Source organism: Watersipora subatra, chromosome 1 (assembly GCF_963576615.1).
Source record: "Watersipora subatra chromosome 1, tzWatSuba1.1, whole genome shotgun sequence".
NCBI classification, from domain to species: domain Eukaryota; kingdom Metazoa; phylum Bryozoa; class Gymnolaemata; order Cheilostomatida; family Watersiporidae; genus Watersipora; species Watersipora subatra.
Window position 1 is genome coordinate 77037873 of NC_088708.1, and position 114324 is coordinate 77152196.

The 114324-nt window shown below is 36.9% G+C and overlaps 4 protein-coding genes and 1 long non-coding RNA gene across 6 annotated transcripts; 1 reads left to right on the forward strand and 4 right to left on the reverse strand.

Moving 5' to 3' along the window:
• Window positions 1–1464: 1464 nt before the first annotated feature.
• LOC137386095 (plexin-A1-like) lies at window positions 1465–57832 on the forward strand. Its single transcript, XM_068072777.1, has 28 exons — window positions 1465–1535; window positions 3150–3279; window positions 3485–4535; window positions 4933–5151; window positions 7736–7965; window positions 9609–9738; window positions 13829–14027; window positions 16620–16710; window positions 19135–19381; window positions 22273–22483; window positions 34186–34382; window positions 36252–36539; window positions 40557–40711; window positions 41165–41344; window positions 41882–42128; window positions 42212–42328; window positions 42583–43000; window positions 44446–44594; window positions 46722–46915; window positions 47117–47264; window positions 49412–49558; window positions 50277–50439; window positions 51819–51995; window positions 53266–53393; window positions 53939–54192; window positions 54338–54550; window positions 55751–55901; window positions 57318–57832. Exons 3-28 carry the CDS (start codon window positions 3486–3488, stop codon window positions 57420–57422), a joined length of 5808 nt encoding a protein of 1935 aa, XP_067928878.1. The 5' UTR covers window positions 1465–1535; window positions 3150–3279; window position 3485; the 3' UTR covers window positions 57423–57832.
• Window positions 57644–60459, reverse strand: LOC137386096 (ARL14 effector protein-like). Its single transcript, XM_068072778.1, has 2 exons — window positions 60163–60459; window positions 57644–58114 (listed from the first exon to the last, which is right to left on the reverse strand). Exons 1-2 carry the CDS (start codon window positions 60297–60299, stop codon window positions 57820–57822), a joined length of 432 nt encoding a protein of 143 aa, XP_067928879.1. The 5' UTR covers window positions 60300–60459; the 3' UTR covers window positions 57644–57819.
• Window positions 60460–60464: 5 nt separating this feature from the next.
• LOC137386097 (uncharacterized) lies at window positions 60465–64968 on the reverse strand. The gene is made up of 5 exons (XR_010977818.1): window positions 64886–64968; window positions 63400–63529; window positions 63136–63212; window positions 62281–62463; window positions 60465–62002 (listed from the first exon to the last, which is right to left on the reverse strand). It is a non-coding gene; the product is annotated as an uncharacterized lncRNA (long non-coding RNA).
• A 3175-nt stretch (window positions 64969–68143) lies between these two features.
• On the reverse strand, window positions 68144–97445 carry LOC137399948 (ubiquitin carboxyl-terminal hydrolase CYLD-like). Of its 2 annotated transcripts, none has more exons than XM_068086221.1 (14): window positions 97353–97445; window positions 87422–88104; window positions 86776–87171; window positions 85466–85625; window positions 81285–81644; window positions 80437–80828; window positions 77323–77449; window positions 76669–76942; window positions 76293–76451; window positions 75959–76079; window positions 75347–75455; window positions 73689–73801; window positions 71940–72159; window positions 68144–68663 (listed from the first exon to the last, which is right to left on the reverse strand). In XM_068086221.1, the coding sequence occupies exons 2-14, from the start codon at window positions 88007–88009 to the stop codon at window positions 68494–68496; spliced, it is 3189 nt and encodes a 1062-aa protein (XP_067942322.1). In that variant the 5' UTR covers window positions 88010–88104; window positions 97353–97445; the 3' UTR covers window positions 68144–68493. The 2 variants fall into 2 exon arrangements, with proteins under 2 accessions (XP_067942322.1, XP_067942331.1); XM_068086230.1 differs by lacking the exon at window positions 97353–97445 and adding an exon at window positions 97192–97293.
• LOC137391736 (uncharacterized) lies at window positions 89260–95085 on the reverse strand. Its single transcript, XM_068078275.1, has one exon. The coding sequence runs from the start codon at window positions 95083–95085 to the stop codon at window positions 89260–89262; it is 5826 nt and encodes a 1941-aa protein (XP_067934376.1).
• Window positions 97446–114324: the final 16879 nt, after the last annotated feature.

The window sequence follows — 114324 nt, forward strand, 5'->3', positions numbered from 1 at the left end:
TTAGATACATTCAGTTGCTAGTTTCTCATCCTTAACGCTTATCATTTCATCCTGATTTTTTGTGTGAGTGGAGCAATTATTGTAATGATCTGTTTTTGTTGGAGGTAGTTGACGTCTAATTATTAAGATACGTACGAACTAGAATGTTATTTTTACATGTAGTAATAAACAACAGTTTTTCTTTCTATCGTAAATCTTTAAACTGCTTCCTTGCAAATGTTATTACGGGTAACAAACACAACCACACTATTACAAATTAGTTTGTGTGGTTCTTAAACAACAATTTGCTTCTATTTCTGCTACAATTTTTTTTTAATTAAGTACAAATAGTGTGATAAAACCGTGTTTGCCAACACATGATTTTTTTTGTTCCTTATTCTTTTCTGCTTTTGCGTTTTATCAAAGCAAGTATTAGTGACATCTCTGACACTAGGAAACAACGATTATGTGCAGATAAGTATCAAGAGAATGTAAGTTTCTAGCTTGTTAGGTTTATGTCTATTCGAATTTTTGAGACACTCTAAAAATAGCTATAGTTATGTCTATCTATCTATCTATCTCTGTAAAATATTTCAAGTGGCCGCTAGGCCTGTAGAAATAAAATGGTGCATTAGGCATAAAAATAAGATCACAAATAAGCATAGACTTATTTATCTAAGACTGAAGGATAAAAGTATAAGATCGCTTGGTCTAGTTATAAGAGAATCAGATGTTAAAATTTCATCGCACGGTTAAAAAAAGAGTGTTTCATTGCACTTGTATTGATTGTGTGTCTGATATTGGAGCCTCGAGTAAAATAGGATGAGTTCTTAATTACAAATCTATTAAAATCGACCATTAGGTCTTGGCTTAAAATTTTTTGCAGTGTGCTTTCGTCCTTGATGCGTCTTCTCTCTGCAAGTGTTTGCCATCCCATTTTCACCATTTCTGATGATATACTATCAAATTTTCTTAAATTGTTGGCCCACCTAAAAGCTTTTCGGTTAATGGACTCTAAATCTTGTATACTATAATCAAAATGTGGACTCCAGATTTCCGAAGCGTACTCTAGCAGTGGACGACACACACCATAGTATGCTGTCCTTTTGACATTAGGAGATGTTTTCTTAAGGGTCCGCATAAGCATAAAAAGAGTGCCGTTAGCCTTACGTATGATGCGATTTATGTGTTCATTAAAATTGAGGGTGCTAGAAACAAGTATACCCAAGTATAAAAAGGATTGCGAGGATATAAGAGATGTACCGCAATAGTTGTATATATGTGAAAATCTAACTGGTTCCACAGATGTAGATGTGCATTTATTAGCATTAAATCTCAACTGCCACGACTCAGCCCATGCAGCCACTCTGCACAGTTGGTCCTGTAGCAGAAGGCTGTCGGACGCACATTCTATTGGTCTAAAAAGTATGGCATCATCCGCAAATAAACGTATGGATGTCTTTGGACAGTTCAGAGACTCTGGAAGGTCATTGATATATAAAAGAAAAAGCAAGGGTCCAAGCACCGACCCCTGGGGCACACCTGATGTTACCTGGGTAGGTGGAGATGTTTTACCGTTAACTATGACACAGAATGTGCGGTCCAGGAGCCAGTGCTGTATCCAAGTCACTACATTTGCATTTAGGCCATAACTTCTAAGTTTGTGGATCAATTTGTCATGCGAAACTGTATCAAACGCTTTACTAAAATCCAAAACAAGTACATCCACTTGAGTGTTAAGATTATTAAAATTTGCCAAGTCTGATATGGTGTGTATAAGTTGAGATTCACAGCTGTGCTTTTTTCTAAAACCATGCTGTGTTTCACTTAGGATGTTATTCTGATCGAGATAATCTCTTATGTTATGAGCAATAATATGTTCTATAACCTTAGATGATACGCTAGTGAGTGATATTGGCCTATAGTTAAGTGGGGCCTTCTTGTCACCTTTCTTGAATACAGGGACTACATTGGCATGTTTCCAATCAAGTGGCACACACCCTGTGTTGAGGGAGTGTTTAAAAATCAGCGTTAAAATGGGAGCAATGTCAACAGCCAAAAACTTGAGCAAGGCAGGACTAAGGTTGTCTGGGCCCATACCCTTACGATGGTTAAGATTATTAAGAAGGGCCAAAACTCCCTCTTCACTGACAGCAATGTCCATTTGGGGTACATGTTCTGCACTAGATTGAGTGAATGATACTTGTGGGACGTGTCCATCGTCTACAGTAAATACGGACTTAAAATTGTTAGCAAAACTTATGGCCATATCGTTGTCATTCACACAGTTATGTAATTGCATAATGTTTGAACAGTTTCCCCCTTTTGAGGAATTAGATATAAGCTGGAAAAGAGGTTTGGAATCGCCATTCTTAAGGCTTTCAGTAATATGGGACTCTAAAAATTTATTATAATCTCTTTTAATAAGGCGTTTAGATAGATTACCAATGGACTTTAGTTGTTCTAAATTGTGGCTAGTAGGGTAAGCTTTATAGGTATGAAAAAACCTTCTCTTTTTTCGGCAAACTGTTTTGGCTTCCCTTGACAACCAGAATTTTTTACCTTTGGGTTTACGTACTGGGATGCATGAGTTAGCTATGTAGTTATGAGTTAGCTATGAGTTAGCTATGATTTCAGCGACATAGCTATGAGTTAGCTATGTCGCTGAAATCATTAAGGATTTGATTTGAGGAAGGATTATTTGATTAAGGGTATTTAACCTTCATGCTAAACATTTATAGTGCACATAGGTTTATCTGATTTGTTTGTTATATTTCTCTTTGCTGTATCCTAATTCTGCTAGGAATAAACTACGTGTATTTGTATACAAGGGCTACAACAGAAGAATAGACAATAACGTTTTTAATGAGAAGCATACATCCTTTAAATCTGCTGATAAAAATAACTTCTGTGCTAACGTTGTAGTTATATGTAAAAATTTTTTTGTAATTTATGAACTACTTATACTGATTATAAGAAATAACAAAGGTTTAAACTAGTTAATCACCCAGCTATAGCAGGATAAAGTTAAAACGTATGAGTTATTTTAGCTTGCTGCTAAAAGGTCACTTGTGTATTCTACATTTTTCTATGAAAAATGGGCTGTTCCATAAACTCTCAATTTTAACATATTCCATCATACATTCACGCTGCCTGTTTTTATTTTACAGTGTCTTAACAATAAAAAGCTAACTCGGAGTAGAAGAGGAGTACGAAAGTTTTCTGCATTGGATGTATATGGGTATGGCTATTGAGGGAGCGCAGTGAAAGTTGCTCTAGAGCTTCGTCTATCGTAATAAGGTGGTTATTATTCTACCTTATTTTGACATTTCAATGTTTGTACTAGCCCATGCTGTCAATGGGGCAAGAACTGTAGTTTATGTTTAGAACATGAATGTAGTTTAGTTAGAACTGTAGTTCAGAACATGAGTTTATGTACATGTAGTAATGATCAAATAAGCTAACTACAGTTGTTACAGTTTTCAACAGTTCGCATTAATTTTAGAATGTCTGGAGGAGAACTTCTCGTGTGGCTGATATTTTTATGGTCGTTTGCTTCCAATGTTTGCTGCCAACAACAGACAGTGATCTCGACCGACCAGTTCAGACCTCTTCAAAAATTAATTTATAGTGATGATCAGCTATACGTTGCTGGTACAGACAGAATTTACCGACTGAACATTACATCTTTAGCGGTGAGCAAAAGTAGCTTGCTCAATGGCACAGAAAGATGTGGCAGTACTTGCTCTTCTAAAGTAACTGTCCTCGAAGCGTACAATTCAACTCATCTATTTTTGTGTTTCACTTACCTCGGTCGATGCGCCTTGTTAGGGAAAACCGAATTAAAAGCTACAGCATTATCAGAAAGAAACATAGTGACTGATAACAGTAACTTGGGCACTGTAGTATTTGTTGAAGCTATCGTTAGTTACAGCACCGAGTCTCAGGAAATTACAGAAAATTCTCTCTGGATTACCAACTCCTACTCGGCTAATAATGCCTTTGCAATGGCCATTTGGCGACCTGACACATTTCAACTGGTCTATCAAGGCCCAAGCACTCTCAAAGGCTCAGGGCCTCAGTCAGCCCTGGAGTACCGCAAAAATGCAACAAATCTTCAGTACGTCTATGCCTTCCACATGGATGGATTGAGGTTTTATGTTAAAAATCAGAATGGACTCTCATATTTAGGAGGAGTCTGCAGCAATGACCCACTGTTCACAACATTAGTAGAACTGCCCTTACAATGTACAAGCGAGGGAGGTTTGCCACTCAAGTTTGTGAAAGCGGCATATATGGCACGAGCCGCTAGTAACCTTTATCATATTTTGCAAAGATCAGAACCTGACGTGCCACCTTCCGATATTTACTTGTTTGGATTATTTGCTAAGAATGCTACATCAAGCTCCATATCAGTGTGCGCATTTTCTGTAAGAGCTTTGATAAAGCGATTAAATTCGGTATTCACAATGTGCCATGATGAAGGTAATAGTGAAGATGTGCATGTTGGGCCAGATGAGCTGTTGAATGGTGCAGGTGTTTGTAGACCATTTCAGGTGAGTGCACATTTTCATCAGCTAATCCCCCATAACTACTTGCATTGCTATTCAAGCAGAAGAAAAGCTATTCATGTACACAGTTAAAATTTAGTACAGTATTCTATTTGATTCAACCAAAATGCTATCGTAGCAGTATTTAATCCATCAATGTAAGGCCCCATTATAGGTATTTTGGTGTCAAAACTATATGGTAAATAGTGCAATGCACCCAGCTAAACAAATATTAAGGTTTGGTTGAAGATCAGCAGTTTTTGGAAATAATTTTTTCCAATTGAAATTTTTACATTTTCAAACATTTGAAAATTATTCAACTCAAGCTTGCTATGATTTCTCAGTCTTGTTAATCGTCAGAAGATTTGTTGAAAGTGCAGCATACTGTCATGTTTGTCCTCAGAGCGACAACGACTCTCTGAGAGGTGTTACGTCGGCCTGTGACATCATCAGGCTACCTGATTGGAATAGGCGTGTCGGCTTGTACCCGCTAGTCTACCAAAACGAGGAAGTGAGGGCCAGCATCATTGATCTGCAATTTGATTCCAGAGCCTTTTATGTTAAAGCTGTTGGCAACAAGACTGTGGCATTCATGGTTGACCCGTTGGGCTACATATGCAAGGTTGGTTGAGCTAGATCATATGGACTGAAATACAACATACATTCTCGCTTTACACAAGGTCTTGTTGTCATCTTTATTTTCGATACCGACGACTAGGTTTGTGGTTTTGTATGGGGTGTTGTAATATGCTGGCTCACATTACAGCAGTCGTCGATATATCAACTTCATAAGTTTTTAATTTGGTTCCTGAAAGCTTCTCATATACAGGTGATAAAAACAAAACATAAGTCCGAGCTATCGCGACTGTGGCTTTTCATTTTAGTCACTAGCGACTGTGATGTAGATGTCTAGTTCTGATGTCCTGATAGTTACTTTAACAGTTAACAGTTTTTGGCAGCAAGTGTTTTATAAATTTAGTTGATGGGAAAATCGAAAAAATTTCGGAGGTTAGCAATTCAAGGCGGTGTAATGATTTCAAAACTGAAAATCTCAACTGCGCAAAAGTAGCAATTATTCTGTTTGAAACAATTACCAAGGACTGCAAGACTCTAATGAACTAGACTATTTTTAATGCCTTCATTTTTTATATGAATTGTACCTTTTATCAAATACAAACGTTGCAGAAAAAACAACCAGATAAAAAATAACCCTGTTTTTAAGAATGGAGAGTACTTGTGTTCGAATTTTGTATTCACGTGGCAATGTTTACCTGGTCAGAGTAAATTTTTGAGTGCTGATTTAGTACCAGTTTTGCTAGTAGAATGCCTTAAAAAATTGTGATAAATATAGTAAGGAAGGCTTTAGGCTACATAGCTTATAAACAGATAAAAGTTGGGCTCGCTAATAAAAAGATTACTTTTGTGCCCTCCAACAGTTAGCATCGCTCGCTTCCTATTAAACCATAATTGGTAGAAAGGACAATTATAATGGTAGCACCATTTACTGGTAGTAATGGATGCTAAATGAACTAAGAGTAGTTGTTAGTCATGACTGAACTAATATTGATGGTTATTAAAAGGTGACTAGTGCTATTGCTGAGTCTTGCTTTTGTTGAAGCAATTTTTTTGCTTTTAGCAAACTCTCAAGTTTATCAAATGATGTATGGTCTTTTTTTAGCAGTAGTCAGTGGGTTTACAGAGGGGCAGTAGTCAGTGGGTTTACAGAGGGGCAGTAGCCAGTGGGTTTACAGAGGGGCAGTAGCCAGTGGGTTTACAGAAGGGCAGTAGCCAGTGAGTTTACAGAGGGGCAGTAGCCAGTGGGTTTACAGAGGGGCAGTAGCCAGTGGGTTTACAGAGGGGCAGTAGCCAGTGGGTTTACAGAGGGGCAGTAGCCAGTGGGTTTACAGAGGGGCAGTAGCCAGTGGGTTTACAGAGGGGCAGTAGCCAGTGGGTTTACAGAGGGGCAGTAGCCAGTGGGTTTACAGAGGGGCAGTAGCCAGTGGGTTTACAGAGAGGCAGTAGCCAGTGGGTTTACAGAGGGACTAATTGTATTTCCATGTAATTATTTCTCTTTAATAATGATGTTTGCATTGTATACAAATGGATAAAACTTGGCAATGATTACGTTTATATGGAAGGAAAATGTTCTTCATGTTTCATTAATGCAGTGGCTTTTACAATTTTAATATGAGCTATTGCTAAAGACTGTTATCGCGTATCGGTGATGAATTTATGATATAATAAATATCCCATGATGCAGTCATACAGTAGATCAGTAGTCGATAATCTAGCAAAGGCGACATGGCTGTTAGGCTCCCTAGGCCAACTCTCATTAGTCTCTCTATTTTTCAGAGTGGCGTATCGTTTAGTAGTGTCGATGTGTGTAGCCATAGCAAGTATTTAGACTACACATTGGCTATGCATTCTTCTGTGTGAGCGGTCAGGCCTCAACTCCAACAAGCAGTGTGTATGTCTCTCGAGTTTATGCTATTTGTATGCCTCAATTAGCTTCTATCTCTGACCTATACTCGACCTCTCTTCTAGGATGTACAGTTGCTATATCTGTCTTTTGGCCTGTAAAACTTCACAAGATCAACCTTTTTGGTCAAATCCAATTCATGACATCTCATTTTGTGTAGTGATGAATGTTTTAGTAATAACTGTAGCTATTTTGCAGATGTGTGAAGGTCAGTAGTGAAATAGATAATTCAGTCTTGTCTGTATTAGAATTGTCAGACATATTATTGCTTTGTAATGTTAGTGCTACTTTTTAACACAATTGGCTCGATCTTTCCGAGTCGATTTCTTTATAAGCTTTAGCTCAATCAGTCTTTCCAGTTTTATCGATCCAATTGCGCTGATCTAGTTTTAGGAAATATTTTCCGGCATAATGTCAGTTTTTTATATTTCTGTCAATCTAATGTATCGAACCTTTGCCGATCTAATCTGTGTCATAAACATTAGGCGTCATGATTGTCATCACATAGCCCCTGTCAAGCATAGCCGACAGTTGTATGCTTGCGGAATCGTAAAAAACTGCTTGCGCAGAGTTCTTTTTCTATAACTATTAGCAAAAATGCAAGGAATTATTAATCAAATGATTAATGAGATATATAACGGAAAATTCATTTTTTCCTTTGCGACGTATTCAGTTTCTTTGTGTCTTTTTAAGGAGATCGATGCACGATATCCTACTTTATTTACAGGTAGTGATTGGTGTACAGAATATGCACAGAGGGCTGTACAAACGGGAAGACCTTATGATCGGTGATGAACTTCTCTTGCCATCGATTGCTGTAGGAAACGACCGTATATATGCCTTAACAGACACTACCGTGTTTAGCGTGCCGGTGCAACGTTGTCATACTGCCACCACCTGTGAAATGTGTTCAGCCCTAGAGGACCCTCATTGCGGCTGGTGCGCACTCTCCAGCAGGTTGGTAAATGCGCTGATGGTTCTGCCCATCAACTTTCATCTTTGCGCTGAGTGTGATTATGAATGAGACTGGCTTCTATGCCGTCATATTCTCTTGTCATGATCTATTCTAAAGCATTCTCAGACTTATTAAATAAGCTGAATGGCTATTAAAGCAGACAATGCCGATGGAATGTTGTCAATAAACCCGCTGTTTATGCATCTCTAATTATTAGCAATCGCCTAAATTTTTGCCTTTACTTCTCTGATGAATTATAATAATGGCATTATGGAATATTAGGCTTGACCTATGCATTATTAGTTTTTAGTATATGATGGTTGCTTGTGGGGTAAAAAATTGTCTTTCCCTTTACCGGGTATGAGATTACATCATGCTATGGAAACATCCACATAGGCTTTCCTATCTTCACTGTACTAAGGGTGACTCACCAGTGCAGACTCCAGCAAGTTCATTGGTTGAATACAAAAGAGTAATATAGCTGGCATCTTGATTTGGCTGACTTGTAAAATCAACCTTACTGTACGCCCATTACTTATGCTCTCCTTTAACTACGCTCCCCTTTAACTACGCTCCTCTTTACCTACGCTCCCCTTTAACTACGCTCCTCTTTACCTACGCTCCCCTTTAACTACGCTCCCCTTTAACTATGCTCCTCTTTAACTACGCTCCCCTTTAACTACGCTCCCCTTTAACTACGCCCCCCTTTAACTATGCTCCTCTTTACCTACGCTCCCCTTTAACTACACTCCCCTTTAACTACGCTCCCCTTTAACTATGCTCCCCTTTAACTACGCCCCCCTTTAACTATGCTCCCCTTTACCTACGCTCCCCTTTAACTACGCACTCCTTTAACTACACCCCCCTTTAACTATGCTCCCCTTTCACTACGCCCCTTTAACTATGCTCCTCTTTACCTATGCTCCCCTTTAACTACACTCCCCTTTATCTACGCTCCCCTTTAACTGTGCTCCCTTTAGCTTAAGCTTCTTTCTAATACGCTCCTTTTTAACTTCGCTTATTTCAACTGTGTAGATCAGCCTGTAGTTGTGATTTTTAGTGATTTTCTATTCGTCAATATAAAACTATCTGTTGGACAACTTGCTGAAACTCTAATCAAAGTACGTATTACGACGTTTACAAAATAAATGTGGGAGAGGGGGAAGAGTTAACTTTACTTCACACATTAGAAATACTTGGTAATTAATCTCTTATATTTAGCTATATTTCCTTATGGTTTTCATTTCCAAGGACAAAACAGATTTTATTTTAGGAGTTACACAAAACATTAATATAGTATCTGACTCGAAGGAAGCTTAGTAATATTATTCTGTTTGGTTCCTTACTAACTGTCGCCGGGGTCATGTCATAAGCAGGAGGTAAACCAGTAGCTCCACAACCGACTCTGGCCGCTTCAGTCTCGATATACTAAACTTGTTTGTCAACACAGACATGAGACATTACGGATCTAGTGGTATACATGTATCAAGTGGTTATTACTTACCCGTACATACATGTATCAAGTGGTTATTACCTATCCGCACTTACTCCCATGCCTTTCTTATGCTATGTAGCTTATACTCGAGTTGTGATGTTATCTCACCCTAAGTGAGCTTTCTGACAAACGCTTGCCACTGTGTTGCAGTTGTACGACTATGAGTAACTGTACTGACCACGACTCTCAGGGTCATTGGCTCCAAAGAGGCATGGGCTGCATCAGCCCTGAGTTAGATACAGAGCTAGTACTGCTGGATGTCCCTGGTGACCTCGTCAAGGTGGGCTTACTTATTTTGCTATCCGATATCTTGATATTAAAATTCCACGACCTGATAGTTTTGAACTCGCGACTAGTACCACGAACACATCGACAAGTTTCTTATCCGGACGCTCTACTACTGAGCTAGAATGCCATAGTGATCAAATATCTTTTCATATAACGTATACGCCATGCGTGTGCTAATTATTTTAGCCTTGCGTTCACGAGTTACGATGCTCCTGTTTAGAAAAATTTTGGGACCTAAGTATATGCAACGCGATGCTTATTCATTTTTTTTTGTTAAAGCTAATAATTTATCTCGAACTTGAAATTTGGTGATTTTTGTGCTGATTATATACATTACCAAAATATATACGTTGAATCGACATTTCGTAGTTTACATACTTGCTATTTATTTTACATCTACATTCAGTTCGTTACTAATTTATTCCAGCTGCTCAGAAGACTTTTTCCCAGCTACATTATGTTTTTTGGATTCTGATTCGGTACTTTGCGTTTCACAATCATTAAATACGAACGAAATCTTTGTTCGTTTAGTTAGTTAGTTAATTCTTTATTTTAAACAATAAGCAAAAAGAAAAAAGAAAAATTGCCTCTATTTGCAGGCCTGATATTACATATGATTTATAAAATAAATTTATATTTACACTCACATATATGCATATATTATTTCATGAGTATATTTATGTAGCACAATATAATTGTATTGTCTTTACGTAAAGAAGTTTTAATAGTAGGCTATTAATAGGCGTTCTGTTTTGTCGATGAATTTAATAACAGTGTCCCATTTCATAGTGTTAGGATGTATCTGTTGTCGAGGAGTATTATAGTCTGAGCATTGGTAGAGGTAAGGCACACGTAAGGTGCTCGTGGTCACACGAGCACCGAACCGACGTAGGATCGGTTCGGAGGCTGGTTCGGTTCGTGGCACATGTCACACGGCATCCGAAGTCACTTCGCTTCCTAGATACCATACGTATAGAGACAGGACACGGTTTCATTAGTAGTTTTTATGTATTTGAGTTAAATATTTCTATTGTAAACACAAAACTTTGAGGAACAATTATAAATTATAATTACACAGCAGATTTATCAGAAGATCGTTCAGCTGCTCAAAATAAATCACTCGACACAAAGATTTTGCCAACCCTTCCCATCAACATAATTATATTTTTTTATTAACATATGAATGTTTTTATATGCTGAGTACATAACAAACAAAAACAGTCTTTATCATAGTACTGTGGTTTTACATAAATAAATCAGTCAACGATTCTTCATCAGAATGAATATGACACATTACTTATATTCTACAGGAAAGAAAATCACAACCATTCTCTTACATTTATGCAAAACTTAAGTGCAACATCTTACATTTATGCAACACAATCACAAGTCCGGGTGAACCTTGTCGTAAATTGCTTCATGTTGTTTATGTTTCATGTTGAAAGTATCGTCCCATTTCTTTTTTAACTTTACTCACACGCACGTAAGGAGAAATGTGACGCGTGCTCGCTAGAATTCTAGCAATTTTAACCAGCCAATAAGAGCAAGGGTTCGGCCACGAAATTTCGAGCAGGACCGAAATGGTTCGTTTCGGCCAGAAATGTCTTCGGCTGAACTTTTTACAGCTGAGAACGACGTCGTTTTGAGTCATTTAGTTCGGTTCGGCGCTCGTGTGACCACGCCTTTAGTGTATACTAGTCAATCATAAACCTATTATTTCCTAATGCATTGTACATTGTGAAAGTTATATTGTATGACTACTAAAACTAACGGAGGAATATATGGACACAGGCTTTATACATCTGAGCGAAGTACTTGATTCTTTTATTTGTCATTTTTACTGATAGTTTTCAAAATAAAGCATGAATTCAAGATTAATTATTAAAGCCCATATACAATTAATTCTATCTACCTTGTCTATGGCTGACTCACATCTAACATCCTTGTCTATGGCTGACTCACATCTAACTTCCTTGTCTATGGCTGACTCACATCTAACTTCCTTGTCTATGGCTGACTCACATCTAACTTCCTTGTCTATTGCTGAGTCACATCTAACTTCCTTGTCTATTGCTGAGTCACATCTAACTTCCTTGTCTATGGCTGACTCACATCTAACTTCCTTGTCTATGGCTGACTCACATCTAACTTCCTTGTCTATTGCTGAGTCACATCTAACTTCCTTGTCTATGGCTGACTCACATCTAACTTCCTTGTCTATGGCTGAGTCACATCTAACTTCCTTGTCTATTGCTGAGTCACATCTAACTTCCTTGTCTATGGCTGACTCACATCTAACTTCCTTGTCTATGGCTGACTCACATCTAACTTCCTTGTCTATGGCTGACTCACATCTAACTTCCTTGTCTTTGGCTGACTCAAGCATCAACTTCTCAACTCCTTTGCTACCTAATTAATGTTTTACTGGAACCTAAATATTCCGTAAAGCCTAATGTTCTACAATGGCCCATATAAGTTGTTATAACTTTCAACCGCAGGGTCTATAAAAAGATTTTGATACCGAAACAACTATATTATCATTGGTGTTATTATATTGTTATGACCCGGTCATTTAGACCCACAAAACATTGCGTAGCTTCTGATAAACATGAACTGTAAACAATAGCAAAGATAGTTCTTAAGGAGACTTGTGAAAAGATTCGATAAAACCAACTATGCAAATATATATAACTTGACTGTTCTTCGATAGAATTAACTCTATGTAAATATATATAACTTGACTGTTCCTCGATAGAATTAACTCTATGTAAATATATATAACTCGACTGTTCCTCGATAGAATTAACTCTATGTAAATATATATAACTTGACTGTTCCTCGATAGAATTAACTCTATGTAAATATATATATAACTTGACTGTTCCTCGATAGAATTAACTCTATGTAAATATTTATAACTTGACTGTTCCTTGATGGAATTAACTTTATGTAAATATATCTAACTTAACTGTTCCTGAATAGAATTAACTTTATGTAAATATATCTAACTTAACTGTTCCTGAATAGAATTAACTTTATGTAAATATTTGTTACTTGACTGTTCCTTCCCTCCGCGAAATAATTTTAGCTAAAACAACAATTGACATGAAAATCCATGTTTTCCTTTTTACTAAGAACTGGTAAGAAGACTAACATGAAGCTTGCTTGGTTACGTTTCTGAGCTGTTTCAAGGTAATTGCTAGCAACATACATTGAGCTTTTGCGTTTAGCAAAACATTTGACCGAACATTTGGACATTTTATTCAACTGAATGCTGTTGAAGTAGCGCTCTGTTGGCTTTTAACTGTCTCAAAATTGATTTATTACGCATTATTCGCAATTACAACCGTTTTCCCGTCAATCTGTTACACATAATTTAGTCATTTAGGAGGCAGGTAATCAGTCGGCCCTTTGGCAGACCGAGTTTATACCTCTTGCATGCCATGGCAAAAGAATTGGCCTGTAAATCTAAAAAAAAAGTAATTGTAAAGGTAACTTTTCAGATTTGATGACAAGTGATAAAATATTTCTGATGCTCTAATCTAAGATTTTCATGTGAGATATAGACTTACAACCTACTAATCTAAGATTCCCCCTTCACTAACCCTTGTATAACCTTTCTATGTAAAATATAGACCTACTCTTGCTCGTGGTCATAAGCAATCTCTCCTTGTTGGCAATTCAATTCAGATCATGCTCACCAGTGGTTTCACAAGCTCAGCGTGTTCACAAGCCTTCATAAGATTTGTTCTAAGACTGGTTCACAATGACAATAAACAAATATGTGCATAGGTGAAGTTAACAGCCCCTTCACTAACCCTTATATAACTTTTCTGAAGAAATTCTAACTGTCAAGTCTCAGCACATGAAACGATAATTATTAATGACATCCATTGTGTGAGGAAAGCTCCATGGAGACCGCTACAGGTTTTCCATTCTCAGTTGGGTTTTTAGCATATTCATTGTCTGGAGAAGGATTTGTTGTTCCTAGCAAACACCCCTTGCCAAAAGTTCTCTCTATGTCGTATCGCTCTGCCCAAGGTGATGGAATAAACCTCTTTGACATGTCTGCCTCCTTTCAGCTTAAAGTCACACTGAACGCTGTGCCTCTGAATGGGCAGAATGAGAGGTACTTGTGCTGCTACTTTGGAGAAATGACAGAGGTCGTCTGTGAGGTGGCTGTAAAGAAGGTAATTGTTGATCTTCAGTCACCCGGTGATTATCTGGAATGTCCCACACCATCCAAGGAGGACATACTGAGTCGGATGGCCCCAAACAAAGGTGACTTTTATTATATCATTTATTTTCGCGTTCACTCAAGTGTTGTGGTGTTTTGGTAGCATGATCATTCTGACATAGGCTTAGTTGTCTGCAGCTATCATGGCGCCGTTTAGTTATATTTTACTGGCTTTAAATGGCATTGTTTGCCATATATATCTTGCTTTCATATATTCTCAAAGATAAGTCTCGCTACAGACGTGAATACGAGTTCATGTACACTGCCCAATAATCTGATAGTATATAAATACTGTGCCAGCCAACAAATTAGGAATGTCACCGTTCACTTCAGCTGGTAATACAAGCTATTATTGGTTATAACATCATCATAATTTTTGTCGAATTTGGTAATCAAGGACATGCAGTTTTATTTAAATTTAAATGTTTATATTTTGTTGTCAGTCGTGTTACTTACAAAACATTACAAACTGGTTCGGCCATATCAGAGTAAACTAATAAATTTGGTAGATACATATTTTATATCTACTAGTAAGTACCCTGGCAGTCCAGTGTGTTTGAGAAATTGTCATGTGTAATAGCTATTTGCATAAATATTCTATGATACAGCAAGGTGGTCGAGTAGTGCAGTTAGTGGTGAGCCTGGCTGTTACACTGAATATCTGAGTTTGATTCCCGAATGATGCTTTATTTTTCCAACCTGGGGTGTGGCTTTGAACAGACCTGGCTCTTATTATTATTGGCTCTTATTACAGTAAGGATTGTTTGTTTACTTACACACAAAGGTCGCCTAACGATAACGCAACAGAGAGAAATAATAGCTATTACTTTTTACATTGTTTGAGCGACTTCAAGTCATTTGGTATATCGACACCGCTCCGCTTCATAGAGAACAGCTTCTTTTTTTAGTCGAAGGTTACATGTAAAGGAAGTGTTTAGCGGTATTCAAAAGTTTAAATTGCAATAGTTGTTCTTAAAAAGATTGATCTTGTCAATTCTGTGGCACCTCGCGTCCACATTTCAATGATTAAAACGTTTCTATTGAAAATCTTTCACTGTGAAACCAATCGTTGCTGTTGGATGTTGATTATGTACTAATTAATTGGTTATTATATTAGAATAGTCATCCAAAAAGTATAGATTTGAGCGATTTAAATTTCTACAGATTGTTTAGCCAGTTTCTGATCAGCCAATACTTGTTATGAATGATCAACCAATTATCAGCTGATGTAATTAAGCTCAAAGTATAACTGTGAATTTGCTCTGTCTGCTGGGGGATTGATTATCTATTGATAAGAGTCACTATATATATTGAGAAGAGAGTATCGGGTTGTAGCCTTGCTCCATTATTTCAACACTAGACATGTCACAGATATAAGGAGTTAGCATTCACCCTCACCTTCATTAAGTACTAGTCAAGTCTTATCATAATGCTGTGTTATCTAGAGACACTTTCCTATGCGTGTCTACACTAGAAGTAATTCCAGAAAGTCTTTGTGTCGCAAACTCCATATAAAAGTTAGGTTATCACATACAGGTATCACAGAAACCATGATCCGGAATAACCTAACTTTTATTTCTGTGATACCTGTATATAGCATGGAGATTGCTAGTCTGAGCAGATATGGCAGGATATATTACTGTGTCTTTAAGAATTATCATGGAACTAAATGAAATAAAATAAAATTTGTATGCGAATCGTGAAACTAAACACATAAATTGTCTGTGTGGCGCAGTCCCGTGGTGCTCAGCTCGGTGGTCAGAATTGTATCTCATGGAATTGCTTCACATCTCCATATGAAAAAAGTAGTAGTTTTATCTCTTGGAATTGCTTCAAGTCTCCATATGATAGGAATAGGAGTTGTATCTCTTGGAATTGCTTCAAGTCTCCATATGATAATAGTAGTTGTAGTAAGGATAATCAATCACAGGCTTCAATTCTATATACTGCTCTTAAGCAAACATAAAATTCTTTGTCATCATGTTTAGCTGTGAGGTACAGTACTAGAGAAATATTATAATGCTGGTTTCGTACAGAAGCCTGTGCAAGTCATCCCTCCCAATCATGAATGAAATTACTACTTATCTTGGGAACGATAGTTGAAACAGGTGTAATAATTTCTGCTCATACTGAATTGTTCAAGTTGTAATCGGAATCAAGCACACCTGTGGTGTTACTTTGTGGCTTTGTGAGGATGTGTTTTATAATCTGCGCAGGGCAAGGGCTAAAGGGCAGGTCGGTGTTGTTGTTTACAAAGGAAGCGATGCTCTGACCGTGTCAGTGTTATCTATTGCATACTCTTGTTGCGTTCTACATCGTGCTATGTAATTACGCTTTATCTTTGTTCCATTGGAGCAGATTAGCTGCTGTTATTGCTGTTATGAATTGTGCCTGCCTTCTCAAACCTATCTTGTTTACTGGAAGCATGAATCACCTGCCATGACTGGGTAGTTGCTGTCATTATGGTGGATGGATTGATAAGCTAGTGCTATACCAGAATCTATTACCCAGTCTCTACTGTGGTAGAGCAAAATATGTACCTTCTGCTCTAGAGACCAAATTCTGAGCTTGTGTTCCTGTTATACTGAAAGATTTTGCTAATTATATAAAATGTGTTCTGAACTACTTTCTTTTAGACCACATAGTCTCTAAACTGGCCCTCAAAGTGGAAGATAAGCAGTTTGCAGAGGTGACAGTCACTTTTTACAGTTGCTCCAGGCACACCAGGTAAAAATGCAATATCAAATTATAAATTGCTATATATATAATACAAAAAATATTAAGAGTGAAGTAAATTTTTTGTAAAAGCACTACAAATCTGTTTCGTGCAATGCACTCCTCTGGCACAGTTTGACTAAAATGAAAAGCTGTACCAAAATGCTATAAATACACTCCATGTTTTAATCATGTGATTTAGTGTTAAGTGTAACCGAGAAGATAACTCCTAGCATGTCTGCAATTAGAATATGATTAAATATATATATATATATATATATATATATTTAAATACTTATATACTCATGTACTGTCTGTAGCATGAGTATATATATAATAGAAAAAATATTGAGAAGAAAGTAAATTTTCAGTAAAAGCCCCACAAATTTGTTTTGTGCGATGCACTCCACAGGCGCGGCTTCACTAGACATGCTTCATTTACTTCTATAGAGAGATGAGCAGTCCTATTTTTGTTTAATGTCCTTGAGCAGCCAGTCGGCCACAGAGACGGTATGCATAAAGGCACACGCACATGTATATATATATATATATACTAGTTGTGCTATCCGGCGTTGTCCGGGTAATAAAAAAGTCTTTGTACAGAAAATTGATTTGCATTTAACATATAACAATATTTGCCATTCCAACTTTCAAACTACATATCATGAGAAAAGTGTTTTGTGTAATTGAAATAAATTAGGAGAGAAAATGAAAACAACTGTAAAGTTTTTCAAACTTTGTCAAACAACTTTTAAACTTCATATCACGAGGAAAATGTTTCGTGTAGGTCAAATAAATTACCAAAAATACAATGCCTATAAAAAGGTTTAGATGTAAATGTGAAATAATTAGTAAGTAATAGGTAAATTAAGTCGGTTTTGGCTACGATTACAATAAAAGATGATTCAGTAATGATACAATTAATACGAACTGAGGAAACAAAATAAACGTCCTGAATATGTAGAATTAATAATAACAATTCTTGCATAGAAGTGTGTGTGTATAAAAAGATTACTGTCTCACCAGAAGCTATCCATCAGAACTTTTGAATACGACAATACAGAGACAATATAATTGTTTGCGCGAGAAGAATTGGCCTTGACCCCAGATATAGTAATCGAACCTTACGAAAAATATTTCTTAACAGGGGCATCGTAATGCCTGGCCGCATCGGTAAAATAATCAGCGTGCGCTATAGCTGGAATGACAGATCCACAGACATACTTTGAAAAAAAAGAAGATATACATAGCTTATATAGCGTGCGTGTAGGTATGTATAATACATGCATGTATGTATATATATACATGTATGTACAGTATGTATATATACATGTATGTATATATAGATATGTGTGCGTGTGCCTTTATGCATACTGTTTCTATGGCCGACTGGCTGCTCGTGGACAGTAAACAAAGATAGGACTGTCTCTCTATAGAAGTGAATGAAGCATGTTTAGACACTGGTACCGGTATCTCATGTTTACCATATGTTTGCATAAGCTTATTAACACAAGCCTACATGTCAGCTATTCGCCTAGTTGGTGTCACACTAATATATAGCTACTTGACTTGTCCTATCTGTCAAAAACCTTAAACCAATCAGATTAAGTGTAAGATGGTTGAAACAAACTAGACTTCAGTCACAACATCCTGATTGGTTGGTGATGTGTTGTATTTGCAAATGATGAATTTCATCTGAGTCTGTAACCTAATAGTTATGTATCACATTGCTACTTACAGGGATGCATACGCGTATTACAAATTTTTCTTAGTTTTCTATGTAGTCTAACCACTACTTACAATCAAATTCCTATATAAATATTTGAGCAAATATTTGTTTCCAGAGCCCGAGTAAAATATGTAAAAATCACTTAGCTGAAACGCTACCTAGGTTAAGCTATGCTGTGTATTCGTACCACTTTCCCTTTCAAATCGACACTCTTGTTTATCTGTGCCTAAAGTTAAATAAACGAAGTATACCTTTATTAATTATTGTTTTATTTAGTTTTCTACATTTATAAAATGTGCGTGTTTTATGTTCTGTAAGATAAGAGGTTACTGTAAGTTTTTGGGTTGTAGTTCAAATTACTCAAATAAAAGTGTATGCTTACGGAAATACTTGTTCAGGAATATGATGCTTTTAACATAGATCCTTTAAGATCTTGAAATGAAATGACTTCATATGTAGAGGTTAGAGTGTACTTACGCTTAGCCTACGCAGTTCTACTCTGGCCATTCAAGAGCAATCTCACTGTGGTTTTGTCATGTAGACGAATCATGTCGCTCTATTGATATAGGGGAAAATTGTTTCTCAGGATTTCAGACTACTGAAAACATTTCTTGTTTCTCCATGAAGCAAGTCTAATATATAGTGGCTTGATATAAAAGTGTTTGTTGATTTTGGAAAATAGAGACCATTAATTTTCATATTTGCAGATGCACCAGTTGCGTTGAGACGAGATCCGATTTTAAATGTAGCTGGTGTCTTGAGACATACAGGTGCTATAACTCTGATCCACCCCAATGCCCTGGCCCGAGCATTGCAAACACCATGGATCAGACAAGCGCGCTGGCGGGCTCAGACAAGTGCCCTCGCATATCCGTTGATGGTGGTTCAAATGTGCTTTTGGTACCTTCCGGTATCCTTCCAAACAACATTGCCATGAGTCTTCATAATCGCCAGGTATAAAGATGTTAGGGTCTAATCATTCTAATGCATTAGCTTATAAGAAAGGCAGTTGAAATGCTTTTAAGCTGTTTTTGTGTGTATCATTATGTAATCGTGTACCATTGTGTAGTCGTGTATCATTGTGTAGTCGTGTATCATTGTGTAGTCGTGTATCATTATGTAGTCGTGTATCATTATGTAGTCGTGTATCATTGTGTAGTTGTGTATCATTATGTAGTCGTGTATCATTATGTAGTCGTGTATCATTATGTAGTTGTGTATCATTATGTAGTCGTGTATCATTATGTAGTCGTGTATCATTATGTAGTCGTGTATCATTGTGTAGTCGTGTATCATTGTGTAGTTGTGTATCATTATGTAGTCGTGTATCATTGTGTAGTCGTGTATCATTATGTAGTCGTGTATCATTGTGTAGTCGTGTATCATTGTGTAATCTGTGTCATTGTGTAGTTGTGTATCATTATGTAGTTGTGTATCATTATGTAGTTGTGTATCATTATGTAGTCTGTATCATTCTGTAGTCGTGTATCATTGTGTAGCCGTGTATCATTGTGTAGCCGTGTATCATTGTGTAGTCTGTATCATTCTGTAGTCCTGTGGCATTTGTATTGTTGCTCTGCAGAGAGCTCACTTGTCAATTGCTTCAAGTTTGTTATCATATGACAGCCTCTTTGATACGGAATATCAGGCATGCAGTACTAAGCATTGCTATTTTTGAAAGGATGCTTTTTTTGGTTTTCAGGAATATTTTTATTGCGAGTTGTCATGTGCCCCTTGAATATGCAAAATTGTGGTTGAAGAAAGAATGTTCTCGTATCGACATACGGCATACGGTACTTAGCGATGGCTGCTCGGTTGAGCCGGCTTGGCGTGCTCAATGAGCGAGCTGTTATCTGGATTGACTTTCAGTGAGTGCACCACTAGTCGATCTCGTTACATGCCCTTCCGCTCTTTAGGTTATAATACAGTAGTTTGTTATCAGCGTGCGTACAAATGAACATCTCTTTACATTGATCTGTGTTATTCAGCTACAAATGCAACACGTCTCAAGTTATTGACAATGGTGCTCATCTAACTTCGATGAAAACTCAGTTGAAACAGATTTGCTGATGAAAAGTTGGAACAAAAAATTTAGTAACTTAGCGCAAACCTACTCGTGTGACGGATAAAATTACATACCTTTAATGGGATACTCAAGCAGCGCTCGACATCTTTATTTTCTTTTTTATTACTGTAAAATAATGTGCAAACACTGAAAGTTTCGTCAGTTTGAGAGCTGTTACATATTTGCCCATTTTTCACATAACTTTGTCTAAGATAAACGGTGTAATATCTTAGAGACAACATTCTATAACATAACCTGGCCCACTATCAGTTATATTACATAACTAATGTCTTATTGAGAGCCAGCAACTTTATAATTCTAAATTATAAGCTATTGTAAAAAGAATGTGTAAAATCTCTCATTATGATTAATTATGAATGGGAAAACAGCTACATTTTCAACTTTTTTAGCTGTATGCACTTAGACGAGCAGTTGTGTAAAAGCCAGGCGACTACAAGCTTAGTGTAGCCATAGATCAAAATGTAAAAATAATTACTGTGTTTTTAGGTTTCTAAGCTTCTCGTTTCACTTTCAGTTTAAAGGTGGCTCACATTCAATGGTTTATACTGGTTTATACTGGTTTAGTGTCTTCAGTCACACAAAGATCAGTAGATGTGACGAATGTATAGGGTGTATAGGGTATATCTGTACCGAGTGTGTAGGGTATATGTGTACCGAGTGTGTAGGGTATATGTGTACCGAATGTATAAGGTATATCTGTACCGAGTGTATGGAGTATATCTATACCGAGTGTATAAGGTATATATGTTCCGAGTGTATAGGGTATATCTGTACAGAGTGTATGGGGTATATCTGTACAGAGTGTATGGGGTATATCTGTACCGAGTGTATGGGGTATATCTGTACCAAGTGTATGGGGTATGTCACAACGAGGCTGATTTTTCAGTTTAATGGTCATTTAAAAGTTGAAGAATTTAATGTTAAACCACCATGGGAGTTTTTGTGAACCCAGTTTAACCTTCACCTTTCTACTGCTGAAGGAGCCAAGTACACAATACCACAATGTATCACATGAACCATCCTTGAACATGTCTGATAACAGGTTTTGTTTAGGAATGTCTGCTCGTTCAGGCCTACCTTCGTTCAGGGCTAAACTGGCATGTCTGATCCACTCAGGGCTTCACTGCCCTGTCTGATGTATAGCTAATTGTCTTTTCAGCCATCTCATGAACAACCTGAAACTGATTCTCCAATACCTTCAATTCATTTGCATAATTTAGTGCTTGCTGGAGCGAGAGTACCATGCGGAGATAAAAATCTCTCTCAATAGAGCTTTCAGCTGCTGGGTACTCGCTCATGCGTTTTTATTGATGCTTCTCACGGTGTCCTCTCTTGTCTGTGTTGCTACTTTTTGGTCTGCTGACATAGCGAAGCAACTTTCCAGCAAATGTTAGACACAGTATTAGAAACATCATACTCAATGATGTGAAATCTTCTGATATTTTGCAACGATTATCTTACAAATTGTTGTTAATTAATGGTAGAAACATCTGCTGATGGTAGTATTAGTGTGTCAGTGGGGGGTTATTCACTCCCATTCAGGGTTGATATTCTTGCTTTGATTCCGTACACACGCATGAGTTCCTATGTCTGACCTCAACAAAGTCTCACTAACCATGAGACTTCCATCTAGCATATGTAGGCCTAAGGTATTGGCTGCCAAACTAGCTCTTCTGACTAGCCACTTGATTTTAGTGTGTTTGTCATTGGCATTACTAAATTTGCCATTGCATTAGTAAAAACATAACTGCATTTTCAGGAATATATGACGAGGTTCTCTTGCAAACTGACTTGGGATGAAGAGGTAAAGCTGTATCAGGCACGGGTGTCTGGACAAGCACCCAAACAGTCATTGCAGTGTCTCATTAATAATAGTCTCTCCTATCTCGACGATGAGCCGACCAAGCAGGTTCACTTGAGTATTATCGTTAACGACGGCAAATACATCGACAATCCTGATCAGGTGCAAGGTGAGCCCTTCCACCTTTCCTATCCTGGCAATAGGCCTCTTAGAGGCACTGTGTGTTAATCACTGTTTCCATGATGCGCAGTACTTCGGAGTTGCGCTCTCTCTGAATCATGGAAACGGCGTCTTCGCACTGAAATCACTGCGCACTGATCAGTGCGAAGCCAATGCAAATTCGCAGCAAGGAAACGGCAATTGCGCAGTCGCTGCGCATGGCTCTCATGCCGTGGAGACAGATTCCTTGAACGCCATAAACTAGTACAAAAGTCATCCTGCTTATCTTGCTTTTCCTACTCTTCCGATATTTTTTTCACTTAAATTTAATTATGGTCTACTCCTACGAGGATGATGAAGTGATTACTTTCCTTAACTTTGTTATCAATACCAACACTTTTTGAAAAATAGGTGGCAAGTCCTAAAGTAACATTTAAATAATCTATTACTTAAATAAATATTTATTAAAAATATATTATTTGTAAAAATTGTGTTAAGGTTTGTAAAACATTGTGAATATGTATTGTAGATATAAGTATATAAGTATAAGTCTAGAATATAAGTATAATGATGACAAAAGCATAAAAAGACCGTTTCTGACGTTCGGTACGCATGATCGATTCTATGTATCCATCACGCGATTCGATTTATACAATTTCTCTTCTCTGGCTAATTTGCTGAAAACCACTGCGCAGCATGTAAACGTACAATCCCCTCGACTTCGGAGGGGGCTGCATCGAAGCACTGCGCATCACGGAAACAGTGTATATTTAAGTGACTTTCAGTGCTTTGTGTGTAGGGTGGTCGATGTATATTCTGCATGATGATGTATGATTACCAAATTTCAGGCTATGTGAAACGTCTTGTTAGTTTAACTAAACCAAATTTATGTGCATGTTTTCTAACATTTGTGCACACTTACATTTATAGGTTGCTTTGTCAGCTCAACTCTTTCTTGCCTTTTTATGATGAAGTTTTATGGAAAGGAATTAGAGTGTTGTTCATGATATCTTGAAGACGTGTTCATCAAACTGCTACCTAAATCTTCTAAAACGCTTTCTGTAAACGAAATCTGTCTTATTGAGTTATGAACTTCTTTGGTCTAAATACAATGTTAACTATACTGTCTATAGTAAGACTATATAGAATGATAACTATACTGTCTATAGTAAGACTATATAGAATGATAACTATACTGTCTATAGTAAGACTATATAGAATGATAACTATACTGTCTATAGTAAGACTATATAGAATGATAACTATACTGTCTATAGTAAGACTATATAGAATGATAACTATACTGTCTCTAGTAAAACTATATAGAATGATAACTATACTGTCTATAGTAAAACTATATAGAATGATAACTATACTGTCTATAGTAAAACTATATAGAATGATAGCTATACTGTCTATAGTAAGACTATATAGAATGATAACTAAACTGTCTATAGTAAAACTATATAGAATGATAACTATACTGTCTATAGTAAGACTATATAGAATGATAACTATACTGTCCATAGTAAGACTATATAGAATGATAACTAGATTGTCTATAGTAAAACTATATAGAATGATAACTATACTGTCCATAGTAAGACTATATAGAATGATAACTATACTGTCTATAGTAAAACTATATAGAATGATAACTATACTGTCTATAGTATGACTATATAGAATGATAACTAAACTGTCTATAGTAAAACTATATAGAATGATAACTATACTGTCTATAATAAGACTATATAGAATGATAACTAGACTGTCTATAGTAAAACTATATAGAATGATAACTATACTGTCTATAGTATGACTACATAGAATGATAACTATACTGTCTATAGTAAAACTATATAGAATGATAACTATACTGTCCATAGTAAGACTATATAGAATGATAACTAGACTGTCTATAGTAAAACTATATAGAATGATAACTATACTGTCTATAGTAAGACTACATAGAATGATAACTATACTGTCTATAGTAAAACTATATAGAATGATAACTATACTGTCTATAGTAAGACTATATAGAATGATAACTATACTGTCTATAGTAAGACTACATAGAATGATAACTATACTGTCTATAGTAAAACTATATAGAATGATAACTATACTGTCCATAGTAAGACTATATAGAATGATAACTATACTGTCTATAGTAAAACTATATAGAATGATAACTATACTGTCTATAGTATGACTATATAGAATGATAACTAAACTGTCTATAGTAAAACTATATAGAATGATAACTATACTGTCTATAATAAGACTATATAGAATGATAACTAGACTGTCTATAGTAAAACTATATAGAATGATAACTATACTGTCTATAGTATGACTACATAGAATGATAACTATACTGTCTATAGTAAAACTATATAGAATGATAACTATACTGTCCATAGTAAGACTATATAGAATGATAACTATACTGTCTATAGTAAGACTACATAGAATGATAACTATACTGTCTATAGTAAAACTATATAGAATGATAACTATACTGTCTATAGTAAGACTATATAGAATGATAACTATACTGTCTATAGTAAGACTACATAGAATGATAACTATACTGTCTATAGTAAGACTATATAGAATGATAACTATACTGTCCATAGTAAGACTATATAGAATGATAACTATACTGTCTATAGTAAGACTATATAGAATGATAACTATACTGTCTATAGTAAGACTATATAGAATGATAACTATACTGTCTATAGTAAGACTACATAGAATGATAACTATACTGTCTATAGTAAAACTATATAGAATGATAACTATACTGTCTATACTAAGACTATATAGAATCATAACTATACTGTCTATAGTAAAACTATATAGAATGATAACTATACTGTCTATAGTAAGACTATATAGAATGTTAACTATACTGTCTTTAGTAAGACTATATAGAATGATAACTATACTGTCTATAGTAAAACTATATAGAATGATAACTATACTGTCTTTAGTAAGACTATATAGAATGATAACTAGACTGTCTATAGTAAAACTATATAGAATGTTAACTATACTGTCTCTAGTAAGACTATATAGAATGTTGACCACTGTTTCCAAAATAAGCTTATGTATCGTGCAAACTGGCGCAGCTATAGGGGCAGCTATAGGGGCAGCTATAGGGGCAGCTGTAATAGTAGATTGGTATGTAAAGCTAGCTTTTCCAAGATAAATGACTCGATAGGAGCTCTGATTATTTGAAAGGAAGAAAAATGGCCTGTTTGTTATCACAAGTTTGTTCATGCGCTACCTGCGCTGGCCTGTTCATTGATACTGTTCATTGCACTCTGCTACTCTAGTACAGTATGGGCCGAGGGGCTGAGGTGTTGATTGAAGCAACAGACACAGTAATATGATAGGCTAGCTGTGTTTTCGTGTTTCATCTGACAATGACATGTAAAGTTATGCACAGAGCACTGATTGGTTAAATGAACTAGAATTATTCATTGCAATTCTTTAGTATGACAGTAAGGAAGGTCATTAGACTGACAAACAGAGACTGCCTCCTCTCTTTAGTATGACAGTAAGGAAGGTCATTAGACTGACAAACAGAGACTGCCTCCTCTCTTTAGTATGACAGTAAGGAAGGTCATTAGACTGACAAACAGAGACTGCCTCCTCTAATTTATTATTCTACTACACTACTTCACCTCCCTCACAATCTCATTTTTACCTTTCACCCCCTCCTTATCATGACTCACATCCTTCCCATACATTCTTTCACTTCTTTCTATCCTTTTCCTATTCGTCAGAGACTTTTGGTTGACCTTTGACTTTTTGATCAATATTATTGTTAACAAGTTTGTAAAACAATGTATGTGTGCTAAACATCTTAAGTACTTATATGAGATGCTGCCCAGTGTTTGCAACTGGAACTTAGCGTTTACATTTTATACTTTTAATGGGATTTTGTGCTTCTTTAGTATAATTGAATGAAAGTCATATTAACCAACATCGCATGAGAATTTCGTTCGTGAAGCCAAAGTTGATATATATATATATATATCCCTAACTCTGGCTCAACTTTTTCTCAATTTAATGGATTATCACTAGTCTCGCATTGAACAACTTTGCGTAGGAGTTTACTGCTGGCCCTCTGTTCTTCAAGTGTCATAGTTGGACGCAGTTGTACATTTCACGAGTGGCTAATCAACGTGTTGTGATAATCATTGTATAAACAGCTCCTTCCTGCTCAGTTTTCAATAATAGGCTTGTCCTTTTATGCTCATAATAAAGATCATGTTAGTATGAGATGGTAGATCATTGATATTTTGCTTTTTATCAATTTTGATGATTATGCAAGTTTTGTACCACTGTAACATGCCTTATCTCAAACTGGGTTGCCCGTAATGTTCTTTACATGTTGCAAATTTCATGCGAATTAATAGAAGCGCAAGCCTCTTGAATTTAGTTTTTACTCTGGTTTTCTGATCAACAAAAGCAATATTATTACCATTACCGGTAAAAGGGTGTGCCGAATTGGTGCAAACATTCATGCGCGACACCAGCTTGCATAGCCAAGTCTTGATTTTTTGCCTGGAGAGACAATGCAAAGCACAGGCTATTTCCACTGGGTACTTTTTCTCCATAACTCCATGAATGGGCATCACTTTGAGTTGATGACAAAGTCATAAGGCTTAAAATCCTGTGACAGCATTTCAACTTATTTGTTTACAGGAAATTTACTTGACATATTTACATATATATATGCCAAATATAGTAGTAGACAAATGATCTAGTTTGGCAACATATTATGTTATCACATGCATTTCTTAACTCTTTCCGCTACTATAGCTACTATATCGGCTTTCGTGGTAATTAAAGTACAGACCGTAAGCCGATATATTGGCTTTTCAATATGGTTTCACTTTTATTTTAATTACGAAGCCTATACAATTGCTAGACCAATAAAATTTTGTCTCCAGTGAAACAACCTTGTTGCCAATCACTTGCTGTCAATAAAAAAATGTTTTGGCTAAACATTTCCAACAATTCGCGGTGATAAAAGTACCAACCGTAAAATGATATATCGGCTTATTAATAGGGTTCACTTTTCTCTTCATTACGAAGCCCACGCATTATCTAGACCAAGCAAATATTGTCTCCAGGGAAACAACCTTGTTTCCAATCACGTGCACCTAAAAGAAAATTTTTTGGTTCAAGGATTTCATTTCTAATTATTTTTCGAAACGGCAAAACCAGATCGCTATCGTCATGGCAAGGAATAATCCTTGATTATTCAATAATCCAAGGAATAATCCACCAGGAATAATCGTTCAACGCAAATAAAGCGTTGGAGATTGTACGAGAGTGGAATTCACTTTATACTTATCTTGTAGAGACTTGCTTTGAATAATAGGCATTTTACAGTAAAACGATATCTGCTTTTATTCTCAAAATATTGCTTAAATACTAGCGCTATATCGGTTTTTCGAAAAATTTGTTTTATTAATTCGGGCAGAATATTCATTCGCAAAGATTTTAATGCGGTAGTGAAAGAGTTGAGCAAACATTCTCGCAAGCAAACTTTTGTCAAACAAAAGTTACTAACTTTTGTTTGCCCCGATGACAGCGCAACTATTGTCTAAGATCTTATAAATGCTACTAAATCAGTTCAACTCAGTTACATCGCCATTCGAGGCTTTTTAACCAAGTCATGGGTTAAAAAAAGTACAGAAATAGGATGTTAACTAACACTTGACATGGAAAGTGGGTAGTTTATAATAGAAGGAAGCCAGCAGCATGTTTAGTAGGAATCAGCAGGAGATGGACACTCTATGCAAAGATATAATTGAATAAGTTAGAAGCAATATAAAACTAGTGAGTGCAAAAATCAGCTGAATGACCTTTGACCTATGTAAACTAAGAAAATTAGCTATCTTCCTAAAAACTAATGGACAGTTTTTTTACAATCCAAAGGCCAATGATCTATTGAAATTTTAAGATATTCACAATTTTCTGAAACTTATTTTGAAGGTTGTTCAGGTTATTTTAATACGGCCATTAGTTTATTGTGATTAATTTTGGCTACCTATAGGTAGCCAAAATTAATATGATGAGTTATTGATAAAAACTCAGTCTATTCTGTCACCAAATATTGCTGAAACAATTCTTGAAACACCCGTAGCTGACACCCCTAACTGACACCCGTAGCTGACACCCCTAGCTGACACCCCTAGCTGACACCCCTAGCTGACACCCCTAGCTGACACCCCTAGCGACACCCCTAGCTGACACCCCTAGCTGACACCCCTAGCTGTTATAAGAAAGTCTTTATGCAAGCTTTTGAGGTTGAAAGCAGTTTTGATATAGTCTCTCTACAGGTAGTTTGTAGAGAAGGTAGCTGCTACATGGTGTACAGTTAAACCTCAACATAACAAGCTAATCATTGTCAATGTTTGCATTGCATGTTAAAACTGTCAGCACTTGTTTTAAGTTCTTGTCTTCCTTCTTAAGTTATATGGTATTTGGTTTGATTCGTTCCAAATTCCAACACTTCGATAAATATTTGTATATTTGCATAAATGTATATTTTAGAAATAGCTGAAGTAAATATAAATAAAAAGACTATAATGTTACTTTATGATAAAGACGTATGAGTTGGAGGGTTTACTAAACAATACATAGGTCAGCTGTTAGAAGGAGTGAAAGAGACATGCGGTATGCCTTGCTCTATCATCCGCTAGCTCCAGTTTAAATTGATGTAGCCTATACATCGTTTGATTATCTGTGTGTTTATTATGGAGTTTAACTAGTTTCTTGCTTTTGCCTGCACAATTTTTTAAGATATTTTGGACACAGTAGGTTGTGAACTGCTGTGTTTCTTGATGCAAATATTCTCTCAAATTTTCATTGAGTCGCAAATATTTGTATTTAGGAATGATCGTAATTCAATCTTTCACCGTATTCTCTATAAACAGAAAAAATTCCAAACAGTTCAAAAACAGAAATGCCAGAAATTCGTGTTGAACTATAGTGTAGAAAACATATATGGCTTAAACAAACTATTCACACATTTATAATGAGTTAAAATTGCCTGTCTGTTTCTCTCTATACTCAAATGAATGTATGAAAATCATATTCATTCTTCTTGTATTGCATTAAGAAGATAGCAATTAAAAACAAAATGGGTTTTGTGACTGTAATAAAAACATTGTTTTCGAGATTAAAATGACTACTCCATAGAGTAGTATCAATAATTAGAGGTGGAACTATTGATACTACTCCATGGAGTAATATCAATAGTTCCACCTCTAATTATTGATACTACTCTATGGAGTAGTATCAATAATTAGAGGTGGAACTATTGATATTACTCCATAGAGTAGTATCAATAATTAGAGGTGGAACTATTGATACTACTCCATAGAGTAGTATCAATAATTAGAGGTGGAACTATTGATACTACTCCATAGAGTAGTATCATTAGTTAGAGGTGGAACTATTGATACTACTCCATGGAGTAGTATCAATAGTTAGAGGTGGAACTATTGATACTACTCCATGGAGTAGTATCAATAGTTAGAGGTGGAACTATTGATACTACTCCATGGAGTAGTATCAATAGTTAGAGGTGGAACTATTGATACTACTCCATAGAGTAGTATCGTATCAATAATGAATATGCACAAGTGTGGGACTCGTTAATCCTGGCTAGTTTGCTTTCTCTATTATTAATTTTAGTTCTCTATTATTAATTAATTATTAGTTCATAATATAAATTTGAGTTGTTTTGGGTTGACACATACGTCATAGCTAGTTTTCTATCGTAGTAACGTAGCATAATTTGTACTACCACTTTTGCTCTCTGTCTGTTGATCATGATCACGAGTGAAAGTGATACACTGTCATTTGTAAAACTGTCTTACCAGCTGAAGAGCAGTGGTCACCAAATTTCACATCAAGTGATCTACTAGCTTTGCACTGGCTGTGAGCAAGCCAGGCAGTGGTATTTATACTTAATAAAATTCGTGAAAGGTTAATAGGAGTATGGCTTAGTGCCTCAATGCACTGGGTGTCATTTGACATATCATTTGACATCATTTGACAATTGGCAGTTACGGGCAGGTGGTTCTTATATTGAAAATGTAATGAAATGGTTTAATCTGTAATTGCAGTGTTGAGCATTCTTCTCTTTATGAAGTTTTTCATTTCCGATTGTTTCAGTGGTATATATCTAGTCAAGATTTACTGATAGTGGCTCACTTCTATATATAAGCCCATTAATGTTTTCCGATTGGCTCATGTTAAAATTTCTTTTGAGTGATCAACTGATCAAGTTGCTTCTTGACTATTAGCTAGTCTACTTTTGCCTGTAATTTCCGTTCTTTAATGGTGTTACGAAGCGAGTTACATATAGATGTAATGAAAATAGTCACACGGCTTTGTCGATGCCAATGCGCACATGCCATTTTGCAAACATACCTTTCAGTAGGAAATGCGAGATTACAATTTTGCTTAAATCAATTTGATGCTGAATGGTAAAGCGAAAGCGTTCTTTTACCGCTGCACCCATTTAGAGCCCAGCTGGATCTGTGGAACATTATTTTGTTCAACAAGTGACTATATGCATGTATATACGTGTTGACTTTACATTGTAAAGCTTTACATTTCATGTATGAAGGGTAAACCAGCCTAATTTGCCAAATTCACTAAAAAGGGCAAATAGTACGATAACTAGATATTTAAAAATAGGGTTTAACTAGTGACTTACATGTTCAAAACTTACCTGTTCTATACTTACCTGTTCAAAACTTACCTGTTCAAAACTTACCTGTTCAAAATTTACCTGTTCAAAACTTACCTGTTCTAAACAATATTGATTGAAGACAGTTTGATCTGAGAAAAGCATCAATTCTAGCGCTAGTTTAATATTTAGTATTAATATATTAATTTATTTAATTTTTATTTATGCAGTTAATGTATTAGTTTAATATTAGGCTAGACACAGTTGAGCAACAAATAACACTATTTTGCCGGCACTTGCCGAGTATGTTAGATCATCAAGTATGTAACAGAAAGTGTAATCAATCAACTGTTGATTAATTCCATAGCATACACCTTGATCAAAGATATAAAATTCATTACAAGAAATAGTCAAAACCCAGAACAAGTTTGGTATGACTGTTAACCCTTTGACCAGGTATAAGCCCCCCCAAAAACAACCGAGACTCGTGTAATTTATTTTCGAAAATTCAATAAAATCGATATTTTATGAACATGCTTAGCTCAAATGTTAAAGTTAGTTCAATGAACAAAAATTTTTGTACATATACATTCATTCACATATCTACTACTCAGAAAAAATTACAACCATGTGCAATTGTCCCTGTATGAAATGCTTGGAAGGATCTTCTTCGGTAGAGTCAAACGCTATAACGTAGCCGTGCGAGCCACCATAACGATCGTTTTCTCTGCATATTCCAAGTATATTAAAAGTCCAAAAAAGTTTACATCACTTCTATCATTTGAATTAATTTTATTCTGATCAGACAAAAAATCACTAACGATCGCAGGATAAAATAATCTTTTATTTTACCGTTTTGAAAGTCGAGCCGATGTTGACTGGTTTTTCCAACTTTTAATCTTTTCCAAGGAATCGCGATTTGTTTAGCTTTTAGCACAAAGCAACGCCTCTCAGATAATCGTTTCATATTGTAAATCATCGACTGATATCTTGTTGATGATATTTAAAACTTACTAGTGTTCATATCCTTTGTTTAACGTTACTAGACGACAGTTTTATAAACGTCTACCGAAATAGACATAAATGTCGTTTCCCCACGCAACCGGTAAACGACATTCTGGTCGTTTCCCCTGTCAAAGGGTTAAGTACTTTCCCTTATGGCGCAGGTTTCTACTTATACCAAGTGTAAGAAATACTTTTATGCATGGTGCTGCCCTCTGAGCAGGTTCTGACATAGGCTTGAACTATGATAGCTAAATTAACTGACAGCGTGAGGTAGCTGTTCATCCTTTCACTACCTTTCACTGATCAGCTATTCCTGCAATGGGGGTTTCAAATTGTTCGAAAGTTTTCTCATTTACTAGTCAACAATCATAGCAGGTTTGTAAGCAGTTTATTTGTGTTTGTTATTTGCTAGCCAAGCTACACTCAGATGCATAAGCAGGACATGTTGATGTGTTGTAACTAGTAGCATTTAATATAACATGTTGGTCTACCTCAGCATAGTAGAAACTGATGTCTGTGATAGCCTGAAAAAGCTTGAAACAGATTCCCAATAGCTTTACCTTTTTGGTTGTTTTCGGATTCCCTACACGCAGAGGCACGCAATTTCGGATATCCCTACATGCAGGGGCACGCCATTTCGGTATCCCTACATGCAGGGGCACGCACTTTCGATATCCCTACGCACATGGGCACGCAATTTTGTATATCCCTACACGCAGGGGCACGCAATTTTGTATATCCCTACACTCAGGGGCAAGCAATTTCGGATATCCCTACACGTAGGGGCACGCAATTTTGTATATCCCTACACACAGGGGCACGCAATTTTGTATATCCCTACACACAGGGGCAAGCAATTTCGGATATCCCTACACGCAGGGGCACGCAATTTTGTATATCCCTACACGCAGGGGCAGACAATTTCGGATATCCTTACACGCAGGGGCATGCAATCAGGGTATTACAATTCTCAAAGAAACAAATTAATTTTTATTTTGATGCCTGATCATATATGATAATCGAGTTGGTCCATTTACAGCAGATAAGTCCATGCTTGGTGATGCTTCAGCAAAAGTTGTGCCTCGCGATCTATAAAAATATTTCAATATTTTGATCTACAATAACCAAATGCTTGCCTTAAATCTAATGCGCTCAGCATAGGCTAAAATACTTCATCAGATTTGTTTGTGGGTCATCGACGCTGTAACTACCATTTTGATCACTGAAGGGGACAAATAGAAGATAATTCCTAGCTATCTGGGAATTTATCTAGTCTATGGATACAAATAGAACTAACCAGCGCTTGGTACCCAATTACACAACAGATATTTTCCATATATATTGTCATGATTACTCCTTTAGGGGGCTCATAGGGAATCCACAAGTACCCCTAATTAGCACCCTTACACTATTTGGTTAGCAGCTAAAGCTACAGCGCTGCCGCACCAAAAGTTACTCTTGCTTCTGGCAGCACTTCTGTTCAATAAGACTGATAAGCCTTCATCCACAGTTCTTTTTCCTTCCCCTTCCTCCTCTTTGACCTAATCCCCATGCGCATATGTTAGACCATCCAATAGAGAAGCAGTTTTATAAGGTTAATAACTTTCGAAGAACTAGCTGACTGCACTTCTTATAGGAACTTTTGTAGCATCAGATAGGCCTTTTTAATGTTCTGTTTTGGTAGAATGATACATTTTTTAAATGTTATAAAGTAATTAGCAAATCTAAGATTTATAAATTTAAGAGGAAGGAATGAAGTAAAACCTGACATAAAAAGGATATTGAAAATGATGCAAAGTTTTCTGATGTCTCAGTACAATTATAGGCAGCAATGGTTTAAATACATTTCAATATTGGCTGGTTTAGGTTGTCTGCTATGTTCTACTTATAGTGTTCATTGTACGAAGCATTTATGGACTGCGTAGCCATCTTATTCTTCCTCTCAATGAGATATCATTATGTACTTTCAGTCGAGGTCTACAAGTGTGACAAGATGAAGAAAACCTGCTCCGAGTGTTTGAGCGGAATCGAACGTAAATATCAATGTGGCTGGTGTGAATCAACCTCTAAGAATCTCTGCCAAGTCTCTCAGCTTTGTGAAAGAGCTAGCTCCGGAACCTTCCTCGAAGACAATAACAGCAGTTGTCCCTATCTTGAGATCTCTCAGGTAGGCTAGCGATTACCTCAAACTGTCCAGCCCTTTACCATAAATGTGTCTGGCTGATATTCTCTCAGCATTCTGGGTTGTATCAAACTGGATCATACTGAATTACCCATTTGCATTAATCTCAACGCTGCACTAGAAGCTTCTCCAGTTGAAAGGACGCATCGAGGCTGCATGGAAACATTTGCTTGTACTAGTGCTCCACGCATTGTCACAGGCTGTTGCATTACACAGACTGTTAATCCCTTCCTCTCATCTCTTGCTTGAGTTGTACAACTTGATGACTTTACCTTTTATCTGTCTGTGCTAATGTTCCTCAATCCATCATTAGGGAGCTGGTGGTTTTTACTTAATTTTTCATTTAAATGAACTGGCAAAATTGACTGATCCAATTACTGAGCCATTAGTTTCCAAGGCTGCCTCAATTATCATCGCTAAAAGAGGGTGCATTTTATATTCTTCTTGAGTTAGTCTTGTAAGTCTTGTCTGTTTACTTGATTCCAACTTATTATTCCGTATTTAAATGCTATTTGTCAGTAAAACAGTTTCTAGCTGTTCTCCATGCATTTAAATAGTATCGATCTTGATTAATTCACAGAAGTTACCCTGATAATTCTTGGATAATTTATTATTGGTTGGCATATTTGCCATTTCAATTTTTCACTGCCCATTTAGACACTGAAAATAGAAAAGAGCTGCGATATTGCTCGTTTTCTGAGTTGACGAATTTAGTTGAATGATTTGTTATAAAATAAAATTTTATTATAATCTTTCTGGTTTATTCATTTGAAAATATCCTTCAGTTCAGATTTGTATCAGAATTCTTGACAAACTAGAGTTGTCATGATAGAAATCAGTGCTCATCAGCTGAAGTTGCCAAGTTCTCGTATATTCAAGTTTGTATAATTGATGTGGCAAGTTTTTCTAGCTTGACTTTAAAGTTTGACACAATTAAATACCTTTATGTTCTGCTGCTGTATTAGGCATCCTGGGGAGGATTCGCTGCCATTTCATCTAGCTATAACTCTTGTGGACAACTCTCACTCATGTTATTGGTTGAACTGATGCCCGGAAGTAATATTATTTGTTTTAATAATGAAGCTCTGATTGAAGCAAGTATTGTATCCTATGCATGAGTAATTACCAAAGGTTATATTTCCATTGTAATGTATATGTGTACATGTATTTGAACACTATAGTCTATGCAGCCGCATGTATTTGAAGACTTCATAGTGTATATATCTACATGTACTTGCAGACCATCATGTACATATGGACATGTATCTCAAATTCGCATAGCCAACGTTCAGCGTATTGCTTTGGTTTTCATATGCGAAGTCGAATTTGCTGTGGCTATGATAACCTTTATATAGTGAGTCTAGATTAGTTCATATTATTTATTTACAAGAGGCTTGTTTTCTCGATTGACTGATGCTATCAAATTTGCTGTCACTCAACATGAGCACCTCTCTCTCACAGCATAATAGCTAAAATGTTTACAAATTATTCACTCCCAGCTATAAGTGATATGCCATCTGACAGATTGCTGACATAGCTGTTGGTATCGTTCCAGCTTTCTATGGTCATAGCCTGCTTATATCGTTTGGGTTAACCTTTACTCCTATAGAGCTTGTCTGTTTAAAATGATGCCCTGATGCATCCTTTAGGGGTCAGTCGACTTCAGTCAGTATTTACTCTGAAATCACACTTTACGCTTTTGTAGTTAGCGAGTTCGTTTTTACCTTTTTTATTCTATTACATATCGAGGTTTGAATTTCTCAGGTATCAAAAGGTAAATGGAAACTTTAACTGTGTAGTTACAGTCACCAGGTGATGAGCAACTCAATCATACCATACATCGCTTTTTTCTAGATTAATCCATTGAGAGGTCCGATTCAAGGAGGCACTTCTCTAACCATCAAAGGAGTCAACCTTGGTAAATCCTACGATGAGATAAGGGGAGGCGTGAAGGTAGAGCTAAGCGAGTCTCAATCGGTGAACTGTGTAGTGGATGAACGTGAACCCCACAGCCCGTTCAGGGTGATATGTAACACATCCGAGTCGATAGTCGGATCAGGAAAGGTTACCGTGACCCCAAATGCAGTGAATGAACAGTCCGAAGTGTACTCCGCCGTGTCAGCTGATCTTTTTTCATTTGAAGTAAGTCGAGGATACTTTCAAAATGATGAGACTTATATACTGATTGGGTTGTCAGGTATTTACTGTAGTAAATGATGAGACTTATATACTGATTGGGTTGTCAGGTATTTACTGTAGTAAATGATGAGACTTATATACTGATTGGGTTGCCAGGTATTTACTGTAGTAAATGATGAGACTTATATACTGATTGGGTTGTCAGGTATTTACTGTAGAAAATGATGAGACTTATATACTGATTGGGTTGTCAGGTATTTACTGTAGTAAATGATGAGACTTGTATACTGATTGGGTTGTCAGGTATTTACTGTAGTAAATGATGAGACTTATATATTGATTGGGTTGTCAGGTATTTACTGTAGTAAATGATGAGACTTATATACTGATTGGGTTGTCAGGTATTTACTGTAGTAAATGATGAGACTTATATACTGATTGGGTTGTCAGGTATTTACTGTAGTAAATGATGAGACTTATATACTGATTGGGTTGTCAGGTATTTACTGTAGTAAATAATGAGACTTATATACTGATTGGGTTGTCAGGTATTTACTGTAGTAAATGATGAGACTTATATACTGATTGGGTTGTCAGGTATTTACTGTAGTAAATGATGAGACTTATATACTGATTGGGTTGTCAGGTATTTACTGTAGTAAATGATGAGACTTATATACTGATTGGGTTGTCAGGTATTTACTGTAGTAAATGATGAGACTTATATACTGATTGGGTTGTCAGGTATTTACTGTAGTAAATGATGAGACTTATATACTGATTGGGTTGTCAGGTATTTACTGTAGTAAATGATGAGACTTTAATACTGATTGGGTTGTCAGGTATTTACTGTAGTAAATGATGAGACTTATATACTGATTGGGTTGTCAGGTATTTACTGTAGTAAATGATGAGACTTATATACTGATTGGGTTGTCAGGTATTTACTGTAGTAAATGATGAGACTTATATACTGATTGGGTTGTCAGGTATTTACTGTAGTAAATGATGAGACTTATATACTGATTGGGTTGTCAGGTATTTACTGTAGTAAATGATGAGACTTATATACTGATTGGGTTGTCAGGTATTTACTGTAGTAAATGATGAGACTTATATACTGATTGGGTTGTCAGGTATTTACTGTAGTAAATGTGGGCCAAGTCTAAATTTTAGTTCATTTGCGCGAGTCTGCCGTTCGCCCAAAGTATCACATTTCATGTGTGTCTGATCAGTCGTTCATAGCCTGTATAACAAAAAACTACAAGGTGGAACAACTCTTAGGGTGGAACAACCCTTAGGGTGGAACAACTCTTAGGATGAAACAACTAAGAATTTATTTTTTACACTGTAATTTTGTGCTCGATTTGTCTATTAGCAAAGCGCGAATGGCTTAAATGTGTAAATGGAAACTGTAGATTTACCTAGACTTCTCTCGTAGCATGAAATCACAAAGGTTTCTCTATCATTTGTTTGTTTTTCAAGTACATGTCGTAAGGTGATATGCAACAAGTGTTTGAACAACAAGCGTATATGCAACAAGTGTATATGATAGGTGGCATGTGATAGGTGGCATGTGATAGGTGGCGTGTGATAGGTGACATATGATAGGTGACATGTGATGGGTGACATGTGATGGGTGACATGTGATGGGTGACATGTGATGGGTGGCGTGTGATGGGTGGCGTGTGATGGGTGGCGTGTGATGGGTGGCGTGTGATGGGTGGCGTGTGATAGGTGGCGTGTGATAGGTGACATGTGATAGGTGGCATGTGATAAGTGACATGTGATAGGTGACAAGTGATAGGTGACATATGATAGGTGGCATGTGATGGGTGACATGTGATGGGGGACGTGTGATGGGGGACGTGTGTTGGGTGACGTGTGATGGGTGACGTGTGATGGGGGACGTGTGATGGGTGACATGTGATGGGTGACGTGTGATGGGTGACATGTGATGGGTGACATGTGGTGGGTGACATGTGATAGATGACATGTGATGAGTCACATGTGATGGGTGACATGTGATGGGTGACGTGTGGTGGGTGACATGTGATGGGTGACATATCACGAGGATATGTGGTAAGGTGACAAATAACAAGTAGGCTACATGTGGTCGAATGATATGTTGCAATATGTTACAACATATAAATCGAAATTCAGTTTTCTTTTTCAGAGGTATTTCACTGAACACTTCATATTGATGTAGCAGCTCGCTAGAAAGATTATGAATATATCATAAACCGTTTTTATTGTGCCCCAGAAAATCCCGAACAAGAATCGCCCTCTCTTTCATTTTAATCAAATTCATGGGAAAACAGTTAGACAACTTTTTAATTTATCTTAGTTGGCTAAAATTCTGTTTCAATCGTATTGCTCAATACAATAGGAAGTAATGTAGAGCTACCTGTGACAAAAAGGTGGGCTACCTGCACTAAGAATAAGGGAGGAGTTCTATCTACAGAAATTGTTTGTGGAAGCGCGCCAAGCCTTAAAGATAGTTATTCACTTGTAGCTGTGGCTCATTCTGTGTGGAAGAGCTTATCGATGAATATTGGTTTCTAACAACTTTATAAAACAGCGTTAATTTCTGGTTTGCTTTAAATGGTTCAATTCAGATCCTTGGATTTACGGCTGTCATGAGTTTTACACTCTACACCTTTATTATCAAAATGCTCGTGTTACGTGTCAAATATGTTCATTGTATGGAATCCTGCCAAAACTGCTCTCATTTATATGGGAACACAGCTATTGTATTGACACTCCTCTATTTCATATTTCTCGGTTATCAGCCAGATCACTTGATTGATTTCCCCATCCACCTGTCTTGTATTAGACATTACACTCTCTTTATAACTGCAATTATTATGATGAGTTTACACTCCAGTGTTGGCTAGAGCAAGATGGGAATGATGAGATGGCTTTAGACTCGCGTGTTATCACTTACACAACCACTCTACTATAACTCTACTATAACGACTTATGGAAATACAAGAGACATGTTTAAATTGAATCGCCACTCTATGAGTCGTGCATTGCTCCTATATGTCAGATGTAATTTATAAGTACAGCGGAACCTCTACTTATGAAAGACTCTACATACAAAATTTTCAAGTTACAAAATTTTGCTTCGATTGATGTAAGACATTTCTAGATATAAAACCTGAAAAGCCTTTCATATTTTGGCCTATGTGTTTGTTTCCTTTCTGGGTTCGTTTGGTTCCCATAGTACAATACAGTTATTTAGTCTCTGTCAGATTTGTCAGTCAGTCATTTAGTTCAATCAGATAGTTCCCGTACAAAGTACAATACGTCTTTCGCAATTTTATTAGCTAGCAAAAGTCAGCAAATGCGGTGTTTTATTTTCGTTCATTGCATAATTTGGAGTTATCATTTACCGCAAGCAGTGTAGGACAACTTTCGTTTTCATCAATTTATTTGCTGGGTTTTCTGCATGGTGACATGGTTTTCGGTTCGATGTAAATAAATCGTTCTACTTACATTCTTAAAAACAACTATTCTGACCAAAAAACTAAGACAACAATAAAATTTCCCAAGACAAGACCATTTCCCATGATCTTCGCTTAGCATCGTTTATACGGCCAACACCAAAAGTAAGCAATTACTTTAAGCATTATTGAAGCAAGTAAGCATTATTTATTATTTTTCTGTTTCTTTTATTCACATGTACTTTATTTATTTATCATATAGTAATATAGTTTCAAAAATGTATTTGTTACAAGTTTGTACCGTGTATTCATGATTTATACACATGTTATTTCCGAGTTTTGTGGCGGTTCGGAATGGATTAGAGCATTTATATTGTAAATATAGTAAAATTCTACTTGAAAATTTTTTGTACTTAAAAATGGCTTTCAGAATTAACAAATTCCGTAAGAAGAGGTTCACTGCGACTTCACACACCATCTACTCAACTTTCAACTATCATTCCTAATATTTTCCTTCCATTTCTGTGTCATGCCCTGTGGTCTGTTTTCATGATGTTCTCTATTCACACAGGATGTAGAGGTGGAGGGGCTCTCTACCAGGAAAGGACCAATCTCAGGGGGCTCCAAAGTTGTCATTAAGGGCAAATTTGTAAACATTGGTTCACACCGTGAAGTTGTAATGATTCTGCGCAACAGTGAAAGAAAGGAGTGTGACATTCTTTCTACGTATGTAATTCTTCACTCTGTATATTCTATGCCTTTGCATTCTGTGTAATTAGCTGTGAAAGAGTTCATTACTAGAGATCGCTGTCAGAATAAAGGGTTCAATCTTGATTCACCAGATCGCTGTAAAAATGCTAGAGAACATGGACCAAGGATCCTGATGTGTTTTCTGTCAGCAAACACGAGTACTCTCACTCGTTGCCTGTCTTATCAAATTGTACTTTATTCAGCGGTTCTCTAGGATATAGTATATGCAATGTGAATTGTTTTCTTCATAATGGTAAAGCCGGCACCTACAGACTGGCTGTGCAATATTTTCCAGAAATTATTTATCAATGATATAACATGATTGGTTAAAGGATTAAAAAGTCTGCGTGTGATTGGTTAATTGCCTAAAAGTCTGCACATGATTGGTTAAATGTTTAAAAATTCTGTATGATTCATTAATTGTTGCAGCGTTAATACCAGTGAGATAATATTTGTCACTCCAAAGTTGGAGCAACCAAGCTTTGCCACAATTGAAGTCCGTATTGATAAATTCTCCAAGGCGTGCATCTACGATTGTTCTATCCCGGATTTTACCTTCTCAGAAGACTCAACTGTTACAAGCATTATTCCTAACAAAGGCATCCTCTCGTAAGTCCACTCCTATGTAGGCTCACTCCTATGTAGGCCCACTCATATGTAGGCCCACTTTATACACTAGCCAGGTTGTAGAATGCACTCAAATTACATGCAAGTTTGTTTAGTAAATGACTAGAAGCTTTCATAGTATGTCAGGTTGTTTCCAAGTATTTGACGATTGGAAAAGGACTTCTATTTGCTCAGTATGATACTGCATAAAGTAATGTCAAAGGGATGCTGACGACTTTCAACCAAGTCAGGCATTTTAAAACAGCTCACCGGTAAATTCCAAGGGTAAACATCGCAAAAGATGTAACGCTATGTAATTGCAACAATGCAGTGCACAACAGCTAAGGTGCCAGGCTGAAATTAACATAATAATAGAAGGCCTATTGGGTCAGCTCAGCCATCTCTCCCTTTTTAAGGTTACCATTAATGAAGAATAATGGTATGGATTGTCAAGTTGTGAATCATTATTGCAGTTAATTCATACTTACGACCCACATTATGGTCAAAGATGGCTTCATCTTTAATCCATTTCATTTATAGGGGAGGTACATATGTCAGCGTCAAGGGTACAAATCTAGACCTGATACAGGCGCCGACCATGTACCTTGAGATGCAAACCAATTCAGCTGATGGTCGGGTGCCTCGATCAGCGGAAACACCGTGGAGGTATGAGTTCCCGTGTAGCAACATCACTGAGAAAAGAATGACTTGCATCCTTCCCACGTTGCCCTTGGAGTGGACCTCAGCTCAAGATATCGAGTATGGCTTCATCATGGACAACATCGAGGTAACTCCTGTGTTTCTAGCAGCCAATGATTCTCACATAATGTTGCTCAATACTTCTGATACTAACTGGCAGCTCTTTTGTAGAGTTTACTCAAGCTGAATGAAAAAGAAGACTTTCCCGTGTTTGCCATTCTTCCGAATCCTGAATTTGTTAATTTTGGTGAAAAGTTTGTGCAGCCTAATGTGACACTTGAAATCACGGTGAGTGCCTGTTATAAATCACATCTCTCTTGTTGTTTCACAAAAGTTGGTAGATGATATCTCAAATCACGGTGAGTGCCTGTTATAAATCACATCCCTCTTGTTGTTTCACAAAAGTTGGTAGATGATATCTCAAATAGTTGTAATTTATATAATGAGTACATTATATAAATGACTCATAAGTCTGTGTAGAATGTCATGTACATACTATTAGTTATCTTCTCGCTGAAGTAATAACTGATTAATACTTGCAGGGTAAGAATTTCTTGGATATCGCTGATGGCGAGGTCGTGTTGCCTATGGTGAAGGTGAAACTCTATAAGTTGGACGATTCTGTTGCCTCTCCTCTCATGTGTAACGTTACTGCCATACGCGACGAGTATCTTTACTGTTCCCTTCCTCAGCTCGAAACCTCGGCCGTTTATACGGTCATCATAGAGTATGGGATGGTGTTGAAGGAAACTCTTGGCACCATCAGTCAGCGACCGGAAACAGGCCTGACAACCATTCATTATATCGGTATAGGTGTCGGCATTTCGATCGTCTTCATCATTGTCATCGTGACCATCATTGTTCTGAAGCTCCGGCTCAGCAAAACTGACGAAGGTCTTAAAAAGATGCAAGATAAAATGTATAGCAGAGAGATGACAATGGCCAGAGAGTGTAAAGAAGGTGAGGGGGCTTTATTTCTCTTTCGCCTCTCCCCCATTCTCCCTCAAAAGATATTCTTTCATAGAGAATAGCTAAGTTATGAACCTATGCTGCCTCTTTGCTATGGCACTCTTATCTATTCCCTTCCTTAGCCTAAATTAAGTCTCTATTTCTGCATACATCTATTCATGCATCACATACATGCCTCACATACATACATGCCTCACCTCACATACATGCCTCACCTCACATACATGCATCACATACATACATGCCTCACATACATGCCTCACCTCACATACATGCATCACATACATGCCTCACCTCACATACATGCCTCACCTCACATACATGCCTCACCTCACATACATGCATCACATACATGCCTCACCTCACATACATGCCTCACCTCACATACATGCATCACATACATGCCTCACCTCACATACATGCCTCACCTCACATACATGCATCACATACATGCCTCACCTCACATACATGCATCACATACATGCCTCACATACATACATGCCTCACCTCACATACATGCCTCACCTCACATACATGCATCACATACATGCCTCACCTCACATACATGCCTCACCTCACATACATGCATCACATACATGCCTCACCTCACATACATGCCTCACCTCACATACATGCCTCACCTCACATACATGCATCACATACATGCCTCACCTCACATACATGCCTCACCTCACATACATGCATCACATACATGCCTCGCCTCACATACATGCATCACATACATGCCTCACCTCACATACATGCCTCACCTCACATACATGCCTCACCTCACATACATGCCTCACCTCACATACATGCATCACATACATGCCTCACCTCACATACATGCCTCACCTCACATACATGCATCACATACATGCCTCACCTCACATACATGCCTCACCTCACATACATGCATCACATACATGCCTCACCTCACATACATGCATCACATACATGCCTCACATACATACATGCCTCACCTCACATACATGCCTCACCTCACATACATGCATCACATACATGCCTCACCTCACATACATGCCTCACCTCACATACATGCCTCACCTCACATACATGCATCACATACATGCCTCACCTCACATACATGCCTCACCTCACATACATGCATCACATACATGCCTCGCCTCACATACATGCATCACATACATGCCTCACCTCACATACATGCCTCACCTCACATACATGCCTCACCTCACATACATGCCTCACCTCACATACATGCATCACATACATGCCTCACCTCACATACATGCCTCACCTCACATACATGCCTCACATCACATACATGCCTCACCTCACATACATGCCTCGCCTCACATAATGCATCACATACATGCCTCACCTCACATACATGCACATCACTTGATAGACCATGTTACACACTATCTTACTCAATAGCATTATTATTGTAGCCTTCACTGAGCTGCAGACAGACATGACAGAAATGACAGCAGACATAGCTGCCTTAAAAGGCCTCCCTTTCTATCAGTATAAACAGTATTGCATGAAAGTACTCTTTCCTACCTATGAGGGTGACCATCCAGTCATGAGATCTATGGAGGTGGGTGCGACTTGAGTCTATGCTATGCCAGACATTTATTGCTTCCACAATTATACAAGACAAACCAGCAGTATTATTTGAAGATAGCTGCTCACTCTACCAGTGATGTGATTCATAATTCTCCTTGGCATTTTAACTGTAAACAGTTTTGATACGAATTTGTTATAGCGCTTCATAAGCGATTAATAAGTAGTATTTGATCAAATGGACACTATCAACAGTATTTGATCAAATGGACACTATCAACAGTATTTGATCAAATGGACACTTTCAACAGTATTTGATCAAGTAAAAAGCATATGGCTATTTTTAATGATGACTTTTATTTAATGCAGTCATCATTTTATGGCTGTATGTGTGGTCGGGTTTTTGTTAAAGCAGTTGAAGGAACTCATTTGGACTATGTTTTGGATCATTGTGAAGGTCGATATTACGTACAAGTTGAACCTTCTAATGTAACAGATTAGCGCAATGGCTGGTCACGGTTGTCACAGTGATCAGAAATTGTCAATTTTTTATTTTTGTTTAGAATAACTGTCATCAATTCTTGTTGAAGCACACTGGAACTTGTGCCTTCTGATCGTGGTCACATATAGCAATGATGTAACGATGGTCCTAGAATGTTATTGTAGCAAACACTTTTGTTTGACATCAGTGTTAAAACGATCCTTGCTAAAGTCAAATAAGACTTTTGTGACTATTGCATTATTTTGCGCTCCATGAAGTGAATAAAAAATGTTTTTGTAAGCTTTTGCACTTGTAATGTACATGTACTATGTGAATGTCTGGCGTTGCCCTGGTAATAAAAAGTTTTTGCATTAAACATTTATATTTATTTAACCTTTTTACAACATTTACCATCATAACTTTTAAACTTCATATCATGTGAAAAGGGTTTTGTGCTGGTCAATTAAATTAAGAAAAAAACTGAAACAACTGTAAAGGTGTTTAAATGTGAAATAGTAAGTTATGGCTAGATATAGTCTGTTTTGTAACAATTATTACAATAAAAATTGATTTAATATTGATACAATAACTCCGAACTAATAAAACAAAATAAACATCACAAATCTGTTGAATTAATAATAACAATGAGTACATAGAAGTATTTGTATAAAAAAAATTTTACTGTTGCAGCAGAAGCTGTCCATAAAAATTTTGAATACGATGATACTGGTACCTCTCAATACTGGTGCAAATGAAAAATGAGATATCATTTTACATCAGTGAAATGATATCTCATTTAAAATTAAATACATCGGTGAAGCGCATGAGGATACTTTGTGTGACCGAACCGAGAGAGAATTTAGAGGCAATTCCTACTCGAGAATGTCCGTGTGAACATTTTTTAGTTTTATACATAATTTTTAGCGATTGCCCTTTGCAATAATCGAAGATTGAATTTGTGCCATAACAGTTGTACTGTAACAGAACATTTGAAATGAAAACAGCACATTTGAAAATTATAAAAAATAAATAATGGATTTTGACATGGCTCTTTAAAATTCAAAGGGGAACAAATGCAAAACGTAATACTAATTCATAATAAAACCTTCATATTTAGCTTTAATCGTCATAAGGTTAATATAGATAAGCTTAATAAGATAAAAACTGCTTAGCTTTGTGGTTCAGTGCGTGTGTTAGCATCAGCTTAGCGTTGTGGTTAGGTCCGTGTGTTAGCATGTTTGTGGTTAGGTGCGTGTGTTAGCATGTTTGTGGTTAGGTGCGTGTGTTAGCATATTTGCTATTGTTATTGCCACGCGTTCAATTTCAGTAAGGTGGGGATTTTTTATTGTTCGATTTTATTCGCAATAGCTGGATACAGCAATGACAGAAAACAAAAGACCAACAAAATACAAACATTGAGTTTTAAATATATAGATCAATTTGTAAGTCAATCAATTCATTTGTAAGCGTCAGTTTATCAACTGCCATTCATTTGTAAGTGGCAGTTGATAAACTGCCATATTTGGGTAGTGATTTCACGCTGATCTCTCAATAATTAAGTCATTCGCCCATCAAATATCTACACTAGTCTATAGCTGGCACACACAACAGTGCTTCTCGTGCGCAGGCATGTCCAGGAAGCGAGTTATAGATATACTCCACTAAGGTTTTTTTTTACAGATACAAGATGGCAGAGATCGGGAGACTGTCCAGCAAGGGCTAGTCCGCTTCAAGGCTCTCATCTACAACAAGACCTTTCTATTAACACTCATAAGAACCCTCGAGCATCAGAAGAATTTCACCATGCGGGAGCGGGTCGAGCTAGCCTCTTACGTTTCAGTTGCTCTTCAGTCCAACATGGAGTACCACACTGAGTCAGTAGTAAGACTAGAGTCTTCATGACTTTGATGAAACCTTTGTTATATTTCTTAGCGCTAGCAGTTTTGCTGACTTGTCATTCGATGTGAGCTAATGATGTGAGACTAATAAAGGCACTATGTGTAGTTGTCTCCTACTTGCCTTCCTATTGGTCATGAATTCTAGTAGGTACTCATGCATTGTGGTAATTCTTACAGCATTCTGAAAACACTGCTCGCGGAACTGATAGACACAACAATGACTTCAGCAAAGAAAGACCCTAAAATATTGCTTCGAAGAAATGAATCCGTAGCTGAAAAGATGCTCTCCAACTGGTTTGCCTTCTTGTTGCAAAAATTTCTCAAGGTAACTCCTCCTTAAATATTATTGGGTTGCTGGGTTCATTGAAGATAAAATATGGTTCAGTCAGTAAATTAAATACAGACATTGCATCCGTTATTGGTTATACTGAATGTACGGTCAGTAGAGTAGGTACGGTCAGTAGAGTCGGTACGGTCAGTAGAGTCAGTACGGTCAGTAGAGTAGGTACGGTCGGTAGAGTAGGTACGGCCGGTAGAGTCGGTACGATCAGTAGAGTTGGGACGGTCAGTAGAGCCGGTATGGTCAGTAGAGTCGGTTCCGGCATTAGAGTCGGTACGGTCAGTGGAGTCGGTACAGTCAGTGGAGTCGATACGGTTAGTAGAGTCGATACGGTCGGTAGAGTCGGTACAGTCGGTAGAGTAGGTGCGGTCGGTAGAGTTGGTGCGGTCGGTAGAGTCGGTACGGGCAGTAGAGTCGGTACGGGCAGTAGAGTAGGTACGGTCGGTAGAGTCGGTACGGTTAGTAGAGTCGGTACAGTTAGTAGAGTCGGTACGGTTAGTAGAGTCGGTACGGTCGGAAGAGTCAGTACGGTCGGTAGAGTCAGTACGGTCGGTAGAGTCGGTACGGTTAGTAGAGTGGGTACGGTCAGTAGTGTAGGTACGGTCAGTAGGGTCGGTACGGTCAGTAGGGTCGGTACGGTCAGTAGAGTCGGTACGGTCAGTAGAGTCGGTACAGTCAGTAGAGTTAGTACATTTATAACAGGCAGGAGCAGTCAGCAAGCATGCCATGTTATACTTGGGAATTTTAGTCATCTTAGCACTTTTGGAAGCAAGTCGTATGTTAGGAATATGAGCTATGATGACCTGGCTCTAGATCAGGATCTCACAGTTGTTATAGGTTGTTTGTGATTATTATACGAATCAATACTTCAATATTTAGCTTTCTCACTACAGGTTGTAACTTAACGTTCACACTGTTCAGTTCATTTTATTAAAGGTTGACTTGCAACAAAATTCACATTACCGTTATTTGGTATCATAAGATTCACCATGTCTTACTCTGTTGTGTTGTAGGTGCAAAATATATGGGAATGTGATTAAAAGCTAAAAAACGAACAGTTAATCGCAGCCACACGAGTCCGCCGTTGTTTGGATTTGCTTTCCAAAACGGCTCAAATGGGACGTAGTTGTTACAGGATGGTTTCTGTTTACACTTTCATGCAACTTCATTCGTCGAAATATTTTCACAAATATACTTCACGCATTCAATAAAACCATGTCTATTGTTCTTACGCGTCTGTTTTATCGTCATTATAATGCTGTCATTTTTAGCAGTGATATCTTATAACTTACCGTAAAAATTCGTTAAACTTTTTAACCTTAGCTCAAAGGAGTACATATCATTGTCTGATAATCATGACGAGCCTGTTGGTTACCTGTGATAATTGAAAAGTGCTGCAAAAATTATTTGCGAAGTATCGGGTCACGTGATCAGATTACGACTTGTCGATTGAATAATGCCGAAACAAAACTGTAAAGTAGCGAGCGTCTATATTTGATACGAGGTCTTCGGTAAAACCTGAAGTGTTTGTCATAAACTAGTGTTACGATAAGTTTTATATTGAGCTTTTTATTGGCCTTTCAATTCATGTGAGAACATCACGTGACAAGACGATAACCAAACTGTAATGAATACGTCAGATAAATAAACAGATTCCAATCTACGGTGGCTTTTCGTTTTTGAGCTTTTAAGAGCTTGTAATCACATTTCCACATATTTTGTACCTACAACACAACAGGGTAAGACATGGTGAATCTTTTGATACCAAATAACTGTAATGTGAATTTTGTTGCAAGTCAGCCTTTAACATTTTCTAGTAAATTGTTTGCCAAGGGGTTGTTTGTAATGATATAAGCCTTGGATGATAATAACCTAACAATAGGAAGCTATTGGGCTTGGGCAAAATTTCAAGACAACCTTGTTTTTGTTGCTGATATTGTATGAAGTTTAAAACTCAGACGTTGCCCATTGGTAGTCTGTAAAAGTAGCAGTGCTATACGCGAGTACACAGCTTCTAGGAGTTGTATTCTCATAGTATGAAGGAGGAAAGACAACACATGATTAGAAATATGCAACACGATTTGTCAGCTCATTAGAAAAGGTTGATTAATGCGTTTGTCATATGAATGCAGGAATGTGCCGGGGAGCCACTTTATCTACTCTATAGAGCTGTCAAACAGCAAATAGACAAGGGACCAGTGGATGCTGTCACAGCTGATGCTAAGTATTCTCTCAGTGAAGATAAACTCTTGCGTCAAAGTATAGACTCCAATTCAATAGTGAGTTGACTAGCTTGTTTACACCCCCTTCTACGCTCAAGTTTTAGCTGTCTCTACTTAGCCTGAGAATTCACAAACTTTATATAGTAATAACTTGTTCATATTTTACTTAGGAGTAAAAACCAAATATATATTTGCCTCAGTCTGTCCATTGTGTCATGCTGTTTTTATATCCTGTCCCTATGCAATGTGTTTTACAAGTGCAGATTTTGGAAATTTTGAATAATTGCTCTATTTCCATATTTTTTGTGCTGCTAAAAATAGAAAATTCTATATATTGTACAAAATAAAGTTGGCTAACTATGCACCCATAATTGTGTTAAACTAAGCCTTGTTTTGCGGCTAATGTTGGGATGTCTCAGACAAAATTCCAAGATAAGAAAACTAAGTAATAATGTAATAATGTGTTGCCCATAGCATAGTCTTGAGATAGCGGAGTATAAAAAAATAAATAGTAGGTTATATAGCCTCAGGACAATAATTCTTGCTTGTTATTGGCCTGTAAACCGAATGGGTACAAACTATTTCAAGAGGACTTTACTCCTGATTAAATTGTCTGTCTCGCAGCAATGTTTGCTAAAAGATTTGACTTGAAGGTTGTAACCTCTTCTAAAACAAATAATTCCATTCATGATGAAGAATAAGATCATTAAAAGTTCTGTGGTTGCAATCGTAAATTCTGTGTATCATCTGTAGTGTGGTATGATATTGTTTTTAGCATCTCAAGTTCTGCAGTCCAGATCCACACGCTGCTGAGGACCCGCAGACTGTCAAAGTACTTGACTGCGACACTATATCTCAGGCTATAGATAAGATCTTAGACAGCCTGCACAGAAATGTACCGAGCTCGACAAAGCCTGCCAGAGACAACCTAGTACTAGGTACTCACTCAGGACAGACTCACATTAGATATGTGCATGTACTGCAGCTGACTGCGTTGTGAACCACTATGATGGCTGGTCTACTAACTGGGACTAGTCCTTATATAATGGAAATAAGTTTGTTATTTCGCTTATTTGGTTCATCGCTAGTTCATCTCTGTCTGGGAGGAAACATGCAACACTAGGGTTAGCAGTAGACCGAGGTTTGGGAGGAAACATGCAACACTAGGGTTAGCAGTAGCCCGAGTAGTAGATACTCTGTCTGGGAGGAAACATGCAACACTAGGGTTAGCAGTAGCCCGAGGTCTGGAAGGAAACATGCAACATTAGGGTTAGCAGTAGCCTGAGGTCTGGGAGGAAACATGCAACACTAGGGTTAGCAGTAGCCCGAGGTCTGGGAGGAAACATGCAACATTAGGGTTAGCAGTAGACCGAGTAGTAGATACTCTGCAGGAGGAAATTATTTGTTGGATTTAATAATTCGCGTACAGTCAATTCCGCAAATTATTAAAATCCACGAATAATTAGTTTTATTTTTAACACAAGGAGAATAACTACTACTACCTCAAATTAAAAACTAGCCGCTAAGCGGAGTTAGTAACCGTAGCTGAGTTCCAAACTCTTTAAAATCATCGCTGGAGCTTTGAGTTAAGCCCATTGCCAATGCATCACACTTCTTTACAAAATTATTCAAGGTTGTCACAAGTTATTTGGAATTTGGCATGGCATCGTCATCCCAAAAATCTCTCCTGCCGTTCTTTACGTTAAAAAAACTCGTAACTTGCAACAAGTTGTCGGTTCACCAAATGCCTCCAAATTGATGAAGATTCATGAAAACCTCTGGATGCAGCCAGAGATTTATGGCTTAGCATGATCCACATAGATTTCCCAGCTAAATAGAAGCCTAAACGCGTGGTATAGGCATGTGAAAGTTTTACTCTATTACTAGCTGCATTCACAGGTTAATTTATTCGTGAATGTGTTCATCCGCGAATAAATTTGTCCGCCAATATTCATGAAAAGACAATTTTCGCGAAGAGTAAGCGTTTTTTTATTTCCTCTATTTGGTTTACACAGGCTACTATTATTGATGTTTAATGACAGACTCTCCTATACCTCTCTTCTAGTTGTCAAACTCTTCTAGTCAGTATTAGTGTAGTGCTACTCTGATTCAGAGTGGATCAAACTCTTCTAGTCAGTATTAGTGTAGTGCTACTCTGATTCAGAGTGGATCAAACTCTTCTAGTCAGTATTAGTGTAGTGCTACTCTGATTCAGAGTGGATCAAACTCTTCTAGTCAGTATTAGTGTAGTGCTACTCTGATTCAGAGTGGATCAAACTCTTCTAGTCAGTATTAGTGTAGTGCTACTCTGATTCAGAGTGGATCAAACCTGATGGTCAACGGGTGGCCATGAGTGATGAAGACCCACAGTACAGCAAAGTTGAGTCAGACGGCACCAAAAAGCTTGTCACTCTTAAGTGTTACAAAATCACGGACAATGCTCACGTGGCACTCACCCCTCGACAGCAGCTCGCCAGCGCTTTACCCATGGGTGGTACGTATTGCGCAATCCTTCCACCTTCCTTCATTTCATGGTTTGAGCTACTTTAATGATGTTTGCTGTCAATGACTTATTGGCTATATGTTTAGTCGGTTACAAGAAGTGTCTGTCGTATAAGCTATACGAGTACATGCTCTCGAGCCTACCTCGTCTCTCACCGACGTCTGATGATGATCAGAGCACTTGTAAGTCTGTTCGTCAACCACACCCACCGCTCTCCGTTCAGTTGCCAGCTTCACTCTTGTCACAGCCCATGCATCAGCCTTATTTCTTAGTATGGTAGCCAGATTCTTTGGTTGTGCTCATCATCGCTTAGATTTTCTGTGACGTCATTGTGACAGTTATCGTTTTGCAGCCAGCATGTACAGCCATCTTTTCCCCGCTGCGATTGTACTTTTTATTTGAACTTACGAACTGATATAGCATTATGTTATCCTATAGTAACCATATTGTCTCCTATAGTAGCCATATTGCCTCCTATACTAGCCATATTGAGCTGTCGCCATTGCTGTGGCAGCCATATCGTGCTACCACTAATGACACAATGGGGACCGTGTTATCCTGCTTTCAACCTATTTTATTGTGGTAGCCATATTGTTCTACTCTCAACTTACATGTATATCATTGCGGTAGCCATATTGTTCTGCTCTCAACCTACATGTATATCATTGTGGTAGCCATATTATTCTGCTCTCAACCTACATGTATATCATTGTGGTAGCCATATTGTTCTGCTCTCAACCTACATGTATATCATTGCGGTAGCCATATTATTCTGCTCTCAACCTACATGTATATCATTGTGGTAGCCATATTATTCTGCTCTCAACCTACATGTATATCATTGTGGTAGCCATATTATTACCCTACTACTGATCACACTGTCACTTCAAGCCAGTATTTTTATTAACCAAGTGATTAAACATGTTGGATGTACACTGCATATTGCTTTTGTGCCAAGCTGAATGGACAGCATCTAACCTGACTCTGTCTTTTTTTAATTTACTGTCTCATTTTGTAGGCCTTAAATTTCTGGTACAGGTTATTCTATATGCATGTATCCATTTGATAATGTTGTGGTCAAGCTTGGATGTTCCACTCTCATTTGGCTCCATTCACAGCTTTTTTGTTCCTGCTACTGTTGGTGCTCCGCGAGTTCAAACCACAGCCTTTTAGTCCTTTTGTTGTCTGCTTTGCCAGTTCGAGTGTTCGTACCCGCTATCGCTTTTCTTAGTTTCTCAGAGTTGTAACATATGTTCTTTAGACACTGGCAGTTCGACTGGCAACTACTACAGCTCTACCGGGGACAGTCTGTCCAGGGCCAACAGTCTCAACAATATACTTGACACCCCTAACACTAGGGAGAGGCAGAGGGTCACCAAATACCACTTGGTAGGTCTCTACTCTATCTAGGCATGTTTAGCGCTGCTAGAGATAGCTGAGCTGGTCAAATTTTGTTATTCCGTGCTTGCTAAATGTTTGATGTTGTTGTCAGGGAGCAAAGTGCTTCATTCTTAGGTATACGCTAAAGTTGTGCTGTTTCATTCATTCCTAGGTATATGCTAAGGTTGCACTGTTTCATTCATTCCTAGGTATATGCTAAAGTTGTGCTGTTTCATTCATTCCTAGGTATACGCTAAAGTTGTGCTGTTTCATTCATTCCTAGGTATATGCTAAGGTTGCACTGTTTCATTCATTCCTAGGTATATGCTAAGGTTGCACTGTTTCATTCATTCCTAGGTATACGCTAAGGTTGCACTGTTTCATTCATTCCTAGGTATACGCTAAGGTTGCACTGTTTCACTCATTCCTAGGTATATGCTAAGGTTGCACTGTTTCATTCATTCCTAGGTATATGCTAAGGTTGCACTGTTTCATTCATTCCTAGATATAATCTTGTATTGTTTCATGTTCTGCAAGTGTACAAAATTTTAAAGGTGAAATCCTCAGATGCCGATGCTCACCAAGAAGGAGACAAGATGGTATCCGAGATCTACCTCAACCGATTGTTATTCACAAAGGGTGCCTTGCAGCGGTTTGTTGATGACCTTTTTGAGACCATATTTAGCGTTACTCACAGAGGATCAGCTCTTCCTTTGGCCATTAAATATATGTTTGACTTTCTCGATGACCAAGCCCTCTTGCACAACATTAACAACCCCGAAGTTATTCACCACTGGAAATCAAACAGGTAGGTCATCGATGTCTTCACTCGCAAACATTTGTGATTTGTTCTTCGTTAACTCTTGGTTCCAGTCTGTCTGATTCCTTTACTCTTCAGTCAGTTCTAGATAATCATTGTTATGTTATCAACTGTTTCGATTTTATTTTTTCAGCCTTCCGTTGCGATTTTGGGTGAATGTTATAAAGAATCCAGATTTTGTTTTCGACATTCACAAGTCTAGCACAGTTGACGCCTGTCTCACAGTAGTTGCTCAAAACTTTATGGACAGCTGCTCACTCACCGAGCATAGGCTTGGCAAAGACTCTCCATCTAGTAAACTCTTGTACGCCAAAGATATTCCAAACTATAGGAAGCTTGTCAGCAAGTGAGTTTCTCGTGTGTTGACTGACATTTTAGGCTCATTACTAGACAACCCGGTATGTAGCGCCAGTATCAATAGTTTAATAGAGGCGCAAATGTTTAAAAAATCTGTTATTTGAATCCATGACTAGGTGGATTTATGAAAATTCAATATGGAGATTTTTATTGTAATCCTGATATATTCAGGTTTGTTCTTGCTCCAAAAGTGGTGTAAATTTGATTAAATGTAATTAATTTATTTTTATAATTTTGCTATAACTTAGTTCAATATGAAAGTATCTGTAATAGGTATGTGTTTTGTAGCCTTGTGTGAACATTAAAGGTAGGATGAGCAGCATCAGTCGCCCGAAGACAGACAAGCTGGCTGCATATGAAAATGGTTCATGATTTTATGACAAACGCCAGGGCTATCTAATTTACTATGTAGCTTATTTTTTTGTATGTCCTCAGAAACCTGCTGAAATAGAAGATATCTCCTGTCTCATTTTGTAAGCTTTGGGACGGGGAAAAAATATTATCTGCGTAGCCATGGTCTAAATTAAATGTCAAAAGTGTTGTATTATGTTTCATGATGCCGACCTAATAAGGTAAATAGAAGTTTCTGCAGAATCGTCATTTCCACATAACGAGCCACATTTTTTAAACCATGATCAGTTACGTGATCTTTTATAAGCGATTGTAAACAAAGGTTTCAACGTTTAGCCTTTTATCAGCGGACATGTTAGCTCCGAGTACGTTGCATCATAATAAATTTTTAGCTGACCAGAAAGATCGATTTCTGCTGTTCGTATCGAGACCAATGTTTCCACAGTAAGTTTAAATAGTGAAAGGACAACAATGGAAAATGTAGGTGTAGGCAATTAATTACTACAATTTCTTTAATCTCCAACTTCAATTGCGTTTTTTAAAACTCAGATTACTCAGTATGCAAGCGGAAGTCCGGTTTGTGAAGCATAATTTTGGGCACAGTTGAGTTATTGTTCTTATATAAAGCACAATGATAAGAAGAAATTCGCTTTCAGGAAATGCTAAAAATCTTGTTTTTTTGGTGATATCTGATTTAAAAAAAATTCATTTCTACATAAAATGTATGCTTCTCTGTTTTCTAGCAGTGGCAACTCTTGAAAATACATTTTATTCAATAACCGTGTTCAGCATGGCTTGACTACATCCCTTCTCATCTTTCCTTGTTATCCCTTGTCAGGTACTATTCGGAGATCAAATCCATGCCTGCCATCAGCGATCATGACATGAATTTACTATTGGGCGAGGAATCTCGGCAGCATCGCAATGAGTTTAATGCCAATGCTGCCCTATACGAACTTCACCAATATGTAGCTTCCTACCAGGGCGAGGTAAGCTTACTGCGTTAGGAGACTGCGCCCGAGCACTGATATAGAACCTTTATGTGGCTACTTGTTACTTTGCAGCGATGCATATTCCCTAACCCTTTAAAAACATGTCATGATGGACCTTGTCACTCCGGCGCAAGTCGTTTGGAAGGGTATGAGTTTGTCTGGCAGTTAATTAAACTCTAGTTGACTTATCACACTGTGTGAAGCTGATAGTTGGTGATCAACTTTGCTCACTATATATGATTCATTATATTCTATGAGGCCTTTCAAAATGTTTATGAACGGAGATAGTCCTGCGCCAAGAATTATCTTGAGTTTGAAATGTTTATGCAATTGAATTTTTCATCCTCGTATTGGCCGGACACTTTGATGGTGCTATGCTAGAATTGATCATATACTTAGATGATGCTATGCTAGCAATGATCATATGCTTAGATTATGCTGTGCCAGGAATGGTCATACACTTAGGGCGCTTTCAGATTCTCTACATGCACCTTAGGAATGTAGACATCTATTCTGGACTGGGTTGCTTATCTATTCGGTACGCATTCATTTACCTTATGCGTATCAATAAACTTGGAGTTATCTTCTTCTGACCTGTGAATGAATACAGTAAAATATTTTTTTCATATGCCAAACACATTTATTACAAGCAACTATTCAGTTATCATAGCCTAAAAACATTAAAATATTTTAAAAGATTTTACCAATACATCATCACTCATGCGTTTTGTTTGCTGTCAACTCACCCTAATATGTAGACTCAGTTATCATGTACCATCATGTACCCCGATCAAAGCAAAATCGACTGTATTTTTATTAAAATTGTTATGGGTACACGATTAAAGTCTGAATGCCTTTTGTGTACCTCAATCATGTCGTCTGCGCGCCAGGTATTCGACAATACCTGTAAATTGTTCCACCCTAGGATACTATGAGGAAGTGGCCACAGTACAGCCTTAGCTTCCATTGAATAAGCAAGCCAAGTCACTAAACCGCACAAGCTTACAAATGATCAACTTTGCTCACAGTTAATTTGGTTCGGCTAGACGCAAAAAATTGGATAACACATTATTAGCGAGTCCAATTCTCACTTTTGTTTTCTCACCATCATGATAAGAATATCATCATCCATACTTGGCAGTGCTTACAAGCCGCGTGAAAAATTAAAATAGTGTAAATGAAATTGTCTGACAATAGAATACAAGATAACTAGAACTATTTTCAATTTGAAAACCAATTTTAATCGTTTAGCCGCTTGTTATAAACTCAAGTTTTCGTCATCAGAGATTCGTCAAACGTCTACAGCTTAATGCTGCTCTTGAGAAGTGAGATTATTATACCTGCATGATTTCGTATGCCCTTTATATCGCTGTAATATGACAGATAGTGTAGGCTGATTTATAAATTTTGCAGCTGATGGCAGCTTTACGTGAGGACGAGTTCGCCAGGAAAGATCGGCTCGCTGATCAGTTGGACCGAGTCAACAATTTGCTCAATGTTACCTCAAGATTAAATTGACAATAAGCTATGTTTGTGTAAGGCCTATGTCTACGATGCAATGACTAGTAAACGATGTTAAATGTGTATATGCAGCTGACTCTGTATGTGCATTCGATATTATTTCATGCATCTCTACTTAATGCATAAGGTATAATCTTGACAATCAGTATTGTTTGACCAGCTACCAAAACTGACCACATTGTATTCATTCCTGATTGAGATTAGAATAAGCTTTTGAGTAGAAGTTTTATATACACTTGTTTATATTTTATTGTACATTATTTCATAAGCTAGCAATTGTACATTTACCAATATGCAAATTAAGCAATTTTGGTGCATTTCGATGCAACATTTTTTTCCATTATGCAACGAATAATATAAGTATTCTATATACACATAAATACAATAGAGCATGTTATGAAAGCACAGGTGAGTGTCGACTTGGTTTCGAAGCTAGTTGGGCTGCCAGTTTGGCTTCGTGCTGCTTTAACGCTGATTCAAGAGTGTAATTTGTATCAGCTCCCTCCAATACTATATAATCGCATGTCCACTTCCTATTGCGGCGACAATCGACACTGCACTTTGGTGAGGAGCACTTGACACAGGGAAAGTGACAGCCAGGACAGTTGGGATTCAGACAATCACAAAAGTCCGTACCATCTTCAATAAGTTTGCCATCTCTGTCATGCAGCGAATTAGTGTAGTTGGCTCTATAAAATAGTTACGATGATATTTGTATAAAAGCCTTCTGGTTTATATCGCTGTTAAAACTTGTTGAAGATTTTAACAAAACGCCCAAGGCAGTTATCAATAAAATGTTGGTAATGATGAAATCCTTTAGTCAGGAAATCACATAGCACTACAGCAGAGAGCTATCGATAGCAGATGTAACATCAAAGTTGTATGAACTCGCATAAGTGAAATGTGCTCGAGCAACTTTCACACATAATGTAGATTAAGGTGTCGTTAGCTGTTTGTTTTTAGTTGTTAACTTCTTACTCTACTTCGTATGTGATTAGTTCATAAAACCAAATGCAGTACTGTGAAGGCTTTTTAAACATTGGCATATGTACAAGTATTAAAGATTATAATGCTAACTTCCATTTTACTAAAAGTACAAGATCTAGAATGTGATAGAGACTACCTAATTGGGTTGGAAGCTGGCACTACAGGTGATGACAGCCTTTTTTATTCCACTTGTAATACAAAAAACTAAGCATTGTAAGCCTGGTGGGTGGAGATTGTGAAAGATTTCAGATCGGCATCGGCACCAATTTCTACAATTACAGCTCTTTTACACCAAAAACTTAACACAACTCTATACTCGACTAGTACTCGAGTATAGAGGTGCACCAATACAGTTATCTGTATCACCACTGATCTGGAGTTTCAAGCGCCTGGCCAATCTTTTCTTAAACAAATTTCTTAACTACAGATACTTTCTACAAATCCACTATTGATCATGGTAATAGTATCTCACAAACCCGTATTCCCTGGGGTGGCTTAGCCGCCTCAACTTTTTAGTGATTTTCGTCGGCTAATTACTGAGAATTGCAGTCTAAGCTCATTCACTTGGAATTTCCAACACCTAATTTACTAGCAACTAGCGTTCTATATTGTCTCCGTTGTGCTCTCGCCAAATGAGTGATTTTGTGAGACTTTGTTAAGACTTGGAAATTGGACTTTATTGCTTATAGTGGAGGTGGGAAGAAGACCCCCAAACTTGCATTTTCCTTATAATATAAAACTTAATCAACGTAGAATCAAAACGTCGATGAGGAGCACCATGGCGCAGGCTCGTCTAAATAATCTTCTAATATTACACATATATAAAGATGTTGAAATAGATGCAGAATCAGTTGTGAAAGATTTCTGCCATGAACACATTGATAGAGCAAGCTATATCAATAAAAAAGTAATAGGTCTTGTTCTGTCAATGACCCTCTCAGAAATCTGTAGTGTCATGAGTTTTATATCGTTCGTTGAATAAAGAAAAAGTTTTGCCTACCATGAACCATAAACAATATATTTATGTAGATTTTGATGCTTACAATTGATTGAATTTATGCATACTTTGAGGGTTGTTGATGCTTAAAAGGTCCAGAGCGGCCCCGAACCCAGTTGGGGTTTCACCACCACCCAAACCCCCAGGTGTTCACAACTAGTTGCCTAACATTTGCCCTTTGCCGCCCCAACTTGCAACTAGGGAATACAGGCCTGGTATCTCAGCTTACAACACTAATCAATCAAACAACTAACAAACACTAACACTAATCAATCAAATAAAAATATCTAATGAATTCTGATGCTAGTCAATAATATGTTTTTGTATCTGAGCAAAATATGGTAACCTGATAGATTCGGTGTAGGCTACGATTTTCTTGTTTTAATCAGGGTAAATAATGCGGGCTACATTTCCTATTTGCAGTGATGAAAATGATTATAGCTAATGAGCAAGGATTGAAGTCGTACTTATCTTTATGAGCATTACTAAATCCAATTTATATATTCTCCTTTCTGAAATATTCGCAAATAAATATATGCGTATTTTAACATATTTTTTGTAATAAAAAAACAATCAACCGTGTAACACAAATGATCTTGATTGAATTGGCTTTCAGTGAAAGTTGGTGGACTAGTATTTATATCTGCTTTGTATAATTTAGGGAATGATTGTGAATCGAGAAATTGAGGTGCAGAAGTAAAAACGAATTTGAGTTAAAAACAAAGAACAGATTTCTTCATGAATGACACATACTTGTAGATGCTAGATCTCGTAAGCTTTCTCCTTTCCCTTGTACTAGTCTGAGGATTAAAGTCTCCAAGGAACTCTTGTGACACCCTCAAAACATCATCATCCTTGCGTGCTTGTATAGCATCACGATTTCGTGACATTTTTATCTAAAAATAAAAAACGTGTGCTAGCAGAATATGTAATAACAGAACATAGATATCAAATATAATTTAATATCAACTGGTATAGATTAGTACAATGGCAAACAGCTAGGCCTAAAGCAGGTTAAAAATGGCAAGAGAAACATTTAAATGGTATCATATCAAACCAAAAATTTGCCATAGCAATACACTGTGATTTACAACATGAATGAAAAACACAATAAAAATTTTTTGCAAATATCCAGTTGAAGAAATTTTGCTAAACATCAAATTGATCTATAATGAAAAAATCACTGTAAAACGAACATTTGGAAGCACGCTTTGCGAAGAAAGTGAGTATGAAAACAGCACCAATGATTTCTTCTGCTTACAAATTTATCAGTGTACATTTATCTAAATAAAACCAAGTTTTTGTTCACTATGACTTCTGCAAAAAATGTTAATTTCCTGTTAACGTTCCTTTGAATGGAAGATGGCACAAATAAGGATTTAATTGAAACGTTAACCGACAGCACAAATTTTTATTACATTAATAGCAGTAGATAATATTATAGATAGGGCTAGCAATAATATTTTTGTGGAATGTCGACCAAATACCAGGTTTTATCAACATTTTCAAGTCGGGAGAACGAAAAGCTTGACGATCTTTGCAAAATATCGAAAAACTGTTGCAGCATTGTACACTTATATTAAAACCACTCATTTTTTGAAGTGGATTATCTTAAAACAGTTCGTTTAAAATTCTTTTTCATGAAAGTAGAGCACGCGCTAATAGATTTTTAACGAACATCTTATGAGAATAGCAAAGTTTTATGGACAATCTTTTAAATTTCAAAATTTTGTGAAAAAACCCTTTGTTAGTGCAATCCACGAGATGTCTGCACAAGCTGATTAGTAAATTTGTTATTTTATAACCACCAATCACAACGCAGACTTTTTTGGCATTTGTGGAACCGGCTTAGACCATGCACTATAATTATCTGCCATGCTGGATAACCATGATGTCATAAGGCGGACTTGAAAGGAGGAAAATATATGAGGATGGCAGTCAAAGAAGTGTTTTTGGCTAGCATTCACATATTGGCAGGGATGTTTTTAAGGCTGTAAAAATGACTCAATTCAATCCAATTCTCATCAAAAAACTAGCAAATCAACTCCAAATTATTTTGCACCATAGATCAGGTAAAAACCGGTTCGCTTAATTTAATAAACAAAACACTACAACTCAATTCTCAATTATTTAGCTATCCTAACTTCCAATGATTCAATTCAAATCAGTCCTTTAGACAAAATCAATTCTTTATCAATTTACCACCTGTTCACTATCTAGCCTACTCAGCCTTTGCTTTGATTAGAAGTTGCTCATCCACACAAATGTTTTTGTATGGGTGAGCAACAACGTTTGTAAAATGCTATGCAAAACAAGCTTAGAAATAAAATAAACATTGATTGTTGGAGTTTATTTTATTACATATCATAGGACAGTTTCCCAATGTGCTTGGTGGTTACATTTACAAAATATAAGTTTTATTTAAAGTTGTTGGGGTCATCCTCGATCTATGGGGGGTGCATGATGATGCCCCCATGAGTAAATACGCACTCCACCGAAACACTGGTTGCAGGCGGAGTGCATAGAATCTCCTTAATTTCAGCCAACTTGGACATCTGCTTCTTTTGTTTACTCCAACACTTTATACAGGGACCTGTGTAAAAGTTCTCAGCATTGGCAATCATATTGCTTTCTACTGTTTGTCCAGAAAGCATGACATTTCTGGACAAAAACTGGACATTTCTCATTTACAAAAACTAGCTACCAGATATACATCATCCCCAACACACCGGTGACATCACATCAGAGTAGTCAACACATCACTGCACATAGCTTACAGCTACAGCAGCAAAAGCAACAACCACTAAAACAATAATTCCTGCCAGCTGACATATACAACCAACCAAAATAGAATAATACAGATGAAATTACCTTTAAGTGTAGCAGCCAACTCGTGATAATTAAGTAGTTCACCCTCTAAGCCAATATCACAAACTGAAGGAGCAATGGTTCTTTTCCGTTTGTTGATGAGGCTTACTCTGTGCCCCTCTGGCCCCTACACGACAACAGCAGGTGCAACCGGCTGAGCAGAATGTGGCAATCATTTCTTGAGTTCTAAAAGCAAATATAAGTTAGCGAAAGCTATTAATGGGTGAAAGAAAATTGAAATCATCATACAGGTAAACTGCATGCAGCAAATTGAAATAGTGTGTCGAATTATTACCAATGCATACATTGTCACATTAGGACTGCAATTATTATTACATATCACCATGTTGATCATCTGATATACACTGTCAAAGGATTGTCAATATGAACTAAGTTGAATGTGTCTATACGTACATATATACATGCATATGTATACCTCAATTAATCAATTTTTTATTATTGTACTGTTGTTCATAAAAAAATTATTTATCAATCAATTTATTCAATTATTTGTTCGCCACAGAAAACTTTAACAATTACCTATTATACTATAATAATAATTGTTTATTTATTAACCACCATATTAACCACATAACTATTAGTAGCAAATGTCGAATGAATGTTGTGAATAACAAATAGATAATAATTACAACAATCAAATTGTTTAAATAATAGATAGGTGCAGAAAGTTTGAGATACACCAACAATGAAAAGCTTCGGATAAAGCAATAATAATTAAAGATAATGTTCACTCTCCATTCATTTACTACATTTAGGCTCCTTCATTCATCTCATATATAATACAGCACAATAATTAATAATAATAATAATTACCTAAATAAATAATAAACTACTTACCACTACAGGCACTGCTACGTCTGAAGTAAACGTAAGATCATCGCTAGCGCTAGTTCGATCAGCAGTGTCCATCATATCTATAATATGATTACAATAATACTGTAACAAATAGATGTTGTTGTTAGTAAGTTGATAAAATATATTAAATATGAATAAATTAGTGAAATCACCAGACTAGCGAAACTACTTATCCAGCGAAATAAAATTTTGCTAACAAACCACAAAACTGAGAACAACTAGACCAGTGAACTAGGTTAAACTTACCACTGAGTTCTGAGTGATAAATTTGACTACTACGTAGGACGAGGCCTGATGCTTGAATGAGATGTAGTTACATTCGTTCCCGTGACAATCACACCAGCATAGCTAAACTGGTTACCAGTGCACAAGCACACTACAGAAATATACTGTATCATTGCGTGGTACATAAATAATATCATTGCGTGGTACATAAATAATAATGATACATATTCTCGACAAATCAAACATACGCCGTGATATCGAGGTTTATGAAAATGTTAAATCTGTACTGCAGATTGCACTTACAATTAACTGATTGGTTTAATAAAATATCGCTGTTCACGGTGGAAATTCCGTCAACGCAATACTTAATAAATTACCAATCAAAGAGATACTGAGATAGCAAAAGTAAAGTGAAGCATTTTCTCGAGTCTTTTTGCTTATTGAAAAATGGCGAATCGAGTCAATTCGCTTACGATGACAGTAAAGAGTTGATTCAATTCAATCCTTACTGATGGAAGCGCCGAGTCATTTCAATTCTACAGCAAGTAAAGGATACCAAGGAATCAATTTGATTCGTTTGTAAATTGACCTTTAAGGCTTGCTCGAGCAAGCAAGTTTACTCAATTGCCCACCTCTGCATATTGGCTAATTGTCAGCATTGACATCGCACATCTATGTTTCACTGAGAAAATGACAGCCTTATGACAGCTTGGAACTTGCATCTCAAGTATTTTCGTCGCCAAAACTGGTTTTCTGTTTTTTAACATCAAAATCATTGCTAGGAAATACCATGATTATATTGTTATAAATCAATGCAGCTTTAAGAGGTTATTTGCTAACCTATAATAATTCTATGCATTGATTCTTTACTTATCACTTTTTAGAAGTTCTAACTCGGTGTCTCCTCATTAATTAACGCACACTTTAAAAAGCAGACCTATTCAGAGCTACATTTCTCAATTTGTAAAACTGTATTCAAAACTTGTCAGCAAATATTTGGTGTTTTAGTGCATAGCACAAAGTTGGTAAATTGCCAAAACCCTGTCAAAAACATGCCTTAGGAAATGGATCAATTATTTTTTTATATTGCTTCCAGGACTCAATGCTGAGCCTTTAGAAAACCCATAGCAATACTGAAATAATTGATATGCACATTCAGTAGCACTACCAGCTTTTTTTCAACCTATGAGTCTAACATTAAATCTGTTAGCGAAAACCAAAATTTACCCAGCTGTTGATAGAATAATAAAAGTGCTAATATCCCACAATACACTCATGATAAACAACTACAAAAAAGTTTCAGCAATTTTTTATTATTATGAATTACGGCAATATGTACTTTCTTAACTAAATATTAACAAAAAAATTGAAATCCGTCGGGCAAACAGACACAGGACTCCATTCTAGCTAGAGCATAATTTGATTCGTGAATTTGAACGTGACTGCCGAAATATTAGTATCAAGATGAAAATTTTAGGTGGTAAAGAGTTATCTTTACAATACGTACTGTGTCACTCGATGTTAATGTAATATAAACATTGAAAAACCACAATTTTCTAGTTTGTACGAAATGCGAGTACACGTATATACTATGGGCGTGAGTGAAATATTAATGTATACTGGACTCGCTCACTTTAGCCTCAACCATAGACTTACTGTCAATGTTTTAATGGTTTTATTCTCAGATACCTCGAATCTCTAGCCTCAAACCGCGTAATGTGGGTGGGAGAAAAAGACAGTACATACATGTAAGTACGTATACGCGTGCTGCTGTGGATATAACTGACTCGCCGTTCCAATTGTCATGAGGAAGCAACTCTCTATGAACCAGGACTTTGAACGTACGTTGTTCAAATTGAGCTAGAGGGCTTTTGAAGGATCAAACTGATCTGATACTCAAACTGAACTGATAATCTTTAAATAATACATGAACAATAATTATTCTAATAGTTTTGCAAAATAAAGCATTCAAATAGTGAAAGTCTATTTTAATTCACACTGAAAGCTGCATCGATTTCAATTAGCAAAATACTGTTACAATCTGAGTCTGCCAATCAATACAGAGAGCAAGTGTAATTAGGGTAATTTTATTTATCAACATGCTAAACACTTTCTACTAAAAAGCCAGCTACACTACATGCGCAGGAACTTCAATTAACTTCTATTTAAAGCCTGAGTTAAAGAACAGTTATTTGTGATCAGATTTAAAAGCTAATTTCAGCGCAGCTAAAGCAAGTAGCTTAACCTTTGTTGTAATTGCAAAAATAATGACAATATTGATAATAACATACATGTGAATGCATATATTTTTCTAAATGCCAATATCTCTCATACCTGACTAACTAAACTTCTATGAGAATACAAAAATAATACCTAGTGCTAAGTAAATAGACGAGATGCTGTTTAGAATTTCATAGAGCTGACAGTAAAATGAGAGTTTTTGGCTCAAGCTACTAATATGCATTACCAGTGTGAAAGTTCAGCAGCGTTTTCATATGACAATATCTGACTAGAATGAGTTCTAAGAAATCTAACACATTCCGATGCTAAAACTGGTGGTGGTTTAAGATGCTAAGATACACAGTATAAATTTAAAGGCAGTTTAAGTGATTTGGCCAGAGACAGCAAAAATCTGAATTGACACAAAACTTGATTATTGTTTGTTTAAACAACTCTACAAACACAATGGTTGCTTGTTGCTGCTGTTTCTTTATACGTCCTGCATTCAATAGAGCATCTGAGCTACCTTATCCAAACAGGAGCTTATCCATGGTTGGGCTTACATGTGGGTTGTGGCTATCTCTTATTGTTCATAATTGTATGACCGAATTTCCGTTGAAGTTATTATCTGTAAACAGCATAAATGACACATTGCCATTTCTAGCCTTCCATTCTCATTACTTCTATCAAAAGATTGGTAAAGCTATTTTTACTCATAATATGTGTCTTGCCATGACTGTGAAACACACTTTGAAAATATTTTTGTAGTTAATGGACATTAAGTACTCAAAATATTTCTAAACTACTAGAAAAGGAAAACTTCTAATAATAAAATACAGGCAGTGGATATCTTGGTTTATGAGCAACAGCGGATTTAAGTTCCACAGGTTGATGTGTGCCTTTGCTACACATGCCCATGCCAGTGTTAGAAAAGGCATTTATTCTTAGACAGTGTTTTCTATTTTAGGTATTTGCTATTTTGCCAGCTGAACCTGTCATCACTTTATAGTAACAAATAATTCTCCGCTCTCTCTTCTGGCATCAATTAAAGACATAACAGCTGAGCATCTGCAAATAAAGGAGTGAAGAGTCCACAATGATATAAGTCTACATTCTTTTTATTTCATTGTCCAGGTCTTTGGCTAGTTTTTTTAATGAAAACTGAGTAATCAACCGGAAAGATTTTATTTACCCTCAAATATTTAACAAAATTTATCTTGCAAAATCACAAAATTTATGTGGTTTTGTTTAGTGTTGTATTTGACATGAAATACAAAGATTCTGTGTAAAACGATTAAATTAGCTAACAAGTTTTAAGATCTGTTATACAGTAGTGGAATTATTGTTGAACTTATTGATATAAATAAACCAATAGCTGCTATAAATAGAGCGTTTGCTTCTTTCAAAGAGTTGAATGCCAAGCATAATGCTGCTACTAGAATAGTTTGAAGCAGCATTTGTATACCAATAACCAGAAAATAACTGACAGCTGTAATTTATCACTAGACAATCAATAAATGTAGCTTGGTAGCTCATTAAATTTTATCACTTCACTCATGAATATGTACTTGATTTAAGATTGATTGTAGACTAATGAATGGCCGGGGTGTTGCACAGGTAATAAAAAAGCTTTTTTATGGGAAATTTATTTTAATTGGCTAAGTTTACTAGAGTAAGAGTCATGCCCGTCCCTCTGAAGCTTGCATTAGAAAAAAAGATTGCGTCATGATCTTTCACACAATCATGATCTTTAAGCGTACTAGCTGGTGCATACTAGAGTAACCATTCGGCATTAAATATTGGAAGGTACATGAGTATGTGCACAATTATTCCATAGCAGTGCCAGTTGATCGTGTAGTGGTTAGCTCGCTTGTCAGCAGGACTAAGGTTCTGAGTTCAATTCCAGTGCAAAACATACCTATATTTCGTTCCTAGATTTTAACCACTATAACTGGGCATTACATGTATAACAGATAGGCAAACAGTAAAATTTGTATATGTAGAGAAGATATATCTTTTCTTATATATAAAAGTCTGTCACGTTTCAACTATTATGTTACTTGATAAATATCTCAATGACATGAGGCTGTGAAAACCACAGTTGAGTCAACATTGTTACGACTTTATGAATAAGAAAACAACTGTTCTATAGAAATCTTACAGCAGTTTTAATCTGATTGCAGTTTATGACAACTTATAGTAATCTAACATAAAATTAATTAGGGCAAATTTACGCAGCAATTATTACAGAGCTGAATTATACATGACAGTCTAGCATGAAATATCAAACCAACGATTTTGCATGCCAAATGAATTAGTAGTGTAGGATTGGTATCAAATGGAAATAGCAGCTGAAGTTGAATAATACATCGGATAGACAGGCTTCTCCAAGCTAATAATAATTACAAGGTGAAAAAGGCATTTTCATAGACACTTTCATTGTGTTACAACATATCACATGATATTTGACGAGTATTCTTCGAGAGATTAGTAAACAGCGAACAAACTTACATGGAATTTATTTTGTATCCACAAAATCAGCAAGTATCTTTGGCTTTGTGGTGTAATAGATTTGAGGTAAACTTTGAAAACTGTCACGTAATGGACAATATTTGGTTTGGCAGCTACCATTGATGATAGGAAAATGCATCAATAAATATACATTATATATTGTATTAAAAAATTCAGCAAATTATAAAACCTATCTCCTGAAAATAGAGCTTATCAATTCTAAGTAAAGTGATATTCAAGGGCTCTGGATTGTTATCTTTCACTCACATTTTAACATACGGTATTTGAATGCGAAAATAGGAGATTGGCACCAGGAGATAATTTCAAAGGAAATGTTGAAATATGTACATATAAAGTGAAATATAGAAGAGACTGTAGCATTCACTACGAGACTAGCTCTTTCTGACAGTAAAAACATATATAGCCATCTTGTATCAGTCTTTTTATCTTTGCAGGGACAGCATCAAAATCCTTGGCGATGCGATCAGCTCCCCCTTTTGAGAGCCAGAAGGGCACATCTTCCACTTGTGTTACTTTTGGTCTGCATTCTTCAGCTGGAAGGCACAAACTGCTATGTTAGATTTCAGGAGACATCTGATATACTTATGCATGACCGGCTTTGAAAACTTGTGTTGAAATAATATATATAATATAATAATATATAAAGATATATATATACAGTGAAACATGGATAACTCGCCCTCGGATATATCGAACACATGGTTAACTCGAATGGATTTGCTTGGTCCGTTCCCTGAGCAATGATAAATGGCTCTATATAACTCGAACTCAACACTGTTAATTTGAACTGTTTTTTGCCCAACGGCTACCGAAACGGTTGCTATCGCTTTAGAAAATCACTTTATTCCATGCCATAGAGGTAAACCTCAACTTTTCGTTATTCATAAGCGTCGTTATTACCACCATCGGCAAAATATTTTTGTCAACGACTGTTCTAAAGGTTTGGTGAAATTTGATTTATACCAAACATCCGCGTAGCGATCGCCCTTCGAAAGCGAGGTAAAGTGAGGTAATCTTTGCATAAACTTCAAGAAAATTCGGCAAAATTGATCGTGGATAAAACGCTCAAAAGAAAAAGATGTCTTTTCTTTTGAGCATTTCAACAACGATCAAGTTTTGCCAATGTCAATCTAAAAAACGTCCTGGCAATAACATCACCTCAAACAACAAACCAATCTCAAGTGATAAAAAAATCTCTATACTTTTTGATAAAAACGTTTTAAACTTTACATTAGAAGCATTTAATTTGAAACAAGCCATTTGTGCTTTTGATTTATATTATAGATTGTATATGTACATGTATCTACTAATAAATAAGTAAATACATGGACTGGTGACAGTGCTCTGATAACTTGAACGCTCTGATAATTCAAACACTTTTGCTCGGTCCCTTGAAGTTTGAGTTATCCGAGTTTCACTGTATATTATAACTAGTGTGTTGAAACTAGTCTGGGTTAACTTATCTTCTCTTGTTGCTATTTTGTCTGCTGGTGCCACAAAAGGCCAGTTTTTTGCTGGTACACATGTCAAGTGACAGTCACATGACAAGTGACAGTCACACGTCAAGTGACAGTCACATGTCAAGTGACAGTCACATGTCAAGTGACAGTCACGTGACAAGTGCACCAGCAAAAAACCCTTACCATGATACCTGCAGAAAAATAAGAATACTACATGATAAACAGAAATTAACCTATTTCAACACTCTAGTTATATTAATACTTATTCTCTAACAAGTAGTGATATATTATCTGTATAGTATATAGAGTATATACATAGTATATTATGTATAGTGATATATTATCTGTATAGTATATAGAGTATATATATAGTATATTATGTATAGTGATATATTATCTGTATAGTATATAGAGTATATATATAGTATATTATGTATAGTGATATATTATCTGTATAGTATATAGAGTATATATATAGTATATTATGTATAGTGATATATTGTCTGTATAGTATATAGAGTATATATATAGTATATTATGTATAGTGATATATTATCTGTATAGTATATAGAGTATATATATAGTATATTATGTATAGTGATATATTATCTGTATAGTATATAGAGTATATATATAGTATATTATGTATAGTGATATATTATCTGTATAGTATATAGAGTATATATATAGTATATTATGTATAGTGATATATTATCTGTATAGTATATAGAGTATATACATAGTATATTATGTATAGTGATATATTATCTGTATAGTATATAGAGTATATATATATAGTATATTATGTATAGTGATATATTATCTGTATAGTATATAGAGTATATATATAGTATATTATGTATAGTGATATATTATCTGTATAGTATATAGAGTATATATATAGTATATTATGTATAGTGATATATTATCTGTATAGTATATAGAGTATATATATATAGTATATTATGTATAGTGATATATTATCTGTATAGTATATAGAGTATACATGTATATATAGTATATTATGTATAGTGATATATTATCTGTATAGTATATAGAGTATATATATATAGTATATTATGTATAGTGATATATTATCTGTATAGTATATAGAGTATATATATAGTATATTATGTATAGTGATATATTATCTGTATAGTATATAGAGTATATATATAGTATATTATGTATAGTGATAGATTATCTGTATAGTATATAGAGTATATATATAGTATATTATGTATAGTGATATAATATCTGTATAGTATATAGAGTATATATATAGTATATTATGTATAGTGATATATTATCTGTATAGTATATAGAGTATATATATAGTATATTATGTATAGTGATATATTATCTATATACAGTGTAGGTATATTAAGGCCGCGTAGGTTTTGACTGAAGAGCAATAAAATATCTAGAGGTGATTTGATAAGTTTAATGTTTGAAAATCATGTTAAATGTAGGGCCTGCTTGATACAATCTATACAAACAAGTATGTGCCGATATACATAAACACAATTGTGGTTCAATGGTTAGGAGGCCTGGCTTATTATCACTAGGTAAGGGGTTAGAAAGGGGTGCCATCTCTAGGGCAATCTAATCAGTTGCATTGTATTTACTATATTAAACTGCGTTGGCATTTTTTTTGTGTGTCGTTATATGGGTCTCGGACTATACCGATCGCAAAAGCTGCTAAAATCGTGCTCGCTAATAATTTGTTCAGCCAATTGAAAGCGTCTCATCGACGATTCCAGTTTGCATGCAAAGCTTTGACAATTCTGTGAGTTTCGGCCGAATATTTTCGTGTTTCCAAATATTTTCATATATTTCGTGATTTCGACCAAAACATTCGGCACGTGTGGCCGTATCTTTATAGTCGCACAAATACCATCAGTGATGGTAGGAAGGACATCTAACCACAATTGCTCCCATGCCAAATCTCATACGCTAGTAGTCACAATCAATCTTATACTAGGGGAAACATCCTTGCGGTGATGACCCTTAACCTTTAAACCTTTGACTCTAAACAGAAAAAGCCGGAAGAAAAAGATATACAAAATTAACAAAAGACAACATCAATCGGTTGCGAGTGATGTATTACAACTGGCGAGTTTGACCCAACAAATTAAACTACTCGTGACGTGACGCAATGGATTCATTTGGTAATGAGTTGTTATTGTGGTTAAAATTCGCATAGCACCATGTGTTACACAACGTCATTGAAGCTTGCTCTCACGGCTCTTAGTAGTAGATTTAGCAATACGGATAGTAGCATACTGAAATCGGTTGCAGGTGATGTATTACAACTGGCGAGTTTGAATCTGTTTTGCTGCTACTCACCTTCTCTGTCACTCATACTGTCAAAAAATAGCCACGGAGCCTTGCTGTCTTGAGCATTCGTACTTGTGAAAGCAACATAGTGCGATGTGTCAATGCAGAGCACAGCGAACAACCTCAGTAGGGCTGGTGGTCGAGTCTTGTCTACACTCTCTGTTCCTGTCTCTTCGAATAGCTTGAGATTAATAGGCATATGTCCTGACCGTTTGTCATGCTTGTGAACCTGCAAAGGTTTGTATAACAGTCAGCTAAAAGTATACAGTCTAATATGATACAAACCTTTATATGAGATGACTTGGTTGATATTAAGTTAATTGATGTAAAAGGAACCTCTGGAGTGTACAACAATGCACCGCAAGAGAGTGTTTGAGAACCTATCCTTTAAAATCCAAATCGAAATTGAAAGTGGAAATGGCAAGGACTTTAAACCTCTTCTATTCATCAAAAATATTCCTACTAGGTGAATGCCGGGCGCTGCTCGGTAATAAAATAATTACCCAATGAATTTGAGTAACTTAAGCTAGTAACTTAAGCTAGTCTAAATCTTTACTATGATAAGAGCCGTGAAGCCAGCTTGACGTTACGACACGTATGACGTTGCGCGTCAGTTATGCTAGTATTTTTGCAAGCGCTGCATAAGTGATGATCATTAATTAGTATCGGCACTGTAGTGGGTAGTACGCCTGTCTGAAGAACTGGAGGTTCCGAGCTCAAATCCAGCGCCAAGCGGATTTTTCATTCCTAAAACTTTATCGCGATAACTAGACATATGGATGACAAACACTGAGGTTTATATATATATATATATATATATATATATATTAAGAATCAAAATCTATATATATATATATATATGTAGATTTTGATTCTTAATTATGCTCATTGTCTTGCTGAATAATAAAAAAAGTAATTATGTAAAGCTGAACGAACGCAATATTTTATTACCGAAGCTTGTATTTTGAAAGTAATATCACACATAGGTATATCCAAATAACGTTTTGCACTTAAGTTTGTAATGTATACCCTGAAATGACACTGGAGGCATTTCTGCTCAATATGGTGTTAGATACATCAGTAACCAATCAACACTGCAAGTAGTCACTTAATAAACTAACTTTGCTTATAAGTAGGTGTTTTGGTAGGACATGTTGCACTATTTTACATATTTTAGTACATTTTATACCATTATATGTATTCAAACTCCTAGCACGTGCTGTACTATTATATGTATTCATACTCATGGCACATGTTATACTATTATATGTATTCATACTCGTAACACATGTTATACTATTATATGTATTCATACTCATAGCACATGTTATACTATTATATGCATTTATACTCATAGCACATGTTATACTATTATATGTATTCATACTCATAGCACATGTTATACTATTATATGCATTTATACTCATAGCACATGTTATGCTAATACATGTATTCAAACTCACAGCACATGTTATACTATTATATGCATTTCTACTCCTAGTAAGTGTTATACTATTATACACTGTATGTATGCGTACTCCCAAAATCTGTCACTACGCTTAGAACAATGCTTTACTCGAATATTTTGTCAATGACTGAGCTATACAACATCTGAAATGCTAAAAGTACGAAGAGCATTCAGGATTTATTTGAAAAATATGAGCCTTGGAACATACTGTGTTTGAACACTGATAGTATAGCCTTACACTATACCTACTGTTTTGACCCTTCCTAATACAACGTAAGCTTAAGATGTACCGTGTTTGAGCATTCATGGCAAAATGTAGACTTCTTCCATTCATTCTCAGCCCCGTAACACTCAGGACATTCCCACATTGCTTGTTCGCCACACACATAACAGTACCTTGTAGCTGCAAAAACAGTTACCAAATTATACTTTTGCGTAAAAAACAGGCAAAGAAAAAACATCATTGCTAAAATCATGTTAACATTTAGTCAGGCAGCATTAACCGACCAGTTACCTCATAAATATGAAGTTATGTTTATCCACTGAGCCACATTAATTGTCAAATAGCTAAAAAATTATGTTTAACCACGGAGCCATCTTTAACAGCATAAAATTATTAAAATAACTGCTATGAGCTAACAGTGGCTAGTGCAGCGGGGTGATAACTGGGGAAAATTAGAAAGATAATTAAAAGGGTAGTCAGAACGACAGTCAGAAAGATAGTTAGAAGGATAGTCAGAAGGATAGTTGGAAGGATAGTTAGAAGGACAGCTAGAAAGATAGTTAGAAGGATAATCAGAAGGATAGTTAGAAGGATAGTCAGAAGGATAGTTAGAAGGACAGTCAGAAGGATAGTTAGAAGGATAGTTAGAAGGATAGTTAGAAGGACAGTTAGAAGGATAGTTAGAAAGATAGTTAGAAGGATAGTTAGAAGGATAGTTAGAAGGACAGTTAGAAGGATAGTTAGAAAGACAGTTAGAAGGATAGTCAGAAGGATAGTTAGAAGGATAGTTAGAAGGATAGTCAGAAGGATAGTTAAAAGGACAGTTAGAAGAACAGTTAAAAGGATAGTCAGAAAGATAGTTAGAAGGATAGCTAGAAGGATAGCTAGATGGACAGTCAGAAGGACAGTTAGAAGGATAGTCAGAAGGATAGTTAGAAGGATAGTTAGAGGAACAGTTAGAAGGATAGTCAGAAGGACAGTTAGAAGGATAGATAGAAGGATAGTTAGAAGGATAATCAGAAAGATAGTTAGAAGGATAGTTAAAAGGATAGTCAGAAGGATAGTTAGAAGGATAGTTAAAAGGATAGTCAGAAGGATAATCAGAAGGATAGTTAGCAGGATAGTTAGGAGGACAGTAAGGTGATAGGAGGACATTGATACAAATGGATAAAGGAAAAGTAAATAATTAGTGCACCTGTGAGTGATAAGTGAGAGATGAGTAAGAGGTGAGCAATAGGTGAGTGAGAGGTGAGTGAGAGATGAGCGAGAGGTGAGTGAGTGATAAGTGAGAGGTGAGTGAGAGGTGAGTGAGAGATGAGTGAGAGGTGAGGGGTGTGTAAAATTGATGACAGGGTGTTAAACATGAGAAAGAGTGAGAGGTAAGTGAGAGGTAAGTGAGAGGTGAGTGAAAGGTGAGTGAGAGGTGAGACAACAAAAAGAAAGGGTATCAAGTATTAGAGAAAGAGAGGATGAAACATGATCGAGGGGTGTGTAAAATTGATGACCAGGTTTTAAACATGAGAAAGAAGATGCATGAGATAAAGAGAATGAAAGAAAAGAACCAGATGTAAAGTACAAGAAAAACTCGCGTAAAAAGACAAAACTTTAACCGCAAAATAAAGTTGGGTAATTGGAGACAAGGACTGGGTGTGAAACATGAGAGAGGGAATGAGAGAAGGTGGAGTAAGCTGACATGTAGAAAGTGTTAAAATATGTCTACTTTACCTCCCTGAAGAACATCGGTGATATCCAAGTCTATAGATGGCAGAATCTTATCATACATACGATAGTCCCGCCCAAACCTTGGCATGTGCAGGATCAAGAAAGGTGGTATCTATAAAAGTTTAAATCATACTAATGGGCAGAGGTCACCCCTATATGTCTCCATCTCATCATAAAACGTAAATAAAACTTTTAATTCAAAAAATGTGACAAAAATTGCTGCGCAAAAATAAAGTAGCGAGCAGTCATTTTTTTATCCTAAATGTATTAATTTCAGGGTTTTTTGGCGTCAAGGAATAGTAAAACCACTAGGCAGATGTTAGCATGGATGGGCAGCTGTTAGCTACCCACCAATGCTAAAACTAGAAGTTCAAAAATATACATAAGGCATTATGATAGCCTGTAATCACACAACACCTTTAGTATGACAAAATACTATCAGACTCTAAGACTAAACAAAAATGTAGTATAGGTCAAAGACTTGAATCTTTACGATTAGCTTGATGGCTTGAGAGGGGGTTGAGAGGGAGTTGAGAGGGAAGTGGAATAAGACCGTTGCTGACACGCAATCACTGCAACAGAGGAGCTTATAAAACAACTCAAAGTCCGACAAACCTTTTTAAACTTGAGCTGTTCTTGGGCGCATGAGTGCTCCAGCAACTCTTGCACAGTTGGGAAGGCAATACGAGCATCCTTTTCGGACAAGAGGTGAAAAGAGTGGCACGACTGGCCATTACTGAAATATATAGTCAGCCAGATATTATTTCACTCAGCAAATATCTCTGACTAAAATAGAATCAATCAGCAAGTGTATCATTCAATCAGTTCAATGTATCATTGAACTTCTAGAAGACCAATGCTGACGTGAATCACTCTATATCTTACTGTCTGGGCTAAATTATAGAAGAAGCGATGACAAGAGTTAAGAATTTAATTAGTGAAGACCGACCTCAGCTGCAAGGGAGGTGAGGATCTGAAGACGTCTATGAGCAAAAGGTTTATGAATTCCTCGGGGTCCTTCTGGTCAGCAAGCAACCCTTTGACAATACCAAGCTGGTCTAGCAGCTTCCTTAGCCTGTGAATTGCATCCTTCTTGACAAGCCCGTGACTGCCAAAAGAGGGCGGTTAGTTATTATGGATGGTTGCACAACTCTAACTATCCAGTAGTACTGCTGAACAAGGGGACAGCATAGCTAAAGTCTACATGCATACTTGCATCTGTTAAAGATTGTCACAAACAAGAAAAACCAGAAGTCTGCAGATAATGTATAGTTGTTCAACTTTTTAGGCATAACTAGAGCATTCGGAGTTTGCAAGAGACATACCATCGCAAGGGATTGGCAATATGGCACCGAAGAACTCGCTGGATATCTGTGTAGCTAGGAATATCATTTGATTTCTTTGGTAGGAGAAGGAGGCTGTCGAATACACCAGTGAAAGCGAACATGACATAAAGGCAAGAGTCCATGTAGCATGAGTTCTGATCACCTTGAATTCCTCGCCATTGTCCGATTAGATTCTTCTTGAGCGAGTGGGGTGGGGGTTGATGCCCTTCAATAATTGGCTCTAGAGTTCGGCACTGACTCGACTCGCGGTTCCCTAGGAAAAAAGTAATAGTCATACTATAGTAGTTAGCTAACTAGACACAGAGGCCCAATAAGGACATGTGCTCTAACAACTGCACGGACATAGAAACAGCTAATTGGCGTGTAGCTACGGGATACTATGATGTCAGGTGTGTAGGAGGCTTTAAAATCAATTTACTCTGCCTAACTAGTAGTTGAGAATCAGTGCCTTGCATCATGCAAAAAGCCCAGCATAGGAAAGCGTATCATTACTGTTTGAGATGCAAATTGATCGTTGATGAATGGCGACGATATGCTTCTCAATAGAATACCGTTGAAAATATTTAGTATGGTGTGACAGCAAGTAGTGTTGTATGAAAGAATATAAGTGCGGGTAGGGAGTGTAGTACATACCGCTAGATGCAGTGTTGGGCAGAACTTCGCACTTGCGTAGGTTCACGAACATAATATCGTTAGTGGAGCTGAAAACAAGTCTTTCCTGGCCATACCATCCATTCGTGCATGAACCGTTGGACTCCATCTGAAGTTGACATAAAAAACATCAAATATAGCTTACAGCAACCCGTTTCATGCACTCGCTTTAGCATGAAAAACAATTGCTAGGAAAGTAAGTTGGGAAGTTAGATTAGCCCCACCCGCCAATCTTCTTAGAGTAAACACACACAAACTTGCTCGCAGGAAACGTGTATCAATATAGCAAATTGATCTGTGAAAGAAATCTCTGCTTTCACAGAAAATATTGAGATGCCTAACATTTGAAAAGAGAGACAGGCTTGAAAATATATACAATCATATTCTACGTCACACAAAAAGGTATTGAAGATAGCGGTAACCTCAAATGTGTAAATTATGACTAACGCTGTTAAGCGAGGCTCATATTACTTGTCATATTAATCCTACTGCCTAGCTAACTCTAGTCTAATAACAAATTTATAGAGATTCCATTATTCTATAAATTATCAGAGATTTCAAGAAACTATAGTTTTCAACCAATCTATAGATACTGATGGCCAACAAATAAATCGGACAGGTCAGGAAAGACAGAAGGATTCTATTGACACACCCACATGCTACAATGTGACATATTGATATAAAGTCCTTGCGCTAACAAATCATACGCTAAAATTGTCTTTAATTATGCATGCTAAGCTTTCGAGTGCTGTTGAATCTGTCAGCCTCTGCGTAATGCTCTGCAGAAAATGGACAAACACTTACTTGCCGAGCATTGATGCCGATAATGACGAGAATCAGTTGCAAGTAAAATTTCAGGCATTAAGCGCTCATCTACCAGTTTTATAAACTGCGAAATGAGTAGACAGGAAGGGCGCAACTCTATACCTGGTCATGAAATAAACTACTAAAGTTTGTCATTTACTTACCTCTGAAATAGCTAATGGTGCAGACCGTGTAGATTATTAGTCGTTTATCTAAATCAAATGATTTTCTTCTAATCATAAAAATGTATAACTTTTAGACAGATTGATAGATGGCAGTACACATCTGGTATTTGATAACTTAAATGTTGAGCAGACCTCGTCAGACCCAACCTAGATACACTGATGGGATAAATCTGTTGTAACAGGTTAGGCTACTACTCATGAAACCAGGTATGCTTGAGAAACTGCCCAGAATCTTAGCCATAAACATAATGAAGGCATGGCTATAGATTCGATTAGCAGACTACAGCACAGCAGGAGATGTTATCACATATCACAGCGTGCAGAGTGTGAGCTTTGTCAGCAGCAAACTCATTAGTCATTACTGACTATCCTTCAGCTAAGACAACACTGAGAACGGCTGTAACTATTCAATAATTTACTCAATCTTATATTAACTCAAACAAAATGGCTACATCTGGTGGGTTACTAAACAAGATGGCTACATCTGGTGGGTTACTAAACAAGATGGCTGCATCTGGTGGGTTACTAAACAAGATGGCTACATCTGGTGGGTTACTAAACAAGATGGCTACATCTGGTGGGTTACTAAACAAGATGGCTACATCTGGTGGGTTACTAAACAAGATGGCTACATCTGGTGGGTTATTAAACAAGATGGCTATACCTGGTGGGTTACTAAACAAGATGGCAACACCTGGTGGGTTACTAAACAAGATGGCTACATCTGGTGGGTTACTAAACAAGATGACTACATCTGGTGGGTTACTAAACAAGATGGCTACATCTGGTGGGTTACTAAACAAGATGGCTACATCTGGTGGGTTACTAAACAAGATGGCTACACCTGGTGGGTTACTAAACAAGATGGCTATACCTGGTGGGTTACTAAACAAGATGGCTACATCTGGTGGGTTACTAAACAAGATGGTCAATTGCGGGGCTCACTTAGATCAGTGAAGGTTTAGGATAGACTAGTGGGTTGATAGGACTGAATGCAACCTCTGTTATGACTAGGTTTGAAAGCCCTATAAGGCATCTATGTCCATCAATAAACCTGTGTAAGTGCATGTTGATAGACACACGGATATGTATAACTATTTATCATCTCATTGAGGCTAACACCATCCTTAAACTACCGGTACTAACAGTGCAGTCATTAAGCAACTAACATGGATTCTAATCATTCTTCTATAGCACAGAACAGAATAAACTGAGAGACTTAAACCATAACTGCCACGAACAACTTTTATCGTATTTACTAGGTGAATCAGACATGCTGATTCCGATTTTGTAATCAAAATAAAGATTAGGCCACTAACTTTCAGAGTAATAAAGGATTTTTTATAGCGTTTTAATATCGGTCTCGAAAACAACACGATCGGCATAACAAGCTCCGCCCATAAATACTTGACGTAACCTAGCTTTTTAGGAACAGAAATTACGTAGAGATGTTTAGACCGATTTAGAATAATAGAGATGGGTGTTTTAAAATCTATTAATATCTAAATCCAACTTTAAAAATAATATCAGTCTTTTCTAAAAGGTAGATGAGCTATTTAGCATTGCATATTTAAAAAGCGCGATAACAACGCTAGCTCGTGATAAAACCGCGCTTTTTGAGCTCGTTTTTCTCGGCGTCCAGCCCATTTAAACGTCATGTAACAAGCTGCGAGCAATTTTAAATAGTTTATATCCCTTTCATAAAAAACTGAAATTATTTTACAGGCTGGATTTAGATAATAATGGGTTTTAAGACACCCATCTCTATTATTCTAAATCGGACTAAACTTTCCTAACTTCCGTTTCTAAAAAAGCTAGGTTTCGTCACATATTTATGGGCGGAGCTTGTAATGCCGATTGTGTTGTTTTCGAAACGGATATTGAAACGCTTTAAAAAAGCCTAAATGACTTTGAAGGTTAGTGGACTAATCTTTATTTTGAGTACAAAACCGGAATCAGCGTGTCTGATTTACCTAGTTAATACAATAAAAGTTGTTCATGACAGTTATGGTTTAATGAAGTCGGTATCAATCACATACGCTGTTCATATCCTAACAAGACAGCATACTCGTTGTGCTTTCTAAACTCGATATATATAAACACTTACCATCTGTACTCCTGCAAAATAGCGACCAGGTTTGGATAACTCATAGCCGATCCATTTCACGACTCCTGGCTGCCCATCGATGGAAACAGATGAACCCTCAGTGACTTGACTAGTAGAAGGGGTCGCTCTGCAAACCTTGGACACGCACACCTGGCCAACCGCTTTTACTTCCGGCGATGTATCTGTTTTTCGTCGAGCAGGCGAAGTCTTTACTATGCTAGTTTTTGCTGCTTGTATAGGGCTTGGACCAACAACGCCAGCTGCAGTGTCAATAATTCCATGGCAAAGTGGACTGATGTTAGTTCGGGAAGGTGATGAATCAGATCCCTGACTCCAGCCATCACAACTCTTTGGAGATATGCTGCCGATAGAGCTCCCTCGCTGCTTGTTCGCTGTCAATCAAACATAAGAGTACAATGCAATTTATGACAGGTGGTACGCAGTGCTTCTAGCCCTACCAGCGCTATGCGACCAACATCTACGTCGAGGCAGCAATATCACAGGCATGGTAATGTGGACCGCTGAAGCCACCATGAACTAAGAGATAAAAATATGCTATAATAATTCATCATGATCGCTATGAGGCTGGGATGCCATGCGACTGCTAGCGAGTTTGTACTAACTGTATGCGACTACTACCAAAGTGCTAGGCTATTATATCAGCGGACAACAAGAGGGCTTGTTGCTCCCTACCCTATCATTTCATGGCAGCATTAATTATAAGCTTTCTGTTGAGACAGCCTTGCAAGCATAAAATCTAAACAATAAAAATAGTCAATATAATAGACTCAATACCATAGACTCAATACCATAGACTCAATACCATAGACTCAATACCATAGACTCACTTGGAACTATCAGTCCTGCAGGAGATTTGGCAATGTTTTTCCGCTGAGGACTAAGCTGCTCGGTGGTTCGATGAGGAGACAACCCTCTACGCTCCTGCTCTAAACTGTCATTGCTACTGGAAACGCTTCTCTCGCACTTTACGTTGCTGCCATTGTGTTTGCCCTTATGTGGCCTGCTACCATTCAAGAGTCTCTTCGGTGAGGACAGTAAGCCACCAATCTTTTGAGAAATCTTGCTATTTTTCGATTCTTTTCTATTTATAGCACCAGATGTGAGTTTAAAATCTGTATCGACTATGTCCAAAGCCAGGTCTCTCAACACACCCTCAGCGGTCGGGACAATATCGGGAATGGCATCACCTAATATACATGGAATCACAGTATTTTCATTACCAACGAAACAAATAGAGTAGTCCATTACGTAAGGTGAAACAAATAGAGTAGTCCATTACGTGAGGTGAAACAAATAGAGTAGTCCATTACGTAAGGTGAAACAAATAGAGTAGTCCATTACGTGAGGTGAAAAAAATAGAGTAGTCCATTACGTCAGGTGAAACAAATAGAGTAGTCCATTACGTGAGGTGAAACAAATACAGTAGTCCATTACGTGAGGTGAAACAAATAGAGTAGTCCATTACGTGAGGTGAAACAAATAGAGTAGTCCATTACGTCAGGTGAAACAAATAGAGTAGTCCATTACGTGAGGTGAAACAAATAGAGTAGTCCATTACGTGAGGTGAAACAAATAGAGTAGTCCATTACGTCAGGTGAAACAAATAGAGTAGTCCATTACGTCAGGTGAAACAAATAGAGTAGTCCATTACGTCAGGTGAAACAAATAGAGTAGTCCATTACGTAAGGTGAAACAAATAGAGTAGTCTATTACGTGAGGTGAAACAAATAGAGTAGTCCATTACGTGAGGTGTAACAAATAGAGTAGTCCCTTACGTCAGGTGAAACAAATAGAGTAGTCCATTACGTCAAGTGAAACAAATAGAGTAGTCCATTACGTGAGGTGAAACAAATAGAGTAGTCCATTACGTGAGGTGAAACAAATAGAGTAGTCCATTACGTGAGGTGAAACAAATAGAGTAGTCCCTTACGTCAGGTGAAACAAATAGAGTAGTCCATTACGTCAAGTGAAACAAATAGAGTAGTCCATTACGTGAGGTGAAACAAATAGAGTAGTCCATTACGTGAGGTGAAACAAATAGAGTAGTCCATTACGTGAGGTGAAACAAATAGAGTAGTCCATTACGTGAGGTGAAACAAATAGAGTAGTCCATTACGTGAGGTGAAACAAATAGAGTAGTCCATTACGTCAGGTGAAACAAATAGAGTAGTCCATTACGTGAGGTGAAACAAATAGAGTAGTCCATTACGTGAGGTGAAACAAATAGAGTAGTCCATTACGTCAGGTGAAACAAATAGAGTAGTCCATTACGTCAGGTGAAACAAATAGAGTAGTCCATTACGTCAGGTGAAACAAATAGAGTAGTCCATTACGTCAGGTGAAACAAATAGAGTAGTCCATTACGTCAGGTGAAACAAATAGAGTAGTCCATTACGTAAGGTGAAACAGCTGAAATGTATTTCCCACCATTTGCGATTGCGTTTGATGTTTAAGGTAATCTGACAGCCCTCATGCATCAAGATTAAAACCAACTAAACTTGATCGCGGTTAAAAGGCTCAGATTAAAGCAAAAGTATAATTATAACGTCTATAGCTGCACTTTGGAAAAGAGACCAACAGCGTAGAGACGCGTAACACTGCAACTTGAAATATCCGATATCAACTACAGCGACGATAGCAACTATAGCAACTATAGCAACTATAGCAACTAGTGACATCATTTCGCACATATTTTTCTTCTGAGCATTTTAATCACGATCAAGTTTTGTCGATTTTAACCTTGAAACATCCTCGCAGTCAGATCATCTCAAACATCATCAACAATCGCAAATGATAGAAAAATGCCGATATTTTTAATAGAATCTACAAAAATTCTGTAGGTTTATCTTTAAGCAGCAAAGAAGCAGGGTGTACAGTAGTACAGTAGTACAGTAGTACAGTAGTATTGATAAGAAGCAGGGTGTACAGTAGTACAGTAGTATTGATAAGAAGGCATAGAATATGAGTGTATGAGATGCATAGGTAATTGATTTGCCGTAATTGCAGACAATCATTCCTTTAGATGGCATGCTGCCAATGATGCTTGATCTGTGTTGTTGACAAACGATTGGACAATGGATGGGCAATGCTTTTATGACCGTTTCAGGGTGAATAGCCCTGTCAACATCGGCAAGCGAATTGAAAAGTAACAATATTGTAGAACAGGCAGGCGTATCTATTGAATATTATTGATTTCCACTCAGGCACCTACAATTCCTTCCTATCTCTGTAAGTCTATGGATTAAACCTTGTGTATCCTCATAGTGAGTGAGCAAGGCAGCATCAGCGGATATAACTAGATAGAGACTACTAGCAGATTAGAGGTGATGATGATGGCCAATGCTGCCTCATTTATGCCCTCTGCACTGATTTTATTGTGGTCAGCCATTCATTTATAATGGAGGAGGAGCTTCACAGTATCAACAAATACCATGAGGGCAAAGTAAAGGCACCTTCGAATTCCCTGCAGGTGTAGGCCTACCCACTAGGGTACGTGTACCTTAAGGGGTACACATACCCTAAGGATTACTGTATCCTAGGGTACACGTACCCTAAGGAGTACACGTACCCCTTAGGGTACGCGTTAATCATAACTACCCCATGGGAGTAGTTATTAAATATGTAAAAACCTCTGCCATAGAATGCTTAACTGATAAAAACTCATTTAGTCCAAGGTGTACCCATAAACTTGGAGTTATCTCTACATGTCACTTTCTGTGATATGCTATTAACACTATTGATGACGCATGTAAAAACTTTGATGACAGTTTTAGGCATGCGTTTGTTAATAGTAGTTTAACAGTAGTAAAACATTTCGAAAGATCTCAAGGTACGACTTTTGTTGATGCATCAGCAATCATGCGCTTATGCACTATCAACATACCCTACTGTACTCTGTTATCGTGTCCCCTTATGCACTATCAACATACCCTACTGTACTCTGTTATCGTGTCCCCTTATGCACTATCAACATACCCTACTGTACTCAGTTATCGTGTCCCCTTATGCACTATCAACATACCCTACTGTACTCTGTTATCGTGTCTCCTTATGCACTATCAACATACCCTACTGTACTCAGTTATCGTGTCCCCTTATGCACTATCAACATACCCTACTGTACTCTGTTATTATGTCCCCTTATGCACTATCAACATACCCTACTGTACTCTATTATCGTGTCCCCTTATGCACTCCAATTGAAGTGAAACTATATTATTGCTCCTGAAATTTTGAGAGATATGTAAATATAATAGGAACACATAATGAGTACTTGACTCTTAACGCCTACATACAGGTCCAAATTCACCCTAAAGTTAATGCGAGCAGACGTCTATTAGGATTAATAAGAGCTGGTTATGAGGTGATTGATAAACAGTAACGATGAGAAATGCATTAGGAAGTGCATTAGAAAATACAGGCTCCTGTTACTAGCTCTGAATTATAGAGTAGTGGCCACCATTGTCTGTAAAGACAACAACCAACAATTGGCTCATCCAAATAAATCACGATTTTAAATGTTCCAGATCTGATCAATACCTTATTAATACCTAATCGTACTTTCATGAAAAATTTATTAACGGAGAAACATCAGAAGTAGAGATGTCTGTGCTGCTCGTGGTATCAGAGAGCAGGCCATGTGATGATGACTTCATGATTTTTGTAAATTATTTGTTGAAAGTCAATCAAAGCCTGAGTTCTGCCAGCATCTCAACTACAATCAGCTTCATATTTAGAACTCAACGATTAGATATCACAGCAGCCATATTAGATTTTTACAAAAATAATTCATTATTATTATGGCTGTCAGCCCTGACTAGTGATTGTCAGCACTGACTGACAACTGTCAGCGCTGCATGGCTCAGTTGAGGGAGTGCAGTTACTTGACAAGGTTGGTGGGTGTATGATAAAATGCCTCTCAGTAACCTTGAGCAAACTTCTGGCAATTTTATTAGCGTGTACGCTGAGCAGAAGAGTATGCCGATTGTTTTAAAGACAGACCACTTACTAAATTCTGGAGGAGGGGATGGAGTTGAATAGGCGGGTACAGCCGGCTCCTGCAGGTCCTGGTAAAGACCTACCAGAGGCACCAAGGAGGCGTGACCCTTTTTGCTATGGAATAATCTTTGTTTTCGATAGAATCCTGTGCCTTTACCCACAGGGTTGTCCTACAAAATCAAATTAATTTTAGGGCTACAGTAAAATGCGCATTGCAGTTTATCACATTTTTAAGCTTTCATACTACACAGGCCCCTCTAAATAGTTAAAATATTTACTCCTTACTTTCAACAATTTTTAAAACATACACAAGAAGAAGTGGCTCTTGCGCAGAAGTCTGGAGAGTTTAGCACTTCTAGCATTTTTTACTCATATACAACAAATTGATATTTAAAAGCTTGTCTTAGTAAGGTATATAATAGACTGTCTAACTGCAAGCAGCGAAGAAGACAAACTAAAATCTAAGCACAGACACCTGTTAGGAAATGGTAAGTGACAAGCCATGTCACTGCCAGCATTTAACATTACATCTCCAAGGCGAACCATGGTGACTCTCAAATATGTATAGAAGATGTTAGACCCAGAATGCTTTTTGTGCCATATAATTTATTCAGTTCACAAAAAGTGACAAAAAGTAACACCTGTTCTTCATGTAGGACTGTTAGATGATATCGCACAGCCATGCTTACGGAACAAATAGACGCCTTTCCCATGCTTAAGTTCAAAATAGCTTTCACAAGGATGTGTGAAGATAGCTGTCGAGCAGTGTAACCGCTGCAAGAGTGCTCAGGGAAATAATGGCATAACTAGCTGTGTGTATCGCAAACAGAGCTAATTTAGAGATGATGAAAGACAAGAAGTTATAGAGGCGGTTGAAAGGGTGTTAATTACAGTCAACAAAGCAACAAGACAATTTCTGAAAAGTTGTTCAATCCTTTGGGACATAAGAAATGAAGGCCGGGTTGATAGAGAAGATAATGGTAGTCATCTGTACTAGGCTGTATCACAGCCCGATTGTCGGAGTGTTCCGTCAGACTGCATTGTCAATTATTAGCCATAGCCCTAGGGCCAAGAAAACATACAAAGTTCACGCAGCTTCCCGACTATTTTGAGAGCTGATACTTTTTAGGTTGAACAGAGGGAGTAATATAATAAACCGATGGATTAATTGAATCAGCCTATTTCATTTGCATGCCCCACGCTTCTGCTGCCGCTTCTGCTGCCGAAGATGATTTAGTCAAGTTGCACAATATGCACTTGCTTCATGTAGTCGTAGACTAGGAATGCAATAAGACATTGTCGACACAGAGTATTACTTACGAATTCAACTCCTATAAGTGTCTCTCCCTCTTGAACCTTGTCATCATCGGGCAGTGTGCCTATCCATTTAATAATCGCTCGTTCATACCCATCCTCTCCCACCCAGATCACTCTATCGTTAATCTGAGGATTGACGACTGGCACTATGTTAAGGTCATCTTCCATAGATATAGATAAGTCTTCTAATTTGCCATCTTGGCCATTTATTGTTTCAGGTAAGGGTTTGGTATGATTCCTTTCAGCTTTTTGATGCTTCATCTTTCTCTTGGGTGGTTGGGGTGGGATTAGTTTGATATGAGAGATGTTCACAAAGACACCATTGCCGGGAGCGCAAGTAAAAAGTCTGACGCTGTTAAATGTACCATCAGAATCTCCTGAACCGAACTTAGTTGGATCCTACAATAGCAAACAAAAACATAAGGAAAGTGCTAGCTCACATCTGGGAGATTTTTAAAATTTTTAGAAAATGGAAGCGTTGTGGAAAACTGAGGTCGGCGGATGGGAGATATACAGTGTGTATTAATATAACAGCACTGAAAAAGCAGAGCTGATGCCAGATGCACTGATTACTGGGTTTGTATGTAAGAGCAGGCAATATGGCATGCGGGTTGTAGAGTGCAGGAGGCACAATTACTGCTCAACATACCTGAATTTCAACTCCAAATGAGATTCCTTGTTTATTAGCGATTCGACCTTTCCAGCGGACTAACCCTTTACATGGCTCAAGTCTGCGCGTAGACACTATTACCCGACTGTTTACATTGATGAGCTCGGCGGTTGAGATATGATCCTGGTCCATAAGCACCTTATATCTCTCCTCGCAGTCGGGTATAGCTAATAGCAGACGACAGAGCTTCTCCGTCAGACCGCTTACGTTGCTCTCTGATGTGAGCAGCCTCACCTCATCATACTCGATAGAATCCAACTCGAGCTTTCTGATATTGTTGGCATGAGGTAGAGCGAGTGAAGCTGATTTTCCAGACAACACCGTAGACTTGCTACCAGCGCTGCCGAAAGAACTAAGTGAATGATTAGGACTGACGGAGTCTCTTTGTTCCCATAAAGAACCTTTTAGCACCCGTTGCTCTTCGTGTTTAGATATGAGCTGTATCTTGCCTGTCGAGTTGACACCTCGTTTGCTTCGGGCTTGCTGGTCTTTCAAAAGCAAGTACTTTTTAGTTTCTGGTTGGAGAGGTTCATCCACGCTAGATTGGTGACTAGATGTTGTAGACATAGCTCAGCTGTGCAATAACTCCATCGCTCTAGTAACGGTTACAGTTGTAGGCAAGGCAAATTTGCTGACTTCTCTCATTTCATAATTATCAACTTCTGCAAGTACATGAAACGGAATGGAATACTAGCATCACAAAAACATTATTTAAGAGAATAAGAATGGTATGGTTGCAAGCAGACTGAGGACCATATTTGTTACAGCTATCTGCAATGCGTCATTTGTCAGTTTTAACATTTTCATAGTCAACAATTGAGACCAGAAGACAAAACATTCGCCTGCATAGTATAACAAATAACTTAGAGACTTAGCGACTCGGCCAAGTTGTCAAACGAGTAAGCTCTTAGATTACATTCATACTATTGACTAATAATATAGAGTTTTTGGTAAAACTCTAGGCTTTATTCAAGATTGTGACAGACATATAACGTGTTGAGGTTTGATTTCACTGGTCCTTTATAGTTTATTAAGCATCATGACCGTGAAGCCTAGCATAAAAGAAACATACAAATATAAAATAGAGAATGTAGTAATCAAATTATGCCAAGTTAAAATTATATGAGTGACACATTTACAAGCTCTGATACACAATAAAAGGTTCTAGCAATGGCAGCGTATTAAAAGTTATATAATTCACAATAATTCACAATTAAAACAGTGTTATAATTAATTACCTTTGCCTCCGTAGGCTGTCAAAATCTTGCTTTAGTGTTTGCTGTACAATATAGTAGGTGTGTGCTTATGGCTGGGTTACTACTGAGAAACTAAATCATAAGGCTGCTGAAATGACCTGGTTGCAAAAAATACCTTTTTTAATTGTTCTGTCGGCGCTGCGATTGGTGACCACATATCGGGCCATACTGCTATGAGTGGCAATTACCCTCATTCACGGCTGACAGTAGGGGGTCATACATTCTTGGTCAGTGCAAAAATCAATAATGCATATTTGGCAGCAAACAAGACTGTGTATTCCTTTACACTCCCACCTAACATTTAAGTGGTAACTTAAATTTATTTTATCCAAATTAAATTTTCTTTAAAAAAAAAGGACAATATCTGGCATAAAGTGAATACTGCATTACAACTACTCCATTTATGTTACGGTAAATATACTGATTAACACATACGCACAGCTACCACTACAGTCTACAAAAACTATGAAATTGAGTAAACTACGTTTCTACATTATTGACAACAAAGAGTAATAAGTCTGATTATATAGGCATGAATCACGAGTAGTAAGATTTGCTGTGTTAAGCTCTAAGTAATAAAACTAATTTCTGTACTGGTCGCTGGACGATTGTGGTTGGTGAAACTGGCTTGCCCTTGTGGTTCAGGTTCTTATTTGCCAAGCGAAGAGTTACTTTTCGTACTTTGCCATCATCACCAATTTGGGTGGCGTCCACTATGCCTGTACTCCAAAGGTTCCGATGTAGGTTGTCATCTTTAAGTAGCACTACGTCTCCTTTCTTGATGTTATCTTTAGCGCTTGTCCATTTCTGTCTTTGACTGATGTGAGAGATGTATTCTGATCTCCAGATCTTCCAGAATTCATCCGCTATCTGTTGTGCTTTCTTCCAGCGAATATTTCCATATATCTCACCATTTGAGAATTCTCCAGGGGGTGGAGCAGGAGTATGTCCTGTCTTTCCAGTTAGCAGGTGGTTTGGAGTAATTAAAGGATCCTCGGGGTTTCCTATTTCTGTGGCTGTAAGAGGCTGACTGTTAAGAATACTGGCAACTTCACAAAAGGCTGTTCTCAATGTTTGCGAGTCTAGCCTTCCTTTATATTTCAGTGCCATTCCATTTAAGACAGCTCTGGTAGAACGTATGAGCCTTTCCCATACTCCTCCTTGGTGACTGGAGCTGGGTGTGTTCATCTTAAACTCTATGCGATTGTTCAGGAGATATGCTTTCAGTTCCTTGTCCTTTACACTTTCTAGCTCTTTCTGTAACAAATTCTTTGCTCCAATGAAATTTGTACCTTGATCACTGTAAAGTGTTGTTACCTGTCCTCTGAGATATATGAGACAGCGGAGAGCATTTATGAAGCTGTCAGAAGAGAGATCCTCTATCATTTCTATATGAACTCCTCTGCTATAGAGACAAGTAAACAAGACGCCCCATCTCTTCAGGACAGTTCTTCGGTCTTTTACCTCAAATGGACCGAATACATCCATGCCTACATGGCTAAAAGGCGCTGTTCTTTCAAGTCTTTCAGCTGGTAGTTCACCCATTCTTTGTGTTTCCAATGGTTTGCGCAATCTTGCACATGTGACACACTTACCAATCTCTGTTTTTACCATAGATGTGCCGTTAGTTATCCAGAACCCAGCCTCTCTAATCGCTGCCAGTGTGCTTCTTTGGCCTAAGTGATGTATTTTGTCATGTAAATTACGAATGATCAGTTTTGCTATATGCGTGCGTTTTGCTATGATGATTGGGAACTTCTCATCTTGACTTAATTCGCTCGCCCTTCTTATCCTCCCACCAACTCGGAGTAAGCCGTCCTTATCCATATATGGGTTCAACTTGGCAATAACGCTAGATTTGTTTACTTCTTCAGAACATTCTAGTGCCTTTACTTCTTCAGAGTATGTCTCCGCTTGTAGCGTTTTGATGACGAACACTTCAGCTTCATGAATTTCTTTAGTCGTGAGAGCCTTTGTTTTCCAGATATTTGATGTTTGTTTACTTCTTGCCGTTCTTGCTATTTGCTTAAGAATCGCAACACTGTGTAGCAGAGATCTGTATGAGCTGAATCTATCAAATCTTTCGGCAATTGTGGGGGCTACACTTGTTGAGAAGACTTTGATGCTTCTTACTTCTGGGTCATTTTCTTGTAAGGTTCTGTCAACTGAATTTGATTTCAGATATGTGTCTAAGCTTGGTTTCTTTAGGAACTCGGGTCCATCCAGCCATGATGACCCTTTCAACTCACTAATACTTGCTCCTCGAGAAGCAGTATCTGCTGGGTTATCTTTTGAGCATACGTAAGCCCACTGCTCAGATGTCGTTGTTTCTTTGATTTCTTGAACTCGATTTGCCACATACATGTGAAACCTTTTAGTGTCATTCGATAGATATCCTAGCACTATTCTGGAGTCTGTCCAAAAACATTCTCGGTCGATGGGCATTTTTAATTCTTTTCTGAGGAGAATGCTCTGACGAGTGGCAATCACAGCTGCTTGGAGTTCCATTCTTGGGACAGTAACACTTTTCATTGGGCTAACCCTAGCTTTTCCAAATATAAGTGCGCAATGTACTTTACTGTCTGTATCTATATATCTTAGATAGGAACAAGCTCCATAGCCTGATAGGCTAGCATCACTGAAATGATGAATTTCTGTTCTCTGAATCGTAGTGTGTGGCTTTACACATCTTGGAATACGCACCATCACCAATCCTTGCAATTCTTGTAGCCATGCGTCCCACTTTACTTTTAGTTCTGGGCTGATAGGTTCATCCCATGGTTGTTTGTCAGATGTACAGATCTGCAGAAGTTGCTTGCCTTTTAATATGAAGGGTGCCAATAAGCCAAGTGGATCGTAGATTTGAGCGACACTGGATAGGAGTCCACGCTTTGTGGCATCTTTAGCTTGCACGTTGTTGGTGAAATGAAACTCATCTGTGTTTACATCCCATTCTAAGCCAAGTGTTCTTTCGTTTGGCAGTTTATCTGTGAACAAATCTATACTTTTTACACCTTCACTTCTTTCGCTGGTTGGAACTGAAGCAAGCACTTCTCTTTCATTGCACACAAATTTGTGTAGTCGAATGTTTCCTTTTGAACAAATGTCTCTTGAGTCTTTTATAAGTTCTATAGCCTCTGTTCGGTTTGCAACACTGGTGATTCCATCATCTACATAAAAGTCTTCTAGTAGAAACTGTGCAGCACTCTTAGATATATCACTGTAGTCCGTGGCCAGTTTCCTTAGTCCAAAGGTTGCTACACCAGGCGATGACGTGGCGCCAAAAGTATGAACCTTCATTCTTAATTCTTTAGTTTGAGTGAAGTCTTCGTTTGTCCAGAGGAACTTGAGGAAATTACGGTGTTTGACTGGCACATGAAAGTTGTAAAACATTTGCTGTATGTCACAGCATATAGCAATGCTCTCCTTTCTAAAACGACATAGTATCCCCACTAAACTATTTATGTGGTCAGGTCCTTGCAGCAAGGTGTCGTTTAAAGATATCCCCCTATATTTAGCACTTGCATCAAAAACTACCCTGAGCTTTTTCTTCTTTGGGTGTCTTACTCCGAAATGGGGTATGTACCAGCCTTTAGTGGTTTCATCTTGAGTGGTTGCTGGGCATTCTTCTGCATGACCAGCTTGCAGAAGGTCCTCCATGAATTTGACGTATTCTTCTTTGTACGCTTTATCCTCCTTCAGTTTCTTTATGAGCTGTGCCAGGCGCTTCTCTGCTTGAGGTCGATTGTCTGGGAGCGTGGGTGCTCCGTTTTTGAATGGAAGTGGGAGAACATAGGTGCCCTTTTCATTTTGAGCAGTTTCTTCTGTAAGCATTTTTGTAAATAGAATGTCCTCTTGGGATGCGATACCATGTTCTGCATCTTTAAAGTCCCTTTCTAGCATGTTCAGTATTTCGCTATCTTTCTTTGTATCTGTTTTATATGATGAGACGTTCTTCAACGGGATTTTCTTGTTTGTTCCTCCACAGAGCGTCCAACCAAATATGGTTTCCATCGCAAAGGTCTCTCCAGGGCCTCCTGCCACTGAGCTGAGAGGTGTAAGTGCTTGTGGGCAGTCAGACCCTATCAATAACCCGACGGGTATGTCGAGGTAAGATGGTATCTCTTTTCCTAAGTGTGAGAGATGATCCAGTCGGCTAGCTTTTTCTTTAGTTGGGATTTGCTCTTTCTTGCATGTTATATAGTCTTGTTCGTATGCGCTTACAGTTACATGTGCATCTGTCATATAACCTCGTATGGTTATATTGTCGTACTTCTTTATTCTTTTAGTCGTTTCGCCGTTTAATGTGCATACAACAACATCTTCACTTTCGCCTTTAGACTCGATGATGTTTGCAACGGTCTTAGTGACAAAACAGGAATCTGACTGAGTATCTAATAGAGCGTAAACAAGCAGTTCCTTGTTTCCAGAAGATACATAGACTGGTACAGCCATGCTGAGAATCTCTGATTTGAGTTGAGTTTTTCTTACATTTACTTCGGTGTTTGGGCCAGTATTTGACTTTGCTTTACTTTCTCCTTTCTCTTTTGTTTCCCTATTTGGTGGTGAAGATTTTGAGTTGTCTTTATGTTCATCTGATCTTTTGCCTCTTGGCTTCCAATTGTCGTCGTGAAGAACTGTAGGGTGCGCTCTGTTACATCTTTTACAGGTGTCCTTTTTTCTACAGGTTTTTGAACGATGTCCTGTGGTTAAGCAGGTAAAACACAGGTTGTGTTCTTTTACGAACGTCACTCTTTCCTCATAGGGTTTAGCTTGTAATGTATAGCAGACATTTACTTTGTGTCTTCTCTTGCAGAAGAGACAAGTGTTTTCTTCTTCAGCTGATGTTTGGTAGTTCCGGACTCTTTGCCTTGTGCTTCTGTCTTTATCATCTTTGTTCTCTTTAGTTGAAATTAGTGATATTGGTAATGTCATTACATGTGCTTCTTCTTGTATGAAATCTGTGAACTCGCAAAAGTCTGGATATCTCTTTTCTGACACTTGTATCCTTGCGATCTTTCTAGCCCAACGGTTTCGTAGCCAGTCTGGGAGTCTCTGTATCATCTTTTCATTCTCATTGCAATCATTTAAGATTTCGAGTGAGGGTATGGTGCTCATCGCACTACGTATGTGACACAAGAAGTCGCCTAACTCTCTTAAGCCTTGGCCGTCTTTTGCACTTATCCGGGGCCATTCTGCAAGTCTCTGTCTAAATGATCTAGAAATGCTTTGCTGATTTCCATACCGTTCTCTAAGCTTTTCCCTTGCCAATTCATATGCGTCTGCAGTAGCCACTAGGAAGTATCCATCTATGCATTTCCTAGCTTCTGCTTTTACGTATTTCTTCAAGTGTCTCAAACGATCGGATCCTTCAATGTTCTCTGCCTTAAGATAGGCGTCTAAATCAACTTGCCAATCCATAAAGTCTAACATATTACCGGCGAAAACTTCGGGTTCAACTGACTTCTTTGTGGAACTTCTGCTCAAACTTGCAGCTATGGTTTCACCCAACTGTTTCATGCTTTCTTGCTGGCTACTGATAAGACCTTGCTGCGCATTACTGTTAATTTTATGACTGGCTAATAGGCTATCTTGTTGCGTGTGTTGTTGCTGCATAAATTCGTCTCTCCTGTTTCTCTGGTGTGTTTGATGCATGGTGCTGCTTGATGGTTGACTTGTAGGTACACTTCCGTGTGGATGTTGATAATGCATGGCATTGACTTCGCTAGCATCTTCTCCCACTTGTTGTGTATAGTCTGTTGATTGGTCAAGGAGGTCAACCTGCCGGAGTTGCTGCTGTATCGACGCAGCCTCAACAAGGGCCTTCTTCGCTCTTCGTCTTTTCATCAGGTCTTCAAAGATTCTCTGCTGTTCTGCCATTTCCTGTTTTGTTCTTTCTATTGCAGCTTGAGCTTCTATGAGTTCTTCTTCTTCTTGCCTTTCTGTGTCCAGATTATAGAGTTTTTTGTGACAATGCTCTTTGGTGGAGTCAACTTCGCTTTTATACATAGCAAACATAGTCTCAGTTTGTTCATCAACTTTATTTTGAGTAAGATCAACAAGTTCATTGTATAAATCTGACACACTACAAAATTGAGTATCTACTGATTTCAACATTTCAACAACATTCTCAGCGGACTCAGCATCAATTGTATCTGACAAGAAATCAATTGCCTTAACCTGCACATTTATCTCTTTCAACACCTTTATGTTCAGTTGATATACCTTACTTTCTTGACCTATTAAAGAAAGAGCTGCCTTTCTTTGAGGCCTTTTATCTGTATTTTCGGTAGAACTAACACTGGGTTTATCCAAGTGTCCGGAATTTTGCTCACTTTGCACACAGCCTGGCTCACTATTGACAGATTCCGAATCGGTGTCGCCCATCGCAGCGCGCAAAGCCCAACTGTGGCAACGCGAAAGGCAGCACAGACAGACAACCAAAAATTGTACGGTTAAAAATGTGGGATTTACTACTCAGCAGCTTTATGGCTTAGTTTTTACAATCTATTGATAAAATGTCTTAAAATTATAACAAACAAATTATATAACTCAAAGGTACACTCTTAGTAACTGATACGCTGAGAAAGGTAACTGATCAGTGATTATCGCCCAAGGGCAGTTGCAGAATTAATATTTATTAAAATTATCTATATAAAACAGGCTTCTGATAATAGCAATAATACTACTATGTTATTGCTAGTCTATGATAATTGCTGACCTATATACTGATAGCAGCTCTAACTGAGGGCTGTGTACTAATGTTAATAGCGCTAATTGTCTGTAGTAACAAATGTAATACCTGTCAATGCTGTATGTGTATACTTGTGGCAGTTTACACTTACTATAGTTCTTTGATCCGCTTGGGCTAATGTTTATATATGTATTTGAACTTAGCTTGGCTGGCTGATAATTTCTTTACGACAATATAGTCACTCTGTATCTGTAGGCACTGTATTTTGGGCTTGTATAGGTTCTGTGTAGCTGTAGCTCTGTGTGTAGCTGTAGCTCTGTGGGTAGCTATAGCTCTGTGGGTAGCTGTAGCTCTGTGGGTAGCTATAGCTCTGTGGGTAGCCGTAGCTCTGTGGGTAGCTATGGCTCTGTGGGTAGCTATAGCTCTGTGGGTAGCTGTAGCTCTATGGGTAGCTATAGCTCTGTGGGTAGCTATAGCTCTGTGGGTAGCTGTAGCTCTGTGGGTAGCTGTAGCTCTGTGGGTAGCTATGGCTCTGTGGGTAGCTATAGCTCTGTGGGTAGCTGTAGCTCTATGGGTAGCTATAGCTCTGTGGGTAGCTATAGCTCTGTGGGTAGCTTTTCTAACCACTTTGGGTAGTTCTGACTTTTTCAACACTCAGGATGTGGAGGCTTCACTATAGAGTTTTTGGTAAAACTCTAGGCTTTATTCAAGATTGTGACAGACATATAACGTGTTGAGGTTTGATTTCACTGGTCCTTTATAGTTTATTAAGCATCATGACCGTGAAGCCTAGCATAAAAGAAACATACAAATATAAAATAGAGAATGTAGTAATCAAATTATGCCAAGTTAAAATTATATGAGTGACACATTTACAAGCTCTGATACACAATAAAAGGTTCTAGCAATGGCAGCGTATTAAAAGTTATATAATTCACAATAATTCACAATTAAAACAGTGTTATAATTAATTACCTTTGCCTCCGTAGGCTGTCAAAATCTTGCTTTAGTGTTTGCTGTACAATATAGTAGGTGTGTGCTTATGGCTGGGTTACTACTGAGAAACTAAATCATAAGGCTGCTGAAATGACCTGGTTGCAAAAAATACCTTTTTTAATTGTTCTGTCGGCGCTGCGATTGGTGACCACATATCGGGCCATACTGCTATGAGTGGCAATTACCCTCATTCACGGCTGACAGTAGGGGGTCATACATTCTTGGTCAGTGCAAAAATCAATAATGCATATTTGGCAGCAAACAAGACTGTGTATTCCTTTACAAATAATAGAACAGCGAATAACCTGCATGAAAATATAATAGTGAAATATGTATGATAGCTCGATGTTACTGTATATAATCACAAGTCAATATTAGAGAATTCTTAGAGTTTCTTATAGAAATATACACCACATTTAGTGAATTACTGAGCTCCCTACCTCCCTACATCTATTCAATCAAACAAGTGCTATGAAACCAGATTATTTATGTAAACTTATTACCTCGCGCAATAATAATAACACAATTGGATATTTATCTATAAAAAACTAGAGACCAGCATGACACGCGTTTCACTAGTCGCATTATCTCTAAATACTATGTAAAACGATTCAGGTTAACTGCATTGACCTATTGAATCCTATAATAATCAATAAAAGACAGTTGCAATTACAATAGTAAGCAGGCATCAACAGACGGGCATCAATATCCAGTGACACCTCTACTCAGGTGTTCTCAGTTATGATTGACTGAAAATCAAAGATAGTAGTTAGCAAGAATTGTTGTCAGTATCCCGCTCTTACCTCTTCTCCGACAGCGTGTGAGTGTATGCTGATCTGTCAATGCTCACGAGCACACACTGCCTCTACTAATGCAGTATTTAGAATAAGCAAATACTCTATCTAGGATAGTGTTGCAACCAGTTTCTATACGCACCCGGCCCTTACCATTGATTTTCTCTTACCTATAAATTACCGCAAGTGTATTCAAATACTAGTCAAGGCTTGCGTTTATCCGCGCACGCATCAACAGCTTCAGCAGGCAGTGCGGATCAGCGTATTAATGATAGAGCTGTCTATTCATGCCAATTGTTCAGCAGTTCCCAGCCTTTACACCGGCTATAAAGTGCATACAATAACCATGCCGTGCAATTCAGACATACGTGTCATTGTACCACTGTTTCTACAGTACGCTCCCTACTCTGAATGAAGGCACTCAACTTGAAATGACTAGTCTCGGAAGAGTTCTAATCTATTACATTATGCATCACACATCAACACTGTTTACCAAGATGTTCTAATCATATCACCCTAAATTATTTATTCTAATTATCTTATTTATGCTGATAAGGATTCTCAGAACTGACTCAATCAGAAACCGCAGATGTGGCATGAGCACAGCTCGTGAATATGACTAAATCATTAGCTGGTTTTTAGTTGGTGTACGTCCAATAAGCATAGCCTTCTTAGCTGTTGAGAATGCGGGTGGATATCAAATAGTCCCATTAAAAAATGAGCTTGACCGTAAGATTGCTATTCGATTGAATACAACACTGTAAGTATATTACATGAAACAAAAACAATAAACACTGCCACTTATCTGCAGTAACCTATGAATATTATCTCTCAGTCCATGTTTTAAGTGACTGATACAAGCGGTGTCACATTACACTGCCGTGATGCATGTCTCGCCGCTACATATTCTTGGATAAATGTCATACCCTCTAACAAATGTCTCACGCGATCTTCGCTCTTAGCTAGCCAGACCGAGCAGGAGGCAAATGGCTCAAGAGGTTTGGCTTGAATGTCACCCCACAGCTGCTACGGCTACAACGTGGTTGCACACTCACCCAATGCTTAACAACTAATGTATCTAGACAAGCAGCCACAGTGAGCGACAGCTTTGATAATCACAGGAGGTTATATATGGTGGAGATGCTGATGTATGACAACTACTACACTTACCAATGCATAGCACTTAAAGACACTGATAAAGTGATTAACAGTTAAAATAGTGATAGGTAACTGTATAAAGAATCTTGAAATACATGTCTCTATTTGTAATATTATATGGATCAGAGGTACTAGTTTATGGCTGGAGCTCCACACGCTGTTGCGAGACTATATTTGTTCAAAAATGAAAAAGAACTTAAACCTGTTGCGGGTAATCAATGTACAGTGCAGAAGTGATTAGTTCTGTTTTCACGAATGATGGTTCAATGAATTCCACTAAAGATAAGTCTAGCGGTACGTAGATGCTAGACTCGCAACTCCTAGAAACGTCCTTCATCGTCTGCTACTCCTTTTAATTAACTACATGTAACTGCGTAAGCGGTGAATATAAAAACAAACACTGCTAACATTTCTCTTGTTTGATACATACAAAAGGTAAGGCTACAATAGTTGGAGGTGGCTACAAAGATCAGCTGATTTTAAATCATCGGGCACACATTCCTCGTTATTATCTTAGTGTAATCTAGCTAATATGACGCTATAGAACAGAAATATAAAACTTGCCTTATGTTTTGTTACACTATTCATTAATATCTAAGAGAAAATACCAGTAAATTTTCTCACTAGCAGATATGACTTGGAATGTATAAATGGGATGATGTGAAGCTTGCTAAGGGCCAATCCTACAATACATAGTGCCACAAAGATAATATTGAAGTGCACAAACCTTGACTTATGATATCTCTGGATACAATTGCTTCGGTAAGCCAACCTATATTTAGTGCAAGCTAAAGTTACTCCACATATTTTAACCCACTACTAGAGAACCCACGCCTCGTCAGCCCTGTATTTCTGTTGACACATATCTAAGGTAAACTAACAACCAAAATCTCTTTTTACTGCTTATTACTGTATCAATTTAATTTTTACTTATAACCTTGGTTTTTCCATTTAGTTTTTATAGCTTTGCATATAGCATTTGTTTTATATACAACAATTCTCTGAACTATTTATTACTGCATTTTTAGCTCTGGAAGAAATTAAATGTAAAAATGTATTCTTATGCTCCTACATGTGACAGTTTTGATGTAGGAAGCAAATATCGCAAATTGTAATAGTATAAAGTTTATGATGTCAATCAGCGAACAAGCAATTCGGTCAACTGTATATCAATAACAAGAAAGCTTTTGGCACTACTAAAATCAGGAGTTGTCTACTTCATAAGAAGATAACAAATTTATCTGTTACAGATTTTCACAGTAATAGTTGATATCATTTAATCAAATTTACTGCTGAAAAGCTAGTTGAAAAAATGACCAGCTGAAGAACTAAATGTGTGGAGTGTCTAGACAAGCCTTTCAGAAAAACTAGCCTTTTCGACAGTTCATACTACAAGTGACGACAATGGTATTCTTTACTCGCTTCAGTCTAAGACGATTGAAGGTCACTAGGTTTTGCATCCTAGTTTTAAACAGAAACACAAAGCTCTCAGAAGCACTTATAAAATAAATAAAATTAGAACATAAAATATGGTCTATATGACTGAAATAACACATCAGTACATCATTCCAATGTCACAAGAAACTCATATAAAATAGAACATTTATTTAAGCTACTAGATTTGTTACACAATCAACAAACTGTATTAGTATCTGTGGTAAACTAGAATAATACTGTATTAGTATCTGTGGTAAACTAGAATAATACTGTATTAGTATCTGTGGTAAACTAGAATAATACTGTATTAGTATCTGTGGTAAACTAGAATAATACTGTATTAGTATCTGTGGTAAACTAGAATAATACTGTATTAGTATCTGTGGTAAACTAGAATAATACTGTATTAGTATCTGTGGTAAACTAGAATAATACTGTATTAGTATCTGTGGTAAACTAGAATAATACTGTATTAGTATCTGTGGTAAACTAGAATAATACTGTATTAGTATCTGTGGTAAACTAGAATAATACTGTATTAGTATCTGTGGTAAACTAGAATAATACTGTATTAGTATCTGTGGTAAACTAGAATAATACTGTATTAGTATCTGTGGTAAACTAGAATAATACTGTATTAGTATCTGTGGTAAACTAGAATAATACTGTATTAGTATCTGTGGTAAACTAGAATAATACTGTATTAGTATCTGTGGTAAACTAGAATAATACTGTATTAGTATCTGTGGTAAACTAGAATAATACTGTATTAGTATCTGTGGTAAACTAGAATAATACTGTATTAGTATCTGTGGTAAACTAGAATAATATTGTATTAGTATCTGTGGTAAACTAGAATAATACTGTATTAGTATCTGTGGTAAACTAGAATAATATTGTATTAGTATCTGTGGTAAACTAGAATAATACTGTATTAGTATCTGTGGTAAACTAGAATAATATTGTATTAGTATCTGTGGTAAACTAGAATAATACTGTATTAGTATCTGTGGTAAACTAGAATAATACTGTATTAGTATCTGTGGTAAACTAGAATAATACTGTATTAGTATCTGTGGTAAACTAGAATAATACTGTATTAGTATCTGTGGTAAACTAGAATAATACTGTATTAGTATCTGTGGTAAACTAGAATAATACTGTATTAGTATCTGTGGTAAACTAGAATAATACTGTATTAGTATCTGTGGTAAACTAGAATAATACTGTATTAGTATCTGTGGTAAACTAGAATAATATTGTATTAGTATCTGTGGTAAACTAGAATAATACTGTATTAGTATCTGTGGTAAACTAGAATAATACTGTATTAGTATCTGTGGTAAACTAGAATAATACTGTATTAGTATCTGTGGTAAACTAGAATAATACTGTATTAGTATCTGTGGTAAACTAGAATAATACTGTATTAGTATCTGTGGTAAACTAGAATAATACTGTATTAGTATCTGTGGTAAACTAGAATAATATTGTATTAGTATCTGTGGTAAACTAGAATAATACTGTATTAGTATCTGTGGTAAACTAGAATAATACTGTATTAGTATCTGTGGTAAACTAGAATAATATTGTATTAGTATCTGTGGTAAACTAGAATAATACTGTATTAGTATCTGTGGTAAACTAGAATAATATTGTATTAGTATCTGTGGTAAACTAGAATAATACTGTATTAGTATCTGTGGTAAACTAGAATAATACTGTATTAGTATCTGTGGTAAACTAGAATAATACTGTATTAGTATCTGTGGTAAACTAGAATAGTACTGTATTAGTATCTGTGGTAAACTAGAATAATATTGTATTAGTATCTGTGGTAAACTAGAATAATATTGTATTAGTATCTGTGGTAAACTAGAATAATACTGTATTAGTATCTGTGGTAAACTAGAATAATACTGTATTAGTATCTGTGGTAAACTAGAATAATATTGTACCCTAAAAGCATATTTTATCAAAGACTAGTGCGTTGGTAGTATCGTGTGCCGGATGATATCATCATGTGTAATAAGTATGTACATAATTATTCCAAAATGAAGCAATGTGGTTGAGAAGTGTAGTGGTTAGTGTGTAGGTCTACCAAGCTGAGTATCTGAATTAAATACCTGTGTGATGCATTTTTTTCTTAATGCTCTAAGCGTGGCTTCAGACGGACACCGCTCTTATTATAGTAAAGATTTGTCCAAGGTATAGACTAGTACCTTATCATAAAAGCGGATCAAACATAAGTAACATAAGAATATTCGTAAGAATTTGGCTGTCACATGTACCTAGGTGGGTGAGATTCATACAGCTAAGCCAGCAGTATAACCACTTCACAAATTGTTCCCCCCTTATTTCCTTTTATCAGCATTACAAAATCTAGGACTTATGGCTTAGACAAAAGCCTACACTTTGCTAGGCACATGAAATCATATGCAACTTGTGACACATTCAGGTATGCCTTGTGCATGTACAACCAGTTTGCAATACTCCTTGTTAAAGCTGTCAAAAACAAACAAAATTGAACCAGCTAGACTGGCCAATCCACACTCTGCCCAGAAAAGCAACAAACAACAGTTTGAGTTTATTTCTGGCCGACTGATGCCGATAGCCAAAGAGGATTTGGTTACTTAACTCGTACCATAATTCCTCCACCACATGCCAGTGGTATCATAATTCCTCCACCACATGCCAGCGGTACCATAATTCCTCCACCACATGCCAGTGGTACCATAATTCCTCCACCACATGCCAGTGGTACCATAATTCCTCCACCACATGCCAGTGGTACCATAATTCCTCCACCACATGCCAGTGGTACCAAAATTCCTCCACCACATGCCAGTGGTACCATAATTCCTCCACCACATGCTAGTGGTACCATAATTCCTCCACCACATGCCAGTGGTACCATAATTCCTCCACCACATGCCAGTGGTACCATAATTCCTCCACCACATGCCAGTGGTACCATAATTCCTCTACCACATGCCAATGGTACCATAATTCCTCCACCACATGCTAGTGGTACCATAATTCCTCCACCACATGCCAGTGGTACCATAATTCCTTCACCACATGCCAGTGGTGCCATAATTCCTTCACCACATGCCAGTGGTGCCATAATTCTTTCACCACATGCCAGTGGTACCATAATTCCTCTACCACATGCCAATGGTACCATAATTCCTCTATCACATGCCAGTGGTACCATAATTCCTCCGTCACATGCCAACGGTACCATAATTCCTCCACCACATGCCAGTGTCAATGTGCAGAAACAACATAAAATTTATAAATGGTTAAATAAACTATTTCTTTATCCAGCGGGTTCAATAAATATTGTATCTTTCGATAGTGATACTCAAACTCTAAGTGAAAGCTTATCGAATAGTGTGTGCCTTTCAACACATTACAATAAGAGAGGACTAACCAAGCCCCTCATGCAATAGCCTGTGGCCCTCTAAACGATCGATTATCAGCAACCTTCAATGCTTCATTTTAAACCAAATCAATAATAACATACCACTACCAAGTAAACCCCGTCAACAATTTAATGTATTAGCAAGTTTTCCAACTGCGACTATTTTGAATCCATGGTGCTGTCTAGCAGAGTTCGAAATCATAAGTGGGCCAGCATTCCTGAGTTTGTGTATGGCTGATAAAATAATAGTCAATAAGCAGATGAACATATGAGGCTGGTACTGGCGTAAAAACTAATGAAGACATGTAAATGTTTGACGGAAGAGTATACACAAACATGCAGACCTGAGTGCAATCTAGATATAGCTAACAGATAAAACAGCAGAAATTAGATTGTAAATCGTTGTGATCAGCGTACAACAATATTGCCAAGGCAACTAATGCTTAAAACCAGTACTTAGCTGTTACTATACAACACAGTTATCTCAAAACATCTGTGCTTGGCCATTACATATCATCTAGACTTTTACTTTTTATTAGCTAAGGAACCAAAGCTAAAGCTAAGTGCTCAACCGAATGCTACATCATGGAGGCATGAAGGCACCATACATCAGGAACAACGAATGCTTTTCCTCAGTTACAATCATCAAATAATAAAATATTAGTATAAAATAGTCAAGTGAGCTGATTATCAGTTATCTATACTTTCATCTTTGAGTAAATTTATCAAGACTCCTTTTCTGAAGTAATGGTTACTTTAGTCACCCTAGGTCAAAGGTATTAGAGGAGTAATAGGTACTTCAGTCACCCTAGATCAGTCAAAAGTATTAGAGGAGCAATGGGTACTTTAGTCACCCTAATTCAGTCAGAGGTATTAGAGAAACAATGAGTAATTCAGTCACCCTAAATCAGTCAAAGGTATTAGAGGAGTAATAGGTATTTCAGTCACCCTAGGTCAGTCAAAGGTATTGGAGAAGCAATAGCTACTTCAGTCACCCTAGATCAGTCAAAGGCATTAGAGGAGCAATGGGTACTTTAGTCACCCTAATTCAGTCAAAGGTATTAGAGAAACAATGAGTAATTCAGTCACCCTAAATCAGTCAAAGGTATTAGAGGAGTAATGGGTACTTCAGTCGCTCTAGGCCAGTCAAAGGTATTAGAGGAGTAATGGTTACTTTAGTCACTCTAGGCCAGTCAAAGGTATTAGAGGAGTAATGGGTACTTCAGTCACCCTAGATAAGTCAAAGGTAGAGACAATTGTGACTTGTGTATGAAATGTATTTCTTTACACGATGTCCACTAAAATTATTTTTTTCAAAGGATTTGGAGCATATGGGTGAAATATAAGGATATTTTAAAGGAAGGTCACATTGGGCAATATCTTCAACTGATGCCATGAGTGGACAACATGTAACTTTTTGAACATTTTTACTTATATGATGCGTGTAAACAGCTTTAAACAATAATTGCTTGTAAAAAGGGACCTATCTCGAAGTTTGAGTGCCATACTAGACACTGCTACCACCGACTGCCAGGCACAGGCAAATATCACTTCATGTAGCTGCAACCCATTTGTGACACTTAATGTTGAGGTTGTCCAAACAAATGAACACATGGTTTAAACCTGGGAAAATGTAATTTTTTTAAAAAGGTATCGAAACTATAAAAGCTACCAAATAAACAGGTACATATACAAGGCACTAGAAGGTAAGTGATTTACAAAAACTTTACTTTTGTTTGACTACAATTCAAAACAAATTTTTTTTAATTAGATACAAATAAATCACTAATAATTTCAAACTAAAAACTACGTAAAAAGTATCACGATTGAAAACAGCAAAGTGACAAGGCAACAATTTTTGAATATGTGGAAGGTGGTAACATAAATCTTCCCAAGATTTGTGTTCCCTTGCCTAATAATTTACTCAACACTTGCATTCTAGCTAACACCACCATGCTCTCTTGTGTTTTCTTTTTCTGGCAAGCTTCTAGCACTGTTTTGTTGACAGTTTCCATAGTATGTGCTAAATTAGAGTTGCCTTCCCAGCAAATCATCATGGTGCTACAACTTGATCAGATGCAGAAGGATCCATTTCACATTTTTTAATAGATCGCCTACAGTCACGTCACAGTATGAAACCACAAATTTGAAATGGATTTCTAGTGAAAGGACATAAGGCTACCTCACTACTAAATGGTTAAGCCTGAGTAAAAGGCCGGCAATGTTAGTAAAACACTATTTCTTGTTTATAAGGTTTTATTATTACTACTATATTATTATTTTCTAGCAAATCTGAACCAAATCTAAATAATGAGAAGTGGCCTTATAAGACCTTTCAAGCAGTATAGTTTAATTCACTCATAGATATATCCGTTGATAATAAGCTAAAATTAAATTGCCCTAAACTTAATAGCTCTAAGACTAGCAGATTCAGTAAGTAGTAATAATGATAAGAAATAATATATGAAATAAAGAAGTTCAATATTTGCTTTATTAAAAAAGTTCAGCCATTGATATGCAATGCATAATTTCGATTTGTTGCATATACAGTAGGCACTCCTACAATGTAAATGATCTGTTTCAGGAACATTTACGTTATAGGGATTTTACGTAATAAGAACAGTAAAGTACATGTGAATTGCATAATCGGTTCCGAGATCTTTCTAAACTCACCCCTTTGACCATACAGAAAGGAAAAACTTGACTTTTTTAATTTGTGGGCTGTATCATAACTGCAGCAACATTACTTTGTATCGATAACCTTTCTTTTTTATCATCAATGCAGAGTGGCTTTATAGACCATGTTTGCAGTAATTTTTACATTAAGTTGATGGGGTGCGTACATCTTCGACGATTATTTACTATTTGTTAATTTTTTTTAAACAGCAGTCTACTCTGCAAAGTAAAACTAATAACAAATATTTTTCACATTTACAAGACAGCAAAACAACAAAATATTTTACAAAAAGCTATGCTATCTGCCTGTCGACTATCCATATTTTAGGGGTCCAGATTAGAATAAAAGAGAACTTTTGACGATACTCCATACTCCGCTACTGAGATTCGGATTGGTGGACCGAAGCTGTAACACCTGCACCAGTCGATCGCCTTTGTATTCATGAACAGTTAGTTGCGACTTGCGCAGCTACCCTATTCTGTATTTTGTTGGCACATCTGATGATCTACCACAACGAACTAGATTGTTGCGAAAGCATACTACTTGTATATAATAGATATAACGCTACACACACACACCACTTTTTTTCGAGTGCAGCGAAATGGATTAACGTTCAAATAGATTTTGAAAACTCGCCCAACTTGGCACTTTAAGTTATGTGGAATTTTTACGTAGTAAGAAGCAAAAACTTTACATAAATTATTCACTTTATCTGGAATTTACATTATAGGAGATATACGCTATAAGAGCGTCTACTGTATATGCTTGTATTGTTTTAATAATAGAAAAAACATCTATGTTGTAATCGCTTTAAAGCGTAAAACTGGACAACAACAAAGGCAGCTAGAAGCCTTGTGCAGTCCAACCGTTGCTACCCACTATTAGATTTGACGCATAACTGTCGTAATCCTTCTTCCTTGGGAGCGCTCCGTCATGACTAAAAGGTTGAGGCAAAGCTCTAAAGTAATATCCCTTCTGCAACTGTTAATTTCCAAAACAGATACTTAGCTGGAGTGATTTCTTCCCTTGTGACACACGTACACTTACATTATCGTCTACTATAGTAACAGTTATTATTTTAACTCCCACTTGAAGATGAACCAATAAAACTATAAAGAAAACACACAAAAGAATGTCTTTTACGTCTCTACAATGCAAAAGTAATATATGTAAACAAAAATTACATAAACTATCAATCAGTTTGTTGGCCCACCAAATATTATTACCAACTAGTACCCTGGCTGTCTAGTGTGCCATAAGGCATCATCAAATCTAATAACTGCACATTTATAAAGAGAGGCAGAGTGGTTGATTGGTGCAGGTAGTAGAGTGTCTGTCTACTAAGCCAAAGGTCATGTGATTAAATCTTATTGAAGGTTTTTTTTTTATCCTAATGCCCTAATCATGGACAGACACGGCTTTATTATAGGGAAGATTGTTGCCATTGCTATTATGTACTAACAAGCTTATGGATTATAACAATAATAAATATAAATCTGTTAGAAAATCAAACCTGTAAACTTTCTTTTTAGGCTACCGTGGTGGATATGTATTACTAGCAAGTAGAGGTGGAACGAGACAGGTTTTTTAAGTTCGAGACGAGACTCGAGACACTGTCTTGTAAAAATTCGAGACTCGAGACACGAGACAGTAAAATAATGAGCATTTGGTGATGATTTCACTACACAAGTGCTAGCTACTTGGTATATATAAAATTAATAAAACTATTTTTAAATTGAATTTTCACCTGGTGTAAACGATTTAAATACAACATTTTAATAGTGATATGCATGTAGTTTTTGTAAACAAAAGTGACACAAACAGCTCTAAAATACCAAAGTTATATATTCTAAAAATTTTGAGCTTGATTGATCATAATTATTATAAACATATTGCTTTGTACATGTATATTTTTACCATCTATTGAATAGTTCTTACTTTTTGATGTAATGAAACCGATAGCCATCGCTCTACAAAGAAATACCGCAACTAAAAGAACACACGATAACACTTTCATTCTTATCGTTTCATTAATGTTAAGTGTTGTTTGTGTATTAACTGTAGTATGTGAATTATATTTAAATTGTACTCATGAAATTATATTAATTACTGTATACATGCACATGTATATTCTTATATTGAGCTAACAAAACTAACCGAACACGGACTATGGTCGACACGGCCTTTCGTTCGTTTCTCCGTGTCCGGGCAAGTTTGATCCGCGATTGGTAGTATATACGTAAAAGAGGCCCGAATTTTATGAAGGACAGTTGGTGTTTAGACACGATACGATAAAATACAGACATTTTACCCGCAAGTCTTATTTATTAAATTGAATTATCCGAAGAGTAATTAGATACGACCCGGTATCTGTTTTAAGGACACAGAACCGAACTAAAATATAACAGGGCCGTTGTCCGGACTACATGATTAGACTCAGTGGCCAACATAATCAATAGCAACAGGTAGTAACGGACCGGGTATAACTTTAAAGGCAGTTGCCCGCAATCCATTACAATATATGGAGTTGTTGCTACCGCAAGAAGCCATGTTTTAACAACCGTGCGCAGGCGCTTTAGTTCTATTTCCTGTCTCGAGTTTGGCAATAGTTAAGTCGAGACGAGACCGATACGAGACAGGTCGATACTCGAGACGTCTCGTGTCTCGTTCCACCTCTACTAGCAAGCTCTTTACTCTCCTGTAAACACTAATGGATAATGCATAAACTGACTAAGCATGCGCATGCCTTATGCATAAACTAACAAAAAAGGCATGGTAGAGGTGTTAATAAGCCACTGCCAATTAAAAAAAAGATCGGTAAATAAACGATATTTCAGAAGATCAATAAAACTATAGCTAAAAAGTGACATCGTGTTAACAAAGATTGACAAAAATTATACCTATATACACAGTTTACTCAAACACGTGTGAGGCCGTCATCTGCTGCTGCTACTGACCTTGACCCAATATTTAGGCAACTGCTACAGTTATTTCCTCTATGTTCGTAAAGGCAAAAAAAGAGAAGACATGGATTGGATTAAAACAACAATCATTCTCTGAAGTGTTGAGGAACACCAATTGAAAAATATAGAAAATAAAAATGCAACAAAGACCAAACTTTGGCCGCAAAAGGTGGCTAATTGTGTTACTAAATGCATTTAGAGGGTGCCCACAATAAGCTTATGCTTTTTATACCACTAACTTTATTTGAAGTGATTTTCTTTTGTCTCTAATCAATAAGAAAGGCAGTGTTGGTGAGGTGGCTAATAAAGTACAATTGCAACTTACAAACTCTAGCAATCATGCATTTTTCATCTGTGCAGCATGCCTCAAACATACATGTAGGCCTAATAAATTTAGTGCGCATTAATACAACTGGAGGAGGCTGATGCTGTAACAGACCAGCTTGTACCTTGGATTTGGTTTCACGTTATTACCAGTCAAGGTATAGCTGACTCTGTCAAGTACGCGATAGCCTTGCGAGTGTTCAAGGGCACTTTCAGGTTCCCTATGGGTATGCATAACAAACTATTAAAAAAATTATTGTGGAATGGGGTAAGTGATAATTACTTGTTTGGTTCTACACTTATCGTAATACCGTTACTCGAACGCCGTGGTGCTCTATTTTTTAACCTATCCCTTAGAGTGGCGTTTTATAAGAGGTGGCATTGTATTTTCAAACACCTTATCAAAAAATTGAGAAAATAAATTTATTCCTTTCATAGGCGAATCAAAGGTCGCCTATATTTTGCACTCTCCTGCGAGCGGAGCAACATTATGCCTTCAGGTGGAAGAAATTTGCTAACTTATTTCCAACTTTTCATAAATCTCTAGATTAAATATTCACAGGAAGCCGATACAAGTCTCTACCAGTTGATATCTATGGCTTGCAATTAACCTACAATGATCCTATAGTCCACATTACAGTTCGTTGGAGTTTTGAAGTTTCCTTTCATCCTAAATTTGAAGGCGTATTTCCATTTTATAACTGTACTAGTGGAATGTCTGGCATTGCACAGGTATTAAAACTCAGTTTATAAACAACGAGAGGTAATGTGGTTGCATGCCACTTGCCATTAGCCTGGCACATTGTCAATGGCTAATTTGAGTAAGCTTACTAATAAGAGCTAACTACTTGCTCTCATAGGAAAGCAAACATAAAATTATGTTGCACCGTAACGGAGTGGTAGCGTATTTTCATTTACATAGTGACATATATCGCCCAATAAATCCGTCCATCTCGCGGGCTAAATTGGGAAGGCATTTGCCTGGTGAACGGGAGGTTCCAAAATCAAATCTTCTGCGATACAGATTCTTCATTCCAATATTTTATTAGCTATAGTTAGACAAACTGAATCACACATAGATACACAGACTTTGAGATTCATATATATATATATATATATATATATATATATATATATATATATATATATATATATATATACAGTGAAACATGGATAACTTGCCCTCGGATATATCGAACACATGGTTAACTCGAATGGATTTGCTTGGTCCGTTCCCACGCAATGATAAATGGCTTTATATAACTCCACTTCGGCACCGTTAACTCAAACAGTTTTTTGCCGAATTCACAAACATGGTTTCCGTTCAATTTATTTCGAAGGAGTTTCCACTAGTCGCGGAGCTGAGACTACTCTGCGTTCTTAACGAAAGCACTTTTTATACGCGTATAGTGTACATATAATTTCCCCCGTACCGTATAATGGAACCGAAAAAGAAATCGCATAAAAATGATTAATAGGGTCGCTAAGACGTTCGCTTAGTTACAGCCAAGCTATAAATGTTAAAAGATATTAGCGATAAAAATTTAATCAAGATAGACACAGCATGCAAAATACATATTGTAACAGTGATTATTTGCGGATACATAAAGATAAATGTCACAAATAGGCTCGTGGCTTGGCGTCCGCTACAACAGACATCCGCTTTACGATGGCATCACGCAAGCAAAGAAAAGCGTGGAAACCTTCTGACAAACTTAAAGTACTCGAGGAAATCGAAGTAGGACAAAAGCTATCAGCATTATCAAAAAGAGAAAATCTTCCAAAAAGTAGTGTCAACATGGATTAAACAAAAAGAAAGAATAAGATCGTTATGTGACCAAAATTCATCAAGGCTAAGAGATCGTTCAACGCCGCACGATGATTTGGATGGTGTATTATTGACTTGGTTTAGACAAGTGCGTAGTGAATGCGTACCTATCGATGGGCCAATTTTGTTAGAAAAGGCTAACAAGTTTTTAAGGACTATAATAACTGTTTAAAATCTATTTTTACAATAAGTCACACTGTTGATCTTTGTCAAAAAAATACCTTGTCACAGACTACACTCGATAAGTTTTTTAAATGAAACAACTGATCAGATGTAAAGCATGCTTTTTTGCATTGGTCATTAATGTTTACTTATGTCCAGTTTTAAAAATTATCAGAAAGAATAGATATTTTTCTATTGGGCTGAGATTTGTTTGCAGTTTTAGGTGATGTGACTGACAAGACGTTTTAAGATTAAAATTGGCAAAATTGATCTCGAGTAAAACACTCAGAAGAAAAATGTCTTCTGCGATTAGGTTTTGCCAATTTTAATCTGAAAAAGTTCTGGCAGTCACATCACCTAAAACAACACACAAATCTCAAGTGTATAAAAATATCTATACTTTCTGATAAATACTTTAAAACTCTACATCAGATGCGCTTTAACTTACAACAAACGACCTATACTTTAGTTTTATATATACATGTAGTTTGTATATGTATCTACTGATAAATACATTCACTTGTGACTGTGCTCTGATAACTTGAACGCTCTGATAACTCAAACACTTTCGCTCGGTCCCGTGAAGTTTGAGTTATCCATGTTTCACTGTATTTAACAAGGTTGCATAAAAACTCATTGCACTCATCGACATGTTTGTTGCAGCCAAAACTGGCTTTTTATGTGGAATAGAAGAAGAGTTACGAGTGTCGATCCATCGTAACCCGAGTTCAGATTACCACAATGATGCTTTCAAATAATACGCTATAAATATGCAAATTTATAAACTATATAATAATAATCTATCAAATGCTACAAATATATATTCAAGAACAAATGAAAAACTATATTTGTAATATATTCAGACAAAAAAATTAAAATTTTAAAACAAAATTAATATCTATAAAACAAAAATATTAGCATCGTTTGTTCAGCCAGTTTCGTACTCATTGTTGTTTTCGTTTGAAACCCTTCCATTCTCTTCTGGCTGATCAACACTTTCCACAGTGTCTTCTGACCTCAACTCCTCTTCTGCACAGCTGAGATAGTCAATATTAGCGCCCAAACCCTTTTTAGCCGAGCAAAACTTTTACACAATGCACTTTAGAATACATGTATACACTTCTCGCATGAATAAAGAGAAACCGCATGTAATAAAAATAGCCTCAAAATTTTAGCTTTAAAATACGCAGTAGCACATATTCTATCGTAAATGTAAAAACCTTTTCACAAACATCAAAGTATCAAGACCGCCTTAAATATGTACTATTAGCCTGATACAGGTACTAATCATTACTATGGTGTTGCATTCAAAGTTTTAGTGAAAAAACCATTAGGACTTGGAGTTGGAAAATGGAGTTCGATACAAACAGAAACAACGAATAAATCGTTATTGATGTAATTGAGTCGTTATTAGTACGATTTTGTGAAAACTTATCTACTGATCACTCGCTATTATGGGTCCATAAAGATCAACAATGTCAAATAGTGGCGCTCAAATAGAAATGGCATTTAATTAAAGGGTGGCACTCTATTTTTCGACCCTTCTCTCACAGTGGCGCTCAAATAAAAGTTGTATTCAAATAAAGGTGGTGTTCATACACAGTTTTTACGGTATTGATGGAATTGAAGTATTTTCTGCATGCCATTTTCGGCCACATGTGATTAATTCAGTAATTACTCTAATAATTACCCGCAAACAAAACCAATAAAGCATTTTCAACATACATCGAATGCATTTGTTAAAAGAGTGTTCGGCTATCATAACCTAAAAATATTAAAATATGTATAAAGATCTCAAGTCGCGCATCTTCATGCATGCTTCTATAAACTGTTAGTAGACTCAACCTGTTCAACATTATTTTGTACCATTGTGTACCCCAACTAAGATGGAAACCATAATATATAACAGAGCACAAAACTAGAATTTGCATAAACCCATAGGTATATATATCTATGCATAAACCCTATTCCTAAAGGAACTTTGGCATGACTGAGGCAAGACACTTTGGGTGATTAATTAAAGGGTCTGACATACGAATTTCAGAAATCTTATACAGTGAAAACTGCTTGAACTGCTAAAACCAATTATAGGTTTTTTCTTTCTTGGTTTGTCATTTGCACTACAGCATGTTGAAAGCTGATGATTACACATTCTAATTGCTGAGTATACAATACTTCATGAGTGTGCATGTAGTGCAAACTAGGAAAATTGGACTTATATTCAGCGTAGTGAAATTGGGAAATTTTGTATGTTATTTTTGTTGCAATATTAAGCAAGTTTGATAGAAACTAAATAAAAATTCAACTACTAATAAATTTGGATGACATTCAAACTACTGCAATAGTGATATATTATTGCTTATATTGATAGGCAGCAGCCGGTAATAAACTTCAACCATTTCAAGATGTACATCCAAAGAATTGATGCCATAGCAATGCATCCATAACTATATCAGTGAAAACTTTAGTTTTTGTGATGAATATTCAGCTGTTATAAACCTAGTCCTTCAAAAGCCTCGAGAAACAAAAAGACTGCGTTTCGTTTTCAGCATTAAATTTATATAGTTAGTTGAGAAAATAGTTGTCAAGCTACAGTGTAACTATAAGGAAACACTTTCAAGTTTGTCATTGACACACATCACTGCTTATGAGCGCATCCTGAATGATTGTAAACTGTTCCAAAAGGAAATTAAAGTTGTTTGCTCATAACAATGTTAATAAAATTCATGTATATTGACTTTGCTGCTGTCACAGCTCCTTATAGCCCCTGCATCTACAAAAGCAATAAGTTCTGTCAAATTAGTAAGATGCTTTCCCATCAACTGAAGAAGTTTAGCTTAGCCTTAAAAGATGACTGTCAAGGGTAGATTTTGCTAGCGTCTTTGGGGTCTTGTGACACTCCTTTACACACTTTGTGGTTTTTCACTGCGATTTGATGATACTGTGGTAAAATGCATTGCCAAGTAAAGCATTAAATACTGAACCGCATTTGCATGATCACTTCAACCCAATAGCAATGTTAGTTGTCTTGAAAACCAACATCGTTTACGTTATATTGAAGTAAAACATCACTCATAACAAATTCCCAGTACCATCAAGGTCACAAAACAGACTGAGAAAAACACTCCAACATCATTACTTAAGTCCTTGCACGCAAACTGCAAAA

Bases quoted from the DNA above. Each gene is read 5' to 3' on its own strand.
- LOC137386095 (XM_068072777.1), top strand. From the start codon at position 3,486: ATGTCTGGAGGAGAACTTCTCGTGTGGCTGATATTTTTATGGTCGTTT. The intron at 22,484-34,185 runs GTGAGCCCTTCC...ATGTACTTTCAG, and splicing joins CAATCCTGATCAGGTGCAAG to TCGAGGTCTACAAGTGTGAC. The intron at 49,559-50,276 runs GTGAGTTGACTA...TATTGTTTTTAG, and splicing joins GTATAGACTCCAATTCAATA to CATCTCAAGTTCTGCAGTCC.
- LOC137386096 (XM_068072778.1), bottom strand. From the start codon at position 60,299: ATGTCACGAAATCGTGATGCTATACAAGCACGCAAGGATGATGATGTT. The intron at 58,115-60,162 runs GTATGTGTCATT...ACTATTTTATAG, and splicing joins ACGAGATCTAGCATCTACAA to AGCCAACTACACTAATTCGC.
- LOC137399948 (XM_068086221.1), bottom strand. From the start codon at position 88,009: ATGTCTACAACATCTAGTCACCAATCTAGCGTGGATGAACCTCTCCAA. The intron at 75,456-75,958 runs GTTTGTCGGACT...AAACTTTTATAG, and splicing joins AACAGCTCAAGTTTAAAAAG to ATACCACCTTTCTTGATCCT. The intron at 68,664-71,939 runs GTGAGTAGCAGC...TGTGCCTTCCAG, and splicing joins CAGTATGAGTGACAGAGAAG to CTGAAGAATGCAGACCAAAA.
- LOC137391736 (XM_068078275.1), bottom strand. From the start codon at position 95,085: ATGGGCGACACCGATTCGGAATCTGTCAATAGTGAGCCAGGCTGTGTG.